This window comes from Ovis canadensis, chromosome 3, assembly GCF_042477335.2.
Source record: "Ovis canadensis isolate MfBH-ARS-UI-01 breed Bighorn chromosome 3, ARS-UI_OviCan_v2, whole genome shotgun sequence".
Taxonomy (NCBI): Eukaryota; Metazoa; Chordata; class Mammalia; order Artiodactyla; family Bovidae; genus Ovis; species Ovis canadensis.
The window spans coordinates 206,294,368-206,422,478 of record NC_091247.1 but is presented as its reverse complement, the minus strand read 5'-3'; the positions used below and the strand labels follow the sequence as shown (position 1 = coordinate 206,422,478).

General features: G+C 41.7%; 3 protein-coding genes across 5 annotated transcripts; 1 reads left to right on the top strand and 2 right to left on the bottom strand.

Annotated features, from left to right (window-relative positions):
* Positions 1-25,747: 25,747 nt before the first annotated feature.
* Positions 25,748-51,919, bottom strand: ERP27 (endoplasmic reticulum protein 27). Of its 2 annotated transcripts, XM_069585630.1 has the most exons (8): positions 50,013-51,919; positions 49,342-49,439; positions 47,015-47,152; positions 35,450-35,566; positions 31,213-31,338; positions 29,624-29,821; positions 28,660-28,738; positions 25,748-26,451 (listed from the first exon to the last, which is right to left on the bottom strand). In XM_069585630.1, exons 1-7 carry the CDS (start codon positions 50,104-50,106, stop codon positions 28,691-28,693), a joined length of 819 nt encoding a protein of 272 aa, XP_069441731.1. In that variant the 5' UTR covers positions 50,107-51,919; the 3' UTR covers positions 25,748-26,451; positions 28,660-28,690. The 2 variants fall into 2 exon arrangements, with proteins under 2 accessions (XP_069441731.1, XP_069441730.1); XM_069585629.1 differs by lacking the exon at positions 25,748-26,451 and having other exon boundaries at positions 28,012-28,738; positions 50,013-51,789.
* A 75-nt stretch (positions 51,920-51,994) lies between these two features.
* ARHGDIB (Rho GDP dissociation inhibitor beta) lies at positions 51,995-72,016 on the bottom strand. 2 transcript variants are annotated; one of them, XM_069585631.1, is made up of 6 exons: positions 71,599-72,016; positions 60,356-60,539; positions 59,581-59,664; positions 56,939-57,015; positions 55,299-55,362; positions 51,995-52,662 (listed from the first exon to the last, which is right to left on the bottom strand). In XM_069585631.1, exons 2-6 carry the CDS (start codon positions 60,531-60,533, stop codon positions 52,463-52,465), a joined length of 603 nt encoding a protein of 200 aa, XP_069441732.1. In that variant the 5' UTR covers positions 60,534-60,539; positions 71,599-72,016; the 3' UTR covers positions 51,995-52,462. The 2 variants fall into 2 exon arrangements, with proteins under 2 accessions (XP_069441732.1, XP_069441733.1); XM_069585632.1 differs by having other exon boundaries at positions 71,205-71,633.
* PDE6H (phosphodiesterase 6H) lies at positions 71,527-94,008 on the top strand. The gene is made up of 5 exons (XM_069585633.1): positions 71,527-71,808; positions 75,421-75,505; positions 89,507-89,680; positions 90,688-90,728; positions 93,542-94,008. The coding sequence occupies exons 3-5, from the start codon at positions 89,547-89,549 to the stop codon at positions 93,616-93,618; spliced, it is 252 nt and encodes an 83-aa protein (XP_069441734.1). The 5' UTR covers positions 71,527-71,808; positions 75,421-75,505; positions 89,507-89,546; the 3' UTR covers positions 93,619-94,008.
* The last annotated feature ends 34,103 nt before the right edge of the window (positions 94,009-128,111 follow it).

Genomic DNA, 128,111 nt, shown 5'->3' with positions numbered 1-128,111 from the left:
TTGCAAGTGTTTCTTCCAGGGCTGATGGGTATTTGGGTGTCCACTCTGGGCCTGAAAACCACTAGCAAGATGCTTTGCAAAAACTTCATCCAAATCACTGCTTCTCAGTCAGCCCTCTCATTTCCCAGTGTTGTCAGATAATTTCATTCATTCAAGCTGCACTTTGATGTGCTTCGAAATCCTTGGGCCAAAAAAAAAAAAAAAAAAGAGGGAGGGCAATCTTTTTAGCCAGGGTGTGGTCAGTAGAGAAAAATCTCATGGCAGAGATCTAAAACTCTGCAATTCCTCTCCTTCGTCTCATCATCTAGTCACTGCAAACCCTGGAAATAGGATGAGATTCAGAAAAAGCTGAAAGTGGACAGGAAGGAAAAATTTCCAGGTTAATAGTAGAGAGAGCATAATGCAGAGCATGTATTTGCTAATCAAGCTAAAAAGTGAACAGGCTGTGAAATAAGAGACTGTTTTCACATCTGACTGCTCCCTGATAGTCCTGTGATGGAAAACACTGTTGTGAAGTGTGGGTTGGTATGACCTGTGGAAATTTAATTTGGCCTGCTTGTTGCTTTCCTCTTAAACAGTCCTATAGCCAGTGTTTGTCTGAATCTTGGAGTCATCATCCTTGACTGTGATTCTTCCAATTTATCATTCTCCCTGCTTCCTGTCTTTCTTGTAACCCTAGATTATTTCATTTCTTTCCACTCTGAAATTTTAAAAGACATTTTTATTCTGTTGAGGAGAATGAAAGGATTTTTGCTTTCGGTAGGAGATAAATGAGTTGGAGTAAGGATGGGATCAAAAGGGAGAGGAGAACAAGATATAATGTAAATTTTGGTTTTATTTTGCTTTGAGAGAGCAACAGAAGGGCAGGTGAAATAGATATGGGCTGTGGTATAGGATGTGTAAGGAGGAGAGCACAGCATGAACTGTTATTTGTCTTGCTCTCCCATCAGATTGTGAGGTTTTTGAGGTTGGCCACTGGAAATATGTGTGTGTGTGTGTGTGTGTGTGTGTGTGTATTTCTTTCTTTCTTTGTTTTTATTTGGTTGTGCTTTGCAGCATGCAGGATCTTAGTTCCCATACCAGGGTTTGAACCTGTGCCCTCTGCAATGGAAGCATGCTGTCTTAACCACTGGACCACCAGGAAAGTTCCTAGCCAGTGGATATTATTCATCTTTCAAACCTCCAACAACTGTCTGGTGTTTGAATTGAGCCAATATCCTTCTTATCTAGGTCTGGTGACCTAGTAGATAGTGGAAAAGAGCATGTGTTTGGAGTTAGCAAGACTGAATTTGAATTCTGTTCTCTCACTGAGTGATCTGCTGTTTGTTTAATTCTCATTTTCTTTATCTAAAGAATGGGGATGCTTATGAAGAATAGCTTATAGAGTTGGGTGTGCAGGTGTGTCCTCAGTTGCTCAGTCATGTCTGATTCTTCTGTGATCCCATGGATTGTAGCCCACTAGGCTCCTCTGTCTATGGAATTCTCCAAGCAAAAATACTGGAGTGGGTTGCCATTTCCTTCTCCATGGGATCTTCCCAACCTGGGGCTCAAACTCGTATCTCCTGCCTCTCCAGCATTTGCAGGCAGATTTTTTTTACCACTGAGCTACCTGGGAAGCCCCTTATAGAGTTGTAATGATGACTAAGGCACAGTGCTGGCATACAGTAAATGTTCCATGAAAGTAGTTCTTATTTTTACTCTTGCTGTGTGACCCTGGAAAAGTTATTTCCTCACTGTAGCATTTGAGGGATGATAATCGTTACATAAATTACAATGATTTAATCAGATAATCCTTGTAGAATACCCAGTGTCTGCAATACAGTAGCTGCTCATTAAATACTAGTTTCCTCCCTTATATTCCCAGTTGTATGCTCTACTCTTTTCCTTCACTTTTTCACCTGCATGTGACCAACCCTTCAGCCAAACTGAGTAACTTGTTCGAAGATGGTCCACAGTGTTTGCTATCACATCTTTTGCCCATTGAATCATCTTTTTTTCTGCATTCCTGTCTCTGTCTATAGCAACCCTGGGCACATTTTAAGGCCTAATCTCAAATACCACTTGCTTCATGATGTATTACATAAGTAAGCTTCCCAACTGGGCTATTTCTCTTTCCTTCAAACACTCCCTTAGCATTCTGTTTTCTTTCTTTTTGGAACAGAGAAAGGCCATGCAAGGAGACGTGTGGTTCATGCCTTACAAAACCCTGAACTCTTGTTTTATTTCTTTATCAGTGCATAACCTTCTTCCTTTTTCAAATTGTAGGTCTTCAGTTCTCTGTATGTGTCATAAACCTGCTCCCCAAATATTGATAGTGTAGTCATCAGTCTCCTACTCATCCACCAATCCAAACACATTTATCCACCAGACTCTAACTGATTATCTAGGAAACCTTCATCTCTAGAAAAACTGGATTCTTTCTTGTGGAAAGAAGAAAAAAAATTATTTTGTTGAATTCACATACTGAGTTAACTGCCTTTGGTGTGTCCTCATAGTAACCCTAGGACACCCTTTCATAAATCACACCCGATTTCATTGCAAAATATTGGAACTGTTTACATGAGTGAGCCCTACACTGAATTTTAAGCTCCTCAAAGGGAAATCAGGACTTGTATTCTATTCGTCTTTGTAGCCCTAGTCCCATATACATTGTCTTACCTGCTAACCATGTGCAGTGTTTGAAAATCATAAGAACTAGGTGAAGTTACCCTTAACAATTCACTCCAGTAGTCTCATAACACACACAGAATATTCCTGTGCGTTGGTTGAAGCACGAATTTAATTCCTTGTGAAAACAGAAAATTGCTATACTTTGAAAAACTAAATATGTATGCTCAAAAAAGAGAAAAATACTATTTCTCCCATATTTTTTCTACATTTGGCTCATATGGCAACCCAACTATTAAATTAGCTAATTATCTTCTTTATGAAATAGAAATATTCCTGAAAAACTTCCAGATGATAACATTGTAAAATTAAGTCATGGTGTAAATACATGAAAAAAGTATCCTCTCTCTTCAAAGAAAATCACTTGAATAGCAAGAATGCTCTGGAAGAGCAAAACAAGAAATTCTCCCTTTATCATGTGTGGGATGTAAATTTTTCCCTTATGTACTTTTCTTTACATCTAAATTTTTACATATTGATTAAACCTGTACATATCAGTTGAGGTCATGTAAAGAAACTGAATCATACATAGCAGCCAACATTGCAGATAATAGATAAAAGAATTTCAATGGACCAAAAACAAGAACATGTGAAAGATGGCCATATCATGTTTTTCATTAAGTTGATTAATTTTTATTTATTAAATAATCTTTCACTTCTTTCTTTTCTCTTCATTTTTCTGGTTCACCCAAGCAAGCCTTTCATCTACACCAACTATCTTTAAAAAAGCAGTTTTTTTTTCAAAAGGAAAAATATGAATATCTTATCTGTAATATAAACAAAGTTAATTCTTGAAAAAGAGCCTGCAAGTCTATTCAAAAGCTTCTTGCAGTTTGCTCTCTTCATGGCATTTTTTTTTTTTTTTTTTTTTGCATTCACTGAACATTTGCTGAATAGCTGAAGGGAAGAAAATTTTGTTCTATTTTTGTTTTCCCAGAAGTTGTGCTGTATTTCTTGGAATGAACTTCAGTCCTTTCCTTCCATCTTCAGATAACGATGACATATGAACTTTCTCACAAGGTCATCAGCCAGAGCTAGAGGATTTGTGGGGATACACATTTTGAAGCCCAAAAGTCTTGGGAATGAGAAAGAACTTGAATACAGATATTGGCTGTTCTCAATACTGTGGACTCTCCAGAAAAGATGGGCTTAAATATTTAGTATTTTGGTGCTGGAAATTAATCAAATGAACAATGGTGCAAAAGTAAAAATGTGGAGGTCAATTTTGGCCTTGGCTAGTGTGGCAACTTGAACTTGGATTTCTCAGCTGAACATTTGGTCTTCATATTATGCTTAGTACCTAAACTCACCCCTTCAAGAGCCAGGCACAGTTCCTTGGTTGGCTGAGGTTTTTCCTGTGTGTGCTCAAAGATAAATAAAACAACCGACTCACTGCTCCTCCTGCCAATGTGTCTTTCTGTTGCACAAAAAGAAAACAACCATATGGGCTGCCATGAATAGATTTGGCAAGGCTGGCTTGTAGGGATAACTTCCATATGGTGTAAGATTAAAATTAATTATTCAAACAAAGACAGTTAAAGACCCCTCAGGTATTTTAAGTGTTTTGAAAGAAAAAAAAAAGATCAAGAAAGGAAAAGATACTGAAACATTTCAGTGTCTATCTAAATAAATTTAGACAGGCCCTGGCATATAGCATATTATTTAAACTATCTAGGACTTAAATAATACTTTAAGGAAAAAATGTTCACTACTGGTATACACCAAAATTGATTTAAAAAATAGAATATATACATACAAAAGAGGCAATTCTTAGTACTCTTCAAAGAGGATCAGTAAATAAAAGGTACGCAAACAACCAAGCAAATCTACAATAAAAATTCACACATGCATATAAATACAAGTCTAAAATATTATCTTGATAAAGAGAATATAGTTTATCTTTATAAAGTTTTACGGCACTTGGAGTTGTCAATTGACTTGTTCAAAAAGATATCATAGGCTTAGATGCCTTGGATTTCACCTGACTTCAAACAGTTCTCTGTGTGCATGTTTATATGTGAGTGTATGTATCATTTATATTGGATTGTATATCATTTTTATATTAGATTACAGGTATCTAATGAGTAAAGATTATGTATTCTAATATTCATAATATCTGTGTTCTAATGTAGTACATAAATCATTGCCTGGCAAATGATAAACAGTTAAAAATTATTTGCTGAATAAAATTTATAAAAACAAGTCAACATATTACTGACAAGGCAATTTCTAAGCACAATAATGATAATCCATTCATTTGCTAATTTTTCTACAATCACTTTTAAACTACTTACTTTATTCTAGATGCTGTATTAATTGGAATTTGTATCAGTCTCAAGAAAATTATAGTCTATAGATGGCTAGGATGATATATAAATAAATAATTGTAAGTACCATGATAAATCTTTCATCAGTTATATAAAAAGCATAGCACTGTAGTCTAGTCTTAATAAGTGGTAATTCTAATTAATGTAAATGGGCCAAACTCACCAGCTAACATACAGCCTATGGCTTCCCTGGTGGCTCAGATAGTAAAGAACCTGCCTGCAGGTGCAGGAGATGTGGGTTCAATTCCTGGGCTAGGAAGATCCCCTGGAGAAGGGAAGGGCAACCCACTCTGGTATTCTTGCCTGGAGAATCCCATGGACAGAGGAGCCTGGCGGGCTATGGTCCATAGGGTCACAAAGAGTTGGACTTGACTGAAGCAACTTAGCGTGCATGCATGAGTGAAATGTATAAAAGAGGTAATAAGAACAGGAAGAGAAAAAGTCTTACAGGCTCAAGGAATGATAACTATATAAGTTGTAAAGTGGTGCAAAAATCCTTAACAAAATTCTAGTAACCAGAATCCAACAACACATTAAAAAGATCATACATCATGACCAAGTGGGCTTTATCCCAGGGATGCAAGGATTCTTCAATATCCACAAATCAATCAATGTAATACACCACATTAACAAATTGAAAAATAAAAGCCATATGATTATCTCAATAGATGCAGAGAAAGCCTTTGACAAAATTCAACATCCATAGGAACATGCCTCAACATAATAAAAGTATATATGACAAACCCACAGCAAACATTATCCTCAATGGTGAAAAATTGAAAGCATTTCCCCTAAAGTCAGGAACAAGACAAGGGTGCCCACTTTCACCATTACTATTCAACATAGTTTTGGAAGTTTTGGCCACAGCAATCAGAGCAGAAAAAGAAATAAAAGGAATCCAAATTGCAAAAGAAGAAGTAAAACTCTCACTGTTTGCAGATGACATGATCCTCTACATAGAAAACCCTAAAGACTCCACCAGAAAATTACTAGAGCTAATCAATGAATATAGTAAAGTTGCAGGATATAAAATCAACACACAGAAATCCCTTGCATTCCTATACACTAATAATGAGAAAATAGAAAGAGAAATTAAGAAAACAATCCCATTCACCATTGAAGTGAAAATAATAAAATACTTATGAATATATCTACCTAAAGAAACTGAGATGGCTGGATGGCATCTCTTACTCGATGGATGTGAGTCTGAATGAACTCCAGGAGTTGGTGATGGACAGGGAGGCCTGGTGTGCTGTGATTCATGGGGTCGCAAAGAGTCAGACACGACTGAATGACTGAACTGAACTGAAAGAAACTAAAGACCTATGTATAGAAAACTATAAAACACTGGTGAAAGAAATCAAAGAGGACACTAATAGATGAAGAAATATACCATGTTCATGAATCGGAAGAATCAATCTAGTGAAAAAGAGTATACTACACAAAGCAATCTATAGATTCAATGCAATCCCTATCAAGCTACCAACGGTATTTTTCACAGAGCTAGAACAAATAATTTCACAATTTGTATGGAAATACAAAAAACCTCAAATAGCCAAAGCAATCTTGAGAAAGAAGAATGGAACTGGAGGAATCAACCTGCCTGACTTCAGGCTCTACAACAAAGCCACAGTCATCAAGACAGTATGGTACTGGCACAAAGACAGAAATATAGATCAATGGAACAAAATAGAAAGCCCAGAGATAAATCCATGCACCTATGGACACATTATCTTTGACAAAGGAGGCAAGAATATACAATGGAGAAAAGACAATCTCTTTAACAAGCGGTGCTGAGAAAACTGGTCAACCACTTGTAAAAGAATGAAACTAGAACATTTTCTAACACCATACATACACAAAAATAAACTTCAAATGGATTAAATATCTAAACGTAACCAGAAACTATACAGCTCCTAGAGAACATAGGCAAAACACTCTCCAACATAAATCACAGCAGGATCCTCTATGACCCACCTCCCAGAATATTGGAAATAAAAGCAAAAATAAACAAATGGGACCTAATTAAAATTAAGAGCTTCTGCACAACAAAGGAAACTATAAGCCTTCAGAATGGGAGAAAATAATAGCAAATGAAGCAACTGACAACTAATCTCAAAAATATACAAGCAATTCCTGCAGCTCAATTCCAGAAAAATAAATGACCCAATCAATAAATGGGCCAAAGAACTAAACAGAAGAAGACATACAGATGGCTAACAAACACATGAAAAGATGCTCAACATCACTCATTATCAGAGAAATGCAAATCAAAACCACAATGAGGTACCATTTCATGCCAATCAGAATGACTGCTATCCAAAAGTCTACAAGCAATAAATGCTGGAGAGGGTGTGGAGAAAAGGAAACCCTTTTACACTGTTGGTGGGAATGCAAACTAATTCAGCCACTATGGAGAACAGTGTGGAGATTCCTTAAAAAACTGGAAATAGAACTGCCTTATGACCCAGGCTTCCCTGGTGGCTCAGATGGTAAAGTGTCTGCCTGTAGACAGGGAGAACTGGGTTCGATCCCTGGGTTGAGAAGATCCCCTGGAGAAGGAAATGGCAACCCACTCCAGTACTCTTGCCTGGAAAATTCCATGGACTGAGGAGCCTGGTAGACTACAGTCCATGGGGTCACAAAAAGTCGGACACAACTGAGCGACTTCACTTCACTTATGACCCAGCAATCCCACTTCTGGGCATACACACCAAGGAAACCAGAATTGAAAGAGACACGTGTACCCCAATGTTCATTGCAGCACTGTTTATAATAGCCAGGACATGGAAGCAACCTAGATGTCCATAAGCAGATGAATGGATAAGAAAGCTGTGGTACATATACACAATGGAGTATTACTCAGCCATTAAAAAGAATACATTTGAATCAGTTCTAATGAGGTGGATGAAACTGGAGCCTATTATACAGAGTGAATTATGCCAGAAAGTAAAACACCAATACAGTATTCAGTTCAGTTCAGTTCAGTTCAGTCGCTCAGTTATGTCCAACTCTTTGCGACCCCATGAATCGCAGCACGCCAGGCCTCCCTGTCCATCACCAACTCCCAGAGTTCACTCAAACTCACGTCCATTGAGTCAGTGATGCCATCCAGCCATCTCATCCTCTGTCATCCCCTTCTCCTCCTGCCCCCAATCCCTCCCAGCATCAGAGTCTTTTCCAATGAGTCAACTCTTCTCATGAGGCGGCCAAAGTACTGGACTTTCAGCTTTAGCATCATTCCTTCCAAAGAACACCCAGGGCTGATCTCCTTCAGAATGGACTGGTTGGATGTCCTTGCAGTCCAAGGGACTCTCAAGAGTCTTCTCCAACACTACAGTTCAAAGCATCAATTCTTCAGTGCTCAGCTTTCTTTATAGTCCAACTCACACATCCATACATGACTACTGGAAAAACCATAGCCTTGACTAGATGGACATTTGTTGGTAAAGTAATGTCTCTGCTTTTTAATATGCTGTCTAGGTTGGTCATAACTTTCCTTCCAAGGAGTAAGCATCTCTTAATTTCATGGCTGCAATCACCATCTGCAGTGATTTTGGAGCCCAAAAATATAAAGTCTGACACTGTTTCCACTGTTTCCCCATCTATTTGCCATTAAATGATGGGACCAGATGCCATGATCTTAGTTTTCTGAAAGTTGAGCTTTAAGCCGACTTTTTCACTCTCCTCTTTTCACTCTCATCAAGAGGCCTTTTATTTCCTCTTCACTTTCTGCCATAAGGGTGGTGTTATCTGCATATCTGAGGTTATTGATATTCCTTCTGGCGATCTTGATTCCAACTTGTGCTTCTTCCAGCCCAGCATTTCTCATGATGTACTCTGCATAGAAGTTAAATAAGCAGGGTGACAATATACAGCCTTGATGTACTCCTTTTCCTATTTGGAACTAGCCTGTTGTTCCATGTCCAGTTCTAACTGTTGCTTCCTGACCTGCATACAGGTTTCTGAAGAGGCAGGTCAGGTGGTCTGGTATTCCCATCTCTTTCAGAATTTTCTACAGTTTATTGTGATCCACACAGTCAAAGGCTTTGGCATAGTCAATCAAGCAGAAATAGATGTTTTTCTGGAACTCTCTTGCTTTTTCCATGATCCAGCAGATGTTGGCAATTTGACCTCTGGTTCCTCTGCCTTTTCTAAAACCAACTTGAACATCTGGAAGTTCACGGTTCCTGTATTGCTGATGCATATATATGGAATTTAGAAAGATGGTAATGATAACCCTGTATGTGAGACAGCAAAAGAGACACAGATGTGTACAACAGACTTATGGACTCTGTGGGAGAGGGCGAGGGTGGGATGATTTGGGAGAATGGGATTGAAACATGTATAGTATCATATGTGAAATGAATTGCCAGTTCAGGTTCCATGCATGATACAGAATGCTTGGGGCTGGTGCACTGGGATGACCCAGAGGGATGATATGGGGAGGGAGGTGGGATGGGGGTTCAGGATGGGGAACACGTGTACACCCATGGTGGATTCATGTTGATGTATGGCAAAACCAATACAATATTGTAAAGTGATAAGCCTCCAATTAAAATAAATAAATTTATATTTAAAAAGTTATAAAGTGGAATTAGGCATTGTGTTTTTTACAAGCACAAGATCTTAAGTGTACTAACCATACACATATGCACATACTATACACACACAGATGTACAAGGAAGCTATGTGAGGTGATAAATGAATTAATTTACTTGACTATAGTAATAGTTTCACACACTGCTATACCTTAAACAATCACACTGTACAACCTAAATAGATATAATTTTTGTCATTTATACCTAAATAAAACCAAAACACACAAGACAAAGCTGGAGAATTAGGCAGGACCATGTGAAAATGCCAAAGGTCAAATTTTAAAAATCTTTTATTAAAAAACTTTAAAAAATTATTTATTTATTTGGCTGCACTGGGTCTTGGTTGCAACACGCATATTTTTAGTTGTGGCATGTGGGATCTAGTTCTCTGACCAGGGATTGAACCCAGGTTCCCTTCATTGCGAGCATAGAGTCTTCACCACTGGACCACCAGGGAAGTTCCATAACTTCTTTGAAACTTAAAGGCATTTTAAAGCCATTGAAAAACTTTAAGAAAGAAAAGAGTGATATAATTAAATTGTGTTTTAAAAAATGAGTCTGGGTGAAGTGAAGAGAATAGATTAAAAAGAGGTAAGAGTTTATGCATGGAGATCAGGTTACGGGGTCAATGTAGTAGCTCATGTACAGAGTGATGGGAGCTTAAACCAAGAAAATGTTGAAATGGAACAAAGGAAGAGGGATATGAAAGTTATTTAGAAGGTAACATTGAACCAAAGAATGTAGAGATAAAGGTGTGTTGTCAAACATGGCGGCCCTTGTTTCTGGTTTGCACAAGTTGGTGCTAATTGAGATTAGTTCATAGCTTGTGGGAGAAATTAAAATGGATATATATAGTGAGTTGAAGTGCTTTCATGATATCTAGTTAGAAATATAGAGTAGGTGGTTGGGGTCTCATCTGAAGTGGAAATACAAATTTGATAGTCATCAGCTCATGCAAATAAAGTGGCTACATTCATTTTTTAAAATAAATGAAAATACACCTTTTCCTAGATGGTTTCTCACCTGTCTTCCTCCACAGAATAGATGGTTTTCTACTCAGAGATGAGGAAGGGGATGAATGAGTCCTTAGGAGTAAGTGACTATCATTTCCTTTTGCTTACTATTTTTCAACTCTTTCACCAGTAACTATAATAAACCAAATTATAATAGTAGTAATAATAAAATCAAACAATATATTGCACAATCTCAACAAAATTAAGTTATATATAGTGAATTTAAACCACTTAAGTCCACTGGAATGATTTGTTCAGAGTAGGCGATCAATACATATTTGCTGCTTGACCAAGTCATACAAAAAGTATTACTAAATCACTTTATAATGATGGCTTATAATTGAGTTTGTTATAAGAACCATAATTATGGCCATAAATACTTTTATGTATTTGAGAAGACAAGAGAAAGCCCTTCCAAATCTGAAGAGGCTGACATTGGCTACCATAGTTCAATGACCTAGCTTGACCTCAGACCCAAAGTTTCAGGCTGTCACTCAGCCCTTGGTGGGCTGTGGGCCTTCACACCTAATATAATTTGGCAAACACAAAGTGTTTTATAAGACGGGGATGTGGAAAGAACTCGGTAATTTTGCCAGTGTTTTTAACCACTCACCGTCCCAAATACTGCCTCAGTCAAATTAATTTACAAAGGTCTTGCATTTTCCATGTCCTTTTCCATTCCCTCTCTAGGGACTGAGGACTTGGCATGAACCCTAGCTCTAATAGCCCCAAGGGATCAGGCTGAATAGTTAGCTATCTGGAAGGGCCAGAAAAAGACACTATTTAAGAAGCAAGTTCAAGTTCAAGGAAAGCAAGTCAAGGGTAAAGCCAGAGGAATAATATATTATACACTGGGGCCTAGGGTAGAGTCTGGGGCTATAGACAGGAAATGTGGCAAGAAATCAACAGATCAGTGATAGTTCTCCTACTCAAATGCTAGGATACAAGAATATGGAAAAAATCCAAATGCAGTTGTGAAGACCTTTGCAAATTAATAAATAATTAATAAAATAAAAAATAAAACAAGAGTGTCAGGAGTTTCTTTTATTGGGGTTGGCAATGGGGCATTTAAAAGTTCAGGATCATCTCAGACACCTGAGTCCTTTTGCAGTACACTCCTCCTTTCTTTCGGAATGTTTCCCTTTCCCTTTGCTAACTTAAATCCTTTCTATTTTCTGCACACCAATTCAAGTCCTATATCTTGTTTAAATGTTGATATAATATTTAATGGGCCTGAGAACTAGTGTGGGAAAATCTGTTTCCTAATGAAAATGCCAAGTCACTGCAGCGTGTTTGTTTTGGGAAGTAAATTTTGCCATCTTTGGTGTGTCTTAAAGTATTGTGTCCTCTTTTCTCCAGAACTTTCAGCGAATTTTTTTCTTTTCTTTCTTTACCACTAAAATTTTATTTATTTATATATTTATTTCTCTATTTTTGGCTGTGCTGGGTCTTTGTTGCTGTGTGCAGGCTTTCTCTCATTGAGGTGAATGGGGGCTACTCTCTAGGTGTGGTATGTGGGCTTTTCCTTGCTGTGGCTTCTCTTGTTGCAAAGCAGAGAACTCAAGTGGTGTGGACTCAATAGTTGTGGCACACTGGCTTAGTTGCCCTGTGGCACGGGGGATCTTTCCTGGGAGAACAATCAAATTTGTGTTCCCTGCATTGGCAGGTGAATTCTTACCACTGGATCACCAGGGAAACCCCTCTCTTCTTTTGCTTTGGAAAAGTTTTCTAATTTCAGGGAATAATTACTGAGGATGTCTTAGCACTTTAAATTTAATGTGTCATATTATTCTTGAGGGTTTCCTAGGTGGCGCTCAGTTCAGTTCAGTTGCTCAGTCATGTCTCACTCTTTGCAACCCCATGAACCACAGCACGCCAGGCCTCCCTATCCATCACCCACTCTTGGAGTCTACCCCCTCATGCCCATTGAGTCTGTGATGCCATCCAACCAGCTCATCCTCTGTTGTCCCCTTCTCCTCCTGCCTTCAATCTTTCCCAGCATCAGGGTCTTTTCCAATGAGTCAGCTCTTCGTATTAGGTGGCCAAAGTATTGGACTTTCAGCTTCAACTCAGTCCTTCCAATGAACATTCAAGACTGATCTCGTTTAGGATGGAGTGGTTGGATCTCCTTGCAGTCCAAGGGACTCTCAAGAGTCTTCTCCAACAAAAGCATCAATTCTTTGGTGCTCAGCTTTCTTTATAGTCCAAATCTCACATCCATACATGACTACTGGAAAAACCATAGCCTTGACTAGACGGGCCTTTGTTGGCAAAGTAATGTTTCTGCTTTTTAATATGCTGTCTAGGGTGGTCGTAACTTTCCTTCTAAGGAGTAAATGTCTTTTAATTTCATAGCTGCAATCACCATCAGCAGTGATTTTGAAGCCCCCCAAAATAAAGTCAGCCACTGTTTCCACTGTTTCTACATCTATTTGCCATGAAGTGATGGGACAGGATGCCATGATCTTTGTTTTCTGAATGTTGAGCTTTAAGCCAACTTTTTCACTCTCCTCTTTCACTCTTATCAAGAGGCTTTTTAGCTCCTCTTCACTTTCTGCCATAAGGATGGTGTCATCTGCATATCTGAGGTTATTGATATTTCTCCCGGCAATCTTGATTCCAGTCTGTGCTTCCTCCAGCCCAGTGTTCCATATGATGTACTCTGCATATAAGTTAAATTAGCAGGGTGACAATATTCAGCCTTGATGTACTCCTTTTCCTATTTGGAACTAGTCTGTTGTTCCATGTCCAGTTCTAACTGTTGCTTCCTGACCTGCATACAGGTTTCTCAAGAGGCAGGTCAGGTGGTCTGGTATTCCCATCTCTTTCAGAATTATCCAGTTTATTGTGATCCACACAGTCAAAGGCTTTGGCATAGTCAATCAAGCAGAAATAGATGTTTTTCTGGAACTCTCTTGCTTTTTCCACGATCCAGCAGATGTTGGCAATTTGACCTTTGGCTCCTTTGCCTTTTCTAAAACCAGCTTGAACATCAGGAAGTTCATGGTTCACGTATTGCTGAAGCCTGGCTTGGAGAATGTTGAGCATTACTTTACTAGCGTGTGATGCTAGTGGTAAAGAAATTGCTGCCAATGTAGGAAAGATGGTTTTGATTCCTGGGTTGGGAAGATCCCCTGGAGGAGGGTGTGGCAACCCACCCTAATATACTTGCCTGGAGAATTCCATGAACAGAGGAGCTGGTGAGCTACAGTTTATGGGGTCACATGGAATCTGACATGACTGAAGCAACTTAGCCCACAGCACATAATACTTCTTGCAGGTTAGGAATCATGTTTTACTTATATTGCTTTATATACTTTTGAATAATAATGATATCTATCATTCATGAAGTGCCAAATATATTCCAGATATTTCACATTTATTATTTTTAATTTTCATAAAAACTGTTCCAGATATGGATATTATTCCCATTTTTGGTTTAGAAAGGTTATGCTTAGTCACTCAGTCATGTCCAACTGTTTGCTACCCCATGGACTGTAGCCTGTCAGACTACTCTGTCCTTGGAATTCTCCAGGAAAGAATACTGGAGTGGGTTGCCATACCCTCCTACAGGAGATCGTCCCGACCCAGGGATCGAATCCAGGTCTCCTGCATTGCAGGCAGATTCTTTACCACCTGAGCCACCAGTGAAGCCCTTAGAAAGTTTAACTTGCTCAAAGATTGAACCAGTAGATGCTGGGGTTGAGATCAGAACTCAGGTTTGATCTTTCTTCTCTACGCTAGGCTGTCCTGGAACACTTGCTGACTTGATTGATTTGAATTGTTGATTACATAATTTATGTTCCCCATCTCCTAGAGTTTCTGCGACCATCTCCAGAGCCAGTCTAAACAGGAGCCAATGGGAGAGAGAGAAGGAGAAAAACAGAGATCTGCATTTTGTGCCTTCTCATTTCAAATGAGAAAAGCTTCCATTTCTTCTCTTTTGGTTTTTGTCTTTCTTCTTTTATGTCTTTGCTACTTTTTGTACTTTTGCGGCTGCTGCTGCGTGGCTTCAGTCGTGTCCGACTCTGTGCGACCCCATAGATGGCAGCCCACCAGGCTCCCTCCTCCCTGGGATTCTCCAGGCAAGAACACTGGAGTGGGTTGCCATTTCCTTCTCCAATGCATGAAAGTGAAAAGTGAAAGTGAAGTCGTTCAGTCATGTTCGACTCTTAACCGACCCCATGGACTGCAGCCTACCAGGCTCCTCTGTCCATGGGATTTTCCAGGCAAGAGTACTGGAGTGGGTTGCCATTGCCTTCTCTTGCTCAAAACACACTCATTTATTTTAAGAAAATTAATTTTCTTGCATATCAATCCTTCTTACCACCTCCTTGATACAGTTTTCCATCAATAAATGGCTGGTCTAATCTAAAAATTTTGCAAAAGCTCTTTAGACAACAAGCTAAATTTTTAAAAGTTAATTCGTTTAGCAGGGGTTGCTAATTTCTTTTTTTTTCTTTTTTTTTTAAATTTTATTTTTAATTTTTTAAATTTTAAAATCTTTAATTCTTACATGCGTTCCCAAAGATTGCTAATTTCTATGGCCTTCCAAGGGGGAGGGAAATAAACATACAGTTTCTTAGAGGAGAAAACCAATAGATTCCAGCAAAGGTATTCTTGGAGGCAGTGAAGCTAATTTTCTAAACCAAATAGATAAACTGTGGAGTCTCTTGATTTGTTCAGATCTGGTCCTGAGGTTTATGGCTCTACTTACTGTGCCCCAGCCCTGTGTTCAAGAGCCTTCTATATGCCCAGATAGCTCTGAGTCTTTTGATGGTCATGGCCATGTGCTCATACATTATCAGAGCATCATAGATGTGATGGAAAGAAACTAGTGAAAACAGGTTTGGAGGTGTTTCCCAGAGATCAAAGCTATGTATTGTGCTCTCAGTGTGTGCTATATGCTTTGTGTATATATATATATATATATATATATATATATATATATATATATAATTTAAACATAATAAATTAATAATAATAAGAGGAATAAGACCCAAGGAAAGCTCCAGAGAGACCCATTTGAGTGGGGCCTTTGATGACTGATGAGGGGCTGCCAACAAGGAAAGTTGGGGGTGGGCATTTCTAGGTAAAATGAACAGTTAATACCTTAGTACAAACCAGGCAAAGGAAAAACAAAGAAAGCTTGTGAAGTGTGTGACATCTGCCCATTTTTAAATATTTCTCAAGTAGGATAGCAGATAAGTGCTCTGTGCTAAGTCATTTACTTGTGCTATTTCATTTAATCTTCACCTTGATGCGTTTGGACTGTGGTGTTGGAGAAGCCTTTTGAGAGTCCCTTGGACTGCAAGGAGATCCAGCCAGTCCATTCTGAAGGAGATCAGCCTTGGGATTTCTTTGGAAGGAATGATGCTGAAGCTGAAACTCCAGTACTTTGGCCACCTCATGCGAAGAGTTGACTCATTGGAAAAGACTCTGATGCTGGGAGAGATTGGGGGCAGGAGGAGAAGGGGACGACTGAGGATGAGATGGCTGGATGGAATCACTGACTCGGTGGACGTGAGTCTGAGTGAGCTCCGGGAGTTGGTGATGGGCAGGGAGGCCTGGCGTGCTGCAATTCATGGGGTTGCAAAGAGTCGGACACGACTGAGTGACTGAACTGAACTGAACTGAGGAAGTTAACATTGAAGAACTGATGCTTTTGAACTGTGGTGTTGGAGAAGACTCTTGAGAGTCCCTTGGACTGCAAGGAGATCCAACCAGTCCATCCTAAAGGAAGTCAGTCCTGAATATTAATTAAAAGGACTGATGCTGAAGCTGATGCTCCAATGCTTTGGCCACCTGATGCGAAGAACTAACTCATTAGAAAAGACCCTGATGCTGGGAATGATTGAAGATGGGAGGAAAAGGGGACGACAGAGGATGAGATGGTTGGATGGCATCACTGACTCAATGGACATGAGTTTGAGTAATCTCCAGGAGTTGGTGATTGACAGGGAAGCCTGACGTGCTGCGGTTCATGGGGCTGCAGAGTCGGACATGACTGAACGACTGAACTTAATTGAGCCGAACTGAGGAAATTAGTTCTGTTATGATTCCCCTTTTACATGGTAGAAGCAGAGAGGTGAGGCACAGAGAAACCAGTAACGTTTTGAGAGTCATTACTTTTATTACACTATTGATAAGTAGTAGAATCAGACTGTCTGCCCCCAGAGTCTGTGTGCTAAATGCCGTGTTATACTTCCTTCCACATGTTTTTTGAACTAGAAATAAATAGTAGTGTTAGTTCTTTCTGTGGGTCACTTGTGTCTTTCACTGATTGTAAACCCCTATGTATTTTTAATTAATTTTTATTGTAGTATAGTTGCTTCCCTGGTGACTCAGTGGTTAAGAATCCTCCGGCAATGTGGGAAGATCTTCCCTAGGCTGGGAGGATCCCTTGGAGAAGGACATGGCAGCCCACTCCAATATTCTTGTCTGGAGAATCCCCAAGGACAGAGGAACCTGGTGGGCTACAGTCCACAGGGTCACAAAGAGTTGGACATGACTGAGTGACTAGGTACATAGTTGTTTTATAATGTTGTATTAGTTTCTGCTGCACAGCAAAGCAAATCAGTTATATGCATATTTCCTCTTTTTTAGACTTCCTTCCCATTTAGGTCACCATAGAGCACTGAGTAGAAGTCCCAGTGCTAAATAGTAGGTTCTCACTAGTTGTCTATTTTATACATAGTGTCAATAGTGTATATATATATATCAATACCAATCTCCTAATTTATCTCACTCCTGCTTCCCTTGGTAACCTTAAATTTGTTTTCTACATCTGTGACTCTATTTCTGCTTTGCAAATAAGTTCATCTGTATCATTTTCCTAGATTTCACATATAAGTGATATTATAAGATATTTCTCTTTCTGACTTACTTCATTCTGTATGACAATCTCTAGACTCACCTATGTCACTGTGAATGGCACTATTCTGTTCCTTTTTGTCACTGTGTAATATTCCATTATATAATGTACCATATCTTTTTTATCCATTCCTCTGCTGATGGACATCCATGTCCTGGCTGTTGTAAATAGAGCTGCAATATCCTATAAATCCTTAAATTTTAATAACCCTTCATAAAATCTCCTTAGGAGGAAAAAAAAAAGAAAAGCAGACCTAAACGGAAAAGAAAACCCTTGAAAGTGGAAGGAGAGGGCCAAAAATAAACTCAATCCTGGGTTTAGTTATAGGTCGGAATATCATGTTGGGACAGGAAGTGATAAAGGCCACCATCCCTGCTTAACACTAGAAGGGAAAACATGCAAGGCAAGATTCAGACAAAAATGTGTCTCATTCACTGGGATAATGTGCCAACTTTCATAAAAGGAAGATAGAGGTTCCTGCTAGGGTTTAAGTAATTCATGTTCCTGCCAGTTGCCTTCGGGAATTTCTTGTATTCTGGGCTCTATTTTCCACTGAGGTGCTCTACACAGATCTGAGGGAATAAGCACATGGTGAAGCCCTGGATTCTGAGGGCTTTGGGGGAGCAGATTTGTGAGAAAAGAGTGGAAAGGAAGCAAGGAGGAGGATGTTTATTTTTAATAAAGAGACCCTGCCCTCCCTTCCTGAACTCAAATCCGTCTAGACTTGTTTTTTTCCATTTTGCACAATGTTCACAACAACAGAATAAATGTATTAAAGTCAAACAAACTGGGGGCTGAGTTTTGGCATGGAGAGTCAGACGGGAATAGAATCAGCTGCTTTTGAGTTGAGTCAAATAATTGATTTACAAACCAGTGGTAGATTAAGGCTGTGCTGGCCTGAACTGAACCAAAGTTATTTTCATTCTGAGGAGACAATAAGGAAGCGATATGTCTGGCCTGGTGCCCAGGACAGGAACTATCAGTCCGTTGTGCACTCTTTGTCCTTCAGTTTTCCAAAACTGACAATGTTAGTTCAAGGAATCTTTCCAGTCACATTTCCCATCACTTATATTGTGTGGTGGGAACTAGGTTTCAGAGAAGTAAGATGTCTTCCCTTGTTAGTGCTGGATCAAACCATGTCTCAAACAGTACCTACAAAGGGGCAGGGGGTGGGGGGATGGCTTCTCTGGTGGCTCAGACAGTAAAGAATCCGCCTGCAATGCAAGAGACCTGGGTTTGGTCCCTGGGTTGGGATGATTCCCTGGAGGTGAGCATGGCAAACCACTCCAGTATTCTTTCTGGGAGAATCTCCATGGACAGAGGAGCCTTGTGGGCTATAGTCCATGGGGTCTCAAAAGAGTCGGACATGACTAAGCACAGCATAGCACCTACAAAGGAGGAGTTTCAGTTTTGGCTCTTCTGGGTTGAGAAATTAATGTAGAAACAATTTGGCTTGAACACAGCTGATCATATATTCTGAGTTAACGCTTTATGAATTGATAGACTCCATGTTTGAGGATTCTCCTGTTTTGTCCCTTCTCCTTCTTAGCCATTCAAGACTGCCTTTTATAGTACATCTGGACAGGGTGTGTGTGTGTGTGTGTGTGTGTGTGTGTGTGTGTGTGTGTGTGTGTGTACAGGGCTGGTTACAGGAGTTTCTGAGTCCAGGCCAAAGTCAATGTGTATTTTTACATCTCAGAATGTTTTACATTCCTCAACTCATTTAATCTTGACTATATAAATGTGAGGAGTTAGAAAGTTTATGACATCCCTATTTTATATGCTGGGAAAATGAGATCTACGGTATTCCCAAGATGACATGCTGAATTTAATGGGCAAATCCAGATTCAAACCCAAATGTCCCCTCTCTTCAAGATGAAGAGGGACTTCATCATGTCCCTCTTCTACTGTTCCTTCCTATTAATATGAATTAGAGAAGTTGTTTAATAAAGGAAGACTGGAAGGTATGTGTGCTTCTAGGTTTATTTTCACAAGAGATGCTTCTGTTTCTTCAATACGTTGGGTGAATTTTGAAAAGTGTTTGGATTCTTAAGAGTCACTTCTTTTTTGGACTCTATTATTTTAAATTTTAATTCTCCATGTCTAGTCTAAAGAGACAGATCCTTGCATATACCTCTTTGTGGACTATCCACAGCCAACACTTCTAGTGGACAATCATTATGAAAAATTATTAGAGGTAAGATGTCTTAATCAAACAAAATCTGTGACAGTCTCTTAAAAAATGTTTTGTTTGTTTATTTGTTCGTTTGGCTGCATTGGGTCTTAGTTGCAGCATGCGAAATCTTCATTGCGTTACGCAGGATCTTTCATTGTGTTTCACAGACTCTCTGGTTGTGGCACATGGGCTTAGTTGCCCCCCCAGGGCCTGTGGGTTCTTAGATCCCTGATGAAGGATTGAGCCCATGTACTCTGCATTGCAAGGTGGAGTTTTAACCACTGGGCCACTGGGGAAGTCCCCCATGACCATCTTTTAAGTGCTGAACAGAGGAGTAACTTGATGGAAGGGACAGTTGCCTGGAGAGGTGATTTTTTTCCTTTAGAGATTTCCTATTCCCTTGACTTTTCTTCCTTTTCATACAACTGTGAGCACTTTGCTCAGATTCTAAGGGGTCAATCCCTCATAGGAAAAAAATAAAATCTTTTATCTCGATGGATTATTGAATATCTGTTATTTTAAGGATAAACTGAAACATAGTCAAGAATTTGTAGAGGTGCATGAGAAATCACCATTGGCTTCCCAAATGAAAAAGCCTTTGCTGTGGTTTGGATTTTATTCTGTTTTTGGTGACTAAGAGTTGTATCTATTATATGGTTTTTTCCAAATACATCCCTTTTAAGATCCCGCTTGATGGTTATCACAGCCTTCCTCATTCATTCCTTACTTATATAGCAACAAAGTCCTTTTAAAGTTTATTCTTAAAATTTCTATCTCTTCTCAGAAGTTGAGAACATTGTGGTTAAAACCAGATATTTTGAAAACTATGTGAAAATTGTGTTTTGTGACTTTTCAGACATGGCTTGTGCTAATAAGATGCTAAAATGTAATTAAAATCATGCAATTAGAAAATGGTGACTTTCTCCCTGAAGAAGTCCTGATGAACTTGAATATGCTGTAATTTAGCAAATTGGAAAATGAGATGGTGGAAGGAGAAAGAGAGGGTCATAAGTTGACGGCAATTCTAAAACTGTCACCTTTGGTAAATTGCCATTTTAACACTTGGTCTAGCTTCCATAATTATATCCAGGCTTAACCTCACTGACTGCCATTCTTTTCCAAACACTGGTTGGCCCCAGCCCTGCAATAGTTCTCTGACCCGTTAGCCTGTTGCCTTACAAATCAACATCCCATCATTGGCTGCTACCATTCTTGCATTGCACCATCGTGTAAATATCTTACCACAAAACCACCTGCCTGTCCACAAACACCTCACATTTCCACTTGTTGACTGACTTGGCCTCTTCCCCTCTCCAGCTCTGGCATATTATTAGTGGTGTGAAGGGAAACGAGCAGGTGGAGTGAGCAGAATGAGTCAATGCAAGTAATTATTTCCCATTTTCATTCAGTGGCACGTCTGCCCAAGTGCAGTGGAGTGCCCACTGAGACCAGTGAGAGTCCCATGGTCACAGAGATACAAGTGGATAGTGTGGGACAGGGCCAGGACTTGCAATATAATGTTCAACATGTACCTGCTTCCTTCCAGATACTTCTTTCCCTGGACCCTTTGTGCTCAGCGCTCATATTATAACTCAACCTGTCTCAACCTCTCCCCCACGTAGTCACCTGGAGCAATATCCTAGGATAGGTAAAGATTGAGGAAGAAGTGGAGACAGAGACCATGCATTGGCAGGAAAGTAATAAAAGATGGAACTCAGGGTTGGCAATTATTAGCAAGAAAGGGAACGTACAAGAAGGAATGAGGAACAGGAAGTGGAGACAGGAAGGTAAGACACTGTTGATATTGTTAAATATCTTTTCCCAACAAGCAATGTGCATGCGTGCATGCTCAGTCATATCCAACTCTTTGAGACTCCATGGATTATAGCCCACCAGGCTCCTATGTTCATGGAATTTTCCAGGCAAGAATACTGGAGTGGGTTGCCATTTTCTCCTCCAGGGGATCTCCCTGACCCAGGGATCTCACTCTTGTCTCTAGGGGCTCCTGCTTTGGCAGACAGATTCTTTACCACTGAGCCACCTGGGAAACATGATTTGCATCAAATGATCAGCGTCAGGGTATAAAGGCGCCTTCTCCATTCTCCAATTTGGTATGAGCCTGCAAAGACATTTCAGCACTTAATAGCCCCATGGGATAATTTGAGATGTTATGTGACAATATGACATACCAGCTTTTCCTTCTGCCCAATCTGATTTTCTTCATTTCCTCATAGGTCCTAAGAACACTGCCCACCACCCCCTGCTCCCCCTGCAATAAACTTCCTGAAGAAAATTCAGTCTCAGAGTCTCCTTTCTGGGAAATAGGACCTGAAACACTACACATTTGTTAATTTTTAAATTCTTACTTCACTACAACTGGAATTACATCAAATCTCATCTATTTTTTTCTTCCTCGAGCCTAGGCTAAAACCATGTTACCATATTAAGAATAGTGGGTCTAATGTAGACATCAAATCCTGCTATTAAGACTGAGCGCAACTGTTTGGACAATGACACATTAAAGTCTGGATTCCACACAACTTTTCAAAACCCATACATGCAACTTTTAACCTCCTCATCCTTCACTCTCCCTAACCTTCTGCTCTAGTGTCACTCAGAGATTTTGCTGTGAAACTCACAGAAACAATGACCTCTGGTTGCAGAACAGAAAAACAAGAATGACACCTTGACCTACCTTAGATATGATCTGAATGCAGGTGAATCTCACGCCTGTTTACAGATGTATGATTTTAAATTTGTTTCTTTGATTTCTCAAGTATATTTTCTCCAAAGGTTCAGAATGTAAAAGAAGTTTTAAATGTTTCTTTTTCTATTCTTGTGTCTCTGGATGTAAAAGTGCTGTAATTAGGGGCATGCATCAGATACCATCCCACTTCCTGTTTATTTCCCTTGCTTAGGAAACCAGATCCTTTCAGGAAGGTGAAATACATGGCGAATGTTGTTAGTCGCTCAGTTGTGTCTAGTGTCTGACTCTTTGTGACCCCGTGGGCTGTAGCCCTCCAGGCTCCTCTGTCCATGGGATTTTCCAGGCACGAATACTAGAATGGGTTGCCATTTCCTTCTTCAAGGGATCTTCCTGACCCAGGGATGGAACCCAGGTCTCTTGCATTGCAGGCAGATTCCTTACTGTCTGAATCACATAGGGCTGGTTCCAAACTCAATTGTGAAATAAAGTTGTCTGTGGTGAGCCTCTTCCCTTTTGTGGGATACTCCTGTCACTTTTTTCTTCCCTTGACTTCTCTTCCCCAGCCCACCACCAGCCTCTCATCCATCTCTTCACATAGCTCTCCATTCAATTTTATCCAGCTTTCCCTGCTCCACTTTTCTCTATCCATGACCCAGAATCAGTCTATGGATTCTGTGCTGCCCGTTGTCACTACAGTTGAAACTCCCCTGTTCTGTTCTTCATCAGTCAAGGCCAACTTTCTCTCTTAGAAGGCATTTCTGCCTGACTTCAGTTCAGTTCAGTTCAGTCGCTCAGTCGTGTCTGACTCTTTGCGACCCCATGAATCACAGCATGCCAGGCCTCCCTGTCCATCACCAATTCCCGGAGTTCACTCAGACTCACGTCCATCGAGTCCGTGATGCCATCCAGCCATCTCATCCTCAGTCGTCCCCTTCTCCTCCTGCCCCCAATCTCTCCCAGCATCAGAGTCTTTTCCAATGAGTCAACTCTTTGCATGAGGTGGCCAAAGTACTGGAGTTTCAGCTTCAGCATCATTCCTTCCAAAGAAATCCCAAGGCTGATCTCCTTCAGAATGGACTGGTTGGATCTCCTTGCAATCCAAGGGACTCTCAAGAGTCTTCTCTAACACCACAGTTCAAAAGCATCCATTCTTCGGCGCTCAGCCTTCTTCACAGTCCAACTTTCATATCTATACATGACCACTGGAAAAACCATAGCCTTGACTAGATGGACATTAGTCGGCAAAGTAATGTCTCTGCTTTTGAATATGCTATCTAGGTTGGTCATAACTTTTCTTCCAAGGAGTAAGTGTCTTTTAATTTCATGGCTGCAGTCACCATCTGCAGTGATTTTGGAGCCCCCCCAAATAAAGTCTGACACTGTTTCCACTGTTTTCCCATCTATTTGCCATGAAGTGATGGGACCAGATGCCATGATCTTCGTTTACTGAATGTTGAGCTTTAAGCCAACTTTTTCACTCTCCTCTTTCAGTTTCATCAAGAGGCTCTTTAGCTCCTCTTCACTTTCTGCCATAAGGATGGTGTCATCTGCATATCTGAGGTTATTGATATTTCTCCCGGCAACCTTGATTCCAGCTTGTGTTTCTTCCAGTCCAGCATTTCTCATGATGTATTCTGCACAGAAGTTAAATAAGCAGGGTGACAATATACCGCCTTGATGTACTCCTTTTCCTATTTGGAACCAGTCTGTTGTTCCATGTCCAGTTCTAACTGTTGCTTCCTGACCTGCATACACATTTATCAAGAGGCAGGTCATGTGGTCTGATATTCCCATCTCTTTCAGAATTTTCCACAGTTTATTGTGATCCACACAGTCAAAGGCTTTGGCATAGTCAATAAAGCAGAAAGAGATGTTTTTCTGGAACTCTCTTGCTTTTTCCATGATCCAGCGGATGTTGGCAATTTGATCTCTGGTTCCTCTGCCTTTTCTAAAACCAGCTTGAACATCAGGGAGTTCACAGTTCATGTATTGCTGAAGCCTGGCTTGGAGAATTTTGAGCATTACTTTACTAGCATGTGAGATGAGTGCAATTGTGCGGTAGTTTGAGCATTCTTTGGCATTGCCTTTCTTTGGGATTGGAATGAAAACTGACCTTTCCCAGTCCTGCCTGACTTACTTGTAGTTGATTAGTATTTAAATAAATGAGTGGACATATGAATAAGTGAAGTGCCCTCTCATAGTGGGCCACTTAGCACCCATCTTATCCCCACACACCCAAGATATATGTGTATTCATAAGGGCCTGATAAAGACAGTATGCCTTCCTTTGTAGCATGACCAAACCAGGTGAGTTGACAGAGAAATCTCATAACAGGTGAGTGGTAGAAGATTGCAGATAAACAATGAATGTTTCTGATGACTTGACATCTGGGAATTTGCTGCCCCTGGAGAGACTGCTCCTCCCAGAGCTAGCCAATCCTAGTGATAATAAACAATTCACCTGATAGAGTTTCTTTCATATGCAAACCAACAAGTCCATACTTTATACCCCAACTACTTCTTTTACTGAGCTCTCACAAGACTCTCATCGCATTCTGGGACACAGTCCATTTGCTCTAATAACACCAGGGCCAGGTTAAGGCAACTAAGGACAGTTTCTATAGCCCAGAGTCTGCTGAAATTATTTATATCAGTCCATCCTGCTTACCCTGCCTTGACTGTTCCTTCCCACAAAAGCCACAATGAAGGCCCTTTGCCCATATTTCCCCCTTGGTCCTTCTGTCTCTTGACCAACCCTGGTGCTTCCCCAAGTGGTTCTTTGTGACAGAGCTGTTCCTTCCTCTTGGGAACTGTGAGAAACAAGCTCTCTTTTCAGTGGCGATCATCTCCTGATCTGTCAGCTTCACCATATCTGGGTGATAATAAAGCTTACATTTTACAAGTTATAGTTATTTCAAGGGAGGTCGGGGTGGAGCTCAGTGGTAGAGCAAATGCATAGTAGGAATGAGGCCCTAGATTCAACTCCCAGTACCTCCATATTTGATAAAACCAAAACTTTTAAAGTTTCAACTATTTCTCCAATCTCAGGTGTGAGGCCCCGCCCCCCATCCTAATTCTTTTAAGACCCTGAAGGAAGCCTCTCCTTTGCTATAAGTTCAGATGATTAGATAAATGATTATTACCCAGAAAAGGGAGGGCAGCATTAAATTAAAAAAATAAAAGTAATGATTGAGATTTTCCTGGCAGTCCAGTGCCTAAGACTTCACCTTCTAGTGCAGGGAGTACAGGTTTGATCCCTGGTTGGGGGGATCCTACATGCACTGGGGCCAAAACACCAGAATAGAAAACAAAAACATTATTGTACCAAATTCAATAAAAACTGTACACAAATGGTTCATATCAGAAAAAGTCTTCAAAAAAAGTAATGACAAACCTTATTTAATATATATTGTCACTTCGAGATCTCAAAAAAAAAAATCCTATGAATTATTATTGTATTATCCTTGATGAGTGGAAGTTCTAAGATAGTGGTTTTTCCAGGGTCACAGAGCCACAGACACAGAGAGGTCTCAAATATAAAGTTTCCTGGCATTCCTCTGACTCATGCTGCTCCCACTCCTTCCTTCTGTCATAGTCTTCCAAACCATCTAATAGTTTTTACAAAGTATTGTATAACATCACCACTTCCTTCATAATTTAAGGAAAAAATATGGCCGTCTTGCCAACTAGGACTAATGAATGGTTGTTTCCACAGTGAAAAATAGCTGTGACATATTAATATTTAGATATTTCAACAATAATACAGCCTTGGGGAAAGGAATATAGAGTCTTAGGAAGATAATTAACCCACTCCAGTGTTCTTGCCTGGAGAATCCCAGGGACGGTGGAGCCTGGTGGGCTGCCGTCCATGGGGTCGCACAGAGTCGGACACGACTGAAGCGCCTTAGCAGCAGCAGCAGCAGCAGGAAGATAATTACACAAAGAGAGGATCTAGAGATGACAGAAGTTTCTAGTACTAAGTCTGATCTTTAGTGAATGAATGAGAACCTTTAGAGATTTCTTCTTTCTAGAGAAGTTCCATTCTTTGCTCATAAGTCCCTGGTGGCTCAGACGGTAAAGAATCCACCTGCAAAACAGGAGACCCAGATTCAGTCCCTGGGTTGGGAAGATTCCCTGAAGAAGGGAAAGGCTACTCATTCCAGTATTCTCGCCCAGAGAGTTCCATAAACTGAGGAGTCTGGCAGGCTACAGTCTATGTGGGTGCAAAGAGTCAGACGCAACTGAGCAACTAACACTTTCCCATAGAAAGAACAAGATTGGCTGTGAAGGAGACAGACAAGAATATCTTTCAGTTTTGGAGAAACATAAGCCTAAAAGGAATAATTAAATACCATAAGATAAAAAGAAACATACAAAGTACAAAGTGTAATGAAATTGCTATTGAAGGTCATCAAGAGAAAAATACCCTGTAAAGATGTTAAGATCTGTGTAGCCAATGCTGACCATAGTTATTGGCAGGAAGACTTCAGGTGAAATAATTGAAAAATGAACCCAATATTGAACAGAATATAGCTTATGGGGAATTTATGTGTTAGCATTTACCAAATACCTACAAGGGTTTGGAATCCCATTCTTTTAAGCAAAAAAGAGGGAATGTTGACAAAAGAGGAAAAGAGAAAATAATAAAGTCAATTAAATGACTTGGAAATTTTTTTAAAAGGTGAAAAATTTGGATTACGACAAATATAGAGGAAAGAAGACAGGTTAGGAAGGTTTTAGAGCGATCAGCAAGGAGTTAAAGGTACTATTTAAAGATGGTGATTGGCAGCCGTTAGGAATTTCCATGCAGTATAAGTTAGAAGAAACGAGCTTGTGTGGTTAGTAGACCTCAGCAGGATATCAGGAAGAATTTCCTGATGGTAAATGTCAAGAGTTCTGGTTCGCAGGATCAAAGGGCAGCTTCTGGGATGTGCCTATCCCAGGAATATTTTTCAGCCTCAAGCAGGAGACTGTTTGGGTGGTTTTCAGCAGCGCTGTGGATGGATGGGTCTGCCTCCTTGGAATCCGCTGGTCTCATGTTGCCGAGGGGCGTGCCCTCCACAGCTGCTTTCATGGACTCCCAGCCAGCAGCCAACTCCCAGCTCACAGGCCACGGAGTTTTCCCCCCAGAAAGGAACAACTAAGTCTTTCAGTGTCTGTTCCCCACTTGGACCAGCCCTTAGGTATACACTGTGGTTTTTCAGCTCTTCAGCACTTAGGCACTTTCCTTCGGAGCCAAAGGCCTCCTGGGAACAATGCAGCATTTGTGTGTTGACAGTAACAGCCTGTGGGCCAGAGACACTCAGCCAGACTCTCCCTCTGTCCCACATGGGCTGGATCGCACACCTCATCTGCAATAACCCACACTCGGTCAGCCCCAGCTCGGCCCCAGGGGCCAGGCGCCCTACTTCTCTTCCCCTCTCGCCCCCAACTTCTCATCTAGTTCAATCCCCAGCTCCACTACCATGTTTATCCCAATGGTCATGCAGGATGGTCTCCACCAGCTCCCACCCCACCAGGGGAACAAGGACACAGAGGTGGCTCATGACCTGACTCTAAACAGTAGGCACTGAAGAGGGAGCTCCACTCTGCTGAGCTGGGCAGGGGGGTATTTACAAGCGGTTAGGTCTGCAAAGAGATGCCAGCCTTTTCCTATACGATAGGGCTTTTAATTTATTATGCGGTTGTTGATGCATATGGGGAGTTAGGAATGCGAAACAAGCATAGAGTTGTACACGGTCTGTTTCTGCCGAGTTCAGAGACTTGGAAATATAGTTAGACTTCTGGCATGAAGACAATTCCAGAAAGGTGTTTAAAACCATGTTTGTGTCCTTGGCTCTGAGTCAGAGAGGGACAAGGGCTTATGAAGACTAGGGTTTCAACCCTTAGGCAACTCTACCAGAGGTTGTATGTAAGACTCGTGCAGTATGAATTCAATATTAAATGATCCATCAGAACAGTCTCCCTCTAGGAATGCTCCCCACCCCCCAACCTCTCCCTGTCCCCCACTTTACAGTAAGAGCACAGTGTTTCTCTTAAAACCTCCATCCAGTGTATGGGTCCACTCAATATGAATGTAGAAGAGAAAAATCAGATGGGTAGTAGAGAGTATAGAAAATTTAAAAGAAAGGGCAAGTAGAGTAATTGAGATTTTAAGGAACAAACTGGAGTTTTGTGTGTGTGTGTGTGTGTGTGTGTGTGTGTGTGTGTGTGAAGCTTGGTGAGTCTGTTATATAGTTTCTCTGAGATTTGAGTCTTGTTATTGACCCCTTTTTATTCGGCATAAAGTAGTTACTTGATTGTATGCAGAAGAAACAGGGAAGCAATCAGAGTTCCACCTTTGACGTCTTCTCTTCTGATTCATGATTTTCTCTCTGAAAAACATCATGACATGGATATTCAGCTCTGGAGCCCAATCTTGTTTTTGAACTCTGAGATTAACAAATTAAGCTATTTAATCCCTCCTGAAAGCTCTAAATTCATCTTCCACTGTTATCTCATGAATTCCTCATATGAATTTGGCTTGTTTCCCATCGATATTGTACACAGAATGGTAAAATCCAAAATTCAGCTCCTTTGAATATGCAAGACCTTCCCCAAAGTGCTTTTGGAGTTCTGTTTTGGTTTGGTTCCCATGACTATGGGCTTCCCTGATAGCTCAGTTGGTAAAGAATCCACCTGCAATGCAGGAGACCCCAGTTAAATTCCTGGGTCAGGAAGATCCCTGGGAGAAGGAATAGGCTACCCACTCCAGTACTCTTGGGCTTCCCTTGAGGCTCAGCTGGTAAAGAATCCACCTGCAATACGGGAGACCTGGGTTCGATCCCTGGGTTGGGAAGATCCCCTGGAGAAGGGATAGGCTACCCACTCCAATATTGTGGCCTGGAGAATCCCACGGACTGTAGTGCATAGGGTCACAAAGAGTCTGACACAACTGAGCGACGTTCACTCACTCCCATGATTACATCCTAAAAAGAGTCTCGACCCTGACCACCACATCTTCCTACTCCTTTACGTTTAATCAAATCCAGTGGAGGTCAAAGAATTTTTATTCAACAGGAAATTAAAGGGACTGAGAGGTAACATGGATCTGATTCGATGGACATGAGTTTGAGCATGCTCCGGGAGTTGGTGATGGACAGGGAAGCCTGGCATTCTGCAGTCCATGGGGTTGCACAGAGTCGGACATGACTGAGCGACAGAACTGAACTGAGAGGGATAAAAACCTCAACTTGCTTTACCTGCGGTTTCATACTTACCAATCCCTTCCCTTTCAGGAATCCATCACAAAAATTTTGCACTTGCTCTATTAAGACTTCTGTTATAGGTAATGTATCCCACTTATCATCCAGAGTCTGGTAAATTGCTAAAGCAGGCAGTTCAGACATCTTTAGTTTGAAAAATGATATCGCCTTTTCATTTTGCTTCACTCCACTGTCCACCAGAATAAAAAGAATCTGCAGTTGGGGAAATTTGAAAGAGAAAGATCTGTCTGAGGTCCTTGGAAGAAAGAGACACTTGGTGATTGTTGCAGTTTACACTGATTGAACTTAGGGTCTGTGCCACACAGTTTAAATCTTCATTGAATTAAAATGAATTTCTTCTTTTACTTTGCATTGTTTTAGGTTTTTTTCCTTTCGATCAGGTCTATTTAATTTTAAGAACATAGAATTGGAAGACAGTTTAATGATTAGCTAAGGGAGAAAGTATGGTCTAAATGGCTAAACATGGAGAATTCTTTTTAAATGTTGCCTCTAGTACTTTCTAGCTGTCTGAATTTGGGTACATTACTCAGCCTCTCTGAGATTGAATGTTCTCATTGGATTTTGTTGGGGGGAGAACGAATGAGAGAATAGATAATATTTTTAAGTACAGTTTTTAACATATATAGTAAGTGCTTGATAGGGCTTCCCTGGTGGCTCAGACTGTAAATAATTGTTAACTATTTTATATTATTAAACCAAACCTTCTGCCCAATGAGGAAATCTCCTTGATAACAGTTTAGTTAGAGAGTTATCTATATTTAGCAGCACTGAAAACTTCCAATGTTAGGAAAACAACCACCAGAAAGATTTTTTTCTTTTTTTTTTTACTAAATGGCTCTCATCACTGGGGTCTCTAGTTCAATGCAGTAGACTTGAAGTAGTTGAAGTTTTACTATTTCACTGACATAAGCAGAACTGCACAAAGTGGGGAAGGGAAAAAAAAATTTATTGCTTATCCAGTAGGCAGTAGGTACAAGATATGTGTTTTATGTGAGAAATAAGCCCCGAGGTCTAAAACTTCAGAGTTTATAGTAAGGAGTAAATAAATCACGGGGCTTCCCCAGTGGCTCAGTGGTAAAGAATCTGCCAGCAATTCAGGAGGCATGGGTTTGATCACTGGGTCAGGAAGATCCCTGGAGGAGGGCATGGCAACCCACTCCAGGATTCTTGGCTGGAAAATCCCATGGATGAGGAGCCTGGCAGGCTACCAGGCCATAGAGTCACCAGGAGTCAGACACAAATGAAGTTACTTGGCACAACACAGATACATGAAGTTCTCATGACTAACAGGTGATTTTTATGTTCAGTCTCTTTGGATCTCTATTTTTTGTCTACCCATCAATGAATAAAAAAGAAATAGACATACTGCTAATGGAAGATATGATTAAATACATCTTTAACAGTTTAAAATACACCTTAAGTTTTAAGGCAGAGTAATGGGATTGATTATACTCCAGTTCTTACTTCGTTATCTCTTAACCATAATTATGTTCCTCATTTCTCTCGCTTCCCTAGCCCCACCTCTCTTTTTCTGGTGTCCTACAGTTGAGTATTCAAAAGGGAATCTCCCGGTCCAGACTTACCCTCCCCTGGAAGAGCTTAGCTGCCTCCTGAAATCTGTGCAAGTTTTCTTCAAACTCTGAGGAGGCCTTGTTCATAATCAGTAGAAGATGAATTGGAATCATACTATTGAATAGCCCAATTGCAGTCTGGCAAATTGAAATGTATTAAAGCAGAATGAAAGAGAAAAGGAGGGGAAAAAATATTAGTGGCAACTCAACGACTAGGTACACTGGACCATAAATGATAGCTGTCCACCCATCACACCAATGGCAATTCCTACAAGATGGCTTTGGATCAGTTTCACTCTCCTAGTTTTTTATGCAACTTAGTAGATCCCTCATCCCCACACTGAACAGGGTGGAGCTGAGTAACCAAAGGGATACTGCTGTAGTGATGGCGTGTGACCTCCAAGGGTTAGGTCATAGAAGACATAGTAGCATCTGCTTTGTTCTCTCCTGTATCACTTACTCTCTTATACTGTCCACTCAACCAGCCCTGGGAAGAGATTCACATAGTTCCTATGAAGGAACTAAGTTCTCCTGCTAACAACCAGCACTGACTTGCCAATCAGGTGACTGAATCATCTTGGAAGAAATCTTCCAGCCCCCATCAAACCTTCAGATGTTGCCTCCCTGACCAATGGCTGCAACCTCACATGAGCCTTTGGGATAGAGGCCCCCATCCCTAGCCACTCCCAAGCTTGACCCACAGAAACTGTATGAGATAATCAATTATTTTTCTGTTCTAAGTTGTTACATTTTGGAATAAACTGTTGTGCATCATTAGACAACAAATACACCATGGAATATTTTAGTCACTTTTTTCAACCTCTTTTGAAATGTGGCAAGGGCAGTCAGATTTTGGGAATTCCCTGGTGGTCCAGTGGTTAGGACTCCAAGCTTTCACTGTCGGAAGTGTGGGTTCCTTCCCTGATTAGGGAACAAAGATCCTGCTGGAAAAACAAAGCCAAATCCCACAGCAAAAACAAAGCATAACAAACATAAAACCAAGAGAAGCCAGATACACTTAAAATGGGATTTGGAATCCTTGTTAGTAGTGTACACTTTTGAGTGCTTATGATGTGCTGGGCAGTGTTTTCAGGTCTTTATGTATAATAACTAATTTAATCTGCAAAGTCCTAGTTTTATAAATAAAGACATTGGGGTGCAAGATCTCCTAAAGTCACAAAAGTGATGAGCTGGAATTCTCAGCAGCCAGAGTGACTTGAGAGTCTGTACTCTTTAAGTCCAGACTCTATACATGAGACTATCCATGAGACTCCTTTATAGCTGATGGCAAAACCTCAACAAAATCAACTCAGCCCTAAGCACGGTTGAGTTAGTCCCTTTCAGGTCAGCCGTAAGATAACTGCTTCAGGAAGTTCGGCCCTTCTTTGCTGATTAGAGCTGCTGATTGCCCCTGGGGCTGCGGATGGTCGAGTGGAGGAGACAGCTGTGAGGCAGAGGGAGGACAGAAGGGAGACTGTAAAACTATGACTCTAGCCCCCGTCATTTCCCTTTTCAGAAACAGCGCTGCGACTGTCTCTATTTTAAACAAAATCCCATTTCTTCTTACCTCTCCCTTCTAAATACAGAGTATTGCTATAAAACTAGCATGTGCACAGAGAAAGCTGTAGGTTAATGAACCTTTGGGCCAAGTCCCAGGATGATGGGAACGGGAGTCACTAAATAGGATTCTCCCAGAAGCTACATACTACCCTGTAGAGAATTTTCAGCTCTACTGGCCGACATGTAGGCAAGGAGGCAATAAGTTCTTTCCAAAAACTTTCTCCCTGGAGTTTAAAACCGGGCTTCAATTTTAAATTTGGAAGGTTAGAAATTTAAATAATTGTCTCTTGCTTTGTTACTTAAATTTATAGCGTGCAATCTACCCTCCTAGAAAAGAGATAGAGGATAAATCTTGGGAAGAGTCAAAAAACCAAAGCTAAAGACTCAAATGATATAGTGAGAGGATAGAGGAAGAGATTGAACATTGCAGAAATGATGAGTTTAATCCTAATAGACACAGTCCGATTTTCATCTTGAAGCCAAATGTTGAGTGTATGCATTAACAGTGCACAGGAGGTCAACTACAGGACTGGGAATTTCTGCCCAGTTGCTACTGGTACAAACCTCTGCACCAGAAACAGATGAGAAATAACCATAGTAGTGTGGGCAGGTCTCAAAAAGAGAAAAACACTACTTTTGGGAAATGAAAAAGTCATGATAAAACTTACTTCTCTGGAGAAATTCTTTCCTAATTTCTTTTTGATATGAGTTGGTGTTGCCTCTGAAGTAGAACTCAACAAAATGTGTTATTGTTCTATAAGATGAGAGATGGCCCAATCAACAGAACTTAGGAAGGCTAGTCTTTGCCTCTGCCCTCATTTACCTGTGGAATTCCAGGACCCTAGGTCATAAACCAGGGACTGGAAGATCATCTTTTCTGGTCCCCAATGCACTCCTGGCAGCCTTATAGACAATGACCAGAATGATAATGGTCTAGGCACTTTTCAATGCCTTTTAAATTATTGCTACCAGTGCCCCTGGGATGCATGTGTTTGCAGTCCTAGTATAAGTGGAAATGGGATCACCATTCTATGGAGACAAACATGGTGTGAGAGGCGGACAAGAATTTAGTCAACAGGAAGAGGGGTGTTTTCTGTTGTAGGCTATGTGGGGGCATGGAAAAACCACAGGACTCAGTTAGACAGATCAGTCATGAAAAAAGCTGGGACAAGTGGACAGGGCTGTCACTGAACTTCAAATGACAAGTTGTAGGGCTTGAGGAAGTCACTTCACTTTTCTGAACTCCCATTTCCTCTCCTATAAAATGGAAATAGACAATATGACTTCATGCATCATCAAATTTTCTCCCTTCAGTGATGTCTTTTCTACTTACTGTGTAATATTGAATGTTGCTTGGAACTTGAGAGTCCTCCTCTATAAAATGGACATAATAATCTCCTCTCTTCTACCTCAAAAAAAATCTGTGAGTATTATATGAAAAAGTGACATAAAAGGGTTTTGTTAGTTCTGAAAAGCATGACATGCATATAAAGTACTGTTATGAGAGAATGTGCAGCATTTCGGAGCCGAGGTAGACCCCTGGAAATCAACACTCCATCACTTAATGATGTAAGTTCAGGAAAGTAAAAGCTAGGATATATAAGGTAATTCTATAAGCTGTAGATGTTAGAAGGCCAGAAGATTATCAGGACAGGTGGACCAACACCTTCACCCAGGTTGTAGACAGCATGCAACAACCAAGGAAGACACCCAGAAAGAAACCTGAGACTCCAGGAGGGTCTAGGCAAGTGCTGATTGTACCTGACAGAACTGCTGGTCATGAGTCTGCAAGGAGGTAGACACAGAAAATGGGAATAGGTGTGTAAAAACTTTTTAGAAATTTTACATTGTTGCAACATCCAAGTATGTGATCAGTGTTTTTAAACAGCTCATTCGTATTTTACAAAAGTATTGGTCTCTAATGCTTTAGGGAAAAAATTGACCTTCAGCATTTTTGCAGTTGTGGCAAGCTTGCCATCTTGTTTGAGAAGCATGGTCTAGAATGCTGGTCACATCAGAGTTGCTTCACTGAACTCTCTTGCAATCAAACTCAGAAGTTTTTGATTAGTCACCTTAACTTTGCATTCTGACTCTCTAACTAGTCATGTAACGTGTCATCTCACTTTTCCATTTCTTTCTTTGTTGGGTAAGAACAAGTGTATCAGTCTTAAGGGTTGTAGTAGGGATGGCAATATAAACAATTTTGAGTTGATTTAATGATGGTTACTGTTATTATGGGCTGCCCTGGTAGCTCTGTTGGTAAAGAATCCACCTGCAGTGCAGGAGACCCTGGTTCGATTCCTGGGTCAGGAAGATCCACTGGAGAAGGAATAGGCTACCCACTCCAGTACTCTTGGGCTTCCCTTGTGGTTCAGCTGGTAAAGAATCCACCTACAATGCAGGAGACCTGGGTTTGATTCTTGGGTTGGGAAAATGCCCTGGAAAAGGAAATGGCAACCCAGTCCCATACCCTTGCTTGGGAAATCCCATGGACAGAGGTGCCTAGTGGGCTACAGTCCATGGGGTCCCAAAAGAGTCTGACATGACTTAGTGACTAAACAATAACAGCAATAACAACTGTTATTATTCATTAAAAGATCAGAATGCTTGGAGGAAAGGATTTCTCCTATGAAGGCAATTACCCTCCCTGACAAAGGGACTTAAGGGTCTAGAGAAAGGGGCTACTTACTATAGCGTTGTACTCTGTAACCAAGTGGAGGTTGTTACTCTCAATGAAACGGCTTAACTTGGTGGCATCCATGCTTTCAATGTCTTCACCCTTTAAATCCAGTTGTTTCTTATCCACCTGGGTCACACAGAAAGGATAAAATTGTCACTGTTTTGTCATCAATAAATGTTTCTGAACTATTAACTTCAAGTCAGGCACTAACTCAGTCTCCAAAGACAGAAAGGTAAATGTGCCTGGCCCCTGAGGAATGCACTGTCCTGTGGGTCACAGAAAAGTAAACAGGAATATCCCACAGAATGTGACAAATATCATCACAGACCCGTATGTCACCTAAGGAAGAGGAGAAATGCTTCCAGGAAGAGACAGCTCCTAATGAATGGCTAAGACTTGGTCAGATGAATGAAGACAGGGTGGGAGTTTTAAATAAAGAACAGGGTTTGCAAAAGGCAAAAAGATGACAGACATTCCGTTCTAGAAGCTGCAGTTAGGTTAGCTTGACTATAGCAGTGGTTGTTAAGTGCAGTAGGAGAGAGACATGGACAGTGGGGTGGAAAGTGACTGCAGCTGGCCAGACTCCTCTATTCTTGTGATTTCCCAGGCAAGGATACTGGAGTGGATTGCCATTTCCTTCTCCAGGGGATCTTCCTGACTCAGGGATCAAACCCAGGTCTTCTGCACTGCAGGCAGATTCTTTAGGATCTGAGCCATCAGGGCAATGGGGTAGGCAAGGCAAATTCCCAAAGAATCTTGAGGTCAAGATAAGTAATTAAATTCTAACCTGAAGGCAAGGGGAGCCACTTACAGGACCAGATTTATGTTTTATTTAGGTACATTTCTAATGTGAAATAAAACACACATGCAGAGAAAAGCACAAAATGGAAAATATAAAGCTCAGAAAATTGTCGCAGAGAATTCAGGGAAAGACATAGAATATTGCCAGAATGTCTGAAGCCCTCTGTGATCTTTCTATTGTTGTTGTTTAGTAGCTAAGTTGTATATGACTCTTTGCGACCCCATGGACTGCAGCACACCAGGCTTCCCTGTCCTTCATGATCTCCCAGAGTTTGCTCAAGTTCATGTCCATTTTATAATCCATTATTTTTCTGCCAATGTTCACTATTATCCTGACTTTAACATGACAATTTTCATTCTTTATAGCTTTACTGCTTAAAAATGCATCTCACTGTCACAGTTTAGTTTAATCATGTTAAAAATATTATGTAGGGACTTCCTGGTGGTCCAGTGGTTAAGATTCCATGCTTCTAATGCAGGTGGTGTGGGTTTGGTTCCTGGCTGGGGAACTAAGATCCCACATGCAGTAAGGATGCATAAAAAAAATGATGTAAGTGGAAACAGACTATGGTTTTTTGTTTGTGTATCTCAATTATTTTGTTTGTAAGAGTCATCCATATTATTGCATATAGCTGTAATATGTTCATTTTCCTTGCTGTAATAGTATCCCATTGTATAAATATGCAAAATCTTATTTTACTACTGATTTTTCGGTTGTTTCTAGGATCTGGTTATTAAAATAACGCTGCAATGAACTTTCTTGTTCATTTCTCTTGGAACTCATGCCTCTATATCTATTGAGCATGTATTTAGGGTTGACATTTTTGATGATAAGATATGTATATTTTTGATGTGCATGTTGATTTTTTTGGGGAGATAAGGCCAAGCTATTTTCTAAAATGAACGATAATGTACACTTGCATCTGTACTGTTTGAAAGATCCCAATTTTTCACATCCTGGTCAGTACTTGGTATTATCTGCCTTTCTAATTTTATTCATTTTGATGAATATGTGGTAGTGTTTCATTGTGGTTTAACCTCCAATTCCCCAATTAACTAGTTATGTATCATCTTTTTTTGAAGTGTCTGTTCAAGTCACTTGCTTATTTTTCTATTGAGTTGATCCTTTCCTTGTTGATTTGAAGATGTTTTATATATTCGGGATATGAGCCCTTTATGGCTATATATTACATATCTTTTCTCACTGGGGACTTCTATTGTAATGGTAACTGCATATGAATAGAAGTTAATTTCAATGTAGTCATCAACCTTTTCGTTTATAACTAGTGTGTGTTTTTGTTTTGTTTTGTTTAAAATGCTTTGACTACACCAAAGTACTGAGATCCAGAAGTGCTGACATTCACTCAACTGGCGACTTAATCACCTTATGATTGTTTTTTTTTTTCACAACTCAAACTTATGAAATACATAAATGCCGAGGTACAGAAAATGTTTGCCTTTTAAAAAAGAATCTTGAAAAAAATTAATCGAAACCACAGGATATTTTAAAATGTGAGTTCCCTTTGCATATTTAAAATTGTTTTAAAATTCACACTATTTGAGAGAAATCCTGGGAGAGAACTATGAAAGCAGGAGAAAAAGTCATCCTAGGCGGGGCCTCGCCCACCCTTCTCCCATCCCTCTCCTCTAGGAGAAAGAAAATGAGCACAAAGGATTTTTAAAGCTGCATAATGCCCAGGTTGTGCTAGTGGTAAAGAATCTGCCTGCAAGTGCAGGATAGGCAGGAGATACGAGTTCAGTCCCCAGGTCGGGAAGATCCCATGGAGGAGGAAATGGCAACCCACTCCAGTATTCGTGCCTGGAGAACTCCATGGACAAAGGAGCCTGGCGGGCTACAGTCCATGGGGTTGCAGAGGAGACACGACTAAAGCGACCTAGCAATGCCTTGTACCTTTCCTTCCTAAGGTTTTGCTAATTGCACAACCATCAGAATCATTATTGTAATCACAACCAGGATCCTTTTTATGTTTAATATGTCTAAACACTTTCTGATTATTTTTCTAGAAACTTGGAGGCCTGGTGTCTACACCACAGCGGATAGAACTGTGCTCAGAGCCAGGAGCTCCTCCCTTGCTGCTCTCTTTTCCCGCAAACCCTCGCATTTCTCAGAACAGGATGAACAGGAAATGCCAGCTACTCCAGGTGGCTCTGGACTTGAGGAATGCAGTATAGGGGAGGCAGAGTTTGTGAAGGGGTGATAACATTCTCTAAGAAGCAAAGATCTTTCATAAAAGCCATCCTCCCGAAGCCTCTCCGGTTGGTCATGGCTCTTTAAATGAAGCATACCTGAGTATTTCTCTATTTCTTAAACCAACAAACTCTGGAGTGCTCATGAGTAGGGTTCCTGGAAACATTTAAACAGGAAACCTCCCTTCTGTAAAGGGAATTTATTTGCATAATGCCCTGGAAAGAAAATCAGACCCTGGATCCCAGAGTGGGAGAAAATATTTTTTAATATATTTTTCCAGTTTTTGAAAAGAATTTTCCTTGAAAAATCACATTATTTTTCTCCTCGAGAAAAGAGACCAAAAGAAAAGCAGAAACAGTAAACCAGAAGGGTTATCACCCTACAATATAATTTTGAGGTTCCCCGAGAGTATCAGATGTAGATTATTGTATGATTCAGACACTGTATCATACCAATGGATTTTATCACTCTTTTTCTGTTTGTTAATATTTCGGCAATACTCCTTTGAATTAATTCCGGTAGATTCCTGTAATTAACAACCCAGCTTTTTGTAAAACATTAAAGTTGTTTTAGTTTGCACCAGTTACAATATTAAATATCTTGGCTACCATGGAAAAATCATTTGTTCAGTACATGCCCTCTCGTCTCTGAGGTTTGTTTTTATAAGCTGCTTGGTTACCATATACTTGGTAAATATATACTTTAGGATTTCTCTGGTGGTCTAATGCTTGGGAATCTGCCTGCCAATGCAGGAGACATGGGTTCTAATCCTGGTCCAGGAAGATCCCACATGCTGCAGAGCAACAGAGCCCATGCACCACAACTACTGAGCCTGAACTCCAGGACCTGTGAGCTGAACCTGCTGAGCCCACGTGCCCTAGAGCCCACGCTCTGCAACAAGAGAAGCCACAACAATGACAAGCCCACACCCCGCAACTAAAGAACAGTCCCTGCTCACCACAACTAGAGAAAGACCGTGCACAGCAGTGAAGACCCAGTGCAGCCAAAAATAAATAAATTTATATATATATATATACTTTAGAAAAATATTTTAAAATTTGGCATATCTTACTATTGCCTTTCTTAGTTTATTTTTATGCACTCTGCTCTGATTCTCTGCTTGGCTAGGGGCATTCTCCAGTATTCTGGCCTGGAGAATGCTGGGTATGAGTCAGATGTTTGTGACTCTATAGTTCTGAGAGTCTAGACATCAGAATCAAGCTCATTGAACTTTAGTTTCTTTATTGATAATGCAGGGTCGATAATGGGCTTCCCTGGTGGCTCAGACAGTAAAGAATTCCCTTGCAATGATGGAGACCTGGGTTCGATCCCTGGGTCAGGAAGATCCCCTGGGTGAGGGCATGGCAACCCACTCCAATATTCTTGCCTGAAAAATCCTGTGGATAGAAGAGCCTGGCGGGCTTCAGTCTATGGGGTCACAAAGAGTCAGACACAACTGAGTGACTAAGTGCACACAGGGATGATATAATAATTTCATCAGATTCTAGTGCCTATCCTAAATTAGGCACTAAAACAAACAGATGAAATTCTAGATCTTAAATAAAAGAAAGTATCAGAAGAATTGGTTCACATTTCCCAGTGTCAAGAAGGAGTCTTAACTGCAGATATAAAAGGGCCTCCTAATGGGTCTACAAGGAGAAGGCAATGGCAACCCACTCCAGTACTCTTGCCTGGAAAATCCCATGGATGGAGGAACCTGGGTGGCTGCAGTTCATGGGGTCGCACAGAGTCGGACACAACTGAAGTGACTTAGCAGCAGCAGCAATGGGTCTACATAGAGTCACAGAGACCAATGGGCAGGAATCAGTGAAGACCATGTCCGTTGTGTAAATATGTCTGTTCACTCCCAGAACACCCCTACAGGACACAGGAATTGATTATCATTTCTAAACACTGGGATCCTCTTCTGAAGGGCATGATCACATTTTTTGGTATTTTTTGAGTATATTAAAAGCCTCAGTTTGTTCAATGCCAAACTTTTAAATATACCTCAATTTAAGAAAACACTAAAAAAAGAGAACAGTCGTGGTTGATGTTCTTTTTCTTTTTTAAAAAAATTATCCCCAAAACCTGAATAATAATCCTAGTAAAATTTGGACTGAATTTTCCAAAGTGTAGGGCTCCAAAATCACTGCAGATGGTGACTGCAGCCATGAAATTAAAAGACGCTTACTCCTTGGAAGGAAAGTTATGACCAACCTAGACAGCATATTAAAAAGCAGAGACGTTACTTTGCCAACAAAGGTCCGTCTAGTCAAGGCCATGGTTTTTCCAGTAGTCATGTATGGATGTGAGAGTTGGACTATAAAGAAAGCTGAGTGCCGAAGAATTGATGCTTTTGAACTGTGGTGTTGGAGAAGACTCTTGAGAGTCCCTTGGACTGCAAGGAGATCCAGCCAGTCCATCCTAAAGGAGATCAGTCCTGGGTGTTCATTGGAAGGACTGAGTTGAAGCTGAAAGTCCAAGACTTTGGTGACCTGATGCGAAGAGCTGATTCATTGGAAAAGACCCTGATGCTGGGAAAGCTTGAGGGCAGGAGGAGAAGGGGATGACAGAGAATGAGATGGTTGGATGGCATCACCGACTCAATGGACATGGGTTTGGGTGGACTCCGGGAGTTGGTGAGGGAGGCCTGGTGTGCTGCAGTTCATGGGGTCGCAGAGTCAGACACAACTGAGCGACTGAAGTGAACTGAACTGAAACTGAGAAAAAAATGTTTATCTAAAAGCTGTCACCACAGACCTGCCAATGGAGCAGGGTGCTTGTTTTCAGTATGGCACATAAATAATCTTGTCTACAGAGGTTCCAAGAGTTTATTCGGTGTAGGTCTGTCACTGGTGGGAAACAACCAGCAGATTCTAAAGAACAGCAAGCAGCTCTGGGAAGTCATCAACAGGGCTTTGTAGAGAATAAATCGTAAACAAAGTTAAAGCGTTCGTTAGAGGTCGTAAAACCTGCAGAGACACTGGAAGCAACAAGCACTTGTTTTTCTTCCCAAATGTGTATCTTGGTGGAACTAGGACTTTTAAATCAGGCTTTCATAAGACTATAAACAACAAACTGGGAAAGAAGTACTTGTGGATCTGAGGCTAATGGGAATTTTTTGTATTGACAGGTTGCTACAAATAGTTCAGCGGTACCAGGAAATGCATTAGTGTAAACTTCTATACCGTTCTTAAAAAAACATCTTTTTTTTTTTTTTAAATTGAAGTATAGTTAACTTACAATGTTATGTTAGTCTCTGGTACACAGCAAAGTTATTCAATTATATATTTTTTATATATAATGTATGTATATTTTCATATTCTCTTCCATTATGGTTTATTATACTATATTGAATATAGCCCCCTGTGAAATACACTAAGACCTTATTATGATCTATTTTATACATAGTCCATATCTTTCTCACCAAAACTCTTCACAGGAGGATTTGATTTAATCCTATTTTACAGTGCAAACCAGCAGCTTCTGTCCAGGTGGGGGAAGAACTGCTGAAGGGACTCAGGCATCTTCAGACAGAATTTTGGGAGTGAGTAAATTCCTCAAACACTTTCCGAGTGTCTTCGAGGTACCAGAGACCTACTGTAGACCTTTGGGACACAGAGATGAATAAGTCATGGTTCCTGCCTTGAATAAGCTCATGGTCTAGTAGGGTAAAAGGTAAAACACACAGAAATACATGACATGCACTCTAAAGTGGTCAGTTACATGGGATTTTAGCGGAAACTCTGTCTGGGCTCAGTCGTGTCCGACTCTTTGAGACCCCATGGATTGTAGCCTGCCAGGCTCCTCTGTCCATGGGATTTTCCAGGCAAGACTACTGGACTGGGTTGCCACTTCCTACTCCAGGGGATCTTCCTAACCCAGGGATCAAACTTGGGTCTCCTGCATCTCCTGCATTGGCAGGCAGGTTCTTTACCACTGTGCGACCTAGGAAGCTTTAGAGGAGAAGTTACGACAATTTGGAGATTCCAGGGAGCCTTTCTGAAGGATAAGCTGCGGGACTGGCTAAATCAGACTCTATCACGGAGCCTCACCAGCGGCAACCCTGAGTTTTCATTGCTGTTAAGGGATCTCCCTCATAGCTTTGATAGTAAAGAATCTGCCTGCAGTGAAGGAGACCTAGGTTCAATCCCTGGATCAGGAAGATCCCCTGGAGAAGAGAATGGCTATTCACTCCAGTATTTTTGCCTGGAGAATTCCACAGACAGAGGAGCCTGGTGGGCTACAGTTCATGTGATCCCAAAGAGTTGGACATAATTGAGCCACTAACCCTTTCCCTTACGTATATGAACACATTATTGTTGATTACGGTCTTCCTTCAGAAGTATCACTTGTGTTTTATGTGTCTCTACAAATATTTTGATGGTGCCTGAATAAACTGATGTAATAGAATGTAAAAAGAAGAGTGAAGGAGAACATAGGCTCCAAATACAGGGTGGGAGGTATGATCGGCAAAGATTAGAGACTGAATGAACAAAGCTATTCAGTAAAACAGTGTTTTCCTGGGAAGAACGTGACACAGCAAGGGAAGATGACAAGTTCAGTTTTGACTAAGTGAAGACTGCAGTCAGTCAGCTCAGCCCAGTTGCTCAGTCATCGCTGCAGCCCCATGGACTGCAGCACGCCAGGCTTCCCTGTCTATCACCAACTCCTGGAGCTTGCTCAAACTCCAGAACTGCAGTATTTATGAGGCAATTCAAATAGTTATATCCAGCAGGCATCTGAATCATGGAGAGGTCCAGGCTAGAGATAAAACACGCCGAATCCTCAACAAGCACATAACCGTCAAACATAAGAAAAGATCCTACTACTGAAGACTTACTCATTCTTTCATTAGTTGATTCATTCACAGGCTGAGCACAGAGGAATTTAAGGGCAGTGAAAATCCTGGAATACCATAACAATAGATTTATGCCATTACTCATTGTCCAAAACCATACATTGTAGAACACCAGGAGTGAACTATGATGTAAATATAGAGTTTGAGTGGTTATGACATTTCAGTGTAGCTTAATCGGCTGTGATAAATCTACCACTCCGGTGGAGATGTTGCTGATGGGGGAGGCTATTGATGTGTGCAGCAGGAGACATAAGGGGAATCTTTGCATTTTACTCTCAATATTCTGCTCTGAATTTGAAACTGCTCTAAGTAAATAAAGCCTTTTCCAAAAATTTAAAAAAAAATGATTCATTCACATATTCGTTTATTCAACAAATACTTATGAGTAACTGCTACATGGCAGGTACTTTTATTTTTTATTTTGTTTTTTTTTTTAAAGGTGCTTACTTAAATTTATTTTTAGTTTACTTTTGGCCACAGATCACCCCATGCAGAACCTTAGTTCTCTGATCAGGGATCAAACCCATGCCCCTGCAGTGGAATTGCAGATTATTAACCACTGGACCACCGAGGAAGTCCTGACAGATGCTGTTAAATGCTCAGTGGCTGAAGTAGTGAATAAGACAGTCTCTGCCTCCATGGATTCTGTAACTTAGATTGGGAAGAGCACTGGGTCAGGCAGTAGTGTGGATAGAGAAAGAGAAGAACTCAAGGAGGCTAAAGGCAGAGGTGGACCGAGAGAAGCAGGTTTCTAGATCAAGGAAAGAGAGAATATTAAAGAGAAAAGAGTGGCTAACAATGTCAAATACGGCATAAATTGTCAGTAAAAGACCTAAACAGTGTTGGTTGGGTTTGGAGATATGGAAGCCATGGTGACCTGGATGAAAACAATTTTAATGGAGTGAAATGCAAATTAGATAACAATGTATTAAGAGCTTAAAGAAAGCTGAAGACACTGAATACAAAATACATTTTAAAGAGATTTGGATGAAGAACATAAGGAAGAGAGAAGATAAAGAGTAGTGGTAAGGACATTCAGACCAGAAATTTTGAAACTTTAATGTTTGCTCACTTTCTTATTTCCATTGGACTCTGGTCATCTTCACTTTGACATTCCACCAACAACATAAATTCAACAACCAAAGAAAACATCACAAATACCTACTTCTGTTATAACCTCACTATTCCTTAGATACTGTGACTTCCAACCTCTCCTCCTTTCCATAATTTGATATCTGATCCTTGCAGTAGTGTGGACAGAGAAAGAGAACTCAAGGAGACTAAAAGAAGAGATGGACCCAGAGAAGCAGGCTCCCAGGTCAAGAAAAGAGAGAATATGATGCCTTTTCTTCACTTTCTGCTGCTACCTCTTTGCTAAAGATCCTTAGTACACGATCTATCTCCTCAGCCTAATAAAAGTTCTCTTTATTCTTGTCTTTTTTGCCTAATCATCCATCTGACTCATTGCTGCCAAAACAATCTTGCGCAAACACATTTCTGTTCATGTTACTCCCCTGATCTAAAGGCTTGAGGGGCTGCCCAGCGCCAGTCAACTTAAGTGCAAACTCATTAAGCTGGTATTCAAATTTCTTGACAATATGGTTCCAATCAAATTGCTCTTTTATTCATCTGCCCAAAACATGTTCCCTGAGATCCAGTCAAGTTGGCTTGATCACTCTTTCCCAAGTTTAACTTTTTTCCCCCATTTTGGCCATGAATTCTCCCCCATGTTGTCCAAATTTTATCTGTTCTTTAAATCCCAGTTCAGTTGTCTCCTTCATAACTTATTTTGGTCAGAATTCCTACTCTGCTTTTTTTAAAATTCATTTTTTATTCTTTTTATTAGAATATATTACCCTTAACACTGTGTTGATAATAGCATTAACATTAGAAACTGTGTTGATGTCAGTACTGAGAACATCCTTAAGAAGGGAACAAGGGAACTATGTTCCAATACTCACTGAAATCTTCTTAACCTACTGTTGATTTTCTTCATTGTAAAAGGGACAGGGAAAGGGTAGGGGTTTGGGAGATGGTTCAAAGGAGGAAAATAACATGTTATATTTTGCACATTTCTGGATTTAATGTGTGCAGGCAATACAGAAGGTCCAGAATGTGGAATAAATCTTAAGGCCATTCAGCCAGAGCTTTATCATGGGTTACAAAGCTGATGTTTTGGGCCAAGTCATTTAGTGCCTATCTTGCTTTGACCATTTAAACTCTTGTAATGCTTCACCTGGAGAAAGAAATGGCTACCCACTCCAGTATTCTTGCCTGAAGAATTCCATGGGCAGAGGAGCCTGGAGGGCTCAAATAGGGGCCTGGAGGTCTATGGAATCTCAAATAATCAAACACGACTGAGCAACTAACACACACACACACAATATTTTACCCATGGTGATGCTGTTTCTATTATAGATACTTGTATGTTACGTTTACAATCTCTATCATATTTTAAGAGCTATGAGAGGGGAGAATATACTCAATGTGTTTTAAGGATCATTACCTTGCACAGAGAACCCAGTAGCTGTTAACAAATGTTTGATAAAGGTAAGTAAACTCTCAAAGATATGAAGATACTAAAAAGTATATATATGGAAATATAAAAATCTCTGAAGCTCCAGTACTTTGGCCACCTCATGTGAAGAGTTGACTCATTGGAAAAGACTCTGATGCTGGGAGGGATTGGGGGCAGGAGGAGAAGGAGATGACCGAGGATGAGACGGCTGGATGGCATCACTGACTCAATGGACGTGAGTCTGAGTGAACTCCGGGAGTTGGTGATGGACAGGGAGGCCTGGCGTGCTGCGATTCATGGGGTCGCAAAGAGTCGGACACGACTGAGTGACTGAACTGAACTGAACTGACCCAGGGATCAAACCCAGGTCTCCCACATTGCAGGCAGATTCTTTACTGTCTGAGCCACCAGGGAAGCCCCATAAACACATTTATTATAGAACTGCTGTAATATAAAATACTTGGGATTATCTAATTATCTGTAGAGAGCTAATCAGGAGACCTGAGTTCAGTCCCTAGATTGGGAAGATCCCCTGGAGAAGGGAATGGCAACCCGCTCCACTGTTCTTGCCTAGAGAATTCCATGGGCAGAGGAACCTGGTGGGCTACAGTCCATGGGGTCGCAAAGAGTCAGACACGACTGAGGGACTAATACACACACCAAATTATCTATAAATAGGAAAATGGCTAATTAAGCTATGCCATGTCCAAATTATGGAGCTGTATGCAGTAGTTTTTTCTTGGTATTTTTTTCTTTTTAAAGTTTATTTATTTTAATTAGAGTATAATTGCTTTACAATGTTGTGTTAATTTCTGCTGTACAACATGAATCAGCTATATGTATACATATATCCCCTCCCTCCCGAGCCTCCCTCCCACTCCCCTTATTTTATAGATGAAAGAATTGAAACCAAGAAAGTGTTTTGTGACCTGCCCAAGTCACATGGCTGCTCAGTGACAAAGCAGTGCTGTAAATCTTATGTCCTGACTCTCAGTCCAGGCCTCTTCCCATTTCATGACAGCATCTGTTTAGGAAGCTTGAAATGAGCCATCCTCCTCATATGGTCCCTGATGCTGGCATCACCATTGCGATTCAAGATCTAGACTCCTTTCTGGTCTCCAAAGTCTGTGTATTCACAACGCAAGGGAAAACTAGAAGGCTGGAGCTGCCCACCTGACTTACCAGACGGAAGAGGGAAATGGTATTCCCAGTGATGTTGTAGTGAGCCAGAACCTCGGAGGCAGTGCTGATCCCAAAGGACACGTCTTGGAAATTTTGCACCACACTGTGGATTAGGGACACTGCCGGTACTTCTAAATCCTAAAAACAAGAAGGAAAAAATAAAATAAAATAAAATAAGAAAACCCACAGGTTGTTTCTGGAGGAAAGAGACTAGGGAGTCGAAATATGCTCACACTTATCAAATCGAAGTGTCCAGTGAGACAACATTGACCTCTAAAAATGTAGGCTGGCTTCTCAGGGACATGGGTGAATTTTCCAGGCTGGGTGGGTTAATAGGTAACTATGACATAGTGGCTAAGTCTAGAACACCTATCTGGTTTTACCATAGAACTTGTAGCTTGTTGGGCTTCACTAGTGGCTCAGCCGGTAAAGAATCTGCCTGTAATGCAGGAGACACAGGGTCAGGAAGATTCCCCTGGAGAAGGGCATGGCTATCCACTCTAGTTTTCTTGCCTGGAGAATTCCATGGACACAGGAGCCTGGCTGGCTACCATCCATGGGTTGCAAAGAGTCAGACATGACTGAATGACTAACTTGTAGTTGGTTAATAGCTGAGAGGGGGCTCAAAATCACAAAGACCTAAAGAGTTGGCCTCCACAGTCATTGATAAACCAAAGGAGGCAAATATTTGGGGAATAATTTGTAGAGAAAAGAAGAAACGTAAAAATCAGAAACAGGTGCTATCAAAAGGACAAAAAAAGAGAAAATTAAAATAAGAGAAATTAAAGTGGAAGCTTAGAAGTTTTATTAACAAGGCTGTGTAGGACGTTGGGGTGCTCTTTCCACTGTTGCTCCAAGTCTAGAACCAAGGCCTGCAAGACAGAACAGGGAAGCCTGTTCTGAATGATGATTCCAGGCCTTTTACAGCAAGCTGGCCTATTTCCCTGTGGTCATGGGACCCTCCTCCCCAGAAGCTCTGAGCAATAAACAGCCGTGAACATGTTTGTCCTTGACATTTCTCTGGCAAGAGAAGGAGATGTGCTCAGAGAAAAGATCATGGTTAGCCTTGCAGCTGGGGTCAAGTAGAGGGAGCTGGCACTTTGCTCATCCGAAAGGGCGTGTGGAGTTCATTTTAGGTTATGAACAATTGTTCTTCAAGGCTTCGTCTTTTTTTAAAAATCTGCTCCTTAGAGTGAATTTGCTCTCGGAGCAAACAGCGACACCTGGTGGCAATTTGAGTTACCGCACCCTCCAGTTTCACTTCCCTTGCCACTCTCGCCTGAGTGTAGGCTGCTGTTTTTGTCTACAGGTCGGATCTCTCATCACTGAAAAATTTGCCCCCAGGCCTCACGCCCTCTTCCCCACTCCACTCCCGTCTTCCTCCCCTACTTATATCTCATCGATTTTATTTCCAGCTGTGTACATAGAAAAGACAAGATGATGGTGATTTGGAATTAATGAATAGAAACAGACAAGAAGGTCTGAGAGGAGAGAGTAGCGGATTGATTAGCTGTGAAATCACCAGATGTTACCTCCAGAGAAAAAGAAAAATGCTGGAATAATGCCTTCTCCTTTATGGTTGATTTTTTTAGCCAGGCAGCCAATCTGGAAGATTGGCTAAGACCTTCAATATGCAAAATGTCATCCTTGTTCAACATTTCAGAGCAAACAAATGAAAACAACAACAAAAAAAAGAAGAGTGTGTATACATGCTCAGTTGTACAGCTGTGTCAGACTCTTTGCGACCCCATGGACTGCAACTCACCAGGTTCCTCTGTCCGTGGGATTTCCCAGGCAAGAATACTGGGGTGGGTTGCCATTTCCTACTCCAGGGGATCTTCCCGACCCAGGGATTGAACCTGTGTTTCCTGCATTGGCAGGCGGATTCTTTACCATGCAGCCACCTAGGAAGCAAAAGATCAGTGGGAGACTCCTTACTTGGTAAGAGGTTCTAGACTGGAGGCAGCTATTCACAAGTGTGTTGCCTGCTTGATACAAGTTGGTTTACTCTGGGCCCTGCCTTGGAAGTTAAAATACTGACTGAAGCTTCAAAGCAGGTACAGACGGGGAGATCCAGACAGCAGCCTCAGAACTCTCAAAACAAATATGAGAAAGATGTGATTCAGAGACTGGGAACATCTAGAGATTGTGAGATCCTGATTGATAAGCTAAAATTAGACCCTGCCCTTTGACTTTTAAGGCAGTATCATCCAGCCAGCAAGTGACTAGCGTGGCTGCCTTAAGGTAGCATATTTCTGGTCACAGAGGGTCAGACACGACTGAGTGACTGAACTGGGAGAAGGGCAGGTGGCAATATCTGAACAAACCTGGAAGAAGCCTATGACAGCCACCTCAGCAGCAGCGATGAATTCCATGGCAGCTTGGACATCTGCGAGCCGCACAGGTTCCTGGGTGCCAGGACCATCTAGCCAGAGATGAGGGTAGGGGTGGGAGGAAGAAAGAGAGAGAGAGAGACAGAGAGTTTGCAGGAACTGAGTGGAGAAAAAGCGACTCTAAATCACAAGGGCATCTCTATTTTTCCTCTTCATACTACGGCCAAAGAGATTTAGGAGTACGGTTGTCATTCCAAGGCTTTATTTCTTTACTAACTTGTGGAAGGAGGACTCCTCTCATAATAGCCCATTTTAAAATAATATTTATTTATTTATTTGGCCACGCCAAATCTTAGTTGTGGCATGCAGAATCTTTAGTTGCGCTATGTGGGATCTAGCTCCCTGACCAGGGATCGAACCTGGGGCCTCCAGCACTGGGAGCATGGACCCTTAAGTCATGGGACCACCAGGGAAGTCCATGATAGCCTATTTCTGAAGGATGTCAGACTCCCCTGTTCTCTACTAGGCAAGGCAGATCTTTATCCAGCCTTTCCTGAAAAGTTCCTAGGTTTGGGAAACAAATACCCCGAGTTCTGCCAATATCCCCTTCCTTTCTCCCAGTAACACTTTCACCCCTTGGTCACCCAAGTGTTCTTTTCTTTTACCTGATGGTGCCTGAACTTCTGCAGCAGCTTCCGGAGACAGTTTGCATGTGGAGAGAAATAACAGAAACAGGCATCTGGATGGCACGGCTTCCATTTTCCTGCTCCCGCTCCACACCCTGGTCTTGGTGTTTGGAGCTGCTGACTCTGGACAGCCCACTCTGCAGTTAAGGGATTGTGGAGTAATTTGTGCTCTGGGAACATTGCAGCTGGCTCCGGGGCAGGGGGACCTTCAACTTTTGAGATAAGACACAGGATTCGGTAACAGGGCCTCAGAACAAAACCAATCAGAAGAAAGTCAGGCTAGTTCCTTTAAATAAAACAAAACATTCTATGCCAGGTGTTGACTTAGGCACTACGGACATAGCAATAATGGTGATCTAATCACCTCTCTCAACTTAGATTGTTAATATGAAAAATGGGCAATGAAATAGATCGTCTAAATGTAAAATGGAAAGTGATTAAAAAGTTGGGAAACTCAAGGGTGCTAGGAGAAGATGAACTAAAGGCATTTTGGACAATGATGGTGTCTGGTGAGAGCTTTCTTCCTGCGGGGGTTGCCCAAGCACTGCATGTGTGCAGACTCAGTCATGTCTGACTCCAGGGAGGAATATTGGACTCAGCTGCCCTGTCCTTCTCCTTGGATCTTCCCCACACACGGATCGAACCTGCGTCTCCAGGCCGTTTTACCACTGCACCACCTGGGAAGCATGCCTAAGCAGAGTCCTGGGTAAATAAAACTTTTTCAGGCAATGAAGGTGGAAAGGGAGTTTCATGTAAAGAGCCAAAGCACTGAGATGCAAATGTGATGTGCAAATTACTAATTATTAGCAATTGAGCATTACCAGAAAATGGAATAATAAATCTGGGCAGAAAGGCATTCTGAGGCCAGATCCCAGGGGACCTTGTATACTAAGCGTAGGAGCTTCAGCTGTATTTTGCAGTCGATGGGAAGCCACTGAAGATCTTAAGCAGGAGAGAAAAAATGCCTGATGTGGCCCAAGTGCCTGTATAAATCCAAGGGATTCCTGTAGGGAAAGGATATGCAAGTCTCAAGCTTAGCAGAAACTTCTATCCATGGGTTAGCAAAGAGTTGGACAAGGCTGAAGCATGCACTATATGATAATAAAATACACTGAGGAACTTCCCTGGTGGTGCAGTGGATGGGAATCTGCCTGAAGATGAAGGGAACACAGATTCCATCTCTGCTCCAGAAAGATCCCATATGCCTTGGAGCAACTGAGCTCATGAGCCACAGCTACTGACTCTGTGCTCTAGAGCCCAGGAGCTGGAACACTGAGTCTGTACTTTATAGCCTGTGCTCTGAAACAAGAGAAGCAACTCCAATGAAGAGCCCGAGCACCACAATGAAGAGTAGCCCCTGTTCACCACAACTGGAGACAGCCTGTGTGCAGTAAGACCCAGCAGGGCCAAAGAGAAAATAAATTAATTTTAAAAAAGCCTCCTTGCTTCTATTTGACCCTTGTTCGATCTCTGGTTGGGGAACTAGATCCTGCATGCTGCAACTAATATCCACCACAGCAAGTGAGTCGTGTCCGACTCTTCGAGATCCCCTGGGCTGTAGTCTGCCAGGCTCCTCTGTCCATGGAATTCTCCAGGGAAGAATACTGGAGTGGGTTGCCATCCCCTTCTCCAGGGGATCTTCCTGACCCAGGGATCAAACCCGGGTCTCCTGCATTGCAGGCAGTTTCTGTAAAGATGGTAACATCTGAGCCACCAGGGAAGCCACAGCAAAGCAAATTAAAAAAAAAAAAAAAAAGAAGAAGACCATGCTTATTAAAAAATAAATAAATAAATTGAGATTTTTCTAGCATATGTACTGAAACAGGGGGTGAAACTGCTCCCAATAATGTAAAACCTCCTGTACTGAGCTCTGCCCACCTCTTTTGAGGAAACACTTGAATGGGAACTATCCAGTTACCATATTTGCTTAAAGGGAGAATGCAGAGAAAGGAGAGTCTCAGTCAGCTCTTATAACTGCTTTATTCCTGTTCTCTTGTGCTGTTTACAGTGTCTCCCAGAAAAGAAAAACCACAGTTGGCAGGGAACATGATGAGGGACCTTCACTGAACCAGCAGTCACCACAGGAGAATCCAGGGGTGGAGGGAGGGACAAGGACCTGAGGCAGAAGGACTGAGCTAGTTTGCCCATTTTCTGATCTCCAGTTGCTCAAATGGGAATAAAAGAGGGACTATTAAATGATCATCTATGGGACAGAGAACTTGGGAGATCTGGCCACGTTCAGGAGGAGGGCAGGATGAAAGCCCAATTTCAAGCATCTTGTTCAGCTATCACTGGGAGACACCTTGTGGCAGAGGGTGCAGTGCTAAGAGGGTGGAGGGTGCTGGGGAAGGGGCCCAGCTGTGATCAGGGAGGAGGGACCAAGGGCTCTTCTGGGTGGCAGAGAGAGGCAGAGCGAAGGGCCGAGGTGCTCATTCCGTCCAGTCCTTCTTAATGGACAGGTTCCACTCCCAGGTGAGGTGGTCATGCTTGTCGTCGTCGGTGAAGAAAGACTTGTTATGGTAAGTGCCTCGGGCCAGCATGCCCTTGGGGGCCTCCTCAATTGGAGTCAGAAACTCATATTCCTCTGGCCGAGGCCCATAGCTGCCCACCATGAATGTTGCTTTATCCACTGGGAAGAAAGAAAAGTTCATTAGGGTGAGAGCCTGTTAGATGGAAACACTGCATGTGACAATTTGGAGCAGAGCTCACTGTGATCAAAGCCAAGAGCAATACTTTGCAAGCCTGGCTAAATATCAGATTTACCGGGAGCAACTTTTTTTTTTTTTCCTTAAAAAACATTTTTTAAAATTGGAATCTCTTCATAATGTAGTATACTTTGACCCACTCTCAATCTATGGTTAGTGCTATTGTGAGTCCCAAGAATCAGTGTCCTTAAAACACAGCACAGCTGACTCTGAGATTCAGGAAAGCTGAGGAATTAGTGCCCTAAATCAATGGGGATCCAGACTCTATGAAGATGTAGCAGATTATGTCATAAAAACAAAGCAAACAAACAAACAAAAAACAATTCCAGGTACTCCAAAGGTACGCACTTCCAGTTACAAGAGAAGTTAAGTCCAGGGGATCTTCTCAACCCAGGAATCGAACTGGGGTGTCCTGTATTGCAGGCAGATTCCCCACTGAGCCAGGGAGGCCCTAAAGTACAGTGTGGTGACCATAGTTCACAATACTATATTGTGTATTTGAAAGTTGCCGAGAGAGTTGATCTTAAAAGTTCTCGTCACAAGAAAAAAAATTGAAACTGTGTGTGGTGATGGGGGTTAATTAGACTAATTACGGTAATTATTTTACAGTGTGTACAGGTACAGGTCATTATGTTGAATACCTAAAACTAACACTATGTTATATGCCAATTATATCTCAATTAAAAAAAAAAAAACAACCTGAAGCTAATTGAGACCAGAGTTCTGATCTCAGCTCTGCTGCTATCTATGTTTGGGGGATTCTGTTTCTTTTCTATATAATACACCTTGAGGATCTTCCATCTACAAACTATCATTCTGTGGATAGTTGCAAGAGATAAGGTAACAGCTGGTTAGAATGAATCATTCTGATAGTAGATGTTCATTCTGATCAGAATAAACAGAAATCATGGATGGAATAATTAGATGAAATGGGAAAACCAATAATTTGGTTTTTAAAAAAAGTAGTGGTGAACTGAAACAGATGGTAAAAATAGCCAACCAGAGTTATTAAAAGGTGAGCAACTGGGATATATATTAAGAATAATGAGGACTAGAAAGTTTAAGTAAAGGTAGGTGGGCAGGCAGGCAGCTGATGTTTAAATTGGCTGTTATTTTGAATAAGTTTGGAGGAATAGCTGCAGACACTCTTGACCAGCTTTTGCCCAAGTGACACATCAGAGTCTTCACACCCAAAGGAAAATGGGAAACAACTATTTTTTCGTGAGACTAGGTATTGGAAGAGCCAGGACGATCTTTCAGGTTAACAATCTTCTGTGGGATTTGAGTCACTAAGCGGGTCTTCAGTTCAGTTCAGTTCAGTCGCTCAGTCTTGTCTGACTCTTTTTGACCCCATGAATCGCAGCACGCCAGGCCTCCCTGTCCATCACCAGCTCCCAGAGTTCACTCAGACTCACGTCCATCGAGTCAGTGATGTCATCCAGCCATCTCATCCTCTGTCGTTCCTTTCTCCTCCTGCCCTCAATCCCTCCCAGCATCAGAGTTTTTTCCAGTGAGTCAACTCTTCCCATAAGGTGGCCAAAATACTGGAGTTTCAGCTTTAACGTCATTCCTTCCAAAGAACACCCAGGACCGATCTCCTTCAGAATGGACTGGTTGGATCTCCTTGCAGTCCAAGGGACTCTCAAGAGTCTTCCCCAACACCACGTTCAAAAGCATCAATTCTTCGGCGCTCAACTTTCTTCACAGTCCAACTCTCACATCCATACATGACCATTGGAAAAACCATAGCCTTGACTAGACGGACCTTTGTTGGCAAAGTAATGTCTCTGCTTTTGAATATGCTATCTAGGTTGGTCATAACTTTCCTTCCAAGGAGTAAGCGTCTTTTAATTTCATGGCTGCAGTCTGGATCTTTACTCCATGCTAATTGATCATTGTCTTCCTTAGCCCTCATTGATGGATTTGGTTGAACTGACCTATGCATTACTGCTTCACACCTCTAGGCGACGCTGTTTCACACCGTTAGGTTAACGAAACGTTGGAAGTGCTTTCATCAGCCTTCCATCTTTCATTTTCCTCTGCTCTTATTAACAGAACACAACTGAACATGTACTGTTTAGGTGCAGCTTGTCAAGGAAACTGTAGATTAAGTAATGTGATATTATTTGTTTTAGTTGCAAAGTGAAAATGAGTCGCTCAGTCCTGTCTGACTCTTTGCAACCCCATGGATTGTAGCCTACCAGGCTCCTCCATCCATGGGATTTTCCAGGCAAGAGTACTGGAGTGGGTTGCCATGGCCTTCTCCAGAGGATCTCCCCTACACAGGGATCGAACCCTGGTCTCCTGCGTTGTAGGCAGACACTTTACTATCTGAGCCGCTTTTCTCAATTCTAGAACACTCTTTCAATATGCTATCTAGGTTGGTCTATTTTTTTCCCCCCTATTCTTTGGCTAGGAAATTGAGCACGCAGCCCACCCCTACCCCCTGCCACCTGCCTATCACACGCTACTAGCACCTCCCATTTGGGTAGGTCTTTCCCGAAGTTTATGTGTCCCTGAGAAGCAGAGTTTGGGACAGTGGCAAGTGGGCATACTTTACCTTTCACCCCCGTCCGGTAGGTGTGTTGAACATACTTCAGTCCTGACACAATATCCTTGTTCACCTGTAGATGGGAAGGAGCCAAGTGATTCAGATTAAAGAGGGTCTTCAATTTTTCCTCGTGTTTCATGCGGATCTGACCTAGCTGAGGCTTCTCTAAGGATGAAAGGACTGAAGATTTAGTTCAGAATAAGTTACTACTATCATTTAGCCTAGCGATGAGGCAGAGATTAAAGAGAGGAAGTCACAAGACTCAGTGTTATCGAAGCTGGTTCCAATTGTTGAATACTATGATTTTTGGTGTGGGGGAGGGGATGGTTAATTAGAACACTATCTCAGTATTCTACATTACATTTCTCCTTCCTCCGTGGCCCAGAGAAGGGTCTTGAGCTCCTTCCCCCTGAAGACTGGCCATAAGGCCTTTCTTGTTTTTAGGTTACAAAGGCATTAATGGAAACTAATTATTATGTAAATATCTGAAAATCCTACTCTCAGAAATGATCCACCGAACATATGAAAAACAAACAGGGGGAAAAGTCGTAATGGAAAGTTGGACCTAGAAGATGATTTTGCTTGTAACATAACTGTGATTGGAGTCTAGAGATGAGATGAGTCACAGGAAAACAGCCTCCTTGGATGAAAATAATGGGTGAAATCCATTTGCCTCTGGCATGTAGTTTGGATGGCTGTCATTCTCAAATGTTGTCTGGAATCTTGCCACTTTCCCAAGCCTTTCAGAGAAAATTTACTAAAGCGGAATGAAAATATAGACAGCTTGAGTGCTTTATTTTTCCATGATTCATTCTACCTAGGGCTGAACCAATCTGTTAATTTTATACCATGGTCATACTTATACAAGCAAATTAAAGTGGGCATGGCACCAGTAGCTGGATGGCTTCATTAACTGTTTACCCATGTAAGAATGAAAGAGTATTGTTTCTCCTCGACAATAACCAGGGCTCCGTTTTTATTTTGGACAGAACAATCAGAGCAATCTCTCAGCGATACATTTTGTTTTGTTGGCAATGAGGTAGTATAGCCATGAATACTTCTTGCTTAGGTTTGGAACAGGCACTCAGCAAAACATGTAGCATAAAGCTATCAAAAGCAGACAGAAGGAAAACAGCTTCATTGGAGAGAGTGTGATAAAATGAAGCCCGAACTTTCTAATTCTTCTAACTTCTGCATGTGACTCATAGATATAGGGAAAAAACCCACATCCTTCTAGAAGACTTTAAGCTGGTCTCCTGGGCATAATAGAAGATGTGGTGGGGTGGGTAAAAGATCAAAAAAAGACAGAAATGGTGGTGGAGTAGTAATAAGGACTTCAAGAAAGAAAGACTCCTGTTTTTCTACTGCTCCACAGATCGTCCATTTAATATAAATATGGTTGAGATGGACAAAAGAAAGGTGTGAATATTCCTTGTTATTCCCTGCCTCTGCCTGTCCACCCTTCCTGATTGTCTTCCATCCCATGAGGAAGAAGCTTTGGGAACTAAAACTGAGAGCCAGATTTAGGGAGAAATAGAAATTAACAAAAAGTATGCCAATGTGATAATGCAAGAAATTTGATTTTTTTTTCTTCTGATTACAGAAAGAATTTTAAAACTTTACACAAACATACAGGGCCAGATACTTACTTTGAAGTTAATTTTGACTCTATATTCAACACCTTCCTTTAGGACAAAGGTTTCTTTTTTAAGGGCTTCCAGATCCCCTGTAGAAGTGAATTTTAAAAGAGTTAATTTTCACTGGAAGGACATTCACAGGAGATGAATGAAGTCGAAGCTCCTGAGCCATTTCTGGACTCCTCAGAGCAACATGGTCCCTGTGGTCCTCAGGTCAAAGAATGTTGAGATTAGTCGCTGCACAAACACACATTTGAAACGCCTAAAATCTTACAGTCAATGTGAAAGAAACATGATAGAGCTTTCCCTCCAAGTTTGTCTGCAGCCTTAAGAATACGCAAGATTTTATCCTTAAAGACTCTGCCCCCAGTCTTCAAATATATAGGAGAAAAATATTATGTAAGAATGCCAACTATTTGTTTTTGTAGATTTGTTAATGTGTGTGGTATTTTCTTTTCTTTTTAAATTTTACTTTATTTTACTTTACAATACTGTATTGGTTTTGCCACACATCAACATGAATCCGCCACGGGTGTACATGTATAATATCATGTAGGAAAGGAATCGCCAGTCTGGATGTTTTCTAAGCTTTAGAAAATGTGCTTGTTTAGTTCCTTTTTATCATTCTAAAAAAATATAACATTAAAACATAGATTTATGCACTTAATTTTGCTTTTGCATTTTCAATTTCATACTTTTTTTTTCTTAAGGAAAAGATAACATATCACTGAAGTTCTAAAGGCTTCAGGCTCCATAAAGCTGGGATCTGCCCCCTAATTCCTGTAACTTGGTTAGGGGTGGTCTTTGTTCCTTTCCCATTATGATCCTGTATAATTTGACATTTGAGGTGACTGTGTGTGTGTGTGTGTGTGTGTGTGTGTGTGTGTTTTGCACAGTTTTATGCAGATGCTTCATGCATATAGCTGGCACCAGCCTCCTCTGTATACATCTAGGATTCACTTCAGTAGCTTTTTTTTTTTGGTGATAGAAAACCAAGCTTTTGTTGTTGCTGGGAAAAAGGGACAGGGACCAAGTCTTCCCTGCAGGATCGATCATCGAGCCTTTCTGAACAGCAGGTTTCCTTAGTACAACTTCAGACCTTATCTTGCAAAATGACGGTTATACCTATTAACTTTACATAATTTCTCACAGGAAGAGGTCTGAGGCCTGGTGAGAGAGAGAGAGAATTTCTTTCTGAGAGATGCTAGAACGTGGGGGTAGTTGAATGTGAGACTCTACTCTAATGATTTCGGTTGAACAGGAAGTGTGTCTTTTCAGCCTCCAATTTCCTCCCTATGACAAAAAGCCCATATAAGGTAAAGAGTGGTTGTCTTATGAGAAAGGAACTACCTTGCTCCTAAGCTTACTGTTCTATAGGCATGCTCTGTTCTGTCTCATGAGTCTATTATATGAATCTGGTAATTATATATATATATATATATATATATATATATTTTTTTTTTTTTTTTCACGAAAGACCTGCCTTTGATGTCTCCAACCCCTGGCTTCGTGGCCCTTTCCTTATTTCTCCCAGTGGCTTACTTTCCCCCAAATCAGCTACCTTTCCTGTCGCTCATCATCTCCTCCAGACCTAAGTCTCAGGAAAGGACTTGACCTTGGCAGCAATAAAGTGAAAGAAAATAACATGTTAAGTTGTACATCTTTAGTGAGGGAAGTTGCTTCTTTCAAAGAATCAGTTTTAAGCTAAAAAAAATCCTGCATATTTCACAATGGAATTCCTAGCATTAAACAGGAGGTCTTGGATTTCTTCTTGCCTTCAGGTAAGTTCTGTAGCTGATGCAGGATCAATATTTTCTCTGATCTTTATCGTGTGTGTGTGTGTGTGTTTGTGTGTGTGCGTGTGTGTGTTTGTGTGTGCGTGTGTGTGTGTTTGTGTGTGTGCGTGTGTGTGTGTGTGTGCGTGTGTGCACTCAGGCATGTCTGACTCTGTGATTCTGTGGACTGTAGCCTGCCAGGCTCCTCTGTCCATGAGATTTCCCAGGCAAGAATACTAGAGTGGGTTACCGTTTCCTTCTCTAGGGGATCTTCCCAACCCTGAAATGGTAAAATATTACCATTTCAGAAGCCTACAACTTGCTTCTTAATATTTTCATTAGCAGTCTTTTTCCACGAATAATAATTCTCCTATGCCATGGAGAGATAAAAATCTAAAATAAATATAATACAGGTAGACATATCTAGTACTTATGCTTGACCCCTTTCAATTAAATAGAAATGGAGGTTAGGGCTTCTTATTAAGCATGGTAACTACTGTGAAAACAGTGATTTGTGATCTGGTCCCAGCATACCTTACTAGAAATCACCTTACTGCATGCCTGCATGTTCAGTTGTGTCTGACTCTTTGTGATCCCATAAACTGTAGCTCACCAAGCTCCCCTGTCCATGGGATTTCCCAGGCAAGAATGCTGGAGTGGGTTGCCATTTCCTTCTCCAGAGGATCTTCCCAACCCAAAGATCAAACCCAAGTCTCCTGTGTCTCCTGCATTGGCAGGTGGATTCTTGACCATGGTGTCACTTGGGAAGCTGTTTACCTTACTAGGTTTTTTTTTTGGCTGGGACAAGGGACAGAAACCATGCTCTTGTCCTCATGATGACATGAGGCCCCACCAAACAGAAGAGCTGTGACCACTTACCAGTGAGGTCCATGGTGATTGGTCCTGGGGCACTTTCACAAACGAGGGTCAGGCGGGTGACAGTGACATTGGGGGCTGTTGGGTCTGCAGAAATTAAAAGGCACTGTGAGCACAGAGAAGAGGTATATGCATACAGTGTGTGTGTGTGTGTGTGTGTGTGTGTGTGTACATTTCAAGTAGGAAAGAGAGAAGATGAAAAAGAAAAATGGACCTCTGTCTCTAGAGGAGACATAAGGATGGAAGTGGCAGATTCACCAGGCTTGGTCTTAGTGGCCTTGGACCTTCCTGTGATGTTATTTCTGCTTCAGGTACTTGTGGGCCCACCTTATTCATCAATAGCAAACATTTCCTGAGTGGCTATGGGTAAGGTACTCTGCGGTTGGTCAGGGTGCATCCATATCTTTGGGCCATGTCTGACTCTTCCGTTGTGTATTGGAAATGATGGATGTTAGGTAAGGAGAAGGAGAGAAGGAGAAAGAGAAGAGAGAATATGAAAGACCATGGAGAGAATCCAATTCTGAGTAATAGTCTGAAACTCCTTCTAAATCCTTCCTATGTGTTATTTTTGTCTATTTCAAGGCAACGTATGCCTTATCGCCAAAGAAAACTTAATTATCCATCTATAACTTGGTTTGGCACATGGAGACTGCAGCTCACTCCCTTAAGCTTAGAGCACTTGGTACCCTCTCCTTTGTACCTGCTCCTGAGTAGCTCAGATGTTTGCCTTTTCTATGCCCCTTGACCTGCCCCACTCTGTCTCCTAACATACACATACCTGCTACCACAGGACCGTCCCCCAGGAGCGTTTTCTTGTACTTAATTAGACTTTCATCATCTTTGTCCATCTCCTGAAGCTCCTTCAGGGACTTTTGTGGGGGGGGTTTGTAGTTGAGCTTGCCGTCCAGCTCATCGTCATCCTCTTCCACGTGTGGTTCTGGGGCCTTTTCAGTCATTTTGATCTAGAGGGAGACAGAAAGAGAGACAGTGATGATCTATTGGCCAAAAGTCCATGGATATGAGCTATGCTTGAGGGGCTGCTCTTAGTCTTGTCGTTGTTTAGTCACTAAGTCCTGTCCAACTCTTTGTGATGCCATGGACTATAGCCTGCCAGGCTCCTCTGTCCATGGGATTTCTCAGACAAGAATACTGGAGTGGGTTGCCATTTCCTTCTCCAGGGGATCTTCCCGGCCCAGGGATGGAGCCCACATCTCCTGCACTGGTAGATGGATTCTTTACCACTGAATCACCAAGGAAGCCCACTCTCAGTGCTATTTTTCCCCTAATAAACTTCTGTAATTGTCAATGATTTTCCAGGAGACTTCCCTCTGATTCAGCCTCATTCTATTTCACAAAATAAGAATATAACACATTCCAGGTTTTCCTTTGACATGTTTGAATGTTTTCATACTGTGATGAATCCCTCCTATTCACTCAATGAAACTGACAGTAAGTAACTCACTTGTGAATTGTTTAAAACAAGTGAAGCAGGATAGCACCGGCTGTCCTGAACAATGAACGAACAGCCCCAGTTCAGAGAGTTATAGAAATGATCATAGTCCTACAAACCCAGCCAGTCTTGCAGGTGTCAAAATGCTCAGCATGTATCAATACAATCCCAGTTATAATGGTGTCAAGTACTTGGTAAAGCAAGTTAGTTTTTCCCCATTCATTGCATCTTTCCCTGAACTCCTGTAAGAGCTCAAAGGCAACTCATGAGAAGTTTTAGGCCCCTGTGATATCTGCCTGAGTGTCCTCCCCTGCTCCCAACATTGCTAATAATTCCCTGAGGCCAGCTAGTGGGTTTGGTTTCTCTCTCACTTTAAAAATTTATTTGGCTGCCCTGGGTCTTCATCGCATCATATGGGATCTAGTTCCCTGACCATGGATCAAACCCAGGGCCCCTGCATTGGGAGCACAGAGTCTTAGACGCTGGACCACCAAAAAGTCTCTTGAATCTCCTGAAACACTTGAATGCTTGTCATTTTATAAGCGCTCATTGATTGGGTTAATAGGTTCTATATCTAACGAGCTTCTGTTCTTTTGAAATAACACAAAATAATAAAGGACTCCAACTTCTTCTAGACAAATTGCAACTGTCTCTTTAGTGCCCTTCTATCCATCTCCACTCCTCCTTTAGCACCTCCTTCTCTTCTCCAGATCTCCTGTGACCTTATGCTCTAAGACCTCCCCTGGGCATACCCTGTTTTCTTCCTTCATCATCTACATTTACTCATTTTGTGTTAAAACATCAAGGGAAGATCTAATACAATTATTTATGCTTAAGTGTTAATGACTGATTGTAAATTTAAAAATTATTTTTCTTAAAGCATGTATAGTCCGAGCTTTTCAGAGTTGAAATGAACCGTGGAGGTGATATAGTCCAAAAACTTGCTAGTCACTCAGTCGTGTCCAACTCTTTGTGACCCCATGGACTGTAGCCCACCAGGCTCCTCTGTCCATGGAATTCTTCAGGCCATAATACTGGAGTGGGTAGCCATACCCTCCCCTCGTTTTATTACTGAGAAACTCGAAACCCAGAGCTTAAGAGAACTGCCCAAGTTCATGTATCTCAATGAGATGCCCTGTCCTAATAAAGAGGAAGGAATCTCTAGGAAGAATTTCAGGCCTGGGATTCACAGAAATGGAGCTATTTGGGGAAAAAAAGGGAGATATTTAGACAAGGAGATAATTTCCTGGTTTCCTTTCATTCTGCTCCCAGGGTAACTCTCTTCCCTACCTTGGGTAAAGTCTTTACTATTCTGAAGCGGTAGAACTCTAAGACAATACCTATCACATCTCATCTTATGTAACCCTGCCAAGTCCTATAAGGTTCCTCTCAGAGTGAAGCTATCTGTGGCCAAAATCAGTTGTGGTTTCAACTTTTAATGTTGCTATTATTGGCAATGGGAAGAAAAATAATTTGGAAGTCAAACAAATGCAATTTTAACAGAGGAAAAAAAAAACGGAAAGGAAAAGAAATGATATCTCTTGGCTCATTTATCCTCTTCCAGAAAAATAACGAGCTGAACACTAGGAGCCTTGATCAACTCTGCAAACAGTATTGCATCGGCTGGGCCCACTTCCTGTGCAGGAAGGAAGCCTGTAGGCCTGTTGCTATGGCAACTCTTGCTTCTGCTGAAGAACCAGCACCACTCAGAGCTGAGCCTCTAGAGAACAGTACAATAAACAGAGTGACTAATTCAAGTCCTACTCCAAACAACACTCAGGGAAAGTGAATGAACTGGCTGGAAAGACGATGAAGGATGCAGTGGGTGGAGGTTGTCGGCTGTGGGTAGTTTAAGGACAACCATTAAGCCACAGATAAAGAACAATGCAGATGAGACTAATTAGATGAGACAGGTTCTCCTCTGGTGACACCCAGGAGCCTGACCAAATACCCAGGGTAGAGGTCACATAAAAAAACTGCCGACAGAGCATCAGCAAAGCTATCACCATGTGAGGACATCTCAGCACTGCAGAGAGGCCTTTCTGGAATGTATTACTTGGTTCTCACAAGTCATGTGCTTGGAGTTTGACTATGAGAGGATGACATCACATCCAGCCACTAATTAGCTCAAGGTGATTTTAATAATCTGTAGGGAAATGACAACCCACTCTAGTATTCTTGCCTAGGAAAATTCCATGGACAGAGGAGCCGGGCAGGATATAGTCCATGGGGTCGTAAAGAGTCGGACATGACTGAGTGACTGAAGACACACACAGGAAATTGTAATTCTGCACCCTCAAACCTCAGTTTTGAAAGGAGAAGGAAACAGAGACACACAGAGAGAAAGATCTGGTCTAGGACAGTACTTTCTAACTTTTAATAGTGTCATACTTGGCAACATAATTTATCTGTCATCTAGATCCTGATTTTTTAATTGGTGAGACATGTCACTTCTAAATTTTTATTATATCTAAACAGATATAATAATTGCTCAGTGAAAATGAGCCACACATTTATTTAACGTGGAGCAGAGAAATGGCAACCCACTCCAGTATTCTTGCCTGGAGAATCCCATGGACGGAGGAGCCTGGTGGGCTACAGTCCATGGGGTTGCAGAGTCAAACATGACTGACCAAGCAACTTAACTAACTAACTAACTAACTAGAGAATTGAAGAGCAGAGAATAATGTGGGATTACGATATGAAATTGTGGCAGTCAAGAGGAGGAAATTTGGGACCACATGAAAATAATTTGGTCTAATTATATAGCATAAGAAAAAGAGATATGAAGTCAGATGACTCCAAATCAGTTCACTCTGAAAAGCTGATTAGAAAAAAGGAAAAAAGGTGAAAATGTCATAAAATGATAAGGAAAGGACTGGAAAGCACTTCTCAGGGAAAGCCCTTCTGAAAGCAAAATGAAGGTCACAAATATTTGATGAGCATCTAGCATTTACAAGACACTGTTCTTTAGCACATACTGATGTTTAAGTTATTCTCCAAGGTGGAAAAAGTTGGGGGATGAGCAATCTAGCCGTACCAAAAATGCCCAGCTGGTTTGATTGGTGGTTCTTAATCTTTCTGGAGATTGCAAGTCTCTTTAAAAATCTAGTAAGAATCGTGGTCTGCAGCACAGGGATTCACGGAGCCCTGAAGTCCTTCGTAGACTCTACTGGAGTTCATGACTAAGAAGATGACTTGAAACTATAACTTGGAAGCAGTGAAGCAAAGCATTGAGTGTTAAACATGGACTTCCCTGGTGGCTCAGATGGTAAAGCATCTGCCTACAGTATGGGAGACCCGGGTTTGATCCCTGGATTGGGAAAACCCTCTGGAGAAGGAAATGGCACCCCACTCCAGTACTCTTGCCTGGAAAATCCCACGGACGGAGGAGCATGGTAGGCTATAGTCTACTGGGTTGCAAAGAGTTGGATACGACTAAGTGACTTCACTTTCTTTTTCACTTTTTGCTTCTCTCTGAAGCCTGGCCAGACCAACGACACAACTCAGCCTCAAGCCAAGGATCATGGCTGTGAACCTGAAACCCTGGACCTGCAGAGGCAGGAAGAGATACCAAGTAATGTCTGGATCTCAGGGAACATAACAATAGTCCAGTAGAAGAGCTGCGGTTTGGGAAGAGTTCTGGGTCAATCTACTTGATTTTGGATAATTATCCCCTCAATGAACTAGGCCTCATCACGCATGAGTTTTCATTCTGGCTTTGTCACTAACTAGCTATGACCCTGTGAGCAAATGTTCTAACTGCTGTGATCTTCCTTTCCTCATCTTGGGAGGTGACGGGTTAGGGGAGACCATCTCTAGGTGCTTCCTTTTCTAAGCTTGCAACCTGTAGTCAGGTGTCAGCTCAGTTGTCCTTCAGTTACCTTATTTCACCTGTATAAAAGGCTATCTGCCTCTGTTTCATTATTTCATATTGTTTATTTATGTGAATTCCCCAAAGAGTCTGCATTTGCAATTTTACAATTCATTTCCTGGAAATTTCAGATTCTCCCGAAGCCCCAACTGGTTAATATATCTTGACACCAGTTTCCCAAGCTAACTGTATATGTATAGTTAACTACAAGTATCATTTTTCTCCTTTCAAAAATAGTTTAAAACTTTTTTGTTTGTGTTGTGTGTGTGTTTTGTTTGTTTTTCTTGTTGTTTGTTTGTTTGTTTTTTGGTTGCACGATGTGCCTTGAGGATCTTGGTTTCCTGACCAGGAATTGAACCCTGGCCATGGCAGTGAAACCACAGAGTCCTAGCCACTGGACCACTGGGGAACTCCCTCATTTTTCTCTTTTTACCCTTCCATTTTGAGGAATTTTAGGGAAATGCCAGGTTGCTCTCCAATTGCATCATCTAAAGAACAGCTTTTTTGTGTGTGTTGGAGTATAGCCAATTAACAATGTTATGATAGTTTCAGGTGAACAGTGAAGGGACTCAGTCATACATATACATGTATCCATTCCACCCCAAACTCCTCTCCCATCTAGGCTGCCACACAACATTGAGAAGAGTTCCCTGTGCTGTACAGCAGGTGTTTGTTGGTTATCCATTTTAGGAATAGCAGTGTGTACATGCCCATCCCAAACTCCCTAACTATTCCTTCCCCCCACTACCCCCCACCCCCCAAACCATAATTTCATTCTGTAAGTCTGTGAAGAACATCTGGTTTTGTTATTGATAACAATAATTCTAACAGCTATCACACATAGTGCTAAACCCTGCCCCGAGGATTATCTCACTTAGTCCTCACCACAGCCTTAAGGAGGCTGTCATCATTGCCTTCCACAGACTAGGAAACTAAACTTGAAGTAAATAACTTGCCCGAGAAAGCATGCTGTGTAAGTGACAGCATGAATATGAGCCCAGGGGGGTTTCTGACAGGAGGCTCCAAGCTCTGTCACTCCAGCTGTCTTTATTAAGAAGTAATAATGAAATTAGAGAGCTCATTGGTTATCTTGAGAATCTCCATGGGGGATGCTGCACAGGCAGAGGTAAGTGCTGCTTTGCAAAACTCTGCAGGGCGGCTTTAGCAAGTCAGGGAAGTGTCATCTAAAGAGAATTTCGGTGCAACTCTACCCCATGTCCCCTTGCACAAGCTGCTAAACCTCTGGTCCAGTTTTGGCCTCTGCAAAGTGAGACGGTTGCATTGAAAGATCTCTGAGGCTCCTTCATAATTCAATGACTCTAATGCTCTCCTTAGGACTTCCCTGGTGGCTCAGACGGTAAAGCGTCTGTCTACAATGCGGGAGACCTGGATTCGATCCCTGGGTCGGGAAGATCCGCTGGAGAAGGAAATGGCAATCCACTCCAGTACCATTGCCTGGAAAATCCCATGGACAGAGGAGCCTGATAAGTTACAGTCCATGGGGTCGCAAAGAGTTGGACACGACTGCATGACTTAATTTAAACAAGGCTGTAAACCAAGAAAGGGAAAGAGGAAGTGGATGTGAGGCTGGGGAGAACCCAGATCATCAGCAATGAACATTCTAAATTGGGCTGTGCTCACCTCCCTCTGGGGCTTGCACCCTGTTCCACAAACAGCAGGGCTGTGTCACTTGCTTTCATGCTGTGTTTGACTACAGGTTTTTACACAGTAAAAGTGAAATGAAAGTGAAAGCGCTCAGTCACGTCCAACTCTTTGCGGCCCCGTGGACTGTAGCCCACCATGCTCCTCCATCCATGGGATTCTCCAGGCAAGAATACTGGAGTGGGTTGCCATTTCCTTTTCCAGGGGATCTTCCCAACCCAGGGATCGAACCCAGGTCTCCCGCATTGCAGGCAGATGCTTTAACCTCCAAGCTACCAGGGAAGCCCTAAAGTGAAATGGGGAATTATCAATTACATATTTAATAACACCCCAAAGCACATATGCGTTTCTTTTATGTTTTCATGTGCTCACCTCTCTAGTTATCATTATTTCCTGCTTCACAGATGCCTATACAGGTGAATTTTCACAGCAAACCCTCACACACCCATGTTTACTGCTCAGTGAAACAGGGTCAAGCGTTAGATGGGCTGAGGCAGGAACTTAATCCTCTCAGGCTCAATTAAAATGCCAAATTAAATTAGGGTGGGTATTCACGGCATGGGTAAAACAGCACAAATCAGAGTTTTTGCTTAAAAATTCAGGGAAATTTCCAAGACACCGGAAGTAACATACAGCTAAGAATTTACCAGCCTCAGGAGGCGGCACACTCTTCTGGTTCGTAATGCAGTTCCGAATAAGTGGAAGGCAAAGACGAGGTAAAACTCTTGGATTTAGATGAAACAAACCACCTGGTTAATTCACAAAACAATGACCCTTTGTTGTGTTTCTTGGGACTTGAGCACTGAGTCAGATAGACTAGAGATTCAAAATGTGCGTCCATGATTGACGTTCCAGGATGTAAGGGTGTTATTAGCCTCACTGAGCCTGAGTTTTCCTACCAGTAAAGTGGGAATCATAAACTTTTCTGATGGAGTTGAAGAGTTAGAGAAGACGTGAAAAGTTCTAGGACTATTCTGGCCAAGAGTAGATGTTCAATGACCCTCTGTTCCCTTCTTCTCCTCCCTTCTTCATGATAATCCATGTTTGCTGGTTTCAGCTTCAGCGAGGTACCTAACTGCCAGACACCAAGGCTTTCTTTGGGCTCTGCCATGTTGACAAAGTCCTCTCCTTCCTTCTTAAAAATAGATTTGGTTTCTTTGAGGAGCACGGAAGAGACAAGACGTTCTGGGAACTGCCAGGATTGTTTAGGAACTGAATCAGCCTATAAAATGCAGTCGCCACTATTCTAGTTCTTTAAAGAGCAATTTAATTTTAGATTCTATTTATTGCTCCGTTTCCTAAGTGAAGCCAGAGGTCATTCTGGGACTGATGGGAAATGATAGGAGACACAGGCACAGCAAATAGAGAGATTTTCCTTTGGCTCTGGAGGAAAGCACAGTGGAGACTTAACTCAAGCCCCGAAGTTGCATAATCACATAACCTGATGCACCGGCCAGGAGGATTAGACAGAAGAGGTAGAGTTGAGGGAGGGGTAGAAAGAAATGGGGAAGTCTCAGAAGTAGGGGGTTTCCAGCAGAGAAGTACCTATGTGAGCATCAGCATTCTATGTCACCCGGTCATCTTCACTTCCTGATGTCTAGGATATGCCCACTTTCCCCAAACTGGAGGTCGTCGGTCTACAGCAGGTCATGGTGAGCTGGACCGTCTCTGAAGGACCACAGACAATTTGGAGCCAGTCAAGGAGGATTTGGGTCTGCTCTGCTGCCTGGTGATTTGGCTTCATTGGGGAATCTAACTTTATCCCTCGGGACACAGCACACTGTCTTGGTTCTAAATTCCTTTCTGGTGTGTCACTATTCCCTAATGACTCGGAGGAATTGATGTGTCCAATTAGGAGCTGCTCTATACTACCTCCACCCCACCACGAGCTTCTGCAACTGCAGAGCCAGAAGACAGCAACCAAGCCAGTGCCTGAGAGGACAGTGTCCTCTTACATGCATTAAACGTTAAGATCAAGCCAGAGGCGGGGTACAGATTCTTAGGAGCAGAATTCTTTAGTGTTTCCCTTGAAGTAATTATTTCCCAAGATATAATACATTATTCCTTCCTGGGCATTCATAGTATGGTTGGTCCTCTCTTGATACCAAGAGCACGGGACTTGCAGCATCCATGGATTTTGGTATCAAGGAGGATGGGGGTGGTCCTAGAACAAATGCCCCACGGACACCTAGATTCACATGCAAAAGGAGAGAGAACTCAGTGGATGCATTCAGCTTTTCTGAGTGTCTACTATGTACAGTCACAGTGCTAGGTGCTTTCATGAATACTCATTTTACATAATCTGCAAAGAAAATTGCATAAAGGGAGCCATTATTGGGCAAAAGACTACACTGCAATTACTCAGTCCACTCACAGAGGTTTTAAATTAAACATGAAAAATTATGGCTCAGATGGTAAAGAATCCACCTGCAATACAGGAGACCAGGATTCCATCCCTGGGTTAGGAAGATCGCCTGGAGAAGGTAAGGGCAACCCACTCCAGTAGTCTTGCCTGGAGAACCCCACGGACAGAGGAGCCTAGCAGGCTACAGTCCATGGGGTCACAAGGAGTCAGACACAACTGAGCAACTGACAATTTTCCAAAGACAATTTTTATAAGCACACATGGTGAATATTAGCTCATCTAAGAAAACCCAAGTGAATTTTTACCAGATCTGGTTGTGGGAACCAGAATGTGGAAACCAGTAGGGAGGGATTCAGTAATTTTTTATTAAGTGGATAAATATTGAAGTTTCAAAAAGAACACAAAACCCATCTGTCGGGGGGGTGCCAGTATGGACTCTAACACAAGATCTGGGGTGACAATAATACTGACCCAGAACAAGGATGCTCAGAATGGGGGCTCAAAGAACATTTCTGCCATGAGGCATTTCCTAAAATGTCCTTCTGAGGCAGCATAGCTACTGATTGTTTTTTACATCAGTGTGTGACTTCAGTCATTGCATACTTCTGAGCCTTCTTGTCCTCTCAGTGTCCTCACAGGATTCAGTTTTATACGTTTCTCACCCCAGATCTGACACACAGAATGCCCTCCACATAAGCTGGTTCTCTTTATCTTCTTAATTTTTACTGCCTCCCACCCCCACTCCTCAGGGTGTCTCTCTATCGGCCGGCTGAAGTTGAAATCTATGGTGCTCCCATGAGTTGGCCAAGGCCCTCATGTTCCCATCAGACTGACTTAGCTATTCTGAGCTTCCACTGAAAACAGAACCTGCTCATTGCTCAGAGCATACTGCCTGAGGGACAAGCTCATGCTCTCCCAAATGAGAGAGAACCATAGTCCAGTGCCTGGAGGTTGTCGGCTTTTGTTCAGCTATAACCTGGTCATCCTTCGTGGGCTGTATCTGTGTAGTATGGGTGGTGAATGAACTTTTCTTTCAGAATTGCACACATATCAGGAAAGAATAAAATGATCTTACTGTGCTTGTCTCATATCTAGATCTGGGAGGGGCCTTTTCTTGTAAATGTAATGAAATCAAGCAATGGCGAAGATAAATGGCAACTGCCTATGACAACTTCCTGGGGGCCAGCACAGACCTCTTGACTTCCCTTGCTTGAGCATCCAATATGCTAACTCTGAATCCAGTGTTTCTTGGTCTCTCCATGAAGATACAACCATAGGACCTCCAAGTAAGGGCATCTGCCTTCCCCTTGAACAGAACAGCTTGAACAGAACAGCTCAGAGTTTATCAGACTTATACCACAAATTACCCTAGGTCCAGAGTTTAACCCACTCCATTATGCTTGCCTGAGAAATGCCAGGGACAGAGGAGCCCGGTGTGCTCTGGGGTCACAAAAAGAGCCTGATATGACTTAGCAACTAAACAAAAAACCAGAGTTGAAGTACAGACCATGTTTGTAACATGTGCTACCTGGAACATCCTTTAAAAGAGAAGAAAGTATTCCAAGTCACACCTAAAGCACTTCTCATGACTGCCAAAACCATACCCCAACATTTGGAAGGCCCACTGACTGGGTGTCCTAGCTGAGCCTATTTGAATTTTTCTAGAATGCATCTCTGAATTAGGGGCTTCCCTGATGGCTCAGCAGGTAAAGAATCCACATGCAATGAAGGAGACAGGAGATGCAGGGTTCAATCTGGGTAGGGAAGATCCCCTGGAGGAAGAAATGGCAACCCATTCCAGTATCCTTGCCTGAAAAACCCCTGGACAGAGAAGCCTGTCAGGCTACAGTCCATGGGATCTCAAAGAGTCAGATATGACTGAGCAACCAAGCATGCATTTCTCAATAAATTGTTGGGTGTCTTCTGGGTTTCCTTTTAGCCCTCTCAGATGTAAAGAGCTGGTCTTGGCAACAGCAGCAGTTATCTTTCTGCCCATCTCACTGGCTTTTGCTAGTGGTAGAAATGCCATCTCAGTAGACTGATGAATCAATAGCCATGCGTTCTGCTATGTTCCCCCCTGGATTGTTAAATCTCATTGGACCCCAGGGGAGGCTTTCATTATATATTTCCTTTATGTGCCCAGAAAATTCCTCCCGTGGAGAACAGTTTCATGTTTGACAATTTCAAATTGATTTTTTTTTCTTTTCAACCCATCTCTTTAAGTCTGCTTAAAAACAGGAAACCACACATCTCCACCCCAGCACCAACCAACTCACCATGTACCAGCTTGGTTCGTATCAGCTTGGTTCTACAGTCTTTTTGCTTCTGAGCTTGGCCAGATGCCGGCTTCGACCTTGTAGGAACCCAGCCAGGCACTGCCGGCGGGTGCCCTTGGAATCCTTCTCCAGGACATGAAGGATGGGTCTCCTGGGCGGGCGTGCACGCCCTCCCTCATAGACCAGCCTCCCCTGAGTCACTGTTGCCATTCCCTGCCTGGATTTCCCCTTCTCTGCAGCCTCCTTAATAACTTTCTTATCACGGTTTGTTAAAAGAGGAACAACCCCTCTTAAAGTAAATAAACTGTACAGGGCAGTAGCCAGGTTTAGAAACTTCTTGCATTTGTCTGTGCTCACCTGCAGCCTTCCCCACCCCGAAGGGATCTCAACTTACTGTCAGTGGTCCACGACTCCGTCCTGGGTGCCTCTGCCTCTCAAGCCTGACTTCTGAGCACTGGCAGTTAGAACAGGAAGGAAGTTGTGAGAAAAAAAAAATATCTTAAACCTACTCAAAGAGGAAACCCTGGGCTGTCTCAAATCCTGTTCCTTTGCAATGCGTATCTCTTGATCAGCCAACTCTGAGCAGCACTCTTGACGACTCATGGTACGTGCTACAGCATGACCACCCAGGTGAACACGCAGCTGCCTGAGGGTTCAGACAAGGGTCTGCAGCCTATCATTGTGAGTGCTGTGAATAATTGTGTGGCTGCGTCTAAAAATCAAGCCATTTCAGTGCATACACTTCTGAGGCAAGTTGTCTAAAACCAGTAGCAGAAAATTCGCATAGGCCTTACTTTGTATGACTAACTTCTGTTCCTTTGGGGTCTCTGCCAGCTCTCTTATCAGCCAGATATGTCGAAAGTTTGCTGGCAGTGAATACTGCTAAGGGGTGCTAAGAAATTATGAATTTTAACTATACGTATTTAGCCCTAAATCTTAACATTGGTCCTCAAATTGATTTTTAGAGTTTTGTTGGTCAGAATTTCATTATGTGGCTTGTATGCCAGCACAAATCACCACATGTTATGTATTATAGTTTTCACTAATTTTTCTTTTAAATGAAAAAAGTCAAAGCCCTGTTTTGATTAAACCTAAGCATTGCAGATAAAAAATAAAACTTCGTTAATTCATAGTCTTCTAAGTCAGAACTTGTTATGATTTAACAAGTGCTAAAACTGACTTTGTACCTTATTTGAGGAAATGGCTCATGAAGTGATTTGAATGGGAACAAGTTACAGAGGCCATATTTAAATCATTTGAGGAAAAAAAAAAAGAAATCATTTGAGGGAAGTTTTTAAAGCACCCAAAGCACATTTTCATTAGACATCTCCACAACTGCTGCCAATAATAAATGCTTATTATTAATATTTAAATATTCAGTATTCCGGGGCTTCCCAGGTGGTGCTAGTGGTAAAGAACCCACCTAGCAATACAGGAGATGTAAGAGATGTGGGTTTGATCCCTGGGTGGGGAATATCCCTTGGAGGAGGGCATGGCAACCCACTCCGGTATACATGCCTGGAGAATCCTTTGGATAGAGGAGTCTGATGGGCTATGATCCATAGCATCACAAAGAGTCAGACAAGAGTGAAGTGACTTAGCACATATGCATTCAGTATTTACATCGTTCCAATATGTTTAGAGCTGATTAATTATGCAAATATATTTGGAGAAACTGACATTTATTTTGTTGTCTTTGAAATGTAATGCATTTTGTTTACTTCATTTTGTATATTGATGGCACCAGCTAAATCTTATCTTTAGTCAATGGAACTAAATTAATCAAGGAAGTGGTGATCATTTGATGGAAGAAAAGAGGTTAATCTAGAAAAATATGAAAAGAAAAACAGTAAAAGTGCTGAAAACAAAAAACAGATTTAGTCTATAAATTTCAGGATGATGTAGATACAAAAGAGCTTTTGAAACAAAGAGGATGACCATATTATAAATAGAAGCAAATATTAATTTACTCAGTAGACAGTAAATTTTGTAGCACAGAACTCTCAAGAGAGGACATATTTCTTCTTTCAAGAATATTTTTTGAGCACACATAGTTCCTCCAGGTCCTGTTCCAGACATTGCATCTAGATACACGGTCGGTAAATACAAAGTATCAAGATACAGCTGCAGGCAACAGTCATAACCTCAAAATCTCTGCTCTCTTGTGGAATTTATGTTCTGGGAGAAGACAGTTTAAAAATAGGTCTAGTTTTAAAACAGGAAGAGTTACCATATGATCCAGCTATCCCGCTGCTGAGCATACTTCCAGAAAAGAAAAAAGCCCTAATTTGAAAAGATACACACATCCCAATATTCACAGAAACACTGTTTACAATAGCCAAGACATGGAGGCAACCTAAATGTTCACTGACAGATGAATGGATAAAGAAGGTGTGATGTATATATACACACACACATATATACGTAGATGTTATATTTATATATATCAGTTCAGTTCACTTGCTCAGTCATGTCCGACACCTTGTGACCCCATGAATCGCAGCACGCCAGGCTTCCCTGTCCATCACCAATTCCCAGAGTTCACTCAGACTCATGTCCTTCGAGTCGGTGATGCCAACCAGCCATCTCATCCTCTGTCGTCCCCTTCTCCTCCTGCCTCCAATCCCTCCCAGCATCAGAGTCTTTTCCAATGAGTCAACTCTTCGCATGAGGTGGCCAAAGTACTGGAGTTTCAGCTTCAGCATCATTCCTTCCAAAGAACACCCAGGGCTGATCTCCTTCAGAATGGACTGGTTGGATCTCCTTGTAGTCCAAGGGACTCTCAAGAGTCTTGTCCAACACCACAGTTCAAAAGCATCAATTCTTTGGTGCTCAGCTTTCTTTATGGTCCAGATCTCACATCCATACATGACTACTGGAAAAACCATAGCTTTGACTAGACAGACCTTTGTTGGCAAAGTAATGTCTCTGCTTTTTCATGTGCTATCTAGGTTGGTCATAACTTTCCTTCCAAGGAGTAAGTGTCTTTTAATTTCATGGCTGCAATCACCATCTGCAGTGATTTTGGAGCCCCCCCAAATAAAGTCTGACGCTGTTTCCACAGTTTCCCCATCTATTTCCCATGAAGTGATGGGACCAGATGCCATGATCTTCATTTTCTGAATGTTGAGCTTTATATATATATATATACACACACACGCAATAGAACATTACTCAGATATAAGAAAAGAATGAAATAATGTCATTTGCAGCAATGTGTATGGACCTAGAGATCATCATACTGAAGTGAAGTAAGTCAGACAAAGAGAAACATTATATGATACCACTTATGTGTGAAATCCAAAAAAAATGATACAAATGAACTTATTTACAAAACACAAATGGACTCCCAGACATGGGAAACAAACTTATAGTTACCAAAGGGGAAATCCCAAGGAGTTTGGGATTAACAGATAACACTACTAATCAACAAGATCCTACTGGGTGGTATGGGGAACTATTTCAATATCTTGTGCTGTGCTCACTGTGTGTGCCACTCAGTCATGTCTGACTCTTTGCGACACGATGAACTGTAAGCCCCCAGGCTCCTCTGTCCATGGAGATTCTCCAGGCAAGAATACTGGAATGGGTTGCCATGCCCTCCTCCAGGGGATCTTCTCAACCCAGGGACTGAATCCAGGTCTTCTGCATTGCAAGTGGATTCTTTACCATCTGAGTCACCAGGGAAGCATTATCTTGTAATACCTGTAATGGAAAAGAATCTGAAGAAGAATCCATACAACTAAAACTAACACAACACTGTAAATCAACTATACCTCAATAAAAAACAAAAAGAACAACATAGGTAGAATACATTATTTAGAACAAGAAGGACTTGAAGAATCCAGAATGGTAGATTCAGTGAGTGCCACTACCCATTTCTTATGCTATTAGGGAAGACATCATTAGTCAAACAGGGCATTTTTTTCTAGTAAGCCCAATGTGTCGTCAAAATTATTCCTAATGCGCTGCTTTAGGCACAGACATTGGAAGATATGGAAACCCCTAAAAGTGTCTGTGACATCAATATGTGTATATGCAGTGTTTCTGTGCATTTACTGGAGGTGGGGGGAGTGGAGAGCATTCCTAACTTTCATCAAATTTTCAAGGAAGTCCATGACCTCAAATGGATTGAGATGCTAATGAAGAACCTCTTTTCTTTCTTTTTTAAAAAAGTTTTATTTATTTATTTATTTATTTTGGCCACACTGCACAGCATGCAGGATCTCAGTTCCCAGACCAGGGATATAACCTGTGCCCCCTGCAATGAAAGTGAGGAATCCCAACCACTGGACCACCAGGTAAGCCCCCAGAGTCTCTTCTTGATGACACAATGGTGGACTTTCAGTAAGTTGGAGGACAATTTCATATTCTTCTAAAACGACTTTCAGCATCACTGTCAGGGCTGGGGGCTACCTGAAATTACCATTTCTCACTTTCTTCTGTTGTAGTTCATTTTTAGAACCCACCTGCCTATCCAGGAGACATAAGAGATGGCAGTTCCATCCCTGGGTCTGGAAGACCCCCTGGAGGAGGGTATGACTACCCACTCCAGTATTTTTGCCTTTGAAATCCCATGGACAGAGGAGCCTGGTGGGCTACAGTCCATGGGGTTCCAAGAGTCAGATACGACTTAGTGACTAAACCACTACCATTAGAAGTATATCTAAATTAGATAGAATTGGGACCTCCCAGGTGGCCCATTGGCTAAGATTTCACTCTCTCAATGCAGGGGCCTCATTTGATCCCTGATCCAGGATCTAGATCTTCCATGCTGTAACAAAGAGTTTGCATGCCTCGGCTGAGACCCGACACAGCCAAATAAATAAATAAGTTTAGAAATTAAATAAAATAAATTAGAGTTATCTACATGCTACCACCAATTCCATCTCTTTTCTGGGGTAAGAATATTGCCTTGGGGAAGGATTAGCATGAGAGTGGTCACTGAGACCAACCTTCCTTTTTTTTTCGTGTCTTTTATATATATGACATTTTAAACTATACTATTCAGGGTTTCATAGCCTTGGCATAAAAACTCATTTCTTAAGTCAACAAACCCTTGATCATTCCCAGTCTACACCAGGCCAGGACTTGTGCACAGGTACCGAGATAAACAAGACACAATCCTACATCTGTGCAACTAGCTCTAGTTGCCAAAGATGTAATGGGGGAAAACAGAAATAAACAAATGGAAAACTCTTTTGTTAGTTTAGGAAAAGTAATATACTTGGGGTATTATGAGAGCACTAAGTAATCATATCAGAGAAGGCTTCTTGGAGGAAGTGACTAGAGCTCTCAGTCTCAAAGGATAGTAGGTAGTTGACATGGGGAGGATTGGAATGGGAAGAGAAGGCATTTGCGGAAAGCGTCACATATACGTGCAAAGTCGCTTTAGTCGAGTCCGACTCTTTGAGAGCCTATGGACTGTAGCCTGCCAGGCTGCTTTGTCCATGGGATTCTCCAGGCAAGAATACTGAAGTGGGTTGCCATGCCCTCCTCCAGGGGATCTCCCCTCCTCTGAGATCGAACCTGTGTCTTTTGCATTGGCAGGCAGGTTCCTTACCACTGGTGCCACCTGGGAAGCCTTAGGAGGAAAGAAGAAGCATGAGCAAAGATGCAGCGTCCTTAAATAAGATGATATGTGCAGGGGATTACAAGAAAGCAGCTCAAGGTGGCTGGACCTCAAAATGTGCATCACACAAGGAGAAGAAGCATGCCTGGAGGTGGGCAGGTGCAGGTACAGATCATAGTAGATGACTTATGCTGTGTAAACAAGGAGCTGGGTTTTGATCCTGTCCATGGTTCAGAGCCATTGAAAGTGAAGAAAGAATATGTTTTCCTCTGTAGTTTACTCTGATAGCTCTGTGGATGAATTCGACGGGAACAAAAACCATTTGGTGACAGTTTAGGCCTGAACTAGAGTGCTCATAGTAGAGACAGAGGCAAATTTGAGAAATATATAAGTGAAATTGGCCTGGCTTGTTGGTTAACGAGACGTGAAGGATGAGGGTGAAGAGGAGTGAGGAATCAAGATGACTTATGGATTTCTTGCTAGAATGATGGGTCCTTGGGAGGTGTAGGGTAAGGGAGTTAGAGAAGGCGAGGTACGGAAAAAGAATGAGATCGGCACTTTACAGGAACAGATCAGCTTTAATGAGGCGAGAAGGGGCAGCAGTCAGATTAGTGAGCTGCTGCCCCAACCCAAGAAAAGAGTAAGTATGTATAGGCATATATGTGGAAATCTACTGTCTTAAGGGGCCTGTTCTTCTCCAAGGTTGTTCGGGGTAGTTATCTCTTAAACGGCTGGGGCAAGGAATTCTGAAGATAGGCCAGAGGCTGAACTGGCTGGGAGCTGGGCGTCAATGGGGAGAGAGCTTTTTGTTTTGCATAGAATGGTGGTGGTGGTGGGGGGGGACCCAGAGGGGAGTTTTAACTCCAGGCTATTTGAGCCAAGTAACTTTCCTTCAGTAGGAAAACAAGTTGAGATAAAGAACACAGAGGAAGGATCAGAGGGGTTGGGGGAGAAAAAGACTTGAGTTTGAAGATGTTGAACATCAAGTCTGAAAGACGCTGGGTCATTTCTAGGAAGTGATTTCAGACTGTAAGTGAGATATAGAAAACTGAATTTCAACCCTAAATTGATGATTTACATTTCATCAGGTTATAGGCAGTAACTTAAACCAGGTTATCCAAAGTATGGTTTGAGGATCAGCAGATCAGTATACCCACGAATTTCTTAGAAATGGAAACCCATAGGCCTGATTTCAGGCCTACTGTATCAGAATCTCTAGGGTTGGTGACAGGAAGCTGTTAAAAAAGAAAAACAACTCTGAGGTAAATTGTAAAGTGTGAAAAACACTGGTTTAAACCATGAAAATGGATGAGATAGTCCATTGCTGAACTCACTTATAAGCTTTAGGAGATTTAAGAATATAGATTCCTTAGGATTGTCTAATCATGTCATCTGTGACTAGAAACAGGCTCCCCACCCCCGCCCTTTGTCTCCAGCCTTTGTGGTTTCTGTTATTTTATGCCTGATTGCACTGGCCAGAGCTTTCAGTTCCATGTTGGTAAGAGTGATGAGAGCAGATATTCTTGACTTGTTCCTTATCTTAGAGAGAAAGCATTCGGGCTTTCACAACTAAATGTGATGTTTCTGTAGATGCTTTTTATTAGTTTCTCTCGATTTCTAGTTTGTTGAGAGTTTTTATCATTAATAGATGCTGGATTTTGTGAAATGCTTTCTGCATCAGTTAATATGATCATACAATTTTTCTTCTTTAGTTTGTTGATATAGAGCCTTATGTTGATTGAGTTTGGGATATTGAACAAATCTTGCATATATAGAATAAACTCCACTAGGTCTTGATGTATTAGCATTTTTATATATTACTGTATTAGATAAGGTAATTTTAAGGGTTTTTGCATCCAAATTCACAGGAGACACTGGTCTGTATTTTTCCTTTTTTACTGTTTTTGTTTGATTTTGGTGTCAAAATGTTTCATGAAGGTATGGGTAAAGGGGTCAACTATATGGTGATATATGGTAACTGGACCAGTGGTGGTGATCACTTTGTAGTGTATACAGATGTTAAACTATAATTATTCCACCTGAATCTTACCTAAAGATAATTTTTAAAATCCTTAAGGGTAAAACTGGTCTCATAAAATGAGTTGAGAAGTGTACTCTTCTATTTCCTGAAAGAGAATATTATATTTTTAATGAGGTTATTTTTTCAAGATTAAGAGTGTTATTTTGCATGGATGGACTTAGAGAGTGTCATACTGAGTGAGGTAAGTCAGTCAGAGAAGGAGAAATATTGTATGATATCCCTTACATGTGGAATATAAAAAGAAATGACGCAAATGGACTTAAGAGACTCATAGACTTAGAGGACGAACTTAGGGTTGCCAGGGGGAAGGATGCAGGGAAGGGATTGTTAGGGAGTTTGGGAGGGACATGTACACACTGCTGAATTTGAAATGGATAACCAACAAGGACCTACTGTGTAGCACAGGGCACTCTGCTCAATGATATGTGGCAGCCTGGAATGGAGAGGAGTTTGGGGGAGAATGGATACATGTATATGTATGACTGAATCCCTTCACTGTTCACCTGAAACTGTCACAACATTGTTTGTTAATTGGCTATTCCCCAATACAAAATGAAAAGTAAAAAAAAAAAAAAAAAAAGAATGCCGTTCTGGAGAATTTCTAAGCATGGAAAGTGTTAAGGGAAGGAGGGACCAGCCTTGTACATTCTTCCTTCACATTTAGAATGTTCCTCTCTAGAGTCCACTGTGCATTGATAGAAGGGGAAGTTCAGTCTAGGGGGTTCAAAATGTGGAAGAGATGTGACTTTGATGTGTGTCTTCTGACTCACTGGTATTTTAAGAAACGCTAAAGAAAGATTAGCGATTAGCATTGGTGTAAGCAGCTTATAGGATAGCTAAAATTTTAATCACATTCTAATGACTTAGTACCTGCCCTTTAGCTTTTTTCCTGTATATAATTAATAACACTTCTCCATCCACTGGAAAAGATCAAGAACCAAGGATTATAGAACTATGAAGCACAGATTTTTTTTAAAAATAGGTATTTTATGATATTTAGGTTTAAACTGGCTTTAGGAAAACTCACTCTATGTGGTATACAATTCTATAGGTTTTGACAAGTGCACAGAGTTGTATACCTACCTCTAATATCATTTCATTACCTTTCAAAAGTTCCTTTCAGTTCCCTTTATAGTCAGCTCCTCCTCTCAACTCCTGGGAATCACTGATTTGTTGGCCCATGCTATAGCTTTACCTTTCCAAGAATATCATAAATAAAGTCAGACAGCATAGAGCCTTTGACTTTGATTCTTTCCCTTGGCAAAATGTGCTTAATATTTATCTATGAAATAATGTCATTACATCTATGTCACTTCATCTATCCATAAGTTCTCTCTTTTTCTTCTCATTCAACAAGTTTCCTGCTGGCTTTGCTTCTTTTCTCTCTCTCTTTTAAAAATTTTTAGTGTTTTTGCACTGGCTTTCTTCCTTTATTTCTTGGCTACAACGTGTTGCATGTAGAATCTTAGTTCCCCGACCAGGGATCAAACCAACGCCTCCTCCACTTGCAGCAGGTTGTCTTAATTGCTGGAGCACCGGGGAAGTCGCCGGCTTTGTTTCTTTTGCCTATGAAATCAAGGCACACTCCAGCTTCTTCCAGGAAATTACTTGGCCATTGATCATCTTAAATAAGACGAAACAGCTTTAAACAAGGCTGTGTGACCCTATTACCTGATTGGTAAGATCAGAGACAGGTAACTGACCAAAAGTATGCCACACTAGGCAAGGCAATGACCAGTGAAGTGACATGGTAGGGGAACTCTGTCCCACAAAGGCAGAGCATGTTGACTGACGGGCCAGTCTATTCCCATCCTCTAAGCCTCAGTGGTAGCAGGGGTGGTGGAGAGAGTGGCAGGAAGAGCATCCACTTGCAGCAGGAAAACATTGGTGCACTTCCTGAAAGTACACGGTGGCCAGATCTTTAAAATGTCAGTGTTTTTCTTTTAATTAAAAACATTCTGTTGTTGTTTTGGTTTGGTTGCATCATGCAGCGCAGGGAGCTTCCCTGACCAAGGATGGAACCTATGCCCTCTGCAGTAGAAGTGCAGAGAATTAACCAGGGAAATCTAGAATGTCAGTGTCTTAAACAATGTTTCATTCTCCATACAACCTTCTTGAGGGTGACTGATTTCCCTGTCTTTCACCCTCCACCTCAAATCCCGTAATTTTTTCATTGCTGTTTCTTTTTAGATGCTTAACATTTCCTTCTGTCATTTTTTTTTTCTGTTTCAAGAACTTCCTTTATTATTCTTATCAGGTATTTAGGTGATCGATTCTTCTAATCTTCCTTTTTCTGAGGATGTCTTTATTTCTCCTTCATTCCTGAAGGATCAGTTCACTTGATAATGGAATTCGAAAACTGACATTATTTTTTCTCTCGGGATGTGAAAAATGTGCCACTTCCTCCCAGCCCCCACTGTTTCTGATGAGAAATCCTCTGTCCTTCACCAAAAAAACACGGAGATGGTGGGAGGGTTCAGCAGAGAAGTATCAAAACATCCATGGGTCTAATGGACAGAAAGATGGGAGTAATAATGGAGACAGGGAAGGACGGGGAAGCCTGGTGTGCTGCAGTCCATGGGGTCCCAAAGAGTCGGACACAACTGAGCGACTGAACAACAAAATGATGGAGACAAAGAAGGGAGTGGAAGGACCCATCCAGAGACAAAACACCCTGCCGCCTTTGTGAGGTGCTTGCTGTCATCAAAACTCCTCTAATTTTGGTAGCTACCAAGGGGAAGCTTATTGAAAAGAACCCTTAAGCTTGTTAGCTGCCCATGTAATCTGCTTGGGTGGGCAGGTTAAGAATCTTTTCTTGCCTAGAAAGGATAAATTGACCTTCTTTCTGTATAATCTTACAGAGTAATCTTTTCTTATAAGTGACAATTTAGAGAAGCACATTACAATTTTCCAGCAACGTGTAAGAGTGACCAGAACAAGGAATCTTGGTTCAGGTTCACTTTGTACTCATATAGTAGAAAGGTAGCTGGAATATGCAAGATACTTGCAGGGTTGGGTCTTACTCCTGGCTCCCCTTCTAACTTTATATGCAGCCTTTAAAAAATACTTGATTTTTTATTGACGTATAATTGATCTAAAATACCATATTAGTTTCAAGTATAGGTCATCGTTGTTGTTCAGGTGCTCAGTCATGTCTGACTCTCTGAGACCCCATGTCTTCACTGATGGCTCAGTAGGTAAAGAATCTGCCTGCAGTGCTGGAGACCTGGGTTCAATCCCTGGTCTGGAAGATCTCTTGGAGAAGGAAATGGCAACCCACTGCAGTATTTTTCCCTGGAGAATCCATGGACAGAGGAGCCTGGTGGGCTACAGTCTGTGGGTCACAGAGAGTCGGACTGCAGCACGACAGGCTTCCTTGTCCTTCACTATCTCCCAGAGTTTGCACAAACTCATGTCTACTGAGTCGGTGATGCCATCCAATCATCTTGTCCTATGTTGTCCCCTTCTCCACCTGCCTTCAATCTTTACCATCAGGGTCACTGGCCAAAGTATTTGAGCTTCAGCTTCGACAGCAGTCCTTCCAACAAATATTCAGAATTGATTTCCTTTAGGATTGATTGGTTTGATCTTCTTGCAGTCCAAGAGAGTCTCAGGAGTGTTCTTCAGCACCATAGTTTGAAAGCATCAATTCTTTGGTGCTCAGCCTTCTTTATGGTCCAGTTCTCAATATTTTTATTTCTTATATGTGCGGTCTTGAATAAATCACTTGATTTCTCTATGACAAATTTGTCAAAAGATCTTCATGGTACTGACATATGAGGTACTGTGTGTGTTAGTCACTCAATTGTGTCCAACTCTTTGTGACCCCATGGACTGGGACCTGCTGGTTTTCTCCATCCATGGGATTTTCCAGGCAAGAAGCCTGGAGTGGGTTGCCATTTCCTTCTCCAGACATCAGCGTTAAGGTCATTTCAAAACTGTACAAAGTGATGTATAAATTCATACCAGTGGCTCGATGCAATTGGAAGACTGAAGTCAAGTGTTACACTGAGTGGGATTATAGCCTAGACCCTTTGGGTGTAAAAGATCCAGTAATCAATTCTCAAATACAGAGTTATAAGTTAAGAGTTCCCAGCTATAGCTTGGGCTCCTTCTCAGTTACATATCACTGGACCTTAGGTTATTCCTGATATGTGGTTTCATCTTTCAGAGAAAAATTAATATAACATCATTTAGGGAGAGATGCTGGTATTTTTCATTGTCATGGTTCACATAATCAGTTCTCAGTGAAGCAGTTTGCAGCGTAAGAATTATGTGATGATGGTGTGTGTGTGAGAGAGAGAAGAAAGAGAGAAACAGTATGTGTGAGTGTGTGTGTTTGTCAAAGAAAGGGAAGGATGGGGGGTGAAAACTAAAGGTAGCAATGGAGAAGGAAAGAAAGTGTTGAATTATAATCTGCAAATCTCCCCCTTGGAAATCAACACTTTGTGTGTGTTTATGAATTCAATACCTGTTTGTGGATAGGAGAGAGCCCAAGTCAGTTTGTAAGAGCATCTGATTATCAGCAAAGCCTGCCCCAGTCTCACCCCACATTCTTCCAACTTCTTTGCACCTAGGCTGATGCTCTTAAGCCTATGACGATGTGATTAGGTAGCATGAGGGTATTACAGAGAGATAAATCAGGATGCAAAGATCCTTTATTCATCTACTGTGAAGAAGGCAGCTGGACAGCTTATAAGAGAAACATTTAACTCTGTGAGTATTTCTCAACTTCTGGAGAGTTTAAGCAGGATGTAATCAAAGGGCTTTTGTGGGAGTTTGGGGGTTCAATCTGGCTCTAAAACCAAGAAATAGAAGAAAAGAACACACTGAACCTGTGGGTCTGGACCAGGATTGGGGATGGAAACGGGCAAAAACATGAAGGAGACACATCAAAACTTCCTTATGTGACAAGCTAGTAAGTGAAACTTCATTTTTACAAGGTCACTGCAAACCTTGATTACTAACCCCAAACTGACCCTCCCTTTTTGGCGGCTCTGTAGCAAACAGCTTTCTGGAAAAGGAGGGATCTGGGACACTCGATAACCACAAGAGCAAACAGTCCTTTTCTCCCAGGATGTGCCTGGAAACTTGGTCCAGCCATCAAGAGGCTGACAGGGGAGTGGGAGGATGAAGGTAAGGAGCCCAGAGTCAGCCGGGAACGACCACAGTGCAAGGAGGGTGCGTCCAACCCTCTCCCTCCAAGGTGAAAGTGTCTGTTTGTTCCTAGCTGAAGCAACGTACTTGCTGGATTTTTGTTTTTGTTTTTTCATGGCTTTGGTTTGGGTCTTCTTTGACTCTCTGAATTATTTGATTTTCTTTGCCTCAGCAGGACCCTGGGTGACATCTCTGGGTCCAGTGGCATCAGTGGAGGAGATGGGTCCTCTGCCTGTCTTCTCCCCATCCTTGGCCATCAACAACAGAATCGGTTATCTGATCATATCTTTGTTAAGAAAGAGGGAGAAGAAGTCTAGGATGATAATCAAAGCATCCGAGAGCCTGACTCAAGAATCTTCAGAAACTGCCCTTATTTAGCTGGAGTTTATGGAGCATCATCCTCTTGCTTCCTACAACTGAGCTCTGCTGCCTTGGGTCTAAGGCAATGCCAAGCTCAGTGCCCTGCAAAACTATGCCTTGAAATCTTACATTGCTGCATATACTTCTCTCTCCAAGAGAACACGTTGTAATCTTCAAAAGGGGAAGGGCTAACATTGTTTTAAAAACAGGAAAACATTCTGCCTCCCAAAGGAATGAATTACTTGACCCTTTGGAGGCAAAAATGTGAAACGTTTGTAGCTAAAATCATGTCTGATACTGGATTCAGGTTTATTCAGCTCCGTGGAGGTCCTTGGAGTTCCTAGGAAAACATGGTCAGGATAAGTTCAGCCATAGGTTATGCCTGTGGCTGACAAGACTGACTTCCAAGGCAGGACAGGGTCATATTTGTTCTGGTCCTCCCAAGGGTTTTACAGGGAAAATTGGAGGGTGAGTCTATGACAGAAACACCCTAGCAATTGGTGGACAGTCCTACACACTCAGAAATGAAATACTGTATTTGAAATGCGCAATGAATGTAAAAAGAGTTATTCATAGGGCAAATCTTGAATGCCACGAGGATCCAGAGATTAGCCAGGCAACTGTTACATAACTTTCCGAGGAGAATTCTTTCACAGAAAGCATCGCACTTAGAATTAGACATGAACTCGGTCCCGGCCTAGAGTTGTAACTTAAGAATTAGATAAATATGCAAAAGAAACTCACCAGAGAAAGGGGAAAGTATAATCAGGGGGACATAGAAATTAATTTCAAATTCTTTGGGGTTACTGTTAGAGGTATCAGAGAAATCCAAGGATAGCTTAAGAGGGAATTTTGAGACCAGAAGTGGGAAATAGTTTTAGTATTTGAATGATGCAGAGGATTACCCAAGAAGTGGAGATAGCAATTACTTCTCTGGTGTTTGTCAAGGACTCCTCATGGTCCCAGGGGAATGGGTGTGGATCCAGATGAAGCTATGCTGCAACCATAAATTTGTTTTCAGGGTTCCCTTGACAGAAGGTCTACTACATAGTTACTCCATTTTGAGTACTTTTCACCAAAAGCTGTACATAGTTTCCTCTTATTTTCCCCATTACCCTAAAAAGAAAAAAGTATTTATTCATTTTTAGATAGAATGAGATCCAGAGAGGCTATGCAACCTATCCAAGTTCATATTAAACAGCTTGGTGGAACAGGAATTTGAAATTATTTCTCTTTGATCCAAAGGCATCTACTGTTTACACTGTTTTGCCCTTAAAGGGTGATTTGGCTGATGAAGGTTACCTTTGCTATTGTCCTTTAGTTGATAAATCCTGTCCAACTCTTATGCAACCTCACGGATGCAGCCCACCAGGCTTCTCTGTCCATGAGATTTCTCAGGAAGGAATACTGGAGTGGATTGCCATTTCTTTCTCCAGGAGATCTTCCTGACCCAGGGATTGAACCTGTGTCCTCTTCATTGGCAGGTGGGTTCTTTACCACCAAGCCACATTATAGATTTGGGGTCTTACATGGTTGGGCCCCAGTTACAGTTGCCAGATATTATAGAAGATGCCCAGTTACATGTGAATTTCAGATAAACAGCAACAACAGTTTCTAAGTTGCTGCTGCTGCTGCTAAGTCGCTCAGTTGTGTCCGACTCTTCACCACCCCATGGACTGCAGCCCACCAGGCTCCTCCATCCCTGGAATTCTCCAGGCAAGAATACTGGAGTGGGTTGCCATTTCCTTCTCCAATGCATGCATGCATGCATGCTAAGTTGCCTCAGTCATGCCAGACTCTGTGCATCCCCACGGACAGCAGCCCACCAGGCTCCTTTGTCCACTGGATTCTCCAAGCAAGAAAACTGGAGTGTGTTGCCATTTTCTTCTCCTAGTTTCTAAGTATGTATCATGAAATCCATGAAATATATGGGATATACTTATACCAAAAAAAAATCATTTGTTGTTTATCTGAAATTCAAACTTAACTGGATGTCTTGTATCTTGATTTGCTAAATCTGGCAATCTTAAGCTTAGTAGGCTCTCTAGATTGGAGAAAAGTTTGTAGTCTTTCATTACTTTGAAAGAATCGGGAAGTACAGAAAGGTTGATCTGAGATTAACTCTCCAGTTTTCCTTTGTGGCTTTGGCAGAGTTGGGATGTGTCAGTCACTGGTGGCACAGAGTGAGAGTAATGCTGCCCTTGGCTGCCCTCCAGCCATTCCCATGGTCCCAACCACACTTGGGAGAGGCACAGACTTGGCCTGTTTACCAGGGCAGGAGAGGACCCGTGGCACAGAACTGGTTTCAGTGGGCAGAGGAGCTGGCAGAACATTTCCCCAAACCATGGAGGGCTTTATGAGGTGAGGATCAGCTGATGCCTTCCCTATGGCTGGATGGAGAAGATCACAGGGTTGGGATCTCAAGACCCAAGGTTCAAGGCATTAGTTTGGTCTCTTCATTTACGTATTCTCTCATTGAACAAATATATATGGCACACCTACTATGTACCGGGTACTCTTGTAGGTTCTGAGGGTACAGGAATAAATAAAGACTGAAAAAACAGCTTCATGGGGCATATTCCAGTGAAGGATTAAGACAAGATCCACTGGTGACTTCCCTTGCACTCCAGTCCCCAAGATATCACCCTCCAATGCAGAGGTGTGGGTTTAATCAGTGGTCAGGGAGCTAAGAATCCCTCATGCCTCATGGCCAAAAAGCCAAAACTTAAAAAAAAAATATTGTAACAAACTCCATAAAGACTTTAAAAATGGTCCACATTAAAAAATATATATTAAAGAAAAAAGACAAGATCCACTGCATGCACAGGTGATCCAGGGCCTTGGGCAGCTTCACCGTCCTTCTTGGTTCTAGCTCACAGCATCATCAGTGTGTTTCTATCAGACAAGCTGAGGACTGGCAGGAGAGAACGAAAATAGTAATTGAGGAAAAGAAAATAGGAAAAACATCTTAGAGGCAAGGATTTATTAATAATTTAACCTGATTTTGAGTCATAAGAAAAAGTTGATAAATTTTACAATGTAAGATTTGAGGGGTGTGACCTCAAACCCCAAAACGTGCAAGATGAGACAGAGAAGGAACTGGCGTAAGAAAGCCAGCGGGTGTGCACTGACCCACAGCAGGTGCCAGACACCGCCTAGGGCAGGTAAGAGAGTCTCCAACCTGCAGAACAGGAGGAGGGTCTCCCCAGGGCAGCCTCAGTGCCCACACTTGAAGGGATGAGCACGGAGGTGACGGGGAGCATGGAGAGCAGCTAGCCAGAAAGGCCGAGGCTCGGAGGCCATGGCCCACCTGCTGGAACTGCCACCAAATAAAAGTGCTAAGAGGTCAGCACAGTGTTCATCTGTTCAGACACAGAGAGGGCAGTCAGGCCCTCTCTGCTGAGGCCCCCACCCTGCTGGGGGGACAAGGCTGAGGGCTCCCACTCCCTCTCCTGGAGCAAGATTTGAGGGATGTATACTAGGTTCCCCTTGTGGCGCAGCTGGTAAAGAATCTGCCTGCAATGCAGGAGACCTGGGTTCAGTCCCTGGGTTGGGAAGATCCCCTGGAGAAGGGAAAGGCTACCCACTCCAGTATTCCGGCCTGGAAAGTTCCATGGACTATGTAGTCTATGGGGTCGCAAAGAGTTGGACACAACTGAGCGACTTTTGCTTGTCTTGAATATTAAATGAGTTGGCATGTTTATATTTAGAATATTACCTGAAATCTAGTAGCTATGTAAATGTTAGCATGTGTAAGGTGACACTGATAGCTACCATCGCAATAGACCATGTGATCGCAGAGTCGGACATGACTGAGTGACTTTCACTTTCATTATTGTAGCAGAAAGAAAGAGAGAGAGAGAACATGGTTACATGAGCCTTGCATTGTCAGGGAGAAGGAAGTTAAGGATACTAGCATAAATTTATAATGGATGAAATATAGAATTCTATGAAAACAGGCAGCAGGTTTATGGAAGAGGTTGGTTCAAGGGAGGAGTTTAAGGTTTTGGAGCTTTTTCAGAATTTCCCTTCCCAGATTAAGCACTATCAACTTTTTCAATAGAAAAGGAAAAAGAAAAAAAAAACTTTTAGTTTAGCCTGTCATATTAATTTGTTATCACATGTTATTGTACCATGTAATAACAGTAATTTGTTATGTTCTTTTCTTTGTACTTAAAGAATGACAATGTATCTTTTTGTAGCTAAAATGTAAGTCTGGGAAAACCATATTGTATAAGTTCTTGATTTGGATAGGAGAAAAAGTTGAAGATTCCTGAGAAATAAGTGGCTAAAGAATTTCTTATCTGGTAGGGGATTTAAAGTACAAGCTTATGACTTAATCACCTCCTGCTGTCTTCTGTGTGTGTGTGTGTGTGTGTGTGTGTGTGTATTGGGAATGTACTGAATACTTTCATAGTGTCAAAATACCTGTTTCAGAGCTACCCCTATCCAGACAACTACACTGTCACCTCCCATAACTAGAAAAGAAGTCTTTGGATCACATGAGGATTAAATTAAATACAGACCAGAAAGAACACAGGCCATAAGAATGGGTCAATAAACATTTAGAAGCAGACTATGTTACAGTTAGATGGAGCAATATGTAAAGCTTAGAGACCACTTCAGTGCTGCCAAGCCCAAATAGTCTTTAGCACATTTCTCTCCCTTGACAGATGGCGGAACTGGTGGTCAATGAAAAGGACATAATTACTACATATTCACACAGAAAGCTGGTGACAGGCTTACTGCAACAACAAAGCTACCTAGATTTATCAGGTTTTGGCTTATAGCCCACTCTGCTGGCTGCCTCCATTAACGTATACCTTATTTTCTTAGATGGTAACTTCTTTAAAAGATGGTAACGTCTCCCTTTTGCTGTCAGTAAAAAATGCCAAGCTTCTTTGTCAAGATGCTTTTCTCCCTGTCCCCCTGCCCCTGAAGATTATTGTAAAGGTCTAATAAGCAATGGTCATCATACTCTTCTTGACCACTCTCCTTTGCAGATGCTTAATATGCACTCTTGGATAAACTAAACTAATAGATAAATTAATCATTTAATGACTTTTCATATTGCTTTCTTATTCCAATTTTTAGTTTAAAAAGTAGAGCTTGACCACGATGCCCCACTGATCATTGAATAATCTTTCTTTCTCTCTCTCTCACTGTCCAAAGAGCCTGAAAGAAAACCATCAGCCACCCAAACACTAGCAGAATGAGCGACAATACTGTGTTGGCTCCTCCAACTTCAAACCAGGGTCCCACCACCCCACGCAAAGGGCCCCCCAAGTTCAAGCAGAGGCAGACTCGTCAGTTCAAGAGCAAGCCTCCTAAGAAAGGTGTGAAAGGGTAAGACCAAAATGAAAAAGGTTTCCTATTTTTTTTTGAGAGATTAATGCTCACTATATTAAATAGACATAAAAATTTCCACCTCACCCTCTGTTTCCTAGTACAATCTTTGCTGAATCATATTTTTTCAGTCCTGGAGTCCTTTCTCTCTCAGCTCCCACATATACAGCCAAATTTAATGTGGAAAATGGACCCTTTCACAGTGACCTTTGGCTTGACCTTCCAGACTCTTCTTGCCCACTCTCCTTTGCTGATGTAAACTGTGCTTTAATTTGGAACACAGAATCGCTGGCTGCTTCTAGAACACACAGTTTATTTTTCTGGCTTCAGATTTTCTCTCTTCAGTTTTTTGTTTTTCTCTTTTTCTCCCTGGCAAAATCTGATTTATTTTTCAACACACACTCATGTTAATTTCTTTTGGAAACCATTACGGACTCTCTTAGACAAACATTGTCATTCCTTCCATGTTTGCATTTTGTACATTCAGCTATTGTAACTTGTACTTTTTTATAGTGCATCTATTTCTTTCATCTGTTGCCTGAGTCTGAGATCCCTGAGAGAAAATTTGTGTGTTTGTTTTTTCCTTAACTCTCAGTACCTAATACAGTTTCAGGAACAAAGCAGATGCTTAATATGCACTCTTGGATAAACTAAACAGATAAATTAATCATTTTAATGACTTTTCATATTGTTTTCTCATTCCAATTTTTAGTTTAAAAAGTAGAGCTTGACCACGTTGCCCCACTGATCTTTTTTTTTTTTTTTCTGGCTCTCAGTTGTCTTGGTTTACATTTTTACAGAGGGAAACTCTTTCTTCTGGGACACACTATTTAAAACCTGCTTGAGTGACACTTCCTTTGCCCTAGTTCAGTGCAGACAAAAGGGTTTTCTCAAATACAAAAACTGAAGCCTCTTCTTTCCCCTTGAATCAGGAAACTCTTCACATGACTCATTCCAGGATCTTTTGGCCCCGGTATCAGCTAACTTCTCTTGTGTTTTTTCCATAGGTTTGGAGATGACATTCCAGGCATGGAGGGACTAGGAACAGGTGAGCAATCTGAATATTTAACTGAGAATATTACCCCTGGACTTTGACCATTTTTCTGCTTCAGGCCTCAAGGAGCAGTTCAATGTTATTGGAAATACATAACGCAACAGATTTTTTTGAAAACCTAGGAATGTAGGGTTTTAAATTAACTTCCTAAATAAGTATGTGTGTGCCCAGAGGCAAAAACTCAGAGAAATCAGACTAGTCACAAAGTTCAATGAATCCTTGTGTTTTGTTACGTACTCTAGAAGGTATGGGCTTCCTTGGCGGCGCAGTGGTAAAGAATCCACCTGCTAATGTAGGAGATGGATGGGTAGTGGGTTTGATCCCTGGGTCAGGAAGATCCCCTGGGGGAGGAAATGGCAATCCACTCCAGTATTCTTGCCTGGAGAACCCCATGGACAGGGGAGACAGGCAGGCTACAGTCTATGGGGTCACAAAGGAGTCAGATACAACTGAGTGTACACACACACACTCTCTCTCTCTCAGGCATACAGTGGTGAATTGTAGACATTCACAGTAGAACAATTCTCAGAATGAGTCTAGCCCAGCTCCTTTATTTTTCAGGAGAGAAATCTGAAACATAGAGGAATTAAATGACAATCTGAGTCCACAGAGTGAGCTATTGGAAACAAGGGTGGGGCCTGGAGAGCCTTTCCTCTGCACCGGGCCAGCCACTCCCTCCCAAGCTTCCTCTTTTTTACACATCCTCTGGCGCTCAGAACAGGGCCCTAGACACTAAAGTATCTGGAGTAATAAGATTTAATTGGCTAGAATTTTTCTTTGTTGGATAATGCATGCAAACTACTTTACATTTTCTTTAAAAAATTAATAGACTTTAAATTTTAAAGAAATTTTAGGTTTGTGGAAAAATTAGGCAGAATTTTTAAGGGATTCCTAAAGATCCCCTCTGCTACCTTCTTCCCCCGTACATCAGTCATACCCCCTGTTATTAACCTCTTGCATTAGAGTGGTACATTTGTTATACTTTATAAACCAATATTAACACATTTTTATTAGCTGAAATAGCTTGTTCATTCTCTGTGTTGTCCAGTTCTTAGGTATCCACCATTACAGGTTCATATGGAATCACTAGCCCTGCCAAATCTCCTGGGTGCTATCTGTTCATTCCTTTCTCTCCACAAACTCCTGACAACCAGAAATCTTTCTACTGTCTCTATTGCTGCTGTTGATCAATCACTCAGCCGTGTCCAGCTCTTTGTGACCCCATGGGCTGCTACACTCCAGGCTTCCCTGTCCTTCACTCTCTCCCAGAGCTTGCTCAAGCTCATGTCCATTGAGTCAGTGATGCTGTCCAACCATCTCATCCTCTGTCACCCCCTTCTCCTCCTGCTCTATAGTTTTGCCTTTTCCCAGATAGTCTACAGTCAGAATCCTATAGTAAGAGCTCTTTCACTTAGTAATACTTATTTAAACTTCCTCTATGTCTTGACATGATTTGATAGCTCATTTCTCTTTTATCATTGGATACTTTATTGTATGGTTGTATCACAATTTATTTATCCTGTTGATAGGCATCTTGATCACTTCCAGGTTTTGGCAATTATGAATAAAGCTACTATAAACTTCTTTGTGCAGGTTTTGTGTGTGGACACAAGTTTTTGACTCATCCAATACACTTTTGACAAATGATGACATTCATAGCAATCAATTTCCCTTCTGGGCAACTCTCAGTATATTTACTTTTTTAAATTTATTTTTAATTGGAGGATAATTGCTTTACAATATTGTGTTGGTTTCTGCCATACATCCACATGACTCAATCATAAGCATACATATGATTTACTTTTTATTGTCTGATGCTACTCCTCAGATCTCAAATAGAATTTCTAGTCACTTTGATAAAGCTCATCTGCTATTCTTCTAAATCAAATGTTTCTCTATTTTGACCATGTGTATATAAGACCAGCAAATTCACTTTGGACTCTGGAATATAATCTTAACTCTGCCAAACTATTCGGAATAGTGACAAGAGATTTATTCTGAGGGAAGTTCTGAAGTCTTTGACCTGGTTCTAGTTCAGTCTCTACAACCATGAGATTTTTTTTTTTTCTCTCCAGGTATTTAACCTCTTTGGGTATTAGCCAGCTTCTCTGTAATATGATAACTTTTAACAATACAGAAAGGAGCTTGAGAGCAGTCAGAGAAGCCCAAGGAATTCATCTGCTTGGTGGGGAGTAGGGAAACTAGTTTTCCAGACCATGCGGATTTAAAGCACCCCAAGACACAGGTTCGATCCCTGGGTAGGGAAGATCTACTGGAGAATGGAATGGCAACCCACTCCAGTATTCTGGCCTGGGAAATCCCATGGACAGGGGAGCCTGGAGGGCTACAGTCCATGGGGTCACAGCTTCAGACACAACTTAGCGACTAAACAACAACAACAACAACAACAACAACAACAACAACTTCTCACTTTAACCCACGGCCTAACTAGAATTCCACCTCTGTCCCCTCCTTGGTGTTTCGGTGAGACTTCGAATGATCAGAGAACTACACTCCCACAGAATAGTCCCAGTCCAAAATCTTGGAGCATCTCCCCAGAAAGGATGCCAAATAAAACTAACACAGATCCTGGGGGAGCCTGTTTGGGGGGAATCAGAGCCTCGAAGAGGATTAATGAAACAACTGTTCTGATCCTCCCTGGGATGAGGGGCCGTTCTTCCCCATCATCTGGGCAACAGATGGGAAACAGGGGCGAGGTGTCTCTGCCTGAATGATATCCTTTTGTGCAGAAGAGGCTCTTCTGGGGGGTGAGGTTGGCTTATCAGGTCTTCTTCTCTCTTTTGCAGATATCACTGTGATCTGTCCTTGGGAGGCATTCAGCCACTTGGAGTTGCACGAGCTCGCTCAGTTTGGGATCATCTGAGCCACTGGAGGTTCTGCCACTCTCATTAGCATCTGCTGTAACTGTGATTACTTCTGCCCTATTGATCTACCAGAATTTTGACACGCAGGTGTCGGAAGTGGTTTCCCACACACTCACTTCCCATAAGTAACTACTGAGAGTTGTCTTAGTGCCAGACTCTTTCATGCAGTATAGTTTAGCTCAGAACAGTGAGTGAAATCAAGTTGTGATGAGGCGTTTCCAACATCACCCCTTTTTCCTATCAGCTGGTTAGAAGTCATCCATATTTCTCTAAAGTCCTTCAAATCTGTTTTTGCTTAGGCACTCATTACTTTTGGTAGAAGCCTTTCAAGATATCATTTATGTCCCTCCTCTCCCCTTTTCTTTAATAAAGGAGATATTTACCTCAAATCTCATGATGAAGTTGTATTAAATGCTATAAGCAAATATCTGTGGCCTTGTTCTGAGACCCAATTAAACAAAGAAGGCACAGTTATACAGGAAGTAAGCACCGTGCGTGCAAAAAAGCATGGGATTAATAGGCAAGTTCTGATTTGACTTTGTCACGACCTCTTGGGGTCTCAATTTTATTGCACCAGGTTATCCCTGAGACCTGATGCCGCTTTAAACTGTACAGTTTTGAGCTAGTGGCAAACTGGAGATGTAAACTCAAGACCCTGACAATGAGTGTTCTTTTCAGTGCCTTGGTCCCATTGATTGAAAAGCTGTTTATCCTTTCAAGTTTAGACTTACATACAAAAGCTAGGTTATGGAATCCAAAAAATAGAATGATGATTTGCTTCACCCTGGGCTTCCCTGTAGCTCAGATGGTGAAGCATCTGCCTGCAATGCGGGAGACCCAGGCTTGATCCCTGGGTCGGGAAGATCCCCTGGAGAAGGAAATGGCAACCCACTCCAGTACTCTTGCCTGAAAAACTGCGTGGACTGTCGCCTGAGGAGCCTGGTAGGCAACAGTCCATGGAGTCCCAAAGAGTTGGACACGACTGAGCGCCTTCACTTTGCTTCACCCCAATGTTGTGTCAAATGTAATGTGCACACAGCTATGTTTCCCCAATACTTTCAAGGCAGTTGTGCAATTCAAGGGCTTTCTATCTGACCTGGATGTTTTAGGGTACTAGCAGTATTCATTTCTTCATGTCAGTTTTGTAATTTGTGGTAAAAGAATGAAGTAAATTAACTGAAAAGAGAGGCAGGATGATAGAGGGGAAAGAGTTTTGGGTTCTAATGCCATGTCATCATTTTGAGCAAAGATCTCATGCTTGGGATTCTCCAGTTTGCCTGAATTAGACGATCAAAGTTCACAGTAGGGATACATCCTGGGACTCAGAATGAGCATGAGAGGTGCCCCGCACTGGAGAACATTTTTTCTGCTGGTGGTTCTACACTCACTGAGGTGCAGCAACAACACTGTTACCTTCTGGCCAGAAATCTGGAAGCCCAAAGGACACATCTGGATTGGAATTGGGTAAAGAGAATGGATTTCCAGGTCATGGTAATTTAAAGCCCACATCATTTCAGTTCAATTGCTCAGTTGTGTCCAACTCTTTGCGATCCCATGGACTGCAGCACACCAGGCTTCCCTGTCCATTACCTACTCCCGGAGCCTACTTAAACTCATGTCCATCGAGGTGGTGATGCCATCCAACCATCTCATCTTCTGTTGTCCCCTTCTCCTCCTGCCTTCAATCTTTCCCAGCATCAGGGTCTTTTCCAATGAGTCAGTTCTTCATATCATGTGGCCAAAGTATTGGAGTTTCAGCTTCAGCATCAGTCCTTCCAATGAATATTCAGGACTGATTTCCTTTAGGATTGACTGGTTGGGTCTCCTTGCAGTCCAAGGGACTCTCAAGAGTCTTCTCCAATACTGCAGTTCAAAAGCATCAATTCTTTGGTGCTCAGATTTCTTTATGGTCCAACTCTCACATCCATACATGACTACTAGAAAAACCATAGCCTTGACCAGACAGACCTTTGTTGTCAAAGTAATGTCTCTGCTTTTTAATATGCTATCTAGATTGGTCATATCTTTTCTTCCAAGGAGCAAGTGTCTTTTAATTTCATGGCTGCAATCACCATCTGCAGTGATTTTGGAGCCCCCCAAAATAAAGTGTGACACTCTTTCCATTGTTTCCCCATCTATTTCCCAGGAAGTGATGGGACCAGATGCCATGATCTTCGTTTTCTGAATGTTGAGCTTTAAGCCAACTTTTTCACTCTCCTCTTTCACTTTCATCAAGAGGCTCTTTAGTTCCTCTTCACTTTCTGCCATAAGGGTGGTGTCATCTGCATATCTGAGGTCATTGATATTTATTCCTGCAATTTTGATTCCAGCTTGTGCTTCATCCAGTCTGGCATTTTGCATGATGTACTCTGCATATCAGTTAAATAAGCAGGGTGACAATATACAGGCTTGACGTACTCCTTTCCCAATTTGGAACCAGGCCATTGTTTCATGTCTGGTTCTAACTGTTGCTTCTTGACTTACATACAGATTTCTCAGGAGGCAGGTAATGTGGTCTGGTATTTCCAAGTCTTTGAGAATTTTCCACAGTTTGTTGAGATCCACAAAATCAAAGGCTTTAGCATAGTCAATGGAATAGAAGTAGATGTTTTTCTGGGCTTCTCTTGCTTTTTCATCCAGTGGATGTTGGCAATTTGTTCTCTGGTTTTTCTGCCTTTTCTAAATCCAGCTTGAACATCTGGAAGTTCTCAGTTCAAGTACTGTTGAAGTCTAGCTTGCCCAACTAGAATTCCATTTGTCCTTTCTTTATGTTGCTTTAAGGCTTCCCTGGTGGCTCAGAGGTTAAAGCGTCTGCCTGCAATGTGGAAGACCTGGGTTTGATCCCTGGGTCGGGAAGATCCCCTGGAGAAGGAAAAGGCAACCCACTCCAGTATTCTTGCCTGGAGAATCCTATGGACGGAGGAGCCTGGTGGGCTGCAGTCCACGGGGTCACAAAGAGTCGTACACGACTGAGTGACTTCATTTTTTCATTCATCATGTTGCTGAGACCAAGTTCATGCTACTTACTGCATGACAGTCCAATAAATCAAGAGATGAGTCATTTGGGGGAAGAATGGTGACTTTGTTCGGAAAGCCAGCAGACCTAGAAGATGGTGGACTAGAGTCCTGAAGAACTGTGTTGCTTAGGTTTGTATGTTATTTTATTTTATAGAACAAAGTAGGAGAGGTGTCAGGAGGTAAGAGAAGGCAATGACAACCCACTCCAGTACTCTTGCCTGGAAAATCCCATGGATGGAGGAGCCTGGTGGGCTGCAGTCCATGGGGTGGTGAAGAGTCAGACACAACTGAGCGACTTCACTTTCACTTTTCACTTTCATGCATTGGAGAAGGAAATGGCAACCCACTCCAGTATTCTTGCCTGGAGAATCCCAGGGATGGGAGAGCCTGGTGGGCTGCCATCTATGGGGCCGCACAGAGTCAGACATGACTGAAGTGACTTAGCAGCAGCAGCAGCAGCAGGAAGTAAAATTTTAAAAGGTGATAAATTTTTTCAAGTATTTCTGATTTTGGTCATAATCCAAAGGGGACTGTTAATTTCTTCTTTCCTGCAGCCATTTATAAGTGGGCCTGGTCAGGATGTTTCCAGTGAGCTCAAACAGAGGTATTTTAGCCCAACATTCAGACATGGGAGCCGGGGTTCCCAGAGATGGGCTGTCATGTATATTTCGCATGTGTGCATGCTCTGGTGTGTCTGGTTCTTTGCAGCCCCATGGACTACAGCCCACCAGGCTCCTTTGTCCATGGAATTTTCTAGGCAGGGATACTGGATTGCACATGGATTCTTTACCATCGAGCCACCTGGGAAGCCCTATGTATACTTCAGGTTATAGGTAACATCCCGTTAGTGATTAACTTATAGCAAAAGCACTAGAATAGAAAGGTTAAAGTAAAAGAAGCAGATCCAGTATGGAGTCACATTTGTTCTTCCCTAGTACACTTAGTGAAAGAAAGTGAAGTCGCTCAGTTGTGTCCAACTCTTTGCAACCCCATGGACTGTAACCTACCAGGCTCCCCTGTCAATGGGTTTTTCCAGGTAAGGGTACTGGAGTGGGTTGCCATTTCCTTCTCCAGGAGATCTTCCCAACCCAGGGATCAAACCCAGGTCTCCTCCATTGCAGGCAGATGCTTTACCATCTGAGGCACCAGGGAAGCCATAGTACACTTAGTGGAAAATAAAAAAGTATAGAAGAAAAAGTAGGGTCTAAATTTAAAAGTGAAACTATGACCTGCAAGGTGAGTAGTGGTAAGGATGCCTTACCACCCTCAGGAGCTCCTGCCTCCACTCCTGCGCCTGTTTTCGAGGAGTTGCTCTGTTGGCAGCCAGAACCTTTAGTCTGCACTTGCTCTTCCCAGTGGAAGGGTGTGCCTTTCACTTAGGGATGCTGTGCTCTTCTCCAGCTGGAAGCCTGTCCACACTCAGCTTACTTTGCAAATGTTTTCTAAATGTGAAGCCATAACTTTGACACAACACAGTTCACCCAAAGGAACACAGCCAAGGGCCACGATGGAGAAGTATCTAGAAACTAACCTACATGAAGAACCATTGAAGAATGCGTAATAGTTAGGCTGAAATAGAAAATGACCATTGCCAGCAATTTTTTTACAAAGTTGTAGTGAACAGGATGGCACAAACATTTCCTGTAGGATTCTAGTAATTAATGGTAAGTTGAATAGATATAATTCATTTTGTATTTCCAGTTTTATTAAGATACAATTGACACACAGCACTATATAAATTTCAGGTGTACTGCATAATGATTTTGACTTAAGTTTGTCATGAAACAATTATCACAATAAGTTTAGTGAACATCCATCATCTTCTATAGGTACAAAATTAAAGAAATAGGAAAAAAATGTTTTTCATATGACAGAACTTTTAGAATTTACTCTCAACAGTTTTTACATATAACATATAGCAATATTAACTATATTTATCATCTTTCTGGGGCCTGTTATACAATTTTTGGACTTCCGTTGGCTCCGTGGGTAAAGAATCCGCCTGCAGTGCAGGAGATGCCGGAGACAGGGGTTCTATCCCCAGGTTGGGAAGCTCCCCCAGGGCTTGGCAACCCACTCCAGTATTCTTTCCTGGAGAATCCCATGGACAGAGAGTCCTGGCAGACTACAGTCCACGGGGTCACAAAAAGTCAGAAATGATCAAAGCGACAGCGCACAAGTGCACACATTGCACCAATGGTGCTAATTTATCTTATAACTGTTACTTTGTATCTTTTCACTGTCTTCATCTAATTCCCTCTCCTCCCAACACCCCACCTCTCGGTAACCACAAATCTATTCTCTTTTTGTATGAATTTGTTTTCTTGTTTGTTTGACTTTGAAGTATAATTTACCTACAACACTACATTAGTTCCTGTTACATAACATGGTGTGGAATAGACATAAAGCTCTTTCAAACTCTAAAGTTTCATTCTTTCTATTCTTAAATTCTAAATCTATCTTTTCTAGAATTTTAATAAGAAACAAGAAAATCCTGATTGCACAAACAGCACATAGGAAAGAGATAAAGCTAAATTATTGTCCCTATCAAAATCCCAGGAGTGGAGATGCTATATTAAGACGGAGTGAGGAAATTTTTAACAAAGGGACTATTTGCAAAGGTTTGGGAAGTGTTAAGCAGAATCTACGAAAGGTAGTAGAGTAACTTGGGGCTACATGACCAACGTAGACCTGGAGGAACCCTAAGGTCAGCTCTAATCATAAGAAACCACCACCACCCACCACCCACCTGGTGAAGAGGGAGGTGGTCTTCAGTAGTGAGATACGGCCAACCCACCCTGATCACATGGGCAGTCAGGAGGGGAGGGGTGAGGCTAATTAATACCCCAACGTTGTTCTCCTGTGCTCTACTCTTGCCCTGATGCCTCCCATTGGATAAATCTAACTCTGAAGCAAAGGAGCTTATTGATGTGATCAGTAGGGTCCACTTACAACACCAAAGATCAGGTGGAGAAGGGCGGAAAGTGAGTGTGAAGAGGCAAGTTGGAAATGTACTGCATAGCAGTAGTATGGAAGAACAGACACTTTGTCAGCCACTGATGTTTGCTTAGAAGTGGGAAACAGTGTGGATACATTTGAAACCTCCAAATGTGTTTCTAAAGGTAAACCTTGGAAGTGGAGGAAGCACAGTGTCAAGTATGAAGAACACAACAGATGAAAGAGAACACTGCAGAAATTCTCATCAAATTTTAGGATTTGGAGGATTTAAAAAAATCTTTTATGTTTTGTTGATAAATAAGAGCTGTGGAGAATCTCTTCTTAAAATGCACAAAATTTGAGCCCCATTCCAGGTTTTCTGAGTAAGAATCTCTAAGGAAGCTATCTTAGAATCTGTATTTTTCACGAGTCCCCAATAATTCTTTTTTAAAATGCTTTATTTTATTTGGTATTTTTCACCATGGAGGATCTTAATCCCCGATCAGTGATCAAACCCATGCCTCCTGCAGCGGGAGGGCAGTCTTAAGCACTGGACCACCAGGGAAGTCCCTCCCCAGTGGTTCTTATATTTGTACCAGTTTGCACCCTGATGTGGCCCAAGACTACATTTTAAACATTGGGAATTAGCTAATGCTGAACATGTTGCCACCCAGTGACTGATTTAAGTGGTTCTCTGTGTTAGTCACTCAGTCGTGTCTGACGCTTTGCGACCCCATGACTGTATGTAGTCTGCCAGGCTGCACAGTCCATAGAATTCTCCAAGAATACTGGAGTGGGGAGCCATTCCCTTCTTCAGAGGATCTTCCCAATCCAGGGAATTAAACCTGTGTCTCTCACATTGCAGGCAGATTCTTTACTGTCTGAGCCACCAGCCGCTGCTGTTGCTGCTGCTAAGTCGCTTCAGTCGTGTCTGACTCTGTGTGACCTCATAGATGGCAGCCCAGCAGGCTCCCCCGTCCCTGGGATTCTCCAGGCAAGAACACTGGAGTGGGTTGCCATTTCCTTATTTGCCTCTAGTAACATACGTAATGTGAGAGAATAGGGCCTAATCGTGGGAGCTCTGACTCAGACTCTTGTGTTGACTAATAGAATAGACAATGCCTCCCTCCTCCACACCTAACCCAGATAAGTGCTTCTCCAGTTGCAGAGAATGTCAGAGAGTTCCGAATCTAAGTGTTGGACAAATTCCAAGAAGCCAGAGCCAAACCAGCACCATTACTCCTAGGGCTGACCTCTTGCCGGGGCCTTGCGAGGCCACTCTCCATCCTTAGCCTCTGTCACTCCCTGTCCTCGTCTGCCTCCTCTGACAGGAGTAGGTGGACCAGGGACATAAAGAGCTTTTTCTGGACAGGTGGTGGCAGTGAACCTCACTTATCCTCCATCTCTTTCCTGTTTGTTGGTGTCCTTGGGAAGAAGTTGGGGGTGATGGGGCTGGTGAGGTAGGCACCAATCCCCACTCCAGAGTTCCGAGCATCACAGTCAGAGCAGAAAATAGCATATAAGGAGAAAAAATGCTCCTCTGGTATGCATGCCTGAGGCAAATAGACACAGTTGCTATTAGACAATTGCTATGGTGCTGTTGACCTTGACTGTGAAAAAAAAATCAAGAAGCACTGTAAACTGAGGAAAGGAGAGCATTTTCTCAACAACTAGAGATGTGAAGGGAAAAGATACACAGGCAAGAATAATCAGTAAGCCCAATATTCAGTGCAAGAGGGAAAATGATCACACAAGACTGAACAACATCAAAACCAATATTATGAGAACTAAGCAAATATGACACTGAATTATTTAAAAGAGAGAAGCAGAGGAGGGCTTATGTTTTATAGATGACTAGAGGGGAAGGGTTACACAGGCCACAGAAACAGCATGTTTGTGTAAACTCGCTTGTGCTTTTTGCAACTGGAAATGACCTGCTTGATTTCTAACATCACCATGGCAGAGTCAGACTGCTGAAAACTGAAATTTGCAAGTGAGAATCATGGGGAAGATTCTCCACGTCGGTCACACCATCTCCTTGGGGCAAAACAGCCAGGAGGCCTGGGCTCTGCCTGGCGGTGCTGCACAGAGCCTGCTAAGTGATCAGGAATTCACTTGTCTTCTTTGGGCTCAGTGTGTGAGAATTAAAGCAAGGATATTGCATTAAATACTTGACAAGTATAAAATGCTAAAAACCAAGCAATAAATCTAGGCATATTTCAAACATGAACAAACCGTTTCTCTTTATGGCCTGAAGTCCTAAGTCACTGAGCCTGTTTCCAGCTTTTTGCATTGAATGGTTAACAACTTTCCCGTTTCTCCAGGGTCCCCTAAACTAAATCGCATGCAGTGCTGCCACCTGCTGTCATGAATGAACACTTCATGAGCACTGTGAAGACCTTATCTAACAGACTCTGAATCCATGAGGCTGATTCTGAATTTGTCCCTTTCTATTGACCAGTTTGAACTGTTATGCTTCTTGGCTATTCATATTTGAAGTGCGGTGAAATGAAGTCGCTCAGTTGTGTCCGACTTTTTGCGACTCCATGGACTGTAGCTTACCAGGCTCCTCCGTCCATGGGATTTTCCAGGCAAGAGTACTGGAGTGGGGTGCCATTTTCTTCTCCAAGAGATCTTTCCCACCCCAGGATTGAACCCGGGTCTCCCGCATTGTAGGCAGACACTTTACCGTCTGAGCCACCAGGGAAGTCTTACTCATATTTACCATGCACATATTTGTCTACCCACAACATAAACATTAAAAGAGTATACAAGTGAACATAAATATTGAGAGTATACAAAATAAGCAAAGTCGCTCAGTCGTTTCCGACTTTTTGCGACCCTGTGGACTATAGTCTACCAGGCTCCTCTGTCCATGGGATTTTCCAGGCAACAGTACTGAAGTGGATTGCCATTTCCTTCTCCAGTGGATCTTCCCGACCCAGGGATCAAGCCTGGGTCTCCCTCATTGTAGACAGACGCTTTACCGTCTGAGCCACCAGGGGGAACTAAAGAGCATACTGCTGCTGCTGTCAAGTCGCTTCAGTCGTGTCCGACTCTGTGCGACCCCAGAGACGGCAGCCCACCAGGCTCCCCCGTCCCTGGGATTCTCCAGACAAGAACACTGGAGTGGGCTGTCATTTCTCAAGTGAACACAAATTCAACATAAGTCTTGTTTCCACGCACTGCTCTATGTCCATATCCAATGTGACTCTTGTCTTTAAGGAAAGGGGAATTTATGACTGAGTAATATTCCATTTATATATGTACCACATCTTCCTTACCACTTTTCTGTTGATGGATATTTAGGTTGCTTCCATGTTTTGGCTATTGTCCTGCAACAAACATTGGGCTGCATGTATCTTTTTGAATTATAGATTTCCCTGGATATATGCCCAGGAGTGGCATTATAGGAATCATCTGTTAACTCTATTTTTACTTTTTAAAGGAACCTCCATACTGTTCTCCATAGTGGCTGCACCTGTTTACATTTCCACCGACAGTGTAGGAGGTTTCCTTTTTCTCCACTGCCCCTCAGTATTTATTAATATTATTTGTAGACTTTCTCATGATGGCCATTCTGACCAGTGTGAGGTGATACTTCATTGTAGTTTTTTTTGCCTGGAAAATTCCATGGATGGAGGAGTCTGGTGGGCTACAGTCCATGGGATTGCAAAGAGTTGGACACGGCTGAGCGACTTCACAAAAATTAGTGATTTAGGCATCTTTTCCTGTGCCTGTTGGCCATCTGTATGTCTTCTTTGGAGAAGTGGCTATTAGATTTTCTCATTTTTTGAATATTCCTCAGCCATAAAGAAGAATGAAATAATGCAATTTGCAGCAACATGGGGACCTACAGATTATCATACTAAGCGGAGTAAGCCAGACAAAGACAAATATCATATGATCTTGCTTATATGTGGACTCTAAAAAAAGATACAAATGAACTTATTTACAAAACAGAAAGATACTTGCAGACATAGAAAACAAATTTATGGTTATCAAAGGAGAAAGGGGAAGGGGAGGGATAAATTAGGTGGTTGAGATTAACAGATACTACTACTGTATATAAAATAGATAATGAACAAGGACCTGTATAGCACATAAATATATATATATATTCTTTTGAATCTTTACCCATATGAGTTATTATAAAACATGACTATATAATATATTAACATTTCATTATGTATTATATTTATATTATATATATTATATATTAATATGCATCAAAATTTTTACCCTTAGTATTAGAAAATATTGACTATTATCATATATTAGTATATCAATTAGCATTATATATTACTACATATCAATTTTTACTTTTATAAGTTATTACAAAATGTTGACTATATAATAATTAATTAACATATATTAAGATATTATATTGGGCTTCCCAGGTGGCACTAATGGTAAAGAACCCACCTGCCAATGCAGGAGACATAAGAGATGTGGGTTCAGTCCCTGGATCAGGAATATCCCCTGGAGGAGGGCATAGCAATCCACTCCAGTATTCTTGCCTGGAGAATCCCATGCACAGAGGAGCCTGGAAGGCTACAGTCCATAGAGTCTCACAGAGTCAGACATGACTGAAGTGGCTTAGTACCCACACACAATATATTATACAAATCCTAGTATATTAATATATAATATATACACATTATATTAATATATTCAATAATTAATATATTACTATATATTCAATATTTTGTAATAACTTTTAAGGGTAAAAAATTAAAAAAAGAATATATATATAGGAATCAATGTGCTATACATTTGAAACTAATGTCATACTGTAAATCAACTGTACTTTGATAAATAAGTAAATAAATAACAATAGAAAAGGAAAAAAGAGAAAGAGAATTTGGACACAGACACAGACATGCAGAGGGAAGACGGCCATATGACAAGGGCAGAGATCGGAGTTGTGCTGTGACAGCCGAGAAACACCTGTACTAGCAAAAGCTGGGTGAAGCAGGGAAAGATGCTTCCTTAGAGACTTGAGGCTGATACAGAAGTGAAGGTGTAATAGGTTTGGCTGATAAAGCACCTGTCAGGCATCTCAGAAATAGCTGGGTGGCTTGGGGGAATGGGCAGCAGACTCAGCTTCCTTCAGTGATGGTGAGGTCCAAACCAGAGAATCTGGTTTTGTGATTGATTTTTGGCCATGCTGCCTGGCTCGCAGGATTTTAATTCCCTGGCCAAGGACTGAGCCTTCTCCCTCAGCAGTGAAAGTGCTGAGTCCTAACCACTGGACCACCAGGGAATTCCCTATGATTATTATTTTGAAACCACCTTTACACTCAAGCTGTTACAACTTGTGTGTGTGTGTTGCTCAGTTGAGTCTCTTTGTGACCCCATGGACTGTAGACAGCCAGGCCTCTCTGTCCATGGGATTCTCCAGGCAAGAATACGGGAGCGAGTTGCCATTTCCTTCTCCAGGGGATCTTTCCAATCTAGGGACTGAACCTGCGTCTTCAGGATCGGCAGGTGGATTCTTTACCATGGAACCACCTGGAAAGCACAACAACGCAATTCACAAGCAGTTGGAGAGCATTTATTTATCATAAATACTGGAAAGTTAGGAGAAGTAAGCCTGGTCTGTGGATGGTGTTGATGGCTACAGTGAATTTTCCTCAAAATATTTCTTAGCTCTTTATGGCGTGTAGTTCCTACCAGCAAGACTAAGAGAGCTATAAAGCAAAACAAAGGCAGAGTCTTCATAGAACTGGACTTAGACTGCCATCTTGTGGATGTTTAGATTTGCAGTCTAGTGCTGACAAAAACAAATACGTAAACAAATGTACACATTCATTCTTAAGGTATATGAAAACTATCGGAAGAGAGTTGGTTATTCACTGAAGGCCCTCATGTTGCAGAATAAAAGCTTGAGGCCCAGAGGATGAAATGACCTCGTGACATTTTCATTTGGTCAATCTGATGGGCAATTCTGATATATCAACTATGCACTCCCAGCTCAGTAATGAAGACTGAATAAGTCCCAGGTTGGACAGATACGAGATTTGGGGTGAGATTAAAGAAATAGACATGGAACAACAGACTGGTTCCAAATAGGAAAAGGAGTATGTCAAAGCTGTGTATGGTCACCCTGCTTAGTTAACTTACATGCAGAGTACATCATGAGAAACGCTGGGCTGAATGAAGCACAGGCTGGAAACAAGATTGCCAGGAGAAATGTCAATAACCTCAGATATGCAGATGACAGCACCGTTATGGCCAAAACTGAAGAGGAACTAAAGAGCCTCTTGATGAAAGTGAAAGAGGAGAGTGAAAAAGTTGGCTTAAAGTTCAACACTCAGAAAACTAAGGTCATGGCATCTTAAAAAGTGAAGAGGAACTAAAGAGCCTCTTGATGAAAGTGAAAGAGGAGAGTGAAAAAGTTGGCTTAAAGTTCAATATTCAGAAAACTAAGATCATGGCATCCGGTCCCATCACTTCATGGAAAATAGATGCGGAAACAGTGGCTGACTTTATTTTGGGGGGCTCCAAAATCACTGCAGATGGTGATTGCAGCCATGGAATTGAAAGACAGTTGCTCCTTGGAAGGAAAGTTATGACCAACCTAGATAGCATATTCAGAAGCAGAGACATTACTTTGCCAACAAAGGTCCATCTAGTCAAAGCTATGGTTTTTCCAGTAGTCATGTATGGATGTAAGAATTGGACTGTAAAGAAAGCTGAGTTCTGAAGAATTGATGCTTTTGAACCGTGGTTTTGGAGAAGACTCTTAAGAGTCTCTTGGACTGCAAGGAGATCCAACCAGTCCATCCTAAAGGAGATCGGTCCTGGGTATTCATTGGAATTATTTATTCCCTAAATTCAGTCCCTACCAGAGCCTCTGTCTTACTGGACCACTCTGGACTCTTTATCTTCCAACCTCATAGCATTACTGTGTCATCTCAGACACCCTCGTTGTTTAGATCACACTTGTGTTTTCCTTTATAGAAATGTTTATGATTATCTTTTATCCTTGGTAATCTAAAAATGACGAAGATTTTTCACACATCCCTCTCAGCTATCAGGGAATCCTTCTCTGTTGAAAAGTTCTGTCTTTCCAAATTTGAGGATTCTTTCTATTAAAACTGTCTTTGATAATATCCTCTCCACCATTTTCTCTGTCCCCTTTTCTCTGGAATTCTAAATCAAAAGATGTGTTCTCTTTTTTCTCTTGTATTATATATCTTTCTCTTTATCATTTTGCTTCCATTTTTTGACATTTCTCTTTTTTATTTTTCTACTATTACGGGTTTGTTGGCAATTCTATTTTTAACCTCTTTACTGTCCTTTGCTTGCTCCTTTTTCTTTGCATTGATTCATGAATAAAAAGTCTTTTCGAATATCTTGAATTCTCATTGTTTCCTTGTGATTTCATTTTTGCTTTTCTCTTCTTTTCTTTTCCTTTTGATGCTCTCGTGTCTGGCTATCTTTGATTATCTTCATATTTAAGAATGAGAGATGGCATCTGGTACGGGCATCTCCTCTGCTAAATTGATTTCCAATTGCTTTCCTGATATGCTGCTCCATGGAGTGGAAATTCTGAGATGGAGTTGTTTACACAGATGGGAACTTGTGGAATGGCAGGCTTAGCTGTAAAATGAAATGATGTGGGGATGGCTGTCAGGTGGGGTTCCTTCAAAGGTAAGAGTGAGAAAACTTTACTGTGGGCGCCAGCTAGAAGCCTCAGCTCCCCAGATGAAGGAGGTGTTCAGAGGAGAAACGAACTGTCATACCTATTCTTTGTTTATATCTTCAATAAATCCATCTTTTTCTAGAACTCAGACCAATCTTTCCTCCTGAGTCCAGAGCCCCACTGAGGTTCTAGTTGGCAGATCATGGCACCCCCATCCCCATAATGCCCCCCTTATGGAACATTCCAGGCTTTGACTTCCTTTAGTGTGGTCCATCAATATACTCCCATCTGTGTTCTGTCTTCCAGGAGCTTATTGAAACCTCTCGTCTATTGGTTATTTTTGTCCCTTATCCCTGCTGTTTTCTGGATTGTGTATGTGTTTTGGAACTATTTCAGTGTGTGCTGGGAGGTACAGCATATAAATACAGTTACCCAGTCCAGCAACTCGAACAATTTGTTAGAATCCTTTTGATGTTAAATTGTTGTATTTTATTAGTGCTAGTGTTGCTTTCTGATTCTCAATAAAATATTCCGCCTCTCATTTGTCTTTTTAGGATGCTGGTTTCATGATACGGAAGTTGTTTCATATCTACTTTTTAGAGTAGGAATTCACAAAGGAACTTGGAGGCAGCTTCTGTCTCTTCCAGACCAAGAACCTTCATGTACTCTGGAACAAGATGTGCCCTTTGGCACATAGGAAACATAGCATATTATTCCTGCCTTCTGGGAGTTTAGATATAGCAGGGACACAATTATTCAAGCAAAAGAGAAATCAATAAAAGACATTACATCAGGAAATACTAAATTGTATAAAAATTGATTGTCCTTTGAGCTTTTTCAGCAGGATGAGAATCATGAGGCCTGGAGATTGCGTGGATGACTCCTTAGGGGAGCTAGAATCTGAGCTGGCTGAAGAGGGGACCGCAATCAGACAGAAGATGGGTGGGTGAGAATGATCAAGGTACATTCAGAGGTCCATTGAGGCCCGTGAGGACTAGATGGAGGCCAGCCTTTTATTGTCTGATGAATGAGACGAAACCTAGTCAAATGTGTGGAATCATGTCCTCAGTTAGTAAACATTAATTGAACATCTTCTATGTGCAAAGTACTATGTCAGCCACTGGATGACTAAAACAGGAAAAAGGATGTGAGAAAGCAATCTTTGTCCCTCATTGAAAGTGAAGGTGGAAGTGTTAGTCTTTCAGTCATGTCCAACTCTTTGCAACCCCATGGTATGTAGCCTGCCAGGCTCCTCTGTCCATGGGATTCTCCAGACAAGAATACTGGAGTAGGTTGCCATTCCTTTCTTTGGGGGATCTTCCTGACACAGGGATCAAACCCAGGTCTCCTTCATTGCCAGCTCACTCTTTACCATCTGAGCCACTTTCAAATGGCTCTCACCTTCAAACTGTCCCAAGTAGATTACATAAATAAACATAGCTGATGGAAACATGAAAATGTATATAAAGATAACTCCCATTTTAGGTCACTCAGTTTCCTCACTTGTAAAATCAGGTGATAGAATCTCTAAGTCTCCTTTTAAAGATTATTCAATAAGTTGTTGCCTATTTCATTTTTAATCCAGAAGCTTTCAAGCTGCTGGAAATGAATGTCAAGGACAGACAGAGTTGAATTAATCAATATTCACTAGTTTTTCAATGATAAGTATTAATGGTAGCAATATGATTAATATTTTAACTACTGTAATTGGTTTTATAACATTGTGGTAGGGTACTTCCCTGGTGACTCAGATGGTAAAGAATCTGCCTACACTGTGGAGATCTGGGTTCAGTTCCTGGGTTGGGAAGATCCTCTGGAGAAGGGAATGGCTACTCACTTCAGTATTCTTGCCTGGAGAATTCCACAGGCAGAGGAGCCTGATGAGCTACAGTCCATGTGATCACAAAGTGTTGGACATGACCAAGTGACTAACACACAGGGTAATAAAGCACTTCTTATAAGAGTTTTACTGTGAAAATACAGAAGGACTACACTTTGGGGCAGGGCTAAACTTATTATTAGTCAATAAAACTGGTGCAAAGGCCACTGGGGAAATGGGAAAGGAGAGAAATTGTACCCAGAAGTTTAGGAACATTTTCAACACGAAAATTAGCTTAACAAGAGGCTTGAGTGTCTCATTTCAGAAAAATGGAGTAATAAATTTCTAAGTCTACTTTTTTTTTTCCCATTTTTTCAGCAAGGTAGGTTCATTCTTAGTGTGTGTAGGCAGGAAATTGTCTAAAGACTGTAGAGAAAATTCAGGAAACATACCTTGGCTTCTAACTTTTTTCCCACTCTTTCAAATCCTTCGATCTAAAAACATTTACATTCCCTGGTCCCACAGTGTGCTCACCAGAGACTATATTCCAGAAATGTATAACTTTAACACTTGCAATTCATTAATTAGTATTGTTTCCAGTTGCAAGTAATAGGACATTTGTTTATTTTTTAACCTTCACTTTTTTTTAATCATAAAAAAGTAAAGTGAACGTGTAGATTCTAGTGACAGTTCAGGTGCTCAAAGATGTCCTGGACTGGATTTTCATGTCTTTTCTTTCATGACTTCAAGATGGCTGCTTCAGTACCAGCCATCACATCCATGTTTAAGACAGGATGAAGAATACATGGAAAAGATCCAAAAATGGCCAGAGAATAAAACACTTACAGCTATCCTCACCCCAGTGCACTTCCGTTTATGGATCAGAGCTACATCACATGGTTACCTCTAAGCCAAGTGGACTATGAAGCTTTTCAGCTGCTATAGAAAGAGACCACTAGGATGAAGGGATTGGGAATAGCTTTTGGGCCCAGTCATTAACATCTGACCCGTTTCCCCATAAGTCAGCAGCATATTTTAAACAAATAAATGCCTAAGCTTATGGATTTTCCCCTACAAGGATTTGCCAAGATAGTCTATGGATTGATATTCATCTACTTATCTGTTCAACAAATATTTATATTAAGCCTTATGCTGAGCCAAGTGCTATCATAATGATAAGTAAATGGCACAGTCTGTTCCCTCAGGGACCTTCCAGTGGAGATTGATAAATTGGAGCAAAAGGAGAACACCTAAATCAGCTTGAAGTTGGAAGGGTATGGGCAGAAATATACCATGTGCCAGGTGCTGTCTTAAGTATGGAAAATACAAAGTCCAAAGAAATCTCAGTCCAGTGGAAAGGGAAAGATAAGTGGAATAAGGGATCTAATAGAGGTCTTGTTGCCCGAGTTTTTCCATTATGAGGCCTGTGGGCCCAGGGAATCATTGCTTTTCTTATCCATTTAAAGACAGGAGTCTCTTAGTTGTTTCTTAACATCTGATAGAGCTCAAAGTTTTGGGCCTCAGAAACAATATTCTCTTGAAACCATGTAACTCACATTGGGGTGTAAACCCACAGTCTTTTAACTGAGATCACATACCTGGTGATCCTGGTCTCAGGATTTAATGAAGCGCAGGTTCTTGATGTCTCATCACAGAAGGAATTCAGTAAGAGACAAAATGATAGGTAAGAAGTGGACTTATTTAGAGAGAAACACACTCCACAGACAGAGTGTAAGTCATCTCAGAAGGTGAGAGCAGCACCAGGGTATGGGGTTATCAGTTTTTATGAGTGGGTAGTTTCATACCCATGGGAAGAGATGGGTGAGATGGTTGGACGGCATCACCGACTCAGTGGACATGAGTTTGAGTCTGAGGAAACTTGAGGAGTTGGTGATGGTCAGGGAGTCCTGGTGTGCTGCTGTCCATGGGGTCGCAAAGAGTCGACACAACTGAGCGAATGAACTGAACTGAACTGAATTTCATAGGCTAATGAGTAGGAGGGTATTCCAGCTATTTGAGGGGAGGGGTGGAGATTTCCAGGAATTGGGTCACTGCCTACTTTTTGACCTTTATGGTCAGCTTTGGAACTGTCTGTCATAGAGCCTGTGGGGGTGTGATTTAGCTTGCTGGTGTGTTACAATGAACATACACTGAGGCTCAAGGTCTAATGGAAGACCATGCATCTGTCAACTTGGACCTATTTGTACTAATCAGTTTTCGTCATGCATGTCCAATGCTTATTTCATTCTCGTAAAGGTTGTGCCCTGCCCCCTTTCCTCCTGTTTCACTTTCTACTCTCTACAGGCTCTCCTAAGTTAGGTTTTCTGGTATACACACACACATCCTCTTCCTTCATTCTCTAGATTTATGCAGCTGAAGATCCTATATTTCTTTCTTCACTCCATCCTTTCTTTCACTTCTATATCTTCTTTTCTCTCAACAGTCACCTTAAACTCATGAAAAAGTTTCATAACTCCTTTGCTTCAAGTGTTCACCTAGATCGGACATTCAATCAATATGACCGTGTGGGTTGTTCAGATATTGATATTTTCACAACATAGGCAAGTAACTACCACCCTGAGCCCCCTAAGTTTTTCCTGCACCCCCACACCCTAGCCTCTTCTCCTCACAATCAGAAACCAAGAGGTTAATACCTAACATTGCCTAAAACCTTTAAGTATTGTTAATATCTCTTCTGAGCTGTTCAGTAGAATACAGTCTGAAAAGCTCAAATACCTCCAGGGCCAGTAGGTGACGGAACTGGGTAAAGCTGACTGAGCAGAACCAGAGATTGTGCTACATTTTAGATGACATCTACAAGCAGTAGCCACTAGGAATTTGGAGTAAGCTACAAATAGAGGATTTGTCACTGAAGCTTTAAAAGAAGCATCAGTCCCAGAAACATCTTCTCTGGGTTTTAATTTCTCCTACAAAATCTGCACCTGCAGCTCATCAGAAAAACTCTTTGAGATGGATTATTTCATACACCCATGGAATATGTCTGGGACACCAGAACATCCTCAAAGAAAGTATCCTGCAGCCCACCCAGCTCAATGAGCTGGCCTTGAGCTGACGTGTCTGTATTAAGGCTCTTCCCGGAAAGCAACAAATCTTAGGTGTTCTTTTATCAGGTACATGTTGTCAATCGAGCTGCTTATCCTGAGCCACTGACAGGTGAAACAATGGCTTATGGCAGAGAGAAAGTTAATGTAAACTGTCAATTCAGGTAAACTGGACCAATTAGTTATTTTTGAAAAATTTTCATTCATCACATTAGGGAAAGGATGTGGATTGAATACACCATTTTTCCCGTGGACCTAACACTACTGGCCATTAGAAGCTATTAATCACTCAAAATTTCTCTTCTATTTAATTTTAGTGTCCTATTGGTCTTTGGAACTTCAGATTTCACATTTCCTCCATAATCAGATTTCCATTGGAAGATGAGGGCTTCCTATAGTGTTTTTCTAAAATTATGTAATTTGGGGGTATTTTGCTTAGTAAACATTGATAGAACATTTATTATATGTTTGATGCATGCATGCTAAGCCACTTCAGTCATGTCTGACTCTGTGTGACCCTATGGACTGTAGCCCCTCAGGCTCCTCTGTCCATGGGGATTCTCCAGGCAAGAATACTGGAGTGGGTTTCCATGTCCTCCTCCAGGGGATCTTCCTGACCCAGGGATCGAATCCGAGCTTCTTACGTTTCCTGCATTGGCAGGCAGGTTATTTACCACTAGTGCCACCTAGGAAGCTCATATATTTAGTACTGGTATGCAGGGTTTACTGCAATATTAACCTAAAATAAGTAAAAATAGCTTGGTTTATAAATAAGAGAAACTGAGGCTTTCCAGTTACGTTATGTGCCCTACATAGAAACCTTCAAGTTGCAAACTTTCGGAGATGTGAAGGTGCCTTCATCTATCCAGTCACATAAGTTATTAGGAGTTCACGTGTCTGGTGTCCACTGTCTTGTGTGTTCATCCTCTAAAGTGGTTGTGCATTTGTGTGCTTTACTGTTCAGGGCATAGAATACAGAAGTACAGTATCTTTATTTCAAGCCCAGGACATCCAGAAGCAAGCATAAAAGCAGCAGTGATGTAGCTGGTTGTTGCTGTTCAGTCACAAAGATGTCGAACTCTTTTGCGAACTCTTTTGTGAACTGTAGCCTGCCAGGCTCTTCTGTCCATAGGATTTCCCAGGCAAAACTACTGCAGCAGGTTGCCATTTCCTTCTTCAGGAGATCTTTCTGACCTAGTGATTGAACCCCTGTCTCCTGTGTCTCCTGCTGGTGCATTATTTACCACTATGCCACCTGGGAAGCCCTAGGTAGCTGGTACTACTGTACTTTTCAAGGTACTGGACTGTAAGATTAAAAATATTTTCTTTATTTTTTTGTGTTTGTTTGTGTATTGTTTGTGTGACGAGCATTATAAACCTATATCAGTACAGTGCTATATAGCCAATTGTGTTAGTTGGGTACCTAGGCTAACTTTGTAGGACTTACAAACAAATTAGACTTATGAATGCACTCTCAGAATGGACTCTTGTTCATATGTAAGGAACTTTCTGTAACTGCTTCATGAGAGGACAGTGAAGCCATGCCTCCAACCTAAATCTATTCAAAGCCATAAACTTGTCCCCCAAAACACAAAAATCCACGTTTCTGTCACATCCACTGTGCTCTCACCTTCACCCAGAACTAGTCTGAAAGCAATGGTTCACAGAACACATTCCTGGCTCCCTGGTGCTTTTGTTCACTCCAGAGGCAACGGTACTGTGTTGATGCCTGCAGAACACTGATCTAACTCTATTGTAAAGGACTGCTTACTTCTGTCACCCCAACTTGACAGGAAGGGCTTTTTTCACTGTTTTCTACCAGTACTTGGCCTAATGAAGAGCATGTAGTTGGGATTTAACAAATATTCATTGACTAAATGGATGAAAGATTCCAGGCTCACCAAACATATGCTCAACTTTGCCTTCAGCGCTTGATCTGCCTTGGGGGAGTGTCCATCTGCTTCGACTACTGTCAGATCTCCATCATTAAACATGTGGCGGTTGTCACATTGGCGACAAATATTTGTTGGTGACGAATCTGATAAACTGATGCAGAGAAATAACTTCTCTGATTACTTACAGGAGCAGTGAGAAATGCCCTCGAGTGGACATGGTAATAGCTGTACATTTTACTGAGGTTATTCTGGCTGTGCTTCTTTTGCTGCAAGTGGCATAAACCCAATTCAAAATAGCTTAGCAAAACGGATATTGATAACTTTTAACCTATAACTGGGAAGCGGAGTATTGAAGTTGCCTTTAGACCCTGGTGGGTCCCAGAGCTGAACAATTTTGTTTCTGTTTTCTATCTCTGCTGCTTCCTTTCTCTTGATTTTGAGCTTCTCACTCTGGCTTCATTCTGCAGAAAAGCTCTTTCGATTTGAGCAAAAAGGAAGGGCCAGGATAGGAAGAGCATAGGTCAATGGTTCTCAGAGTGCTCCCAGCAGAGTTAGCATTATCTGGATTCTGGCTGGAAATGCAAATTCTCAGGGCTTTTCCCAGACCTTCTGAATGAGAAGCTCTGATAGTGGAGACCAGTAATCTGTGCTTTTTCAAGCCCTCCCGATGACTGCAATACACACTACAATTTGAAAACCACTGGATTAAGGATGAGAATTAGGTGAAATGAGTGGACTTCACTCCGTGACCTTTCATCTACAGAAGTGCAGCAACACGAATGTGGCCCCAAACGAGAGCTGTATGTCTGGAATTCATCTGAAGTACACAGCACTCATCTGAGGAGAGCCTAATTCATTCATCTTGTTGTTGTTGTTCAGTCACTCAGTAGTGTCCAACTCTTTGCCACCCCATGGGCTGCAGCACGCCCGGCCTCCCAGTTCCTCCCCATTTCCTGGAGTTTGCCCAAGTTCATGTCCACTGAGTCGGTGATGCCATCCATCATTCGCCTTGATGATATATTTATGCTTATTTTATAGAGTCTTTTAAAAGTAAAGGATTTGAAGAAAATTTAGTAATGAATTCTATTTTGTTAAGCCTGACCTTTTAAGAGTGACAGAAAAATGGGAGGACACTGGGGTCTGTGTTCCATGCAAGAAAGGCATTCAGAGTCAAAATCCCAAAGTTTGCTAACAGTTTTGAGAGCTCTGCAGCTTTCCAATGTTATTTTTTGAGATTTTTTAAAAAAATTTTTTTAAAATTTAAGTACCATTTTTTTTAAGCTCTATAGTAATAGAATTCTTGGAATGAAAATTGTTGTTTGGGGAGACAGCACAAAAGAAGAAAGTTAGGGGAGAATTGTGATCCACTCTGTAACCAGTCTTGAGGAAATAGATATCCCAGTAAAGGGACTTCCCTGGAGGTCCAGTGCTTAAGAATTCACCTTCCAAGGCGGGATATGTGAGTTCAATCCCTGGTCAGGGAACTAAGATTCCACATGCTTCTGAACAACTAAGACCCAATACAGCCAAACAGATATTTTAAAAAAAGAAAAAGAGATCCCAGTAGATGAAAACAGAAGTCACAGCTCAGAGGAGGGGGAAAACTGCCTAAATTCTTTGTATTTCCTGAAATAGAGTCTCCCTCTCCTGCCCTCCCTCCCCTCCCCACCCCGAGAGTAACAAAAGCTCCCGAGGGACCTCAGTTCCCTTAGCAGTGGTAAAAAGTCACTTTGGAAGGCTGTGTTCTGCATTACCTTTCTTTTCAGATTTAACTGTTTTTGTTCTTGTTTGGTCTTTTAATTAAAAAAGACAGAGACTTTCACGACAGTCAAGATGGTGGCAGCAGCTTGGCAGTAGCTGAGCTGAAATAAAGGTGGCAAGAACTAAGAAAGAACTAAATAATTAAAAATAATAGACTTATTCAGAATGAAACAACCCTAAGGAGTTATTCTAAATAAAAATCACTCTAAATAATAATAATACTAATATGATAATAGCAAACACTCATTCATCCTTTGGTGTCTAACTCAATGAAACTCTGAGCCATGCCATGTAGGGCCATCCAAGATGGATGGGTCACGGTGGAGAGTTCTGACAAAATATGGTCCACTGGATAAGGGAATGGCAAATCACTTCCCTTGAGAACCCCATGAACAGTATGAAAAGGCAAAAAGGTATGACACTGAAAGATGAACTCCCCAGGTCAGTAGTTGCCCAATATGCTACTGGAGATCAGTGGAGAAATAACTCCAGAAAGAATGAAAGGATGGAGCCAAAGCAAAAACAACACCCACTTGTGGATGTGCCTGGTGATAGAAGCAAAGTCTGATGCCATAAAGAGCAATATTGCACAGGAACCTGGAATGTTAGGTCCATGAATCCAGGCAAATTGGAAGTGATCAAACAAGAGATGGCAAGAGTGAACATTTTAGGAAACAGCGAACTAAGATGGACTGGAATGGGTGGATTTAACTCAGATGACCATTATATCTACTACTGTGGGCAAGACTCCCTTAAAGAAATTGTGCAGCCATCATAGTCAACAAAAGAGTCCAAATGGACTGGACTTAGATGCAATCTCAAAAACGACAGAATGATCTCTGTTCATTTCCAAGGCAAACCATTCAACATCATGGTAGTCCAAGTCTATGCCCCGACCAGTAATGCTGAAGAAGCTGAAGTTGAACGGTTCTATGAAGACCTACAAGACCTTTTAGAACACCGAAAAAAGATGTACTTTTCATTATAGGAGACTTGAATACAAAAGTAGGAAGTCAAGAAAATTTGGAGTAACAGGCAAATTTGGCCTTTGAATCCAGAATGAAGCAGGGCAAAGGCTAATAGAGATTTGCAAAGAGAATGCACTGGTCATAGCAAACACCCTCTTCCAACAACACAAGCAAAGACTCTACACATGACATCACCGGATCATCAGTACCGAAATCAGATTGATGATATTCTTGGCAGCCAAAGATGGAGAAGCTGTATACAATCAGCAAAAACAAGCCTGGAAGATGACTATGGCAGAGATCATGAAATCCTTCTTGCCAAATTCAGACTGAAATTGAAGAAAGTAGGGAAAACCACTAGACCATTCAGGTAACAGTTCAGTTCATTTACTCAGTCGTGTCCGACTCTTTGTGACCCCATGAATTGGAGCACATCAGGCCTCCCTGTCCATCACCATCTCCCGGGGTTCACTCAAACTCACGTCCATCGAGTAAGTGATGCCATCCAGACATCTCATCCTCTGTCATCCCCTTCTCCTCCGGCCCCAAATCCCTCCCAGCATCAGAGTCTTTTCCAGTTAGTCAGCTCTTCACATGAGGTGGCCAAAGTACTGGAGTTTCAGCTTTAGCATCAGTCCTTCCAAAGAACACCCAGGACTGATCTCCTTTAGAACAGACTGGCTGGATCTCCTTGCAGTCCAAGGGACTCTCAAGAGTCTTCTCCAACACCACAGTTCAAAAGCATCAATTCTTAGGCGCTCAGCTTTCTTCACAGTCCAACTCTCACATCCATACATGACTACTGGAAAAACCATAGCCTTGACTAGATGGACCTTAGTCGGCAAAGTAATGTCTCTGAATATACTTTTGAATATACTATCTAGGTTGGTCATAACTTTTCTTCCAAGGAGTAAGCGCCTTTTAATTTCATGGCTGCAGTCACCATCTGCAGTGATTTTGGAGCCCAGAAAAATAAAGTCTGACACTGTTTCCACTGTTTCCCCATCTGTTTCCCATGAAGTGATGGGACTGGATGCCATGATCTTCGTTTTCTGAATGTTGAGCTTTAAGCCAACGGTTGCACTCTCCTCTTTCACTTTCATTAAGAGGTTTTTTAGTTCCTCTTCACTTTCTGCCATAAGGGTAGTGTCATCTGCATATCTGAGGTTATTGATATTTCTCCCAGCAATCTTGATTCCAGCTTGTATTTCTTCCAGCCCAGTGCTTCTCATGATGTACTCTGCATAGAAGTTAAATAAGCAGGGTGACAATATACAGCCTTGATGTACTCCTTTCCCGCTTTGGAACCAGTCTGTTGTGTCATGGACAGTTCTAACTGTTGCTTCCTGACCTTCATATAGGTTTCTCAAGAGGCAGGTCAGGTGGTCTGGTATTCCCATCTCTTTCAGAATTTTCCACAGTTTATTGTGATACACACAGTCAAATGCTTTGGCATAGTCAGTAAAGCAGGAATAGATATTTTTCTGGAACTCTCTTGCTTTTTTGATGATCCAGCAGATGTTGGCAACTCTGCCTTTTCTAAAACCAGCTTGAACATCTGGAACCATTTAGGTATAATCTAAATCAAATCCCTTATAATTATACAGTGGAAGTGACAAATAGATTCAAGGGATTGGATCTGATAGACAGAGTGCCTGAAGAACTATCGATGGAGGTTCATGACATTGTACAGAAGACAGGGATCAAGACTATTCCCAAGGAAAAGAAATGCAAAAAGGCAAAATGGTTGTCTGATGAGGCCTTACAAATAGCTGAGAAAAGAGGTGAAAGGCAAAGGAGAAAAGGAAAGATATAAGCATCTGAATACAGAGTTCCAAAGAATAGCAAGAAGAGATAAGAAAGCCTTCCTTGACAATCAGTGCAGGGGATGACCCAGAAAGTTGTTATGGGGAGGGAGGTGGGAGGGGGGTTCATGTTTGGGAATGCATGTAAGAATTAAAGATTTTAAAATTTAAAAAATAAAAAACTAAAATTAAAAAAAAAAAAAGAAATAGAGGAAAACAAGAGCATGGGAAAGACTAGAGATCTCTTCTAGAAAATTAGAGACACCAAGGGAACATTTCTTGCAAAGATGGACACAATAAAAGACAGAAATGGTATGGACCTAACAGAGGCAGAAGATATTAAGAAGAGGTGGCAAGAATACACAGAAGAATTATACAAAAAATATCTTCATGACCCAGATAATCACAATGGTATGATCACTCAACTAGAGCCAGACATCCTGGAATGTGAAGTCAAGTGGGCCTTAGGAAGCATCACTATTTACAAAGCTAGTGAAGGTGATGGAATTTCAATTGAGCTATTTCAAACCATAAAAGATGATGCTGTGAAAGTGCTGCACTCAATATGCCAGCAAATTTGGAAAACTCAGCAGTGGCCACAGGACTGGAAAAGGTCAGTTTTCATTCCAATCCCAAAAAAAGGCAATGCCAAAGAATGCTCAAACTACCTCACAATTGCACTCATCTCACACACTAGTAAAGTAATGCTCAAAATTCTCTGACCCACTTCAACAGTACATGAACCGTGAACTTCCAGATGTGCAAGATGGTTTTAGGAAAGGCAGAGGAACCCGAGATCAAATTGCCAACATCTGCTGGATCATTGAAAAAGCAAGAGAGTTCCAGAAGAACATCTATTTCTGCTTTATTGACTATGCCAAAGCCTTTGACTACCTGGATCACCACAAACTGTGGAAAATCCTGAAAGAGATGGGAATACCAGACCACCTGACCTGCCTCCTGAGAAACCTATGTGCAGGTCAGGAAGCAACAGTTAGAACTGTCCATGACACAACAGACTGGTTCCAAATCGGGAAAGGAGTGCGTCAAGGCTGTATTTTGTCATCCTGTTTATTTAACGTATGTGTAGAGTACGTCATGAGAAACACTGGGCTGGATGAAGCATAAGCTGGAATCAAGATTGCTGGGAGAAATATCAATAACCTCAGATATGCAGATGACACCACCTTTATGCCAGAAAGAGAAGAACGAAAGAGCCTCTTGATGAAAGTGAAAGAGGAGAGTGAAAAAGTTGGCTTAAGACTCAACATTCAGAAAACTAAAATCATGGCATCCGGTCCCATCACTTCATGGCAAGTAGATGGGGAAACAGAGGAAACAGTGACAGACTTTATATTTTTAGGCTCCAAAATCACTGCAGATGGTGACTGTAGCCATGAAATTAAAAGATGTTTACTCCTTGGAAGAAAAGTTATGATCAGCCTAGACAGCATATTAAAAAGCAGAGACATTACTTTGCCAACAAAGGTCTGTCTAGTCAAGGCTATGGTTTTTCCAGTAGTCATGTATGGATGTGAGAGTTGGACTGTGAAGAAAGCTGAGTGCCGAAGAATTGATGCTTTTGAACTGTGGTGTTGGAGAAGACTCTTGAGAGTCCCTTGGACTGCAAGGAGATCCAACCAGTCCATCCTGAAGGAAATCAGTACTGAATATTCATTGGAAGGACTGATATTGAAGCTGAAACTCCAATACTTTGGCCACCTGGTGTGAAGAGCTGACTCATTGGAAAAGACCCTGATGCTGGGAAAGACTGATGGCAGGAGGAGAAGGGGATGACAGAGGATGAGATGGTTCGATGGCATCACCGACACGATAGACATAAGTTTGAGTAAACTCTGGGAGCTGGTGATGGACAGGGAAGCCTGGCGTGTTGTAGTCCATGGGGTCGCAAAGAGTTGGATACGACTGAGAGACTGAACTGAACTGAACTGAGGCTCTTTAGTTGTATTGACACATTAAGTGTTCGCAACCACTGCCCGTTTTACAAATGGAAAAAACCAACACGGCGTATCCACATCAAATAGTATTTTGATTATAAATCTGTTAAGCTTTGTCCTTAGTTCTTATGCAGTTTATCATCCCATAAGGCTACCTCTTGAGAGAAAGTGAACTTCATCAAAGTATGCAGATGTTTGCTAACATTTAATACACGTTAGTGTTGGGAAGGCCACAGCATGTAGTTTTCCTTAGGAGCCCCTCCAGACAAAAAAATGGGATCCAGTTACCATCCTATTCTCATCCTGACCCTGCCAAAACAGCTAAGACATCAGAGAGGACATTAACTTCTTACTGAGAAGCATTTCTGTCTGCTGACCTTCCACAGGGATCAGTAGCATTACCTGTGACTTAGATTCTTCTTCACAATTCCGTGAAATTCTTTGCTGTGAAGGTTAAAGGCACTATCTATCAGAATCTTTTCTTTTTTTTTTTTAAATAGGGAAAGCTAACTTGAACCTAACTTGTGAAAAAACACATGAACCTTTGAAGGTCAAGTAACCTGTAACCTGACTTCACAGGACAACTGACATTCACATGCTGAGTTTCACTGTTAATTCATCCTGATTCTTGAAGACTGCTCAGAATGTTCATTGCATTTTTAATTTCACTGCTGGCTTAGCTGATGGGCTCTGTTTTTCTTATCTGAGCCATATTAAGAGTCAAGCAAGATCTCACATCATTCTACAGGAATAAATTTATAAACTCTGTTTATTTCAAGTTTCTAGTTGAGGCATAAATTTAGCAGCTACAAAATTACAGATAGCATTACCAAAAAGCTATTAAGCTATTCTCTTAGAGATAATATTTATAAATGAAACATAATTACCACCTAAAGCATGCTCTTTCCAGAGCTAAAAGCAATAAAGCTAAAGTAATAAAGAATTTACAATTAGTTCTCCTGGGAGGAGGAGGCCTCCAGCAGAGTGAGAAGAAGCTGGGGTGATTCATGGGCCTGGGATGGGGAAAGTAGAAAGAAGAGAAGGGGATAAAGAGAGGAGCTTGGCTTTTCCAGACAGTGGGCATATTCCAGGCTGCACTAAGAGAGCAGACTTTGGTGCCCAGAGAGACCAAAAGGCTCTTGCCTTCTCTGGGGGAAGAATTTTTAAAGTACTTTTCCAACCTGATAGAAACTTTCTCATGGGACTACTTTGTTCACAGATGTTTTCCCCAAAGAGTTCTCTTATTTTCCCAGATAGCTGCATCTTGAAAAAAAAATTAAATGAATACAACCCCAATGACCCACATAGTACGTGGCCATCATCCTTGATGTTTAAATTCAGGTCAGTAAATAATTATTGAGCAGCTACTATATATAAGATACATTGTAGGTATTTTGAGAGTACCAAGATGGAGTAAGATATGATCCCTGTGCTCAGGAAATTTAAAATTTCAAAGGGGAGGGACTTTCCTGTTGGTCCAGTGCTTGAGACACCATGCTTCCATTGCAGAGGGTACAGGTTCAATTCCTGGATAGGGAACCAAGTTCCCACATGCCATACGGTATGGCCAAAAAACAGAAGAAAAAAAAATAATGAGATAGCTATTTTTTAAAAATTTCAGTTATTTTTTAAAAAAAAATTTCAAAGGGGAGAGAAGAGATGTGATTGCAATCACTAATATCAGCTATTCTGTGCGAGGCTTTGTTCTCAATGCCTTACACATGTTAACTCATTCAATCCTAAGAGGATGGCGTTATTTAACTTAATAGATGAGGAAACTGAGTTTGAGCCTTATTATAGAACTTGTCAAACGTTACACAGCAAAGCTGAAATTCGAGACAGCAATAGATGAAATATTTGCCTTTTATTCTTACACTAAATCATTATCAGAGCCTAGGCTATAATTCAGCTGGAGCCCCCGATTCTCTGCACAAGGCTCCTTTTATTAAAGTACGAGGTCTTTTTGTTTTCTCCTTAATAATGAATGAGGCTAGAAAGGATTTCCATGCTCCATCTGAGACTCCTGCTTGCTTATTCTGAGAAAGTAATTAACTTTAACTCAAACTTTGTTTTTCTAAAGAGCCCCCACAAGTATTCACTAAGGGTTTTATGAAACCTTAAGCAAAGAACTGTTTGTACAAATACCATCTTGAAAGAGTTTTCTGGCTAGAACTAATATAAACGTACATTTACTGTTGACTTAAGGAAGGCCTTCATATGAATATCAGTTTTTGAAGTTTATTTATTTAAAAAAAAATCTCTCATTTATCTAAAAATGTATGTTTTGGTTCAGCACATTGCAATCAAAGCTTGTTAGATAATGTTTTTATTGGGAAAACTGGTTTTATTTACATAAAATATCTAAGGCACAACTTAAAAGAAATACAGTGATTTTTAAAATATCCTCTAAGCGATTTTTATGCTTAGCGAAATGTCAGACAAAAACAAATATTTTATGTTATCACTTAATGAGTATAACAACACAGAAATGGACTTAAAGAAATAGAGAACAAACTAGTGATTACCAGGCTGGTGGATGGGGGTGAAATAGAGGTATGTGACTAAAAGACACAAATTGCCAAGTATAGAATGAATAAGCAACAAGGGCAAATTGTACAGTACAGAGAAGTATAGTTATTTTCAATAACTTTAAATAAAATATAATCTACAAAAAATATTGAGTCACTATGTTGTGTACATGAAATGAATATATTGTAAATCAACTATGCAAGCACGCATGCTCAGTCGCTTCATTCATGATCAACTCTTTGAGACCTACTGACTGCAGCCTGCCAGGCTCCTCTGTTCATGGGATTCTCCTGGCAAGAATACTGGAGTGGGTTGCCATTTCCTTCTCTAGTGTATCTTCCTAACCCTGGGATCAAACGCACCTCGCTTCTGTCTCCCACATTGGCAGACGGGTTCTTTACCACTAGCACCACATGGGAAGCCCAAAAACCTATTATAGTGCAGTACTATATAACCGATCGCAGTACATATGGTACCCAGGCCAACTTCTTCAGACTTACAAAAAATTTGACTTCTGAAAGCACTCTCGGAATGGAGTAGAACTCATTTGTATGTCGGGGGCTTACTGTACTGTTTTGTCATAATTTTAGTCTCCTTTTATGTCTGATTGGAAATATCCAATGATCTCCTTTAGTCCGACACTGTCTCAAAAAGTCGTGGTGACAAACGTCCTTATAACTCAGGAGCAGAGGGAGGGTTACTTTGTTCAGATTAATTCGTCAGCTTTGCTAATTACCTTTCTGAAGAGAAAATAGAATTTTGTATGTCTTGAAAAGAAATGATTGTTAAAAAGGAGAGACAGCCACTTGATTATGGTGGAAAGACTTGAATTTTTAATGTTAGACCAATAGTTTGAGTTTCAGTACTGCCATGTACCAGTTTCCTAATCACGATAAACTCTCTTGACAGCAATCTCTGGGAAATTAAATTTACATCCCCGTTTGGTTATTTTCAGGATTAAAGAAAGACACAGTAAGTATTCATAAATAATGGCTAGTATGTTTCCTACATTAGTAGTAGTAATAGTAGTAATAATAATTAATAATGATACAATAGTAATAATGTTACCCCAAAGAGATGGAAATGGCATCTAAAATACATCTCATCTTTTCACAGTTTTGAGGAAGTTAATCCTATATTCCATACCCAAGAAGGGAAGAGTAGGCTGTCTTAGAAAGCTGAAACAAAAGATTCAGTATTTACTGTTGTGGTCAGACCTGCAAACTCCTCATCCTTTGTAAGCTGTGTTCAGCTCACCTATGTCTCATCTCCGGCAGAGTAGCTGTGTTGGACCTGCGAACTTCCAGGCCCAGACCTGCTCTTCACAATGTGGCAAAAATTCCACCCTGTAACCCTCCCTTGCTCACAATAATTTTGCTGTGCTAAGAAGGTAATGCATGGAAGCTGAAGAATTTCTGAAGAGCTGGCCATGTCTTTCAGATAGCATCTTTCAGGATTCTGACTACACGTGAATTTCAGATTGGTTAGTTTGGTCTTTTACCACCCCCTGATAGATCAGCTTCTTGCTCATTGCCTCTCGACCCCTCCCATTAGTCCCTGGTTTCCAAAATAGAGTGCTGGCTAATCGCTGGAACTTGCTTAAACCTGGCCAGCTTAGTCCACACAGTCTTTTAATGCATCAGAGAAACTTCAGTAGTCATTCCACACCAGCATTGGTCTCTGTAATTCTGTCTCAGGCTCTTTGGTGGCTTTCCTGCCTCTCCTGATCTGCTGCCTGTATCAGCACTACCATCAGTGCCAACCTGGCCCCACAGTCTGTGGCTCCTCCTCTGGCTTGTGGAATAAGATATTCAGGCAGAGATGTCTTTCTATAAAGTGCTCACTAGGGAGCAGCACATTGAAAGTTTAAAGCCTTTGTGTATGTGTCCACTGGGTGGATCTGTTTAACCTTCTATACAGTATTTTTTTATAAAGGTAAAATGTATACTTTCACAAGAAGTTTTTAATTGACTATTTTAAAATTAGACTTTCAGAACAAAACCAAACTGGTGATAACAGTGACCTGACACTGACTTGTTCGAGAAACTAGGTTTTGTGGGATGGTAAAATAGGCCCTGATGCTGGGAAAGATTGAAGGCAGGAGGAGAAGGGGATGACAGAGGGTGAGATGATCAGATAGCATCACTGACTCAATGGACCTCAGTTTGAGCAAGTTCCAGGAAATGGTGAAGGACAGGGAAGCCTGGCGTGCTATAGACCACGGAGTTGCAAGGACTCAGACACTAATGAATTACTGAACAACAGCAAGAAAAATAGATTCAGGGTTTACTCTGCAAAGGTCAGAGGACACCTTATTTTTCTTACTCTACATGACCACTATCATTCCATTTTGAGGGGAAAAAGTCAAGAAAAATGTCACATAGTTCTCTCCACTTCCTTCATTCTATCTTTTTTGTGAAATATGTGCTACTGCCAACAGCAAAGAACTTTCTAAACAAAGCAAAAACTTGTCTTTGCCAAAGGATAAAAAACAATCACACATTGGGATAGACTCCAATAGTGAATGGAAACTAATGCAGTCCTAAATCCCTCTTCTTAGCATGATCCTTAGGCTTGGACCCTTGACATGGAAGAGCAAAGGGTCATGGTGTTATGCTGGATGTACCACAGCAGCCAGAGACACAGGTAGAAACTTATTTAAGAGAAATAATTTCTGTGACCTTTGTGTGAAAGCATTAGTTGATCAGTTGTGTCCAACTCTTTGTGACCCCATGGACTGTAACCCACCAGGCTCCTCTGTCCATGGAATTCTCCAGGCAAGAATACTGGAGTGGGTTGCTTTTCCCTTTCCCAGGGGATTTTCCCAACCCAGGGGTCCAACCTGGGTCTCCTGCATTGCAGGCAGATTCTTTATAGTTTGAATCACCAGGGAAGCCCCATTCTATGACCTTTAACCATCTGAAAATAATATCCTTTTCTCTCTTTTTTATGATGGTCTCCTTTACTCTCTCACACACACATACAGTCACTCACACACATCCCACAGGTGTTAATTTTGCTAATTTTGTTAATTTTGCTCAAAACTGATAGTGGAAAAGAAAAATGTTAGGAGAGCTCAAGCCCCCTTATCTCAGTAGATGAAGCAGACTGTGACAGATGGGTTGTAGTTAGGTGAGATGAAAGCTCAAAATAAACACTGTTTTCCATGAGCAGTGACAAGTAGAACTTACATACCCATACAGTTCAATCCTATTGTACCAAGGGAAAAGAACTGATGTGTGCACATGTGATGTTCTGGTAACAGAAAGCTGCAGTAAGAGAGGGAAGATTAAAAACTAAATGCCTCTGCAGTTGAAACTGGAAAAATGTCAAGTGGAGAGCGTGGAAAAGTGTCAAATGTGAAACAAGGGTCCAGAGGGCAGATAACAAAGATTGGCCCCTGGATTTAAGATACGTGGGAAGGGAGAAATTACACTGGATTGGGCAAACTGGAATGGGAAAGAAAGAGGTTTAAGGAAAATATTTTTGAATGTTTTTTGAACAACCATTTATTTTTTGAAAAAAAAAAAAAAAACACCAAAAAACTAGGCTTAAGTAATGAACTGTGGTGTTGGAGAAGACTCTTGAGAGTCCCTTGGACTGCAAGGAGATCCAACCAGTCCATTCTGAAGGAGATCAGCCCTGGGATTTCTTTGGAAGGAATGATGCTAAAGCTGAAAGTCCAGTACTTTGGCTACCTCATGCGAAGAGTTGACTCATTGGAAAAGACTCTGATGCTGGGAGGGATTGGGGGCAGGAGGAGAAGGGGACTACAGAGGATGAGATGGCTGGATGGCATCACTGACTTGATGGACGTGAGTTTGAGTGAACTCTGGGAGTTGGTGATGGACAGGGAGGCCTGGCGTGCTGTGATTCATGGGGTGGCAAAGAGTCGGACACGACTGAGCGACTGAACTGAACTGAACTGAAATGATAGCATGCGGCTGTGACCCGCACACTAGGCGTGGGTGGCTGCGACTGGCACACTAAGTGCGCGGCCAAGAGGAGCTCCCCAACGTCCAAGGTCAGGGGCAGAAGCTGGGAGGACCCTATGCCAGAAGGGTGGCAGTCAAGAGGAGTTACCCCACGTCCGAGGGCTGCGGTAGCAGCCGAGAGTCCCAGGCTGCGATGGCACAGGAACGGCCGAGAGGAGTTACCCCGTGTCTGAGGCCAGGGGCGGTGGCTTGGAGGAGCCACCTGACGTCCAAGGAGCGGTGGCTGCATGGGTGCAGGAGGGCCTAGAGGAGCTATCACACGTTGAAGGTCAGGAATGGTGGCATGGCAGTGAGGAGACACCCCTCGTCCAAAGTAAGGAGCAGCGGCTGCACTTTGCTGGAGCAGCTGTGAAGAGGTACCCCATGCTCAAGGTAAGAGAAACCCAAGTAAGACGGTAGGTGTTGCAAGAGGGCATCAGAGGGCAGACACACTGAAACCATACTCACAGAAAACTAGTCAATCTAATCACACTAGGACCACAGCCTTGTCTAACTCAATGAAACTAAGCCATGCCCGTGGGGCCACCCAAGACGGGCAGGTCATGGTGGAGAGGTCTGACAGAATGTGGTCCACTGGAGAGGGAATGGCAAACCACTTCAGTATTCTTGCCTTGAGAATCCCATGAACAGTATGAAAAGGCAAAATGATAGGATACTGAAAGAGGAACTCCCCAGGTCAGTAGGTGCCCAATATGCTAATGGAGATCAGTGGAGAGATAACTCCAGAAAGAATGAATGAAGGGATGGAGCCAAAGCAAAAACAATACCCAGCTGTGGATGTGACTGGTGATAGAAGCAAGGTCCAATGCTGTAAAGAGCAATATTGCATAGGAACCTGGACTGTCAGGTCCATGAATCAAGGCAAATTGGAAGTGGTCAAACAAAAGATGGCAAGAGTGAATGTTGACATTCTAGGAATCAGCGAACTAAAATGGACTTGAATGGGTGAATTTAACTCAGATGACCATTATATCTACTACTGCGGGCAGGAATCCCTCAGAAGAAATGGAGTAGTCATCATGGTAAACAAAAGAGTCCAAAATGCAATACTTGGATGCAATCTCAAAAATGACAAAAACTGTTCGTTTCCAAGG

Excerpts from the sequence above, each read along its gene's own strand:
- ERP27 (XM_069585630.1), bottom strand. The coding sequence starts at position 50,106 with ATGGAAGCCGTGCCATCCAGATGCCTGTTTCTGTTATTTCTCTCCACA. Across the intron at positions 35,567-47,014 it reads CCATTTCCCTCTTCCGTCTG|GTGGATAAGAAACAACTGGA; the intron begins GTAAGTCAGGTG and ends TGTGTGACCCAG. Across the intron at positions 28,739-29,623 it reads TCCTGAAAGGGAAGGGATTG|AGAGAAAATCATGAATCAGA; the intron begins GTAAGTATGAAA and ends GATGTTTTTCAG.
- PDE6H (XM_069585633.1), top strand. The coding sequence starts at position 89,547 with ATGAGCGACAATACTGTGTTGGCTCCTCCAACTTCAAACCAGGGTCCC. Across the intron at positions 89,681-90,687 it reads CCTAAGAAAGGTGTGAAAGG|GTTTGGAGATGACATTCCAG; the intron begins GTAAGACCAAAA and ends TTTTTTCCATAG. Across the intron at positions 90,729-93,541 it reads CATGGAGGGACTAGGAACAG|ATATCACTGTGATCTGTCCT; the intron begins GTGAGCAATCTG and ends TCTCTTTTGCAG.
- ARHGDIB (XM_069585632.1), bottom strand. Across the intron at positions 59,665-60,355 it reads GGACGGTCCTGTGGTAGCAG|ACCCAACAGCCCCCAATGTC; the intron begins GTATGTGTATGT and ends TAATTTCTGCAG. Across the intron at positions 57,016-59,580 it reads AATCACCATGGACCTCACTG|GGGATCTGGAAGCCCTTAAA; the intron begins GTAAGTGGTCAC and ends TCACTTCTACAG.